This window comes from Saccopteryx bilineata, chromosome 11 (genome assembly GCF_036850765.1).
Source record: "Saccopteryx bilineata isolate mSacBil1 chromosome 11, mSacBil1_pri_phased_curated, whole genome shotgun sequence".
NCBI classification, from domain to species: Eukaryota; Metazoa; Chordata; class Mammalia; order Chiroptera; family Emballonuridae; genus Saccopteryx; species Saccopteryx bilineata.
Window position 1 is genome coordinate 80,666,480 of NC_089500.1, and position 121,896 is coordinate 80,788,375.

The following is a 121,896-nucleotide window of genomic DNA, read 5'->3' on the forward strand; positions in this document are numbered from 1 at the left end:
ATTTCACCTCAGAGATAATCAAGCGCTTGTAAACTGTCTTCAGAGGCGGAATTAAAAAAAATAGCAGTAGCTATCTAATCAGTTGGAAAGAAGAGGTAAACTTTTTTTAATTACACAAAAATTCAATCTTTGCTACTTTAGCTATGTATATTGTTTCCTTTCCTGTAAAATGAAAGAAAATGGTAACATTTAGTAAGGTAGGATTTTATGATTAAACAAGTGCATATAAAGCATGTTAGCTATTATTCTGAACATTGCTAATCTAGCTACATTGCAAATACGGTAGAAATAACGAAGCTGAATACTGAAGTGAGAAAACGAATTAATTTTTTTATTAAACAAAGATAAGACATAATACAATAAATTCAGGACTGCGGTCTTGTTGGGTGCCAGACTGCCGCATGCAGTTTACTCCGGAATTTATTGTTGGGGAAAAATCCAATTCAGTCAGGATGCATCTCCCTGCAAAGATGGGAAGAAGGAACTAGATAAGGAGTCCATTCCAGCCAGATAATGATGATGATAACTTAAAACAGAGCTGTTAAACATTGTCTTCCTTTATTTTTTTAGTCGTTTTACTAGTGACACTGAAGAACTATTTCTGATACTTTCTGACAAGTTTAAAAATAATTTGATACTTTCCAGCACTAGAATTGTAGCCATATTGACCAACAAGTTCCTCTCTTATATCGCTTCAAGCATCGTTATTTTGCTTTCACACTGAGGTTTTATACTCTGTCCTTTATTTTCATGCTATATTTCTGCATTGCTTCTAGAGTGGTAAACACTCTCTTCAGATTAATCTCGATGGCGGCAAATCACCCATTTCTTTCTTGTTCTTCTGCCCTCACGGGTGTAGCATTTAGATTCAAATATATTTAGAAATACTAGCGCCTTGCAGTCCTGGTTTCCGCGTCCCGACATGGTGACCATACAATTTGCAGGCGCAGCACTTTTTATAAAGTGTGTCATTGTTTAAGATTGCAGCTTAATATTAACGAATGAAAATGCAAATTTGGGATTCTTGCGTTGTGATTGGGCAGAACTAATTTTCTGACGTTCCTCTGAATAGCCACCAATCAGGCACAGCAGTGCAGTTTATCACGGTATTTGCATACCGGGTTCTATATATAATGACACGTCGTGTTTTACTCTTATGTTTTTGCTGTTTCTACTGTGTGATTGATCTCTCGATCATGCCTGAGCCAGCCAAGTCCGCGCCCGCCCCGAAGAAGGGTTCTAAGAAGGCGGTGACTAAGGCGCAGAAGAAGGACGGCAAGAAGCGCAAGCGCAGCCGCAAGGAGAGCTACTCGGTGTACGTGTACAAGGTGCTGAAGCAGGTGCACCCCGACACCGGCATCTCGTCCAAGGCTATGGGCATCATGAACTCGTTCGTCAACGACATCTTCGAGCGCATCGCGGGCGAGGCGTCGCGCCTGGCGCATTACAACAAGCGCTCGACCATCACGTCCCGGGAGATCCAGACGGCCGTGCGCCTGCTGCTGCCCGGGGAGCTGGCCAAGCACGCCGTGTCCGAGGGCACCAAGGCCGTCACCAAGTACACCAGCTCCAAGTAGACTCGCAAGTAAGCGGCTTGACTCCTAACCCCAAAGGCTCTTTTCAGAGCCACTCAACCTCTTCACAACAGAGCTGCGCACTGGCGCGACTTGGCGTTCAATTCACAATAATCCCAACACTCAAACTAAAGTGTCACAGGGTACCTGATGGTAGACGCACTCCCTGTGATGTTGACAAAAGTGTTCTAGACACTCGGTCCCAGGCAGAAGCGAACAGGAATTGTAAACCAGGGCTGAAACAATCCGTTTCAGCTACCGATCACCTTTTTATCCATGTGAATAGGGGCTCTGTATGTTGGAGGCGGCGCTTCGTGAAACGGCTGGTCTCAATTTTAAGTATAGAGTCACCTTGTATATTGCCTAAGGGGCCACAGCAACTTTTGAAAATCCCACTTTAGAACCGGAACGTCCCCTAGGTGTCGCTGCGGACCTCCTCCCGCGTTTCTCAGTATGACTCATTACTTTCCCCTGCCCCAGCCCTTTGCCTGGGGCTTTAGAGCCCTCGCTAAGCGTTTTTATCTCAGGTTCTTTACATTTTGATGGCTGATGCAGCTTTCCAGTAAGGGAAAAATGGTTATTGCAACCGTGCTTTACTTTTTTTCTTTCCTAATCTTTAAAAAATTGCTCGAAAATTCTTTTCACGACTAAGTATGCAATTCTTTTCACACTTTCTCACAAGCTAGACCTACCTGCAAAAAGAATTCTTAAGTCTTTAGTCTTCTTACTATATCGATTGTCGCCACCGATTCTTCCTTCCTAGTCACTTCTGAGTCCATCCCCTTATCCCGTCTCCAGGTCGTCTAACCTGCTCAGTTCAGCGACTGGGGATCCTGGCCAAGAGTCAGGACGTGGAGGGGGGAAAAGGAATGTGAGAGTAAGAGATGCTTCATAGCGTCCCTGCGCTAGACACTGAGGTCCGCAAACGTACGGTTAGGTGACTGTATAATGTCCAGGGGACGAAACACGCCCAAATAAACCGTAGGATTTCTTTTCCTTCGTTTCTCTAGAGACTGTGGAGCAGCTTCCTTCTGGAAGTTACTTGACAAAGGTTTGGTTAGCAATACCGCACACATAAATGCTAATACCAAATGCAGCAAGAGCTGCCATTCACTGTCCTTTGAGAAGCACTCCTAGACAACCCTCCCAGCCAGCCTATCTGGACCTCCATTTTGATCTCAAAAAGGGAAAATAAGTGCAGAAACACAAACAAATAGTTATTTTCAACTTACCCAATTACAACTGCCTTTCAACTTTTCTGATCACCTTGATTTTATTTGGGATTAATACTGAAAGTCTTCTGTCATAATGCAGTTTCTACTCCAGTCACCTACCGTGGCTTTTTGAAAAGGCTGGTTCTGTATTATCCGTGCTCAGAGCCTTCCAATGACCACACACAACAAACATGCAGACTCAGAAATTATCGTAAGGGTCTCAAGCCAAAGTCTGACCCTCATCTAATTAACCTAGCCTCATAAGATTCCTTTCCTTCTTTTTGTCTTTTGTTTCTGTATCTTCGTTGTCATTGTTGTTTGGCTTTTTCCCCCCTTCAGTTTTTGGGTAAACTTAACCTCTTCAGCCTTCACTCCTTTGCAGTATTTCTTTGCCTGAAATACCCCTGGTTCCACATCCATCCCCCTCCTCACATACCCACACAGACACACACAGTATATTCATCAACTACCATGTTGACTCAATCATCATGTTCTTGGTGAAGTTGGTCTCCAGTGTTAAAGGCTCTCACAGCCCCAAAGATTTGGCTGGCTACCCAAATCCAAACTAATCATTATTTAAGAAGCAGGGAACCATAGGACTGGTGTGGTTGAATCTGATCACTGAGGCTAGAGTGGAACTCTGCCTTCCCTGAAGCACAAGGTGGGGAGAAAGGGAAACATGGAATGAAACTGAGGATGTATTAGAGGGCAAATGAACTTTGGAAAGACGCCCGCACTGCCTGATACAAAAGCTTTCTGGGAGACAAAAAGCATCCACCTTCAAGTGCCAAGTACTGAACTATGTACTGAGGCTATACAACAGCGGTCCTCAAACTAGTTTGCATCAGGACCACGTGGAGTCTTGTTAAAGCAGAGATGGTTGGTCCCACACCCAGACTTTGTTTCATGGGCTCTGAGGATCTGGGAATTTGGCTTTCTAAAAAGTTCTCAGAAACTACCAATGCTGTTTATCTGTTATTATGCTTTGAAAACATCTGATATATGGTAAAGAACCAGGTAAGCAAATGAACTCCATCAAAGGTCTGTGTCCAAAGATGTAGTTGTTAACAGATTCTCAATTTTTTGATCTACATATTGTCAAAAACAAGTCCTCTGAAGACATCACTTTAAATTATCCACATTGTAAATACCTAAAACATATGGATAGTCTACCCATATGTTCATCTTTATCATGTAACTAGAGCCTGTGTTCTGTCCAGTGTGGGACACTGAAAAAAAAAAGGGGGGGGGAGCTTATGTAATGTATCATCATCTTTCCTTAAAAGTTTTTGTGCCGCCAATAAGTTCATACAGCTAAGTTGAGAAAACAAAATTGTGTTTGGTAAAGTTCCTATTACAAAGAAACTCAAACAAGAATGTAGCTGAATTATTGTCTCATGGAACAAACCTCTAATTAGTCCAGCTCTGAGGGGCAAACCTGCTCCTCCTGATCAGTCAGGGAATCCTGTCCTTACAAGTTATTTCTGTCAACCACAGGGCTTGCTGTCTTTTGCCTGATCAAAGATCTACACCTGGGGTCCCCAAACTAGGCCCGCGGGCCACATGCGGCCCCCTGAGGCCATTTATCTGGCCCCCGCCGCACTTCTGGAAGGGTACCTCTTTCATTGGTGGTCAGTGAGAGGAGCATAGTTCCCATTGAAATATTGGTCAGTTTGTTGATTTAAATTTACTTGTTCTTTAAATACTGTATTTGTTCCCGTTTTGTTTATTTTAAAAAAAGATATGTGCAGTGTACATAGGAATTTGTTGTTTTTTTTATAGCCCGGCCCTCCAACAGTCTGAAAGACAGTGAACTGGCCCCCTGTATAAAGTTTGGGGACCCCTGATCTACACCTTCACAAGTGGCAATAAAAAGTTAAATCTTATAACGGGACGTCAACTCTAGTCTTACATATAACACTAAGATACATACCCACAAGTCAGAAAAACAAAAACAGAACAAGAAACATACAGTATTGTGGAATAAGCGAGTCTGCACCCGATTTTAAATGCTACAGATTAACCTAAAATAATTGCAAATGTATGAAAAATGTCAGAAAGACTTGGATGCTTAACTAAGAAATTACCGCTAGACATAATAAATGCTAAGCATTCAAGTGACAACTCCTTAAAGTGATTGGGTAGGTGGCCCTAAAAAGGGCCTTTGGTTTTCTTGTAGAACCGAGCTGTGGGCCAGTGGACTCAGCCGCCGAAGCCGTAGAGGGTGCGGCCCTGGCGCTTGAGCGCGTAGACCACGTCCATGGCCGTGACCGTCTTGCGCTTGGCGTGCTCCGTGTAGGTGACGGCGTCCCGGATCACGTTCTCCAGGAACACCTTGAGCACCCCGCGGGTCTCCTCGTAGATGAGCCCGGAAATACGCTTGACGCCGCCGCGACGAGCCAGGCGACGGATGGCAGGCTTGGTGATGCCCTGGATGTTGTCGCGCAGCACCTTGCGGTGGCGCTTGGCACCCCCTTTGCCGAGACCTTTCCCACCTTTGCCGCGACCGGACATAATCGCAAGAAGAAACAGTTCCTACCGCAATGCCGTGGCTAGAAGTGCTCTACCCTTTTATAGGAACTTATCGGACCTGATTGGAAACCAGAAGAGAGGGGCGGCAACCAACTCAGTTCTCCGCCCTCCGCTCATTTGCCCTTGCTCACAGTTGTGAAGACCTGGAGTGGCGGCGGAAACATTGAGTCATGGAGGTGGGATTTAATTAATTCTCCTATGAAGGGGATGTGTGTTTGTCTGGAACGTTTGAAATCATTTCGTAGGACATTTCATATATAATATACTTTCTACACGGAAGCCTGATATTCGTCATTCAGATTTCTAAAAATATTAAATAATAAGTTAATGTGTGTTTTTCCTCATGAGGACTACGCTATGTAGAATGTAACATCTGTAAATAAACAGCCACTCAACATTAATTATTCATCTCAATATGGGCCCCTCTAAAATGGTAAACTTAATATAGTATCCTAATTTGCCAAAAAGTTCTGTGAGTCTAGGAAAAAATCATTTTCCTCAAGTTCTAGCTGAAAATGAAGTGGTAAACTCAGAATTTACGTGCATGTGAGCAATTCAGAAAAGCATGAAAATTTCATAGACGAGTAAAATGAGGTATGTATTTTATATGGATAAAGGAGAAAGGAGGGAAGGGTTCTGGGAATTCGAGGGAGAGATAGGCAATTTACAGGGAGAGAAAGTGGCAAGAAAAAAATTCTTGTTAGACAACTCAGAAGCAATGGAACAGAGGGAAATCTAGTGAACAGATATTTGCAAGGACCCTTCCTGTCTACCATACTTAATTCATATATGCTAAAATGAATATGCTAATATAAATAAGCAAAGCTTTCCTTCCTGAAACAGGTTTTTCCATTTGAATCTCTTCCTGAGTTTGTTGGGCTTTTATTTATTTCAGCTTCAAGTTATCCATGTACCAAGGTGGCACATTTCAGGGAGTCTTGTTCCTGACCCCCACACTTTTGAGAACATCTCAAAATAATAAATAAGTAAAGATTTTATTCATCATTTGTTTTCTTGAGGAGATTCAGCTGACTTTAGGTAGATTTGGCTTTTCTTCCATAGTCTAGAAAGAGGACTGTTGGTCAAATAAGTTTTTAAATATATGTTTGCTGGCTTATAGTTTGCATTAGGTGTGGGGGACAGGCTGTAAGCAGGCAGGGTGGTATACCCTAAGGCTTAGTTTTAGGACTAAGCTTTTCCCCACACCCTTGACTGACTGCATGATATGGGGTGGTACACTCCCATTATGCTTCAGATAAGTGACTTTGTATCAGAGACTTCCTTGTTTGTATATTGGATTAAAGGTTTTGATTTCTATACTATCAAGTGGGGCAGACCAGGGGCTTGCTCTGTATCGGATCCTGAGATTAACATTAGAGGAGAGAGTAGAGAAAGGAGAGCAGAGAAGGGCAACGTGGAGAGAAGCAGCAGCCAAGATGGCAGAATGCTGAAGGAGAAGCCAGTTGGTGTCAAGTTTGTGCAGAGAGAAGGAGATGGGGAACAGAGGTGAATAAGGCTAGTGAGCTAGAAACCTTTGATTCCAGGAAACTCGGATAAGTCAGTAGCTTTGTGAGCACTGAATGAGTAGGTTTTGGAGCTCAGTGTGTGTTTTTACTTGCCCACCGGGTGCAAACTAGGATTAAAGCTAATGGCCCACCAGTTCTTGGTTCCGTTGTTTCATTACTGTCTGTCCAAATCTAATGCGAACCTGCATGGGCCAGGCGGCTGTGATGGTGGCCATGGCTACTAGCTTTACAAGGACCAAGCTCATCAAAAGCTGCTCCAGGAGTTTACAGTATATGAAAACAAATTCCAGAGTGGTGTTATTAACCTGAGATACACAAAGAGGATTCTAGGAACTTGTGTATATAGAACAAAAAAGTCCATCTTTAGTCTTCCTATTACCCCAGTGGAGTGTTAGCATTTCCTCTGTTCATGAAAGCAGGCAACAAACAGTGTGACTGGCTGGACCTATGCTAGATTCATATCACAATGCATTTGCAGCTGTCAATATCTCAAAATATAACTTAAATATATTACTTCATCTAAACTGTGGCAAATCTTGGTTATGTGGGTAATCTTGTTTAATGTATCGATAAAGAAACACATATGTTAATACATCACCAATTTCAATTTTGGTAAGTTTAATAATAGCATTTTAATATGAATGTTTTCCTTTCTAATCCTATGTAAATTTTCCTAAACAGTTAAATGTGCTGTTCTGGGAAGGGTCCCATAAAGTTTATAAGTTGTATGAAAAAGTCACGACACAGAAATGTTTGAGAATCCCACTTTCATAGGACCCTGAAAGTCTTGAGAGGCTCTTGATTTCAAGAATGGTGCAAAGAGCAGCATGGGAAAAGTCCATGATGTTGGAATGAAACTCATGTTAGTAATAACACTGGTGGAAGTGAGAAAAAAAATGGCAATGATTTCCTCCAGTTATCAATATTAAATAGGACATTTCCCCTCTCACTTTTCTTAGAGAGTTTATTTGGAGAAATATATAGTTTGTTTTCACTCTCCCCTTAGAAATAGAGATAAATTTCCCTAGTGACTATCCAGCTTTCACAATGTAGAGATATATCCTATGTTGTGGGACAAATAATCTGCAGATGTGTAACCTCTAAAATTAGTTGAGTATACTCTCTTGAGATATATAGTGATTCTCAGAAGGTGTAGCCCCTGTCTTTCAAAGTGATAAAGCTTTTGTTTCTACTGCTTTTCCGTGTAAGACATGTGAAATTATTTTCCTAACTGTAGTTTCATATTTGCTGGCTTCCATGTATATACATCCGTTAATGCTTACTTGATAATAGTGCTTTTTTTCTCATCTAGATTGAGACAGAAAGGTCATTTTCGTGATAAACTTTTCATTTGTCCGACATGTAAAGAGGTAAAAAAGTCTTCTAGGCTTCACATTCCCTTTATCATATCTACTAGGAATTTGGTTGCTGAAGCATGAATTCTTCTGCCATTGTTAAAGGGAGGACTATAACTCTCTAAGGAGAGGAATTTGTGGCCACTCAGAATTCAAGGGCAGAAAATCACAATAGATGGTTTATTTCCTAATTGCTCTGCAGGTTTAATGGAGTAAAAGGCTCCAGCCAGTCAGGTAGGGCTTTCATTCAAATTAAAATGAAGGCCCTGGCCGTTTGGCTCAGTGGTAGAGCGTCGGCCTGGCGTGCGGGGGGACCCGGGTTCGATTCTCGGCCAGGGCACATAGGAGAAGCGCCCATTTGCTTCTCCACCCCTCCCTCCTTCCTCTCTGTCTCTCTCTTCCCCTCCCGCAGCCGAGGCTCCATTGTAGCAAAGATGGCCCAGGCGCTGGGGATGGCTCCTTGGCCTCTGCCCCAGGCGCCCCTGTTGGGCGTGCCGGGTGGGATCCCGGTCGGGCGCATGCGGGAGTCTGTCTGACTGTCTCTCCCCGTTTCCAGCTTCAGAAAAATACAAAAAAAAAAATTAAAATGAATAACAAGTGCTAAGCACTCATGTGTCAACAGCCCTGTGCAAAGTATAGTGGCACAGAAATCAAGCATTTGGGCAGTAGCTACAACAGCAGAATAAACCCTGGAATGGGTCTCAAGGCATTCTTTCTTTCTTTCAATTTATTGCGTTGACATGGTTTCAAGTGCCCCACTCAATGTAACACCCTCAAGCCCCCACATTCAATGTAACACCCTCAAGCCCCCACATAGTGCTCCTGGTGCCCCGTGCAGTCTCCTTCCATTCCCATTTTACCTCCTTTTCCAGGATACTCTTCAGTTCTGGTTCCACAAAGCCTCCCTACGTGTACTTGTGTATGTTCCTATATATAAGTGGTTGCATGTCATATCTACGAGACCAGTAACACTATTGGTTGTTTACAGTCTACCAGAAAGATGTCAAAGTGGACAATATGCAGGTAATATGAAGCACATTGTAATAGCCAATAAAGAAATCAAAAAAGCAGCTCAAATCTGGGAGTGATTTCATCCAGTTTAAGAGATTGGGAATGACACATAGAAATATTTCAAAGTATATCATTAGATTAGTTTTATGTATACCTGAACTTTAAAATAGGAGGAGTGGGTTACAAAAAAATATATAAATAAATAAATAAACAAAAAATCCTGAAAAATATACTGTGAAACATTAGATGATTTGACCAACACCATGTAGTTTTTTAAGCTGCATAACCAGTCAAGTATATATTGTATATTTGCAAATAGCATGCTTGTTCTACTAAACTAAACCATGCGGCTAGAATATTGCTTTAACCCCACATAAAAGATTTTGAATGCTATACTACAGTGCCTTGGGTAGCTCAGTTGGTAGAGCATGGTCTTGATTCACCAAAGTCATAGGATGCAATCCCAGCTCAGGGCACATACAAGAATCAACCAATGAATACATACATATGTGGAACAACAATGGTCTCTCTCTCTCTTTCTCTCTCTCTCTCCTCCTTTTCTCTCTAAAATCAATAAATAAAAATTTAAAAAATAATTTAAAGTGCTTTTTCTAAAGTTAGAAAACTAATGAAAGATGGGCTATATAAATTTGAAGCTCACTTGAGGAATATTTTATTACAGTAATATGGAGCATGAAATTACAGAGATAGTGGGACAAAGGAGAGGCCTATAAGGCAAGAAAAGCCAATCAAGACAAGAAATAGAGGAGCCAGAATCACAACCATGATGGAAGAAATAAAAGAGGCGATATGATTTTAAGAAGAGTGCATCGAATTTGGTGACAAACAAAATGGAAATTTGATTTTATCTGTGTGTATGTCAGTTAAAGGACATGGTATTGTCCAGTACAATGTACAAGGATATCAACTGGAAAGTTACCATTGGATTAAAAATGACTAACCTAGATGAGGTTGGTCATCTTGAGTCTGCTTTAGGTAGATGTACGCTGTAGAAGCAGATCTCAGGCAATCACTCTGAAATGCAAATTTGACATTAGGAAATTGGACAGACCTGAAAAGAGAGACTTTTGAATTATTTATATAAATGTAGCTCATGGACCCATAAAAGTGAATGGGGCAGTTTCTTGGAGATGTCTTATATGTAGATGGCTGAGAGACAGCTATTCCTTTGATTGTGTTGTAGAAACAAACCATAATGAGTCTAACGATTTTTAAAAGATTATGGATACATGAGTTCTATAGCAAGTGAATCCAAATGCCACGTGTAAAAAAAATTATTTTTGTTTTGAACTGGGCACTTGAAACCTATACAATCACCCCAATAAATTAGATTTAAAAACTTTGTTTTGAGCTGATTCCTCATCTCCTTTCATTCATTTCAGTCATGGTTTTAATTTCTATTAACTCATTTTTTTTTTTATGTCTGACTGAAATGTTATGAATGAAGTTACCTGTCATTTGTTGTTTTTGATGAGATCATGAGAAAGCAAGCCTGACTTCTTGTGCTTTGCTGTCAGATCCTAGTGTTTCTTTCTTTCATAGTTCTAGTGAAACACAGACTTGTGCTTGCTTCGCAATAAGCATATGCTGAAGACGAACATATAGCTTGAGAGGTGAAAAAGCATATCAAATCACATTGACACCAAATTTGAAAGAGTTTGCTGCTTAGAGTATTCTATTCAAGAATGAAACATAGTTATTGGCAGGTTGTTTTATTTACCTGCAGCAAGTAACGAAGACAGGGTTCATAGCCAAAGCTCTGTCTCCCTGAAGGAAGGCCTAGCCATTGCTCATATACACTATTTGGTTAATTACATGGTGAAGTCTTCTTTGCAGTTCATTTACCAGATTTGATTCTGCTCAAGTTCACTGGGTTCCATATGCTCTGCAAAATACTATGCTACATTTTAGCATTGAGCAAGAATAGTATTTAGTAAGAACCAAGCAGACCTTGAGATCCTTGTCCTATTTAACAACTCTGCCATCAATTTCTTACTGAACGTAAAGCATAAACGGTAATGTGTTTTCTATAAACCTATATACTTCCTTAAGTAAGAGCTTTTGGCAGTAAATATAAAACATGCTTGTTTTTAAACATCTCTATCATAAAAGAATTCTCTATAAGTGTGTGTGTGCTTTGTATATTTGTTAATGCTGCTGTTCCTTAATTACTTTGCCAAAATTTGTCTCTCCCAACCACGACAGACTTCTATACCCAAAAGCTTATGAACATCTGAATAACTGATCCTGCAAAAAACAAACACAGAAGAATTTTTAAGCCATAAAAAGATCCAACTTTTTTATGCCTTTATCCAAATTTGCTCTGCCATCAGTTACTGCAACAGGCCCAAATACCACAAGACAATTATTGAATTTTACATCTCCCACTTTTCTAAGTCAATATGAACCCTCTAAAGAGACACAAAAAGTTATGATAAAGCTTTTGCAGGTAAAATAAAGGCTTTTCTAATCAGAAATTGATGTTATTCCAAGCAGCCTTTACTATCAATCTTGCAGAGAAGTTCTGAAAGAGCCTGTGTTATTTCTCCTCATATGAAAGAGATTTTCAGGGGAAATCTTAGTGAGAATAAAGCAGTTGCTGAAATGTATGAAAAGCCAAAAAGGTACAGAACAGTATGAGAGAGGAAGCTACAGAAGACACAAAGTGAAAGTTTATATTTTAAACGAAAATCAGCAAGTTGAATCTCTGACCTGTCAATCTCTCAGACTGTCTGGGGCTTTTAACAAAGGCTGACAACCGAAATGATACTAACCAGAAAGAAAAATTATGAATATCTTAAAGCTTGAACTGTCCCGGGGCATTGTGTAGTAGAATTTGTATCATTCCTCCACACAAAATTTTAATTTTTTGACTTTCCTGAACTGGAACAAACACAATTTCAAGACAGGGCAGAGGCTGGTTTGCAGTCAGGCCGGAAGAGCGAGCTGGGAACCAATCAGCGCGCAGCCTCGCTGTGTGTTTATATAGACACACTTCACAGGCTGGTCACATAACTCCGAGACAATATTATTTTTTTTACTGCCAGGTATTCCGACCGACAATCATGTCCGAAACCGCACCTGCCGTGCCTCCTGCTACGGCAACGGAGAAGACGCCAGTGAAAAAGAAGGCCCGCAAGTCCGCCGGTGCTGCCAAGCGCAAGGCGTCCGGGCCGCCGGTGTCCGAGCTCATCACCAAAGCCGTGGGCGCCTCCAAGGAGCGCAGCGGCGTCTCGCTGGCCGCGCTCAAGAAGGCGCTGGCGGCCGCGGGCTACGACGTGGACAAGAACAACAGCCGCATCAAGCTGGGCCTCAAGAGCCTGGTGAGCAAGGGCACCCTGCTGCAGACCAAGGGCACCGGCGCCTCGGGCTCCTTCAAGCTCAACAAGAAGGTCTCCTCCGGGGAGACCAAGGCCAAGAAGGCGGGCGCGGCCAAACCCAAGAAGGCTGCTGGGGCGACCAAAAAGGCTGCCGGGTTGGCCAACCCCAAGAAAAACGCCAAGAAGACCCCGAAGAAGGGGAAGAAGCCAGCGGCAGCTGCAGGAGCCAAGAAAGTGGCCAAGAGTCCGAAGGTGAAAGCAGCCAAGCCCAAGAAGGCAGCTAAAAGTCCAGCTAAGGGTAAAGCATCTAAACCCAAGGCGGCGAAGGCAAAATCTACCAAGGTCAAGAAGGCTGCCCCCAAAAAGAAGTAAGGAGTAAGACTTGAGAATACAAAGGCTCTTTTCAGAGCCACCCAATTAATCTGATAAAAGAGGTTGTAGTACCACTTAAACTGAACTGGATGTGGGCTGGGGGAGCCAGGGGTCCCCAAACTTTTTACACAGAGGGCCAGGTTCACTGTCCCTCAGACCGTTGGAGGGCCGCCACGTGCGGTGGGGGGGCAGGATAAATGGCTTCAGGGGGCCTCATGCGGCCCGCAGTTTGGGGATGCCTGTTAAAGGGGGGGGTGACGGCAAGGGACAGTACTTAGAACGTTCAACCGTGTTCCCCCAAAATAAAGTTACACTGAGCACATGAATTTGCAATGGCTTGTAAAACTTGTATTTCTGCAAAAAGCTAATTCCTCCCCCTTTTTGCCTACAGCTCTTCCAACTGAAACTTTTGGGTGGCTCTGAAAAGAGCCTTTGGGTTTTAAGGTTAACGCTCACACAAAAACAGGCAGTTTACGCCCTCTCCCCACGGATGCGGCGCGCGAGCTGGATGTCCTTGGGCATAATGGTCACGCGCTTGGCGTGGATGGCGCACAGGTTGGTGTCCTCGAACAGCCCCACCAGGTACGCCTCGCACGCCTCCTGCAGCGCCATCACGGCCGAGCTCTGGAAGCGCAGGTCGGTCTTGAAGTCCTGCGCAATCTCGCGTACCAGGCGCTGGAAGGGCAGCTTGCGGATCAGCAGCTCGGTGGACTTCTGGTAGCGGCGGATCTCGCGCAGGGCCACCGTGCCGGGCCGGTAGCGGTGCGGCTTCTTGACGCCGCCTGTGGCGGGCGCGCTCTTGCGGGCCGCCTTGGTGGCCAGCTGCTTGCGTGGGGCTTTGCCACCAGTGGATTTTCGCGCGGTCTGCTTAGTCCGAGCCATGGTAGCACGAACAGATGAACACCTGGTGACACACTTAGAACTGTGCTCCCTGAACTAGTATTTATATATAGCAAGACCTGCCGTTATTGGAGAAAGCATCTGTCCATCAAAGCTCACAGTGACAGTATTGGAAGCAATTTTCACTTTTTGTTCGCCGGTACTTCCGGTTCATTAAGATGGAAAATTAACTTCTTCCTTTCCAGTACCCTTTTTAACAGCCGGTTTTCTGTACTTTCCACCTCCATATTCTTTTTGCCGTTTCTTCATGTTTGGGCTTCTTCCCGCACAATAAGTTATTGCAATGATGATCATTTTTTTCTTAATAATAATTTTAAATTTTGGCACTTGAAACTTGCTTTTCTTTAACCACTTTGAAAAGGCGCGTATTACATGATTGTCACGTGTTTTTCTACTTGATTCAAGTTTGAGAAGGCAAATTTACTTCACATTGATTTCTTGACTCATTTAAATTTAGAGATTTTTATTTTTACTTCGTACTGAGTTATAGGTTTTTTAATTGTTTTTATACTTCTCTAATAGTTGCGCAAATTTATAAATGGTATAACTACTTTGTGCTTGTAAAGGAACTATGCCTAAATGACTGGGGCATGTAGTATTGTTTACCGATTTTCAGTCGACTAAGCCGCAGAGTGGGCGATGGGCGAATTGACTGTTAATTATGTTCTATTATGCAAAATTAGCCCTATCAGTCACTTAACCCTACTTGCATGTACATATTCCGCTTAAACCAATGTCCTGCAGCATTGATCTTCGTAATTACCTGATGCAAAATACCTTTCGCTTTTTTCATAGCTGACAATTTCCCTTTAGTTAATCCTTTCAAATGTATACTAACTTTCTGATTTAAGACTTATGGTGTTTACGGACATCTACTGGGGGCACTGACTCAGAGGTTCTTTCAAGTAGCTGCTTGGAGAAATTGCAAGCTCTTCCAGTGAAATCGTGGGTGGCTCTGAAAAGAGCCTTTGGTTTCGACTTATTCTAGTTGCTGCAAACTAATGCAGGATTTTACTTGCCCTTGGCCTTGTGGTGGCTCTCAGTCTTCTTGGGCAGCAGCACGGCCTGGATGTTGGGCAGGACGCCGCCCTGCGCGATGGTCACTTTGCCCAGCAGCTTGTTGAGCTCCTCGTCGTTGCGGATGGCCAGCTGCAGGTGGCGCGGGATGATGCGCGTCTTCTTGTTGTCGCGGGCCGCGTTGCCAGCCAGCTCCAGGATCTCCGCCGTCAGATACTCCAGCACAGCCGCCAGGTACACGGGCGCACCGGCTCCGACCCGCTCGGCATAATTGCCCTTGCGGAGCAAACGATGAACTCTGCCGACTGGAAACTGGAGTCCAGCCCGTGAAGAGCGAGTCTTGGCCTTTGCACGCGCTTTGCCGCCTTGTTTTCCGCGCCCAGACATGTTCACAGTTAGAATCTCTCCACAAGTTCTTATGGTAATAAAAGTGCAGGAGTGACAGTATTTATAAACCTTTTTTTTTTTTTTTTTTTTTGGCGCGAAAATGCAGATATGTCATTGGTTAAGAATTCAACTTCGCCTTAACCAGTAAGACTGCAGATTTGGGTTTCTATCGTTTTGATTGGGCAGAACTAATATTTCTGAGTTTCGAATTGCCACCAATCACACACAGTACATTAGAGATAGCACCTAATTTGCATGTCCGGTTCTATATAAAAAGGAACCATCACTACTTACTGCTTTTATAGTTATTTTTACTTGTGGTGTTTGCTTTTCCCGACCATGCCCGAGCCCGCCAAGTCCGCGCCCGCCCCGAAGAAGGGCTCCAAGAAGGCTGTGACCAAGGCGCAGAAGAAAGACGGCAAGAAACGCAAGCGCAGTCGTAAGGAGAGCTACGCGGTGTACGTGTACAAGGTGCTGAAGCAGGTGCACCCCGACACCGGCATCTCGTCCAAGGCCATGGGCATCATGAACTCTTTCGTCAACGACATCTTCGAGCGCATCGCGGGCGAGGCGTCGCGCCTGGCGCATTACAACAAGCGCTCCACCATCACGTCCCGGGAGATCCAGACGGCCGTTCGCCTGCTGCTTCCTGGGGAACTGGCCAAGCACGCTGTGTCCGAGGGCACCAAGGCCGTCACCAAGTACACAAGTTCCAAGTAGACTCGCAAGTAAGCGTCTTGTCTCCTAACCCCAAAGGCTCTTTTCAGAGCCACTCAACCTTTTCGCAACAGAGTTGCGCACTGGGGTGCCTGGCGCGCCCATTTCACATTAGTCCCAGTACTCAGGAAAGCGTCACCCCGTATTCCGTAGTAGACGCACCTCCTGTATTGACCATAGGGCCCCAGATAGGGTTTGCAGGAGTGTTAGCAAACGTGGATTGAAAGTAAAGGCTGACTCCCCAATCTATTTGAGATGCAAGTCATTTTCTTAATACTGTAATTGCACATGGACTGGGGGGACTGAAGGCAGCTTTTCATGAAGCTTTTAAATGGGCCATGAAATGTTTGGTCTCCCAAGTTATCCCGTCCGGCCTAAGGGACCACCGCAACTTTTGAAAAGACAGCTCTAGAAGCGGAGTATCCTCTAGGTGTCGCTGTGTACCTACTCCCGCTTTTGTTAGTAATTATATACTTTCCCCAGACTTTTGCCTGAGCAAAACGTCTAGACGCCTAACTCTAAAGGTTCTTTTCAGAGCCACTTACGTTCTCATTCTAAGACTTGAATGCATTGTTATTCCTTTTAAGCACAATGTGTAACAGCTTAATTTGCTGAGCCGTTGTCCATTTGAGGAAGACGTCTATAGGGAGGCCATGTCCTCAGTAAAGTAGGCCCTGATTCTCTGCTGCAAGTACTCTCTGGACGTTTGTATTTATTGTGGTAAATAGGCTGAGTTGGGCACACCACACCATTTCCAGTCACTTCTAGGGATAGTTAAGGCAGGCTAGAAGGGGATAGTAACAAGAGGGTACTCTAGTTCCCTAGGTACCAGCTTTAGTCTTACCTCCCGCAACAATTAGTTTCAGTTCCAGTCTTTGGCCTCGCCCCACCTCCCAATCTGGATTCCACACTTCCAGCACCATCTTTTGAACTGTCTCACCCTCGAGTTCTAATAAGGAATCTCCACCAGAGATACTCTCCAAATTCCTAGATTTTAATAACTAACGCTTGTGAGTGGGTGTGTATGTGTGTGTGTGTGGGTATGGGTGGCTTGTGCGTGCATTCTGAACCCTGAGTTAGCTCCTGCTTCCTTGAGTTTTATCTGGGACACCAGCTCTACTTTTTGCTTTTCAGTTTTCAAAAACTGGTGTAATGTTTATTAAATTATCTTTGTAAAAATAACTGATAGTTTTGTTTTACTGACTGAACATTGACACCAGGGCGCCAAACCTGCCCTGATGATTTAAAGGACTATTTCTACTTTATATCTTAAAAAAATTTGCTTATGATTCTCTCAGCATCAGTCACCTTCATGATCATATAAGACATTTTTTTCTAGTTCTCAAAGAATGCAGCTCAGGATGTTTAATCACCATCAGCTCTCCCACGTAGGTAAAACAATTATTCCAAGAGGCAGAATGAAGTGCAGGAAGCTACGTGCACTTGGGGTTTCATCTCCTAGTCCAAACAAGCCTTTCTTTTTCACTGACTCAGGACAGATGAAAGATGAATTGAAATAAACCAAGAAGACATCTAGCCTGAGTGCTAGAGAGATGAGGAAGACTATGTAAAGGTACTTCCTAACGTGCTAGCAAATCTATAGATTTCTAGAAAAGGCTTTTTAAACTCTATGTTCAAAAAGTAATAGTTGGAATTTGAGTTCTGCCAGGTAGATGAACTTTGGTTCACACACCATCTGTGTTTTACTTATAAAATAATCATTTTTCCAAAATCTACTTTGTTGACACTTTTGTTAAAATGCATGCAAAAATCATAAATAAATATAAACATATTAGGAGGATTTACAATTTATGAAGTTATTTATGGACATACATTTTATCTCTACTCCTAATCCTATATATTGTATAATAATGGCCAGCTTTTTGGAGTAGTATCAGAATAATACAACAATGAGTGAGAGAAGTGCTTCTCCATGAAATTAAACTTTCTGCTCTTATAGTCAGACATTATAGACACTAACAACATGTAAATTGCAATGTCAAAATTGTGTGACCCTGAAATATATAGAATTTATAAGCATCTATAGTAATTTTTATATTTAAAGTTATATAATCATATTAAATACATCACTGAATATATAAGATAATAATTCTTAATCGTATGTAAGTGCATCAATTTTCTATTGCTCATCTGATAAATTATCCCAAACTTGTTGAAATACACACTTAAATTTTTATGTTTCTGTAGATCAGCATTTAAACATGAATCTCACTGAACGAAAACTAAGGTGTCAGAAGGCTGCATTTGTCTCTGGGGCTGTAGTAGAGAATCTACTTGACTGCTTTGTCCAATGTCTGCAAGCTGCCCTCCTTCCTTAGCTCAGGGCCCCTTTTCTCTATTTTCAAAGCCAGTGATCTCTGGCCAAATTCTCTTCATGCCACCATCTCCTTAGTTCTGTATTCTGGTTCCCTCTTTCATTGTTAAGGACCTCTGTGATTACATTGGGTTGACTTGAATAATCTCTCGACTTTAAATTCAGGTGATTAGCAATCTCCATTTCAACTCTAATTTAATTGACTTTTGTCATGTAACCCAACAGATTACAGTGTCCAGAGATTAGAAAGTGGATTAATTGGAGTGGCATTATACTGCCTAGCACACTAGGTTACAGTATAATTAGAATTTGAAATAAAGCTATATATAGTCCTTTCTGCTCAGGCAGAGAATATGTAGATACACTATTATAAACAATATCAGGAAATTTCTGTACTTCCTTGAAGTCCATATAAACTTGTTTAAGATATTAACTTTTGGGACTATGCAAAGCAAAAATTGATTGTTTATAGTAACTCTCATAGAGTACAGCTTTTGTTTTGGTTTGTTTTTAGTTTTATGTTTTTTCTTATTGTCTTTGTTGTTTGTTTTATTTGAATGTTTATATATTCATTGTTCATGTTGTGTGGGGGTGCCCAAGTGGATTGTGTAGGAAGTGAAAAGTTTTATTATTCAGGAAAGAAATTATACAAGAATATGGAGAATACTATTACCTCTTTCCTACCTGACTTGAAATCCTAACATGCTGTATGTAGTACATTCGTAGCATTTATTCTACGTGAGATTCCCACATAGCATTTTATAATTTTAAATGGATTTGCAATATGGAGAAAAGTACACAATCTTAACATATATGCCTAATGTTGGGCAGGACAGTTACATTGTCACTAGATAACAATTTTTTTTTCACTTAAAAAGTAAAATGTGTGATGACCAGGATAAAAATAAACTGACATAAATTTCATCTTGGAAGAAAATCATTTAAGGGAAAGACACCAAAGTATCTTGAGTATCCCCCCCCCCCCCCCCCCCAGGCCCCAGACTTCCAGTACTATGAGCTACAATGTGGTATTTTCCCAAATGTATCACCATTCTATGTTTGGGGATTTTTTTCATTACAATTAAGTGGGCCTATCCTCAAACGGATCGAGCTCGTTTTCAATTTTCATGCACATCAACTATCCTGCTCCTGGTGGGTTTAGAAGTTATGATGCTTCAAGGAAATGTGTGCAATGTGGTTACAATTAAACTGCAATAATGAAGCCCTTTTTCTCTATATCAATATTAGCCATTCAAGTCCTCTTCACTTGTCATGGAGAAATGTATTAAGACACACGACACCATGAGTTGAAATAGCATGTCAGTACCTTTGCCAAATTTATACCAAGTGAGCAGCAGAAACAAGAAACACTGGGCGAATGTTAAATTACCTTACTTCCAACCAAACATGTTTGTTTCTATGTGCTAGGAGCACACTGCTAAAAGACGTTTTTGTAAAAGAAGTAAATCACAATGAAGGCATTTTGGTATCTTACTTAGCAATCCTAACGTGAAGTCATTACAACCCTTTAATAAAAAAGGTGGGTGGCTCTGAAAAGAGCCTTTGGGTTAGACGGTTACCGAAACACACTACTTGGAGCTGGTGTACTTGGTGACGGCCTTGGTGCCCTCGGACACGGCGTGCTTGGCCAGCTCCCCGGGCAGCAGCAGGCGCACGGCCGTCTGGATCTCCCGGGACGTGATGGTCGAGCGCTTGTTGTAATGCGCCAGGCGCGACGCCTCGCCCGCGATGCGCTCGAAGATGTCGTTGACGAACGAGTTCATGATGCCCATGGCCTTGGACGAGATGCCGGTGTCGGGGTGCACCTGCTTCAGCACCTTGTACACGTACACCGAGTAGCTCTCCTTGCGGCTGCGCTTGCGCTTTTTGCCGTCCTTCTTTTGCGCCTTGGTCACAGCCTTCTTGGAGCCCTTCTTCGGGGCGGGCGCGGACTTGGCTGGCTCGGGCATTTCAAAGCAAAAAGGAGACGAATGAAAGAAAAAGGGATGATGTAAAATGTCCACTTGGGTCTACGATGTCTTCTTTTATAGATGCTCTATGCAAATAAGGTACTCAAGAATATCCAGATCTGATTTGATAATGTACCAGTGACGAGTATATGTAAATTTCCTTGCAGCACATCGCCTTTCTTATTGGTTGGCGGTGTCAAAGATGATTTTTAACCAATCCCATTTCACACTTAGCAATTCCACCCAGCACTATAACTTGCGTCTTGATGCTCCCTTCAGGACACTTCTCTTGTTGCTTTTCCTGTGGTTGTTCTCTCAGTGCTGCGATTCACCATGTCTGGGCGTGGAAAACAAGGCGGCAAAGCGCGTGCAAAGGCCAAGACTCGCTCTTCACGGGCTGGACTCCAGTTTCCAGTCGGCAGAGTTCATCGTTTGCTCCGCAAGGGCAACTACTCGGAGCGAGTCGGGGCCGGCGCACCCGTGTACCTGGCGGCTGTGCTGGAGTACCTGACGGCGGAGATCCTAGAGCTGGCTGGCAACGCGGCCCGCGACAACAAGAAGACGCGCATCATCCCGCGCCACCTGCAGCTTGCTATCCGCAACGACGAGGAGCTCAACAAGCTGCTGGGTAAAGTGACCATCGCGCAGGGCGGCGTCCTGCCCAACATCCAAGCCGTGCTGCTGCCCAAGAAGACCGAGAGCCACCACAAAGCCAAGGGCAAGTAAAATCTTGCATTAGTTTGCAGCAACTAGAATAAGTCGAAACCAAAGGCTCTTTTCAGAGCCACCCACAATTTCATTAAAAGGGCTTGCATTTTTTTTTCTTACTTTAACATCTAATTGAAAACTTACTTGGCCTACAAATACATGTCATTAGGAAAAGAATGGAATGTGAATTAAACTGTTAGCTCGTAAGTTAACAGACATAATTAGAAGTGTAGACTACGTAGGTGACAATGGTAGGTTTTGAAACATGGTCTCAAGCTGGAATAGTTTCCTGACTGCATTGTGTATTCAATGTATATGATACATGCTGTATATCCAAGTAAGCTTACTGTTACCCTAAAATGTGAGTAAAATAATAGAACAAAGGAGGGATAGCTGACCAGTCACATGTCAAGGCGGACTTTTTAAATTTTAGTGATGTTAGTACTGTATTAAGTGTTTTTTAGTCAGTTGGTTTATTCGTATTTTCAGAAAATGAAGTACACAAAAGTCAACACACCTTACTATTATGGACTCATTTTAAAGCGGAGTGTAAACTTAAAAGAAATTTTAATATCAACCTTCAGTGGAAATTTATATTTCACAAGAAAGCAAAACCAAGCAGGTCTCAGAGGGACCTATGAACCAGAGAGATCAATAAGAAAGGTCAGAAACCCTAGCAGGATATGGCCGGTTTCCTGTTCTCTGGTACCTCATAGCTGAGGCCAAAGGCTCTTGTTACCCCTGAACTGAAACAAAGTGGGTCCAAATCTAAGGAAATCAGATGAAATGAGTATCTCAATTAGCCTCTAACACATTGGCCTAGCTTAGTACCCTATATAACAAATACAGACCTGAGATATTTCACATAGAGAAATGATCATGCAATTGCCTTTTGACCGTTACCAAAATGTAAAATTCAAAATAATATACTAAGCCTCAAAAATAGAGTAATTGCTTTTAATATATAATTTATTGTTAAGGGAACCATCATGTATTACAGCTTTGATAGGAGATTATCAAAGCTATAATACATGAAAGTGAAGAAAGTAAAACAGCCACCCCAAAATATGCCTGTTTGACAAAATTATTTTGACTTGAAGGCAGTTAAGAAACAGCAGTTGCAGGAAAAGCTCTCTTCCCTCCCCCTTTCCTGCCTTAAGTCAGAATATAAAGATTGCTGACTCTTATTGGTGATTTAACAGCCCACAGGCACAAGAGGGATCTAAGAACAAAGCTGACTCTTAGTTTCTTGCCATGTATTTTACCATCTCAATTTGCATCTCTTAGAAGCCTAAAACTGTTTCCTTTGTCTTATTATTTCTCTACAAATGTGTACTTTGTCGAAGATGCTATATAAACTGGTGGTATAAAAGCCACCTCTATGAATTACTCTTTCCTGGGTCTCTCTCATCTACATCCAAAATATACATGTTAATAAACTTCTGTTTGTTTTTCTCTTGCTAATTTGTGTTATGTGTACAGGATCCCAGGAAGAAAACCAAGATAGAAGAAAATTTTTCCTCCCCTACAAAAGATTGAAATAAAATCAAAACAGCAAATTTAGACCAAGCATATTATCCTATGACACGGTGACTATATTATAATGTTTGCATCGTCTTTTCAAGGATCTTAAGGTTTAGATGGTTCTTACTAAATGCTAATCTTGCTAAATGTGAAAATAGCACAGCATTTTGCAGACCCAGCTGTAACTGCATGAGCTTGACTGGAACCAACCAGGTAAGTGCAACCAATTACAAAGAAGAAACCAAGATGTAATTGACCAAATAGTGTATATGAGCTGTGCCTAAGTCTCTTTTCAGGGAGACAGAGTTTTGCATGTGAATCCCTGTCTTCTTTATCTATTGCAACCATATCTCATTCTGCAACCATATCTCATTCTGCAACCATATCTCATTCGCCTCAAGTGGTAAACCAAATGGATACAGATAATTTTCATCTTTAAGGAACAAAAATCACTTATTATCAATTATCCTACAAATTAACATCTAAACTCACAGATAATGGACTCCTAAGGAGTCATAGAGAAGCATATTTCCCTAGAATAATTTTAAAACACTTGGGCAGGCCTTGAAACCACCACCTCCTATGATAGTGAAAGGAGATACATAGTCCATCCATTTTCTCACCTTAACTCGGTATCTGGATATTTCTTAACAGTTTTCAGAGCTGTCCTAGAGTGAACAGAAGTCTTTCCTTGTCCTGATAAACAACCTGCTTTCCTGTCTATTCTTTCCACTTTTTTGTAACGTGCTTACCAATGGTGACTTGTCATGACATCGAGGGACAACTGCTCAAGTTCCCACGCCTACAGAAGAAAAGAAAAGGACAAAGCAAATGCCAGTCCCTCTTTACCTCTTGTTCACCTATTTTCAAAAGGTAAAATCATGATTCAGCAAATATAAAATGAACGCATTTCAGAGAGTTTATCTAACTTAACAATCAGTAAAGCAACAGGAAAAAATTTTATGATAGGTTCAAAGAACATTTAAGAAAGGGTTATTTATAAAAAATTTAATGAAGAAATGTTTAAAATATATTGTTGAATTAAGCTAAAACAAAATTAATTTATGTTTCAGAGGCTATAAATCTTTGGGTTTATATGTGTGCTCCATTGGACAAAAAATTATTTGCATCTCTACCAAATAAAACCCTGCAAGTTAACAAGTAACTTCACTGTAAACCATAAGACAACCAAATTTCATTTTCACTAGATCCTTGTCTGACCTGAACCTTGTTGTTTCCCCCCCCCCCCCCTACAGTGAGAAGGAGGGAAGCAGAAAGACTTCAGCATGAGCCCTGACCTAGGTCCACTCGTCAAGCCCCCTATGGGGCAATGCTATATAGTCAAGGCTCCTATGGGATAATGCTCTGCTCACCTAGGACCATTGCTCCATTGCTGGGCAACAAGCCACTCCAGCTCCTGAGGTGAGAACAGGGAGCTATACTGAGTGCCCGAGGCTAACTTGCTCCAAGTGAGCCATGGCTGGCTGCAGGAGAAGAATAAAAAGATAGAGAGATGGAGAGAGGGAGAGATAGAGAAACAGATGGTCCCTTCTCCAGTATGCTCTGATCAGAACAATCACAGGCCAGGCCTATGCTCTACTGCTGAGCCAACGGGCCAGGGCTGACCTTAACCTTTCATGATATTGGACATTGTTAGTCAAATAAGTTTGTAAATATGATATGTATGTTTGCTCGCTTATAGTTTGCATTGGGTGTGGGGGACAGGCTGTAGGCGGGCAAGGTCCTTATAGCCTAAGGCTTGGTTATAAGACTAAGCCTTTCCCACCCTTTTAATACTAAGATCTTAAAACTGAGCTTTCATTCACACCCTTGACTGTTGCATGATGTGGGGTGGTGCACTTTTAGGAGGAATCTCATTTATGCCTCAGATGAGTGGCTTTGTATCAGAGACTTCCTTATTTGTATATTGGCTTAAAGGCTTTAATTTCTACAGTATAAAATGAAGCAGACCAGAGGCACTCTTGCTCACATCTTGCCAACAGCAGTGCAGAGGAGAGGCAGCCAAGATGACAGAGTGCTGAAGGAGAAGCCAGTTTGTGCAGAGTTTGTGCAGAGAGAAGGAGATGAGGAACAGAGGTGAATAAGGCTGGTGGGGCCTTTGATTCTAGGAAACTCAGATAAGTCAGTGGCTTTGGGAGCCCTGAATGGAAAGGGAAGTGTTTACCCACTGTGTGTATTTCTTGCCCCCGGGGTGTGAGCTAGGATTAAAGGTAATGGTCCACCAGTTCTTGGCTCCATTGTTTCATTACGGTCTGTCCGAATCAAATGCGAACCTGCATGGGCCAGGTTGCTGTGATGGTGGCTGTGGCTACTGGCTTTACAGACATCAGGGCCTAACCTTACCTCCTTACTTTCAAGTCTCAATTTTTTTTTTATACTGTGAAACCTTACTAGAAAAATAAAAAATAAAAATATCAAGCCTATAAGTATAATTTCTATAAAACTTCATGGTATAACTTCTTGACATTTTTATTATGCTAATTAATCAAATACAAGGCAGTTTAACTTTTTATTCTTTCTAGACTCCAATGTAATTGACCTGATTTTCTTGTCTCAGTATCTCTTGGTTGTTACCTAACAGTAAATTATTTTCTGGCCTTCTTTCTTTTTATGAAATGCTTTTGTACTTATACTAGATTATTTCTTCTTTTCTGTTTTCTACTACTGAAATGCACATTCTCTTGTACAGAAGCTTAAACTCTTTTGGACAATAATTGCTTTAATAATCAGTTTTAGAAGCTTACTCTCAAAAAACAAATATTAGAAACAAAAATATTAACCACAAATTTTCAGGAAACCTCTAACTCCTGAAATCCTGCCCTTGAAGAATTCTAAGGTCAACAATTTTTCTAGTATCCATCTTTTCTTGCAGAATATGACACCCCAAAATGTGCAACTTTTGGCATGTGAATTATTTTGAGTTTAAGTCAAGACCCAACAGGATCAATAGAAACTTTTACCTCTCCCTTAATCACCTGAAAGAATTTAAGTAGGAGGCCCGTCCCAGAAAGAGATCTATTGTGACCAATAATTTTTATCTGAAAGACTAGGATGAAACAAACGTCTGATTACCAAACATCTGCTCTTATCTCCAGATGAAATAAATGCCTTGCCACCTTGGAGTCCCAGGCCCCTAACCCATTCCTTACCTAAGGATAGCAAACAAGCCTAAATATCTTGACTGCCTTTGGAATCCCTATTTCTAAAGGGATCCTGTTGTACAGATTTAGTTTTTCTTCTATTAATCTGTCTTATATCAATTTGATTATTAGACCAAAGAACCCAGAAGGATAGAAAAGATTTTCCTCTCATAAAGGTGAATAAGTAATGTTTGATTTGACAAGCCCCCCCCCTTAGTTTGCTAATGTCATTTTAATTTTTTGTAAACAATACATCATTCTAGTTGAAGCCAGTCTCTATAACTGGGTTTCTCAGAAATACATTAAGTATCTACACTATTCCCAAGCCCCATCATAGCCTGGTTTGCTAGAGATCAGAAAATTAACAAAAGGAAATGGAAGAGTCTTGGAACAGCACTCCCTACAGAAAATAACGCAAGCTGCAGATGTGATTTTAGATTTTCACTTTTCATTTTAAAAACTAAAAAGATGAAACTTTTTATATGTTGTATTCAACCCAAAATGTTTTTTATTTCAATATGTAACTAATATAAAGACATTATTATTGTAATATCTCATATTCTTTCAGTCTTAATCTTCCACCTTGGGTGTATATTTTATTCAATATGATATTAAATTTTTTTTCTTGGAAAGACTTGACTTGCATTGAAATTCCATGAATTGTAATGTTGAAAAGTTAATTTTGCACGTCCAAGTGGTTCAAACATATCTAAAAAGGTCCAGTAACTGAGTGAAGCATCAGCTTTTAAATTGAAAACAATTAAAAATTAGATAACATTTCAATTTATGTTCCTCATCTTGAGCCACGTCTCAAATGTTCAAAGGTGGTACTTTATTACAGTGGTTCCCAACCCCCGGGCCGCAGACCGGTACCAGTCTGTAGGCCATTTGGTACCGGTACGCTGAGAAAGAATAAATAACTTACATTATTTCCGTTTTATTTATATTTAAGTCTGAACGATGTTTTATTTTTTACAAATGACCAGATTCCCTCTGTCACATCTAAGATTCACTCTTGACGTTTGTCTCGGTCACGTGATACATTTATCCGTCCCACCCTAAAGGCCGGTCTGTGAAAATATTTTCTGACATTAAACCGGTCCGTGGCCCAAAAAAGGTTGGGGACCACTGCTTTATTAGACAATGCAGTCTTGGAGGGGATTGTGTCTGCATGGAGACTAATGAGTAAATCATGCAAGTACAGGCTGGGACAGAAGTAGGTTTACCATTGTTTGTATGGAAAAAAATATAATAATTAAGAAATAATACTAGAATAAACTCGTGAGTTTTTTTGTCCTCACAACTGCAAACCTATTTTTGTCCCACCTTGAATATAAATTTTAATATTATCATGTGAGTTTAGCACTGACTTCAGAAATCAAACATTTGCTTTTGATGTAGATATGGACATTATAGGCAAAAAGACATAGGTCCAGACTGCAAAATATCAGACAAGAAAATCCATGGGGCATAAAGTTTAATTTCCTCAGGTAATTAATAGTTACTCATGTAAGAATCATCCAAACCTGTAGAGAAATTTTTATACAAGGACTTAGGCTGGTGGTAGCAAGTTCTCAAACGCTCCCTAGAAGAACAGTTCTGCAGTTTGTCTTATCTAATGCATTTAGCACTAAGGAGGAGACATGAGGAAGATGACATAAAGATGGAAGAAGACAAGGTGGGGATCAGAATAAGAAACAGATAAGATTATGTGCTTCCTGGAGAGTGGGTGAATCTCAAAGGGCCTGAAAACGAAAATAGGTTAGTTCTGGCATTTTGAAGGTGTGTTAACCTGGGTGTACAACAATACTGGGCAGGGATTGCTTAAGGCAAAAATAAGCTACTAAAGAATTATATGCTTGTGATATCATTCCCCCAAGACCTGCCTATTTAGAAATTTATGATCAGATCACCCTAGGAGGTTACTTTTAATAGAACTTCTTTTTTCCTCCTCGTTGACTGTGTTAACTATTTGCCCAAAATTTTACTTTTCTGGCTGTCAAAACAATATCTTTGATGTTGAGATGAACATTTCCATTCTACAGATGATACTAAAGTGAAAATGAGAGAAGACATCACAAAATAGGTCCTGGGCCTCAGAAAGTGGGGTGTAAAGAGTGTTGGGGCCCAAGTAATGGGGGCAGGCTCCCCCCTCCCATGACAAGCACTCAAAGACTGGCTCTCATGTTGAACAGTTCAGCCTTTCCTGGACCCCTAAAGCCATTTACCAACATCACTAACTACTTTAACTTCATTTAAAGTGTACAAAGATACCTCTCAGGCAGCAGAGAGGCCTGGGACTCGTTTACATTTGAAATAGGCATTTAAAACAGTGGTCCCCAACCTTTTTTGGGCCACGGACCAGTTTAATGTCAGAAAATATTTTCACGGACCGGCCTTTAGGGTGGGACGGTGTTGGGCAGATAAAATGTATTATGCTCACTTTGTTAAAGATGGCGCTGCCCACGAGGAGGACGTTGGCCAGGTGGTATTAATGTGTGTTGAGGTGGGCTAAAGGCAGGCAGAATCCTTGTATCCTGAGGCTTGGTTTTGGGATTAAGCCTTTCCTACCCTTTTTTGATGTGGGGTGGTACAATCCAATCATGCCTCAGAGAAGTGACTTTGTATTAGAGACTTCCCTATTTTGTATATTGGATTAAGAGTTTGGATTTCTACACTATAAAATGGGGACGAAGCGGGAACTTGCCCTCTTGGTTCCTGGGATGATTAGCATGAGAGAGTAGAGCCAGCAGCGGAAGGAGGCCACGTGGAGGAGGCCAGGAGAAGCAGCTAAGATGGCGGAGTGCTGAGTGAGATGCCAGTTTGTGTAGAGTTTGTATCTGGGATAAGGAAGGAGATGGGGAACTGAGGAGAATAAGGCTAGTGAGCTAGAAACCTTTGATTCTAGGAAACTCGGATAAGTCAGTAGCTTTGTGAGCACTGAATGTGAGTGGGTTTTGGAGCCCAGTGTGTATTTTTACTTGCCCGCCGGGTGCAAGCTAGAATTAAAGACTATGGCCCATCAGTGTTTGGCTCCGCTGTTTCTTTACCGACTGTCCGAATCCAATGCGAACCTGCATGGGCCGGGCTGCTTTGATAGTGGTGGCCCTGGCCTTGGCTGCTGGCTTTACAGACGGATAAATGCACAAAATAAAATTATGCGACCGGTGTAAAAACTGTGGAATTTTTAAATATAATTGTCGAACAGAGGGAATCTGGTCATTTTTTAAAAATAAAACATCGTTCAGACTTAAATATAAATAAAATGGAAATAATGTAAGTTATTTTTCTTTAAGATTTTATTTATTCATTTGAGAGAAGAGAGAGAGAGAGAGAAGGGAGACACAAAGGGGGAGAAGCAGGAAGCATCAACTCCCATATGTGCCTTGACCAGGTAAGCCCAGGGTTTTGAACTGGCGACCTCAACTTTCCAGGTCGACACTTTATCCAGTGCCACCACAGGTCAGGCAATAACGTAAGTTATTTATTTTTTCTCTGCGGACCGGTACCAAATGGCCCACGGACCGGTGCCGGTCTGCGGCCCAGGGGTTCGGGACCACTGGTTTAAAATACCAGGCAACATATAATGTTGGTACATGCCTTCCCCACGGGAGTAAGGTTCCTAATGTTTACACTAGAAAAACATCTGTTAGCTTGAAATAGGTGCAGTTATTTTAGCAGCGTGATACACAACGAATTTTTTAAATGTTGTTACACAGGCATTTGAAATGAATCAAGGGGAAGAGCAGGGACTCACAAAGCCTTCTTTGTCTCCGTGGGCCCCGCCCCACGGACTCACAGGGACGTGTAGGCGGTGATAAATTCAATCCCGATCTAGCCCCTCCCTCCTGCCCAACCCATCCTCGCTTTGTAATGTAAAATAGGGAGGTACAGAGTTATATATAAATAATTCGGCTTTCTTTCGACCGAGGTGTGCTTAGTATCTTGTTTTTCTGCGGTCATCATGTCTGGTCGCGGCAAAGGCGGGAAGGGTCTAGGCAAAGGGGGCGCCAAGCGCCACCGTAAAGTCCTGCGCGACAACATCCAGGGCATCACCAAACCCGCCATCCGGCGCCTGGCCCGGCGCGGCGGCGTCAAGCGCATCTCCGGGCTCATCTACGAGGAGACCCGCGGGGTGCTCAAGGTGTTCCTGGAGAACGTGATCCGGGACGCCGTCACCTACACGGAGCACGCCAAGCGCAAGACGGTCACGGCCATGGACGTGGTCTACGCGCTCAAGCGCCAGGGCCGCACCCTCTACGGCTTCGGCGGCTGAGTCACCCGTTTCCACCGCCCTAATCCTTCATCCACCAAAGGCCCTTTTCAGGGCCGCCCACTTTCCCGCGGAAAGAGCTGTGCGCGGCTTGCGTGTCCTGGTGGTTGTGCCAGGCACATTTTCTTGGCTTTTATGTCAGCGCAGTCTTTACCTTTATCAATAACTGCAGGGACGGTGGCTTCTCCACGACAAGCCTCGGCCTGTCTGTGCGTGGTGCTCCCTGTCCATAGGAAGGAAACGGAGGATTTGGTGGGGAGCGGTGGTGGGTGGCAGGCAGGAATAAGAAAAAAATGGAGGGGTTTTCTCAATTTTTGGACACCCTCTCCCCTAATGGAGGACAAAAATTTCTGGAGTCCCCAGCTGTTTCTCTCTTTGGAAGGGAACTGCCAACCGCTTGTCGATTGTACGTAAAAAGATCGACCCCAGGCCTCGCAGTGACGCGGAGCCCTTTCAAGCGCCTCCGAGGTCGTTCTTCATTCTCAGTGTTCAGGAAATATTGGCAGAAATGACGGGTTTGCGAGGGGAGGGTGCCGCCGTCCTCGGGAAGCTCTATTGATTAAAATATAAATTGCCAGAAGGCTGGGTATTCATTCTTCGTGTATTTGTGCCCCGGGGTTCGTCAGGAAAGATCCACAAACTCTGGACTCACTCCCCACTCCAAACCCGCCTTCTCCCAGGCTTTGTCCTCCTCAAAGGACAAAGTGGCGCTGGTTTTAAATGGCACTGGGCTTTGTTCGTTTCCAGGCACCGGCATGGCCCCTCCCTCAGCCCGAGGCTAATCAGTTCTAAATTACCACTGTCCAGACAGCCAGCCGGTGTCGGTGTTCTAACTCGGGTGTCTAACTCCTTTAAATCCCTGCATTTGTGAAAGAGGAGCTCCCTCCCGCAGTCACAGGCTCGCCTCCCGGCTAACCTTCTCCATCTGTCCCACCTCCCCCTTTCAGCACTTAAATCTGTCTGCTGTAAATCTTAAAATATTTTAATCTTTTTTTATTGTGGATATTGTCTATATCCAAAAAAAAAAAAAAAAAGGTGTCTTACCTCTGGCTGCTGTAACAAAAATACCACAGAACGACTGGTTGGTTTAAAGAACAAACATTTATTTTTTCACAGGTCTGGAGACAGGACCGTCCTCCAGTCAATGTCACTCAAGATGACGACAGATTTAGACATATTCCATGTCTGATGAGGGTCCAGTTCTTGGTTTATAGACTGCTGTCTCCTCACTTTACCCTCATAAGGCAAAGGGAAGGGGCCAAAGCTTTCTGGGCTCTTTTATAAAGGGCATTAATGACGCTAATCCCACTAATCTTGTATTATATTAAGGGCTCCATTGTTGTGGGCTAATCACCTCCCAAAGGCTCCACCTCCTAACACCATCAAATGAAAGGCTACTGTTTCAAAATAGGAATTTTGGGGTTATGCAACAGTCCATGCCAAGTGGGATAGATACTACCGCAGTTTGTACTCGGGATTACCTTGGCTCAGTTCTTGGGTCCCTTTGCTGTTCCCGGTGACCTCATCTAGTCTCACCACATACATTCTGTGAAATATTTTGTGTTCGACAAAACACCATGGCCTAGCTAACAGGGTTAGGTCAGCTTGTAGTTACACAAAAAGCTATGGTATGACTGCATGCATGAATCTCCTCCCCACCTCCAGGCCCTCCAGAGTGCTGCCATGATCCATCTCCCCCTTCTAGAATTTCTTCCCTTGCCACAGCCTGAATCAATAAGCATGGCGGTTTTTCTCCAATTCTGAAATGATGCATGAAAGGCAAACCAGGCAGCAGCTTGTTCTCAGCAAGGACTTCAGGAGTGTTAGGACTAAAGAAGGCTCAGGTTTCACCCAGGGTGGTGGTGGGTGGGTGATACTGAGATGAACAGGATGCTATCAACAAGGCAACCAACTAAAGAAGCCAGGCTGACAATAGCAACAGCTAGTCTACCTAGCCTTAGAGCAACCCCACCTCCCCTCCATCTAGAAAACCTGCATCCACACACAGCTCTCTACATTTACTCTGTGGCGAGGACAGGGAATGCTGTCTAATTTGCTCGCTGCTGAACCCCAGTGCTGACAACCATACCTGGCACATGACATGAGGTCAATAAATAGCTCCTAAAGAGACACGAACTGAGGGCTACATAGAAAGACCGCCTTCCCATCCAGGCACATGTCTGCTCCTCTGGCCGTCCAGGATGCAGCTCTGAATTCTCCTCTTCAGTTTACATTACGCCAGAATAGGAACTGTTATCATTCTTTTGGATATCAGTCTCGGAGGACAGTTATCAGGTGAAGAGTCAGCCCTTCGTTGAAAGAATATGAAAAAGAATGACAGAAGCATCTGAGAATACCTCTCTGTGTAGATAAGAAGCTGTTTCTTGATTAGCCAACTTCAAGTGAGCTCTTGCTGTTTCTCCAGGTGAATTGTGAGGTCTGGTGTACTTCTGGAACACATAAGTGGGCCAGGGACATCATTATTTAAAAACCTTCTGTGGCAACAATGGGTTATTAGGCCAAACACACACATCCAGGTCAAGCAGAATACTACCTGTCCCACCTTCAGTCACCTGCATATGTGTGTGTGTATGTATGTATGTGTATGTGTGTGTGTGTGTGTGTGTGTATGTATGTGTATGTGTGTGTGTATATATATATATGTACCTCCCAGCTCACTCAGGTATTGGGGGTCATACTTGAAGTCATTATCAAAATAATGTATGGCTTTACAATACAAAATGCCTCTCTGCATTTCTGATGAAAAATAAATACTGATCTTGAACTGGGAGGATTATAAACTAAGTTTAAATCTAATAAATTCGAAAGCATACATTTCAAGGTAGTTACTCTTAGCATGTCCAAGTCCCTGAAATGGTAACCAAATTATATTTACTTCACCTGAAATAGTGAAGGCCTGGAATTTTGTCTTCTCTAAACATTTTAACTTATAATCAAGCCAATGCAACCAATATTTACTGATCACCTACTGGTCAGATATTGAGCTATATGAGGAACACAGAGGCAGGACACAACCTGATATAACCAGATTGTACTATAATGGAGGTGTTACATGTACAACAAACATCCCAAGTATAAAATTATTTTTAAAATCTAAACAATTGTATAATTTTGAGAACACATAAACATTCTGATTAAAACAGAAACCAGGATACTAACAATTTAAGGATATAAAACAATAGTTCTACTACGCACAATTATTTCAAATTTTCCTGCATTAACAAAAATTTACGTTGAAGTTATCACACTGTACATACATTTTAAAGAAATTCGTCTATAAATAGACAAAATACAGTGTGTCCGTAAAGTCATAGTGCACTTTTGGCCAGTCACAGGAAAGCAACAAAAGACGATAGAAATGAGAAATCTGCACCAAATAAAAGGAAAACTCTCCCAGTTTCATACCTATTCAGTGCAGTTCGATGTGGGCTCCATTTGTTCCTGCAATTTGTACCCCGTAGAACAGAGACGTTTCTTTAACACCTTATGAACTGTAGTCTTGCTTAGGTGTAATTGTTGAGCACACGCACGCACAGATTTTTTAGGGTTCCTCAGGTAGCTATCCCGTATAGCCTCTACAGACTCGTCACTGACTGATGGCCTACCAGAACGGGGTTTCTCCACCAAGCTGCCGGTTTCCTTCAACTGCTTATCCCACCGAGTAATGTTATTCCTATGTGGTGGGGATTCGTTATAAACGCGCCGATATTCATGTTGCACTTTGGTCACGGACTCAAATTTAGCGAGCCACAGAACACACTGAACTTTCCTCTGTACGGTCCACATCTCGATTGGCATGGCTGTGGGCTGCTCCGCTGTATACACGGTGTTACATCACCATCTGCGCATGCGCACATGCTGCTAACATCATCCTACAGAAACTAGGGAGGGTTTTCTTTTTATTTGGTGCAGATTTCACATTTCTATTATCTTTTGTTGCTTTCCTGTGACCGGTCAAAAGTGCACCATGACTTTACGGACACAAATTTTTTTTAACTTAGATACTACAACTCTTAAAATACGAAATTGAGTGGCTCTGAAAAGAGCCTTTGGGGTTAGGAGTCAAGCCGCTTACTTGCGAGTCTACTTGGAGCTGGTGTACTTGGTGACGGCCTTGGTGCCCTCGGACACGGCGTGCTTGGCCAGCTCCCCGGGCAGCAGCAGGCGCACGGCCGTCTGGATCTCCCGGGACGTGATGGTCGAGCGCTTGTTGTAATGCGCCAGGCGCGACGCCTCGCCCGCGATGCGCTCGAAGATGTCGTTGACGAACGAGTTCATGATGCCCATGGCCTTGGACGAGATGCCGGTGTCGGGGTGCACCTGCTTCAGCACCTTGTACACGTAGATGGAATAGCTCTCCTTGCGGCCACGTTTGCGTTTCTTGCCGTCCTTTTTCTGCGCCTTGGTCACCGCCTTCTTAGAGCCCTTTTTGGGGGCCGGGGCGGACTTGGCGGGCTCAGGCATGGTATAGAACTACAGGAGCAGAAAATTTGAGAGACTAACAAAAACAGAACAAAGGAACAAATCCCCGAGTATTTATAGCACTTATAGGCAAAGACTCAGAAATCTAGACTCTGATTGGACCAAAACTGGCCAATGAGTTAATAGAATATATATAGGTATTCCTAAACTCTTTTTCTATTGGATAGAAACAAACACTTTCAGGGGTGCTGTAAAGAAAATCAATCTTTTAAGTCTTTTGATAAAACATTTTTTTTAAAATGAGTTGGAACCTCTTTGATGCGAAAACCAGGTGGTAAGTAGATTCTGTCATCTAGCTGAGTCCAATTCTGAGCACCGCTCCGTAGGCTTTCCGTAAATTGCCCAAGACAACTCAATTCTCTCCGGCCAGAAGCCCGTCATTGAGCCATTCCAGCATTTTATTTTTTAAATCAAGTTTGCTAAGGTGCTTGTTTAAAAGCCAGTGTCTGTAGGCTCGATTTACAGCGTGTTGGAATTAATGCTGGAGTGGAGAAACGAGTTTTTTTGTTGTTTCACTTTATTGATTTGGGGCGGGGGAGGGGGACAGGAACATCGATCTGTTGCTGTATGTGCTCTGCCAGGGGATGGAACCAGTAACCTCTTTGCTTCTCGACGATACTCTGACCAACCGAGCTATCCGGCCAGGGCCATTCCAGCGTTTTAAAAAAGGTTCACCGAAGGCTCTGGATCGATGCCATCTATTTTAACATTCTGCATTGCGAATGCTTTCTTATCGGCTTCCTCCATTATAAATGCAGCAAAACCAAACGGCAGAATCAAATAACCATTTTGAGTCAAACCCAAAATTAAAGCGCCAGGGATTCCATGAAATAGAAATTTGCGTGTACCCTTAATGGTAGACATAATTCTAGCAAAGCTTCTGTACTGAATTAGGAATTTACTGAAAATATAGTGAAATAATAATCGTGAGAGGCTTCGAAGGATTTGTAAATAGGGAGAAAATGTTGGTAATACAACCTGAATAAAACGGGTTAACTATGCACAAAATGGCGGGTGTGTCTTTTTTTAAAAAAAAAAACACAACCAAACGTACTTAAAGCACTTTTTCTTTCAAACACCTTTCTCTACAAACAGGAGAAAATACAAAAAATATTAAGTGTGTCTGTGGGTCATAATCGTGGTGGGGGAGGGAAGACACTATCGACAACAAATAACTTAAAAAGTTATTTTATTTAAGGGGCTGGAGGAAAGTCGGCTGATTCCATTTAACCAATCAGAGGCTCGCACAGGATGGACAAGGCAATCCTGAACCCCGCGGAACACTTCCGGAATCCAGTAACCGACGACGGGAATTGCGAACAGTCCAATCAGAATAATTCTGTTCCTTTATAAATACTGGGTCAGAACGTTTATTCCAGTCCACTTCCTGTGTAAGTAAGTCATGGCTCGTACGAAGCAGACGGCGCGCAAGTCTACGGGCGGGAAAGCCCCGCGCAAGCAGCTGGCCACCAAGGCGGCCCGCAAGAGCGCTCCCGCCACCGGCGGCGTCAAGAAGCCGCATCGCTACCGGCCGGGCACGGTGGCCCTGCGCGAGATCCGCCGCTACCAGAAGTCCACCGAGCTGCTGATCCGCAAGCTGCCCTTCCAGCGCCTGGTGCGCGAGATCGCGCAGGACTTCAAGACCGACCTGCGCTTCCAGAGCTCGGCTGTGATGGCCCTGCAGGAGGCGTGCGAGGCGTACCTGGTGGGGCTGTTCGAGGACACCAACCTGTGCGCCATCCACGCCAAGCGCGTGACCATCATGCCCAAGGACATCCAGCTCGCGCGCCGCATCCGCGGGGAGAGGGCATGAGCTTTTCTTAGCGAGCGGTAACCTTGAATCCAAAGGCTCTTTTAAGAGCCACCCAAGTCTCATTTAGAAGATCTGGAGGCAAAGGGGAGTGACATTATTTCCCGACAGGGATTTTAGGGATTGTTATAGCAAAAAGATTGCAAATTCACTGTTTAGGGTGTTCTCGCTCTTAAAAGAGAAATTACCTATGGCAGAAGCTATGTGTTACACAAATGCAGCTTTAATCATGCTTGCTATAAGTCCTCAGCCATTGAGAAAAATTTCACATTTCCCTTCTAAAAATGGCAGAACCCTGAAACACCCTCAGACAATGTACAATTTGCAGATTTAGTCAGTTTTACAAACATTAAGCAAAGAGATCTTGCCTGGAGTAACACTAAATACAAGAGGCTGTTTGGTGAATTACTGTACTTTAGTGAAATTAAGTCCCAGGCGGGAACCACGGGACCTGGCTTTCTGGCAGACAAAATTGTTGACTTGCTGAAATAAATTCTCAAGTACAGAACCCAGAATTAAGTTTCAGAAATACCCGCAAAGGCTCAATTCAATATTTTTGAAACTTGAAAACTTGCAAGCAAGCGATAAAACAATACAAAGTGACTTACACCTGCCTGTGGAGTTATTAAGCTCACAGTCATCATAGCGGCAGTTCTGTAACTTTAAAAATTAATTTTAAGATGGAATACAAGAAATAAAAATGAATCAAGTCCAAACTGGGAGTAAGGGGTGCCTGAAGAAACAATACAAACCCCGTGCTTGAAGGTTTTTAACATTTATTTTTAATAGTCCTAAAGTGGAAATAACATTGTTTAAACTGATGATTATAACACAAATTGTCATACACTCCTCAGCCATAAGAAGGGAGGCTATTACTGCATGTAACAACGTGAGTGGATCTTCAGGGCATAATGTTTGGGGGAGGGGGCGCCACCCTGAAAGGTTACATATTGTATTGTTCTATTTATGTGACATTTTCAAAATGACATTTATGTGGCATTTTCAAAATGATAAAATTAGAGATGAATACCAGATGAGTGAGATAGGGAAGAGGTGGGTGGATTGACTATGAAGGGGTTACATAAGGATTTTCTTCGTAATGGTGGGAGTTTGTGTGTCTGCATCGCTGTGGTGGTTACCATTACATACATGGGATAAGATTACATAAGGTTAAACACACACACACACACACACACACACACACACACACACAGCATTTAAAATCTGCTGAGGGCTGAATAAACCCTGCAATGTAGTCTAGTTAACAGTATGTTGCCTGGTTTTATTTATATATGTGGGAGGGAGGAAGGGAGGGAGGGAGGTGAGAGAAGTATCATCTCATACTTGCTTCACTTGAGTTTTTTATTGATTGCTTCTTATATGTGTCTTGACCTGGAGAAGGAGTCTCCAGCTAAACCAGTGACTCCCTTGCTGAAGCCATCAACCTTGGGATCATGTTGATGATCCCGTAGTTAAGCCTGCATCCCAGCACTCAAACTGTGAAGCCCGTGCTCAAGCCCACAAACCCGGGGACCTTTGGGTTTCAAACTCCGGATATCAGCATTCCAGGCCATTGCTCAATCTACTGGGCCACAGGTCAGGCACCTGGTTTTAATATTAATATAATTATAAAGATGTCAACATTAGAAAAGATTGGGTATAATTAACTACTTGAAATTAACAAGGTAAGAAAAAAAAGCTGTACCAATTCTTTAGCAGTTGCTACTTTGTATTACTTAATTTTTGGCTGAGTTAATCCAGGGTGTTTAGGACAGTGTGCTTGGTACTTCACAAATGTATATAGTTAAAGGACAAAAAATGTAGCCCTAAAATGGCATCACTGGTGCTAAAAGGCCAAGATACTAAACCTAGATGTAATACCTGATCTAGTTCATTTCAAACTCTCCCAGAAACAATCTTAATCAACCAGTCTGGAATGTTCAGGTCAAGTAACAGTAAGGTGATTCTGTTCATTTCATCTTTTTAAACTAGAGCTTTCTTAACCATAAAACAGGCATTTTAATTGAACCTAATGCAAATGCTTTATAGTGAGGCTGTCATAGAAGTGCTTTGTAAATTGCAAAGGACTACAGAGATTGTCATCATTTTGACCATTCATTGAATGTCTAATTCCCTCATAATTCTCTTATTCTCCATCACTCTTAACCAAAAGCTTAACCCTGTCATTCTGGTTATTAAAGACTGCTACCCATCTTTCCTACTCAATCCAATCTCTTATTTTCAAAAAGATTCTTTTGAGTAACTACTTTACAATCCTTCATTTACTCAAGTCTTCTTTCTCAACCAAGCCACTACCATAGAAAAAGGAAGAAATTATGGGATGCAACTGCAATTGAGAAAAATAGAACTACTGGTTAGAGGAGACAGAAATACACTCCCAGGCTACATACATCCTTTTTAAACTAAACTAATTATATATATATATATATATATATATATATATATATATATATATATATATATAGTAAAATTTAAGAAATTATTATCCAGTGAGATGCTATACACAAAAAATAAGGTGAAGACATCTTCCAGCCACAAGATATTTGCGCCCCCTGGTGATGGGATCAGAGGCTCATGAATGGTATCATACTGCAGGCTCTATGGATAGGGAGCCCTACCACCACCTTTACAAAGGGATGTTTTTAAATACTATACTTAATGCATATAGGACAAGAAAGTTAGCAACAGTAAAATATATCAGAATGCATTTGAGTTCCTAAAATAATGTATTTCATTAATAACATCAAGCAACAAGGAGCAGCAAGGAATAACAAATATCACTTTCAAGGACTCAGAATGAGCATAAACTTTATTTCAAGATAATCACAAAAACTGCAAAGTAATACAAAAATATCTGATTGCTCTTGTTAAAGAAGTCATGGGTACTGCAAAATCCATTGTGATTAATGGCCTGTAGAACTCAGAATTTTGTCAGGATTTGCCAGTAAAATTAAGTGGGTTTCCCAGGGGTGGAGTGGGAAGTGAAAATAACGGGACATGCAAATGAATCCCTCTTCTGAGTACATATTGTGCCCTAATCACCTTTAATCCAGGAGTTTCTGCCAACCACTCTGCCTTTCAAAACATTTTTGTTTTGTTTTCCCTCCCTAGTTATTCATTGCCTGCTCAGCAGGCAACTGTGGCTCCCTAGGTCTTCCCCAAATATGTAGGGAAGGAATCTGGCAAACAGGGGCAATTACAAACCGGCAGAGTGGGCTGGCCTAACACTTTCATTGTCTTAATCTCAGAGTGGCAGCCCAATTATCGGTAGAACAGCAATAGCTTGATGCTGTTTCCCTCTCAAAAAAAAAAAAAAAAAAAAAAAAAAATCCTAGCTTTCTGTTTCGGAGTATATGTGTATATATAAGACTTAACCGCTAATTGGTCCTTTCACTCGAGCTTGCACGTGAATCCAGTCCTACATTCTGATTCGTTCTCAAAAACCTCTACAAACCAATGGGAAAAGAAATTGTAGGAAACGTGCAGACTTGAATAACCCTTTCCTCAGATTGGTTTGTTACGAGAATTACATTCTTTTAACGTCCGGGCGCGAGAAACAGGGCGGCAAGACAGGCGCCTAGGCCAGGACGCGCCACCCTCTCTGAGGAGCTCAACAACCTCCTGGGCACAAAACGACGACCATTACGCAGGACGGCATCCTGCCCAACATACTGGCCGTGAGGCCGCCCAAAACCGAGTCACATGACTAAGGGAAAACTTAACAGGTTAGAGCAGTATTCCCAGCACCAGAAATCAAAGGCTATTTTCAGAGCCACCAGATTTTTCTGGGCAATAACTACGGGTCCTGTACGGTTTCTGGGAACCCAACCGCGCGCATGCCTATCCCCCTCCCCCCACCCGAACTAAAGTAAATTTAAGGAAACACACACACACACAATCTGGTTAAGCTCTTTTTCCTGAAATTAGGTGGGTGGCTCTGAAAAGAGCCTTTGAGATTTTCCAAGCAGGACCTGCCACTGTCACTTTACTTCTTAGTCGCCGCCTTCTTGGCCTTCGCAGCCTTCGGTTTCGCAGCTTTAGGTTTGGCCGCCTTGGACTTAGGGGTTTTGGCCTTAGCTGGACTTTTAGCTGCCTTCTTGGGCTTGGCTGCTTTCACCTTCTTCGGACTCTTGGCCACTTTCTTGGCTCCTGCAGCCGCCGCCGGCTTCTTCGCCTTCTTCGGGGTCTTCTTGGCGCTCTTCTTGGGGGTAGCCGACCCTGCGGCCTTCTTGGGTTTCTTAGCTGCCCCAGCAGCTTTCTTGGCTTTGGCCGCGCCCGCCTTCTTGGCCTTGGGTTTGGCCTCCCCGGAGGAGGCCTTCTTGTTGAGCTTGAAGGAGCCAGAGGCGCCGGTGCCCTTGGTCTGCAGCAGGGTGCCCTTGCTCACCAGGCTCTTGAGACCCAGCTTGATGCGGCTGTTGTTCTTGTCCACGTCGTAGCCCGCGGCCGCCAGCGCCTTCTTGAGCGCGGCCAGCGAGACGCCGCTGCGCTCCTTGGAGGCGCCCACGGCTTTGGTGATGAGCTCGGACACCGGCGGCCCGGACGCCTTGCGCTTGGCGGCAGCGGCGCCCGTTCTCTTCGCCTTCTTCTTCACAGGTGTTTTGTCAGCAGGGGAGGGAGTCGCAGGAGCAACTGGAGCAATCTCCGACATTTTTTTTTTCAGTTTTGCCAAAAAAGACAAAAAAGAGACTTAAAACTGTCAGAGCGGCGTGTGCTGACGCGGGCGGCGGGGGTTTATATAGCAAGTCGCTGGGTGGTGATTGGCTGCCGGCTCCGTGCGCCGCGCTGCCCTGAAGGGCTCCTCCGCTCTGCCGGATGGCTGTGTTTCTTGTCCATTAAAAAAGAAGAAAAATATAAGAAATCTGTGCACAAAATCATTAGGGATTTGGGGGAAACGGATCCGAGAGTCTTCAGGCTTCCTTCCTGCCTTCTTTGTTATACTTACTTTCACAGCCGGCACCCTGAAACTTTCCTGAGTCCCCCAACTCTCTTTAAAACTTAGGTCAAAGTGAGACAACTTTCAGATTTTCCTAAAAAATACGATTTCTCTCTGCTTCCTTTGCAAATATTTTTTCCAGGACATAGTTCTGCACATTCTTTTCTTTGCAACTTTATGTGAATAAACCCATCTCTACTCAAATATATAAGGAAAATCGGTTTTTACGCAAGAGCAATAGCACAGCTCGCCTGCAAGTCTGTTTGCCCTGAGCACTGGGAATTGGCGGTGGGGGAGAAAATTCTGCGTACGAGATGGACATATATTTTAGAAAAGGTGGGTTTTTAAAGAGTATTTGAGAGTCCAGTGTGTCCACTGGGTTTGATCCCAGTGTTTTTGGTGATATAAACGTTATTGGTAGGATGGAGTCAAGACTCCTCTTTCCGGATTTTAAATAACCTTTTTTACCTAGTCACCCATCTTGCGTAAACAAAGAAAGAAAAATGTAGTCCAACTGATTTTTCAGACCTAGGGTGGGCATTAGAGATCAAACACCCCATCCACAAAGAAGAAAGGGCAAGTTCACAAGTCAAGAAGCATAAGTTTCAAGTCCATTCCTTTACCAGCTGTGAGCTGAAGAAACACTGCGAGATCACGTGTTTTGCATCCCATTCCCTTAAAATTCTAAATCACTTGCTAACAGACAAGATTTTTGTCATCCGATATTTAGCATAAAGTTTCCTACATATTTTCTATATTTCAGGGTGATATTTAAAATATAAAATTGATATGAACTTTTTAAAACATTGCAAGTAGGGACACAGGATTCGAAAGAAAAATGTCTCATTTAAAACATTGAATTTTCATATTTCTTTCTCTGAGCTTTTTACTAAGAAAATGTGAGCTAGGCTGTCAGAACATCAGTTCGCAGAGCATATCCAGCTAAGGAGCTGGACAAACTCTCCATCCCAAGCAGGACTGCTTTTCCTACTCCGTCTCCTTCTTTGCAACAGTAGATAGAACTCAGTCATTATTGGATAATTAAGCACAAATGAATATCATCCAGCAAATAATCAGGTACTGAAATCAGACGTCCTGTTTGTTAAGTAAGTAAATAAGAAAAATATTTGGATGTTCTGTTTGTTCTGCTATACACCCCTATTTCCAAAAATCTAGATATTCAGGCCTGCATCTTACGTGATTTGACAACTTTCTCATATCAATCCAAGAGAAAATAATCAGTTTTTAAAATGTCACGGTTAACTAATTGGTCATTTACTGGCAGGCACTGTTTGAAACCAAGTCTCTGGGACTTAAGCCCATATTATATACCAAATACAAATACCGTGTATCAAGTGGTAAGCTTAGAGGGGTGGATTTTCAGCATCCTCATTCTCCCTAGGCAGGAATTATATGGGTGTCTACAGGAATGGGCTCTTACACACCATAGCTTCATTGTCAGTAGCAACGATCACAAACATTATATGCCCCCCCCATTTTTTTTTCAGTCTAGAGCTTAATATTATCTAGATATAGAGATACAATTAAAATTCAGATTTTTAAAAGTTGACTGTTTTGATCACCATTATAATCAGACTATCAGTTGTTGACAGTTGTGTAAATTGTCCCCTAAGTTACATGGACTTGTTATAAGCTAAGATGAAAAGTATATACTTCCTACAGCAGATGTTCCCATTTCGTGCATGTGAAGCTTGTACTTGGCTGTTTAGGTCACAAATAAATGAGAAGACATAGGGAATTGGGGCCATTTCTTTAACTGTTTGTAGGTCAGCACTGTCTTTCCTGAAGGTGTAAAATGAAGATAAATGCTTTCACCTGTAGAGTTTTTCCTCAGATGTTAATAGGAAGATGAGAGCATGCCAGTGGTAGGAATCAACTGGTTCACACCCATTCGCAGCAGAACCGATACCTAATTTTTGGTTGATTTTGGTGAGCCGGTTGTTAAAATGGCACTTGTCATCAGGGTTCTATCTTGGGCAATCCGCCTCATGTGTAAATCACAAATTTACATCCCTTACTCTTTTTGAATGTTCTTCTGCGCAACAGCATATTCTAAGCGCCTGTCAAGTTCATTCCGTCCATAGGTGAAAAAAAAAATTGCAAGTGAGGATGCCAATCAAGAAGCCATTTGGAAATATCTTAAGTTTTATTTATTTTATTTTTTGGTCAGGTGTTATTGAATATTTTTTCATTAATATTTTGAATTTTTTTCTTATAACAATCTAGTTTTGTGTACTCTTTTACTGTTCTTGTTTTAGTATTAAATGCAAAAAATAGTCAACTACTTTTCAGTATATCTTCTTTTATACTTAAAATGGGCATTAGGGCAGAGAACCAGTTGTTAAACTAGTTGAATCTCACCACCGGCACTGGCTGCATATGGTCACTGTTACTGCTTCACACCTGGGCTCTTATCCTCGCTGTGACTGTGTATAGACTGGATGAACACGGTTCTTTAAATCTGGATTATGCCCCAATGGGAAAGTAAACTTGAAAAAAATTTTCTCTTATTTGGAAGACACCCAAAAAAAGGTGTGTTTTTAGGTTTGCATCCTAAATCAGCATATATCTTAAAATGGTCGATTTTCCATTATGCTATGATATATATGAACCATTTGTTTCATAGATGTAAAAAGTTAACTGAGAGAAATTCCAGGGAGTGATGGATATCTCACTTATGACATCTTGTTCATTCAGTTGTGGTGCTAACTCTCCTCTCACCGTAGAGAATCATGGTGAGCAAGAAAGGTGGTGCTCATGTGGACAAACCGCAATGTGCCTAAGTGTTCCAAAATCCAGTAAGCTGCAAAGATTTAAGGGGAAGACTGACTGCATTAAATAAATACCAAAACAGGCAAAGAAAAGGGTGATATAGCAGATAGGGCGTTGTATTACAATGAAATGTGTTCAGAAAGGCTATGAGAAATCACATTTATTTTCATTTCCTATCAGATGGTTTCACCTGAGGACACTCTCCCACTTGAAACTCCCCTGCCAGCCCAACTATATCTTATTAATTTTATTTCCTAAAAAAGGGCACTACTCTCCAGGTTGCAATTTCCTTCTCAGATGTCTCTCTCTCTACATGTAATATCTGGTCCACCCAGAGGACTGGCTCCTTTCTAGTATACCTCAGAAATAGTCCCATCTTCACTTCAAGTTAGAAGTTCTTCGGAAGAAATTGTATCCCAGCACAGCCCAGAAGAGCTTATTCCGATGATGGAAATGGTTTGTCGCTATACTGTCTAAGAGACAGCCACGGTGCTTGTAGGCTCAGTATCTGAAGAAATTAATTTTTAATTTAATTAATTTAGATTTAAATAAGGACACGTTGCTAGTGGCTATTGTGACAGCACAGGTTTAACACAGCTCTTCACAAACTTGAATGCACATCCCACCCCCTTGGAGATCTTATTAAAAATGCCATATCAGTTCAGTCAATTTAGGGTTGGGCCTGAAATTAGGTAAATCTGACAAGCTCCCAGGTGACACTAATGTTGCAACCATACAGCTGCTGCCACCCATCCCTACCGGGCAGAATCCAGGGCGTGGTGATTTGATTCAGGCTGAACCCTCATCCTGGGTTTACTTCTCTCTTCCCTGTACCTCACTAATTCTTTAAAAGAATGTGTTATTGTAAACCTGGTGTTTGTAGCTCTGTTCTAGGAATATAGTAGACTTTAAATTATTGAATCGATCGGTAAATCAATCAATGATTCTTGTTTTGTGATTTCTCAAAAAGATCATGAGAGATCACATTATATAAGTCTTTGATTTGAGAAAATGATTGATCTTCTGTGTCTATGGTAAGCACCTGCGAACGGTTTTTATACAAATCACCTCTGTAGTGCTTACAGTGTGAATAAGTAAAAAGCATTTTGCAGTGATTATTAGTGTTATTTTTGTTAATTCTGTTAACTTGCAAACTTTTATTCTCCGTAACATACCTTCAGTTCTTTACTGGCATAGATCAGTGGTAGGTGGACAGATCCTAGGAGTACAGAATCATAGACCTCAGTTGTAACCACAACAGCACCACAGATTAGAACAGGATTAGTTCTCCAAGCTTGTGATTCTTCCTTTTTAGAATGTAAATAGTGCTTTACAAACTTTGGAGCAAAAAGTAGAAATTCCGTTAATCTTGTCTCCCCTTCATAGAGCTCCTTCTTACGAATGCTGAAAACAATACACTCTGCAAACAAGAACTACTATCAGGTAAATTCAATAAGTATTCCTAGAATTGTAAAAATCAATACTTACGTTTTAAAAGGATATTTATTATATTTTTTTAAAAGTAATTGTATTCTGTTATCTCTCCCTTCTGTAACTAAATGTAGCGTTCCTGTCTCTTTTTTTATAACTGGTCATAGTGGTCAGGACACTTGTACAATAACAATTATAGCGACAAGACACAGGCACAGGACCACAGGACGAAAGGCCACAGAGAGCAGCAACCCTTGACCCCGACGAAGAAACCGGAAAGAGACGCGCAGCGCGGTTCCCGCCCTCTACCTCCTCAGTTTCCTGAAACGTCCGCAAAAGTCCTATATAAGGGGGTGCCGCAAGCGCTCCTGCAGTGTGGGTAACAGCTGTTCTCTACCATGTCCGGTCGCGGTAAAGGCGGGAAGGGTCTCGGCAAAGGGGGCGCCAAGCGCCACCGTAAAGTCCTGCGCGACAACATCCAGGGCATCACCAAGCCCGCCATTCGGCGCCTGGCCCGGCGTGGCGGCGTCAAGCGCATCTCCGGGCTCATCTACGAGGAGACCCGCGGGGTGCTCAAGGTGTTCCTGGAGAACGTGATCCGGGACGCCGTCACCTACACGGAGCACGCCAAGCGCAAGACGGTCACGGCCATGGACGTGGTCTACGCGCTCAAGCGCCAGGGCCGCACCCTCTACGGCTTCGGCGGCTGAGCGTCCCGGCTGCCCTGCGCTGCCCGCGTCGTTCACAAAAGGCCCTTCTCAGGGCCACCCACCTGGTCACAGGAAGGGCTGCCCCTAACCACTAAACCTGAAGGTAACAAAAGAAACATACTTGGCGTCGGTGTCCTGTTGTAATTCTAACTTTTATGCCAAAAGTCTTTTCTTTGCAAAACTCAGCGGGTACTGTACTCTGCCATTTTCTAGTCGGCGGGCATCACCTAAGATGGCGACTCCCGAGGGAGCCCAAAGAACAAAGCAGGTCTGGGGGTTCCCCCACGCATTTCGGAACTACCTGGTTTGCTACCACCTGCAGGAAAAATAACCTTTGGAATGGCAGCAGTTTTCTAACTGAAGTAGTACTAGTTGATTTCTGTTAATTTCAGGAGCGTTAAAGCTCCCCTTCCCGGAGGGACCTGTTTACTTAGCACCTGCCGTCCTGTAGAGGGCGCCCGTGCTTAACTAACCTGCCTGCTGGGAAACCCCTACCAACCCTGTGGGTGGAATTAACGGGGGTAAAAGAAATCGAGCGTGGAAGAGACCATTTTTCTCTCAGTCCATTCCTGAAGAGGTGGAGATCGAGCATGACTTAGGACATGGGTCATCTAACGGCCTTTCTGCCTAAATTTTGATAATTAAGTGCTCCTTCAAGGTGTTCTGTCAACCTATGACTTTCCCCACCTGTGACCCTGACTGGAGCCTTTCTGTCCATCTCCCTGCCAGGCAGAAGAGGTAGACTTGAATCCACCCCATGCTCACCTTCCCAGCTGCGTTCTAAATCTTTCCCCTGCCTGAAGATTTCCAATGTGGGCCACTTCAACCCACAGGGAAAACACAGTTTACCAGGGACTGCTTCAGTGTGTACATGTTATGTCTTAAGATACTCGTGAATGGAGGCACTTCCCATATCAGTAACTTACTTGCTTTGAACAATAAATTCGTTGGTCATCCTACTCCAACGATAATGATATCCCAGCTTAAACTGAATATTCTCTCCTGGCTCCTTCTTTTCCAGATATAAATGTATTTCGTTACACTGGGGAACAAAATTTCTGTTGCAAACACAAAAACACTTGTTCTTACATAATTTGAGTGTGCTGATCTCAAATCTGACATTAATTTTTCTCTGTAAGCTACAGTTTTTTTGCAATTCAAGATCTTTGTTTCTCATCTTGTAAAATTTTCAACATTTAGTTTAACATAATGAAGTAGAATGTCTTCTTGGGCATCATCTTTGTGCAAGTATTTATATAATGCAGTAAATACACTAATACACTAAAAGATATGATTGCATGAGAATTTGTCTACAATTTTGAAATAGAATATAGTAAAACACTTATTTTAATCATAAAATTTACACAAAACATTTAAATTCTATTCAGACAAAAATTTGTGTTTGTAGCTCTTGCGTTTGAGGACAATCTTGTGTGATGCTCCAGCAGTAGTCTGCTCATCACTAACAGCTCCAAGTTTTTCAGGAAACTTATCAAGGTGACTGTTCAGGAAGTGAATCTTAACACTCATGTTACATCCAATGTGGCAGAAAGGCAACAGCATCCTTTGAACCAGAAGTTCATAGTTTTCTGCTTTTTTGTTGCCAAGGAAGTTCTTTGTAACTGCCACAAAAGACTGCCATGCTGCTTTCTCCTCCTTATTCATCTTCTTGGCAAATTCTTTGTTAAGTATGAGGGTTCCAATTTGAGGTCCATCGAATATATCTGCTTTCATCTTCTCTAAAGACAAGGCAGGAAAAGCAGAAATGATATGTTCAAAGCATTCACTTTCTCTATTCAAAGCCTGAACAAAACTGCTTTATTAAGCCAAATTTGATATGAAGTGGAGGAAGAATGATCCTGTCTCGATTAACTACAGGTTCATTCACAATATTTTGCATCCTTACTTCCAGAGCTTCACGTTTCGGCCACTCTTTCTGTGTCCAGTGTTTTTCCCGAGCTCGGCTATCCCACAAACACAGAAAGCAAGGATACTTTGTGAAACCTCTCTGTTGTCCTAGCAAGAAATTTACCATTTTAAGATCCACACAAATGATCCAGTTATGCTCCTCATACTTCAGAATGTTGAGGACAATTTTCATGTCATTATAATTTTCTCACAGATGAGTTGAATAACCAATTGGATCCGCTGAAAATAGGCAATATATGCACATATCACAAATGATGAAATATTGTGCCTTTGACGTTGAAGTGTATAACAACCACATATATAACAGAAGGTGTCAGGACTATTCTTACATTTACACCTACTCGAAGAAGCCATGATTCAATCTTAAAACAAAATAAGAGGGTGTTTTTATCAGATAATAATTTTTTACATTTAAAAACGACAATTATGTAAAAGTGATGTTTGTAAAACATTAATTGCCTTGTGGTTGTGTTCAATCCAATTTAAAAACCAATGCATGCCATTAACTTTAACAAAAGAAATTAAAATTGCCTAAAAACTAGAGCATGCACCAAAAATTAGATTTCAGATTTGTAATCAGCGATGCAGAGATATATAGAAAAGGTTCTAAAACCTCATGCAACAGAAAATGAAAAAAAATTGTTCCCCAGTGTTATCTTTCAACTTGACCCACAGCCCTATCAATTACTAGCTCCTCCCCATTTTATCAAGTTTTCAAGGTTAGAATGTTCTGGAGTTGCTATGATTCTATGATCTCTGCAACAATCATACTAACAAATATACTTGCCAACTTTACCAGTGACCTATTTATTAATTGCAAAATCAGAGTAGGAATTTAATTTTTACTACTTCTGGCCTTGTTTATTACTCCTACCTCACAATCTCATGAGATTTTGTGGTACTTTTCTTCCTGACTCATTTGCTATATTCTCCCTGATTCTTCTCGGTTAGCTTTTTGGGATCCTATGACTGTTTTCCAATTATTCGAAATTTCAACTACCTCCTGAGATCTTCTCTTCGTAGATCATGAGCCACCCTTCCTGGAGTATACTACAAATAGTGAGATAACATCCAGGCACACAGAGAACAGAGTATCAGTGCAAGGGAGCAGAATATTCCACTCCAAAATATACTGCTTTGGCGCAAAGATTATTCTGAGTTGAAGTCATTGGGAATAAACCAAATGCACAAAACGAGGCTCTGACCTCACCTTTTCTTTCTGAAAGCAAATAATTATTCCACGTGAAATGCGCCTGCCCTGTACCAGGAAGAAAAGGACGTTCTTGTCATGGGAGATGAGGAGTCAAGGCTGAGAGAAATCTGTTCAAACAAACAGACCTGGTTAAAATAACCCTTATTCCTTCAATCGCCCCATATATTTTAGTTACTATTTCACAATTACTACGTACTCTGTGTATCCTAGGATATAAGGCCTAACCATGTTCTGACTCTTTCCTGTGAAATGAAAAATAAAACTTTTATGCTTCTCTTGAGTTAATCTGATGTATATGCACTTAATTCTCAGGACCAGCAGGACAGCCTAGAAAGATAAGTGGAAAGTTTTGCCTTTCAGTCCAATTCTCAGTGTCGGGTAGTAAGTAACCACACATTCCTCACAGGTCTCCTCCTGCATTCTTGCTGCTCTAAAGTCATTCCATCCTATTGCAGTCCTCTCTTAGGGACTTGCAAATGTCATCATTTCCTAATGAGGGTGCCCAAGTCAGGAAAAAAAAATATTTACATATTAAATACATTTGCTTGCTTTTTCTCTTGTTAATGTGTCTTTTGGGAGATGGAATAAGAAGCTTCCTTCTTCCCTTCTGGATTTTTTGGCTGGCCTAATAATCAAATTCACATAACACAGATTAACAGGAGAAAAACAATTTTAATTCTATATACAAAAAAGCACCAAAAAAAAAAGGTAAGACCCAATGTTAGTCAAGCAATTGAGGCTTGTCTGCTAAGGAGTAGGATCGGCCTGGGGCTCCAAAGAAAAGACAATTCACAGAAACTGAAGAACAGATGTTTGTTAATCACATGGTTGCCCTATTCTATACATATGTCATTCAGATAAAAGTGAACTCTGTTAATAATTCTCTTTCTGGGGTAGGCCCCCTATCTAAATTATTATTTTAGGCATAAAAGTTTTTCTTGAATTTGCTGGAATTTCATTGCCTTCAGATCAAAATAATTCACACGCCAAATAGCAGCACATGTCGGGGTGGCCTATTCTGCTCCCCTTTCAGTCTTATGCCAATTTAATTCTCAGGCTCAGCCAAGAACTCTTAAGAGAATAGAGGTAAAAAGCTGACTAACCTACAAAGACTATGGAACATCGGAGACATATCCCACCACAAGCACAGGAAGATAGCATGGAAAGGATTGCTTACTATTTCTGGAGACTTGGAAGAAAAAAAAGCACCACAGCTCCTTGGGGCTGGGGCTAGATTCTCAGTCTTGAAAGCTCAGCTCCACTGTGTGAACATGAACAAATTATTATACACCGTAGACCTCAGTAATATTTCTAAAATTGAGATAGTAACACTGATGTCTGAGTCATAGAGTTGCTTTGAATATTAAATTAGCCCAGTATGTGCACAACCATACCTTAGAACTGTCTACTTTCTTGTTCTCTTATTAAAATAGCACAGAAAAGAAAACCCACACATCAGACTACCTTCTCTAAGGGCCAAAATACTGTGTAACGAATGAATATTTTTACCCGTTTTTTGTCCTTTCAAACATAAAATAAATTTTGCAGCCTTGACAAAGTCTTTCCACCTGTACCAGACACAGTGAGAAACGAGACTCCAAGACCTGTGCCCAGTGGTGGGATTCAAATAATTTAACAACGGGTTCTCTGGCCTACTGACCGTTTTTAAATTTAAAAACTAATGATATACCAAGATAGTTTACTATTTCATGCATTTAATACTTAAATAAGAACAATAAAAGAGGTACACAAAACTAGATTATGTTATGAGTATTAAAATATTAATAAAAAATTAAATACTACCTGACCAAAAATAAAAACACTTATTTAAGATATTTCCATATTGCTTCTTGACTGGCGTCCTCACTTGCAATATTTTTCACCTATGGACAGAATGAACGATACTACACGCACTTAATACTGTGTTGCACAGATAGATGTTTAAAAAACAGTAAGGAATATAAATTTGTGATTTCCACATTGGGCAGCTGCCTAGGTGGCCACTTAGAGAGAACCGTGACTACAAGTGCCATTTTAACAACTGGTTCGCCTAACTCAACAAGAAATAGGTATCAGTTCTGCATAACCGGTGCAAACCGGCTGATCCCCACCACTGTCTGTCCCTATCTTGGCACTACAGCCTTTATAGATCTGAACTGCCAATTCAATATTTCCTCCAGTGTTGGAGAAACCTGTTAGCAGAGCCAGCAAGCAGCAGAAGTATTTTTTTCTTAAGCAGCCATCAATACTTTTATCAGGATGCCTACCCCCAAAATCACTTCCACTATAATGTCTTTGTGGCAGAGCAAATAACTCTATAATGCCAACTTGATATCAAACTTGTTTGAATCCTGGGGCTCTATTATGGTATGAAAATACAAATACTGTATGTTTCTAATCTATAAAGTTTTATGTAAATAGGATTTTCTCAGATGTCACACACTACTTGTGTATATGATAAAGTGACCAATAGTCCTCCTTTAAGGACAGTCCTACTTTAGTAAGTTACGTCCTCCCTCGAAAAGTGTCCTCCTACATGTCCTCCTTTTTGATATTGATTACAGAAGACTAATCTGTAAATGTCCATATTCAATCGATGCAGTTGATCCATTGCATATGATGGGACGTATGTGTATCTAAAATGAATTAGTACTTTGTTCTTACAATTATTAAACAATTAATAGGCATGTAAACATAATTACAATATAAAATATTAAATGTTTTTATTATGCATTTATCATATTATAGTGTATTATTGTTGCAATGAATAAAATATTTATTTCCGATAGTTTTCTTCAATTTGTCCTTTTCATTGTAAAAGAGTTTGTCACCTTAGTATATGATTAAACTTGTCTCCTGTTTAAAAATACTTTTCTCAAGCATCAAAGATGCAAAGTATTTAGTTGGCTGTTATCAATCTGAGGACGTACTTCTGAAATCGGAAAAAAAATCTTAACGATTTACAGAAGGCACAGTTATGGAGAGAAAGAGGAGCTGGAGGCAGTAGGCGGGGCAGAAGGGAAGGCGCCCAGAGCCTGTGACCTCTGGAGGGAACGCCCAGCCTTCACAAATGCAAAGTGAGGCCCTCAGGTTTCAGAGGAAGTTAAAACTCGATTTAGTAACACTAATCCCCTGCCCTTTAGTCGATTGAAATGTACAACTGCTTACAGAGGGGACTCCCCAGAGAATGGAAATTGGAAAATCCCGTTTAGTTACATTTAAACCCAATCCACTTTTTTTTGCGGGGAGCGTGGGAGATCACGTGACCAAACTCAGTTCCAAGCCAGGGAGGAGACGGGGGCCAGGTGAAGCCCAACTACTCATCTCCCTCCGGGCAAATACATCAAGAATGAACACCCAGCATTTTTCTGATTATTTTATTTGATCTCGGTTCCTGTGGGCGGCGGCAGCACCCTTGTGATGTACTTTATATTTATTGAGCCCCCGCCCCCCTCCAAACCGCGATTAAAAGACATACTCAGCAGTTTGTAAGACTCCCCGCCATACATAACCTTTGATGCTTTTAGAGGGGAAAATGGGCGGGCCGAGTACCTGCCAAAGACCTGGGGACTTCAGAACGGTCTTCCATCGAGGGTTCGGGTCTTACACGGACCACCACACCCCAGGCTTGCTCTTATTCCTGCCTGCACCCGCACTGCAAACTCCCGTTTCCTTCCGATAGACAGGGGCACCAAGGCTCCTGGGTCCCTGGCGCACAGATGGCCCGAGACTGTCGTGGAGAAGCCACCATTCCGCCTGCGGTTACTGATAAACGAAGACTCCGCTGACATCAAACCCAAGAAACGTTTCCCCGCAAGGCACGCAAGCCGCGCACAGCTCTTTCCGAAGGAAAGTGGGCGGCCCTGAAAAGGGCCTTTGGTGGATGAAGAATTAGGTGGATGGAAACGGATGACTCAGCCGCCGAAGCCGTAGAGGGTGCGGCCCTGGCGCTTGAGCGCGTAGACCACGTCCATGGCCGTGACCGTCTTGCGCTTGGCGTGCTCCGTGTAGGTGACGGCGTCCCGGATCACGTTCTCCAAGAACACCTTGAGCACCCCGCGGGTCTCCTCGTAGATGAGCCCGGAGATGCGCTTGACGCCGCCACGCCGGGCCAGACGTCGGATGGCGGGCTTGGTGATGCCCTGGATGTTGTCGCGCAGGACTTTACGGTGGCGCTTGGCGCCCCCTTTGCCGAGACCCTTCCCGCCTTTGCCGCGACCAGACATAACTAGACAAGAGACTAGTCACTGAGACACTAGTCCTCACACTGCCTCCTGCAGCCCCTTAAGTAAGAACTGGGCGGACCTGTTTGAAACGGAAGGCCGGAAGGGGCGGGAAACCGCCCTGAGTCCCCGCCCCTGCATCTCGAGCCTTAAGCAAAATGGGCTAGGGAGGTTTTCTGACTTAGAAAAGGAGAAATTCTAATCAGGATTGTAGAATGTGCACATAAAAGGAATCATCCCTGTATGTTTCTCCGTGTCTAAAGATTTATTCATCCTATGGGTTTTCTTGGATCATTTATTTCCACACTGGAATTGGAACAAGCCCAAACCCCAGGAAACAAAGGAATTGTTAAATACGTATGTTGCCAAGCAACCCAACCAGGCTTTGGATTTGGACTCAGAGGCTGCTCTCAAGCTGCTGTTGGGCCCGATTGTTAACTCATAACAGCCTGAGTTTTAGTGGCCTTATCCCATAAATATTTCATAATAATTGAGTTACTGTAAGCAAAATGACATACTTTTTTAACAGTAAATTCTTATCTTCCTGACATTTTTAAGGCAAATAATTTATGACACAGACATGACTAGAGCACAAGGAAGGATTTGAAACCATTTCTAATATAACAGCAGCAGTCTGCTTTAATTTAAACAATTTGAGCATACATTTAAATAATGAAGAATTACTGAAGAAAAGAATGCAAATAGCCAGGAGGTAATCCCTGTGTTCGACAGAAGATGGTGGGATGTTTGCAGTTTCCTGGGGTTGGGGCACGAAATTCAAGTAAAGCTGTCATCTCTAAAACCAAGGAAAGGAACTGTATGCAAGTGACAGTAATAAAAATGCAGTCATTTTTAGAAGTTTGCATTATATTTTTTAAAAATGTGCTGAGCTAATACATGAGCCCATTAAGATATAAAAGGTGTTCTTAAAGTACAGAATATTAAAAGTAAGAGGTGGTTTTTATTGTGTAAAAAAATAACAAACAAAAATTTTATTATGCTTAGTGAAATAAGCCAGTCAGAGAAAAACAAGTACCAGATGATTTCCCGTATATGTGGAATCTAATGAACAAAACAAAAATAGAAACAGAGAGACAGATACGGAGAACAGACTGACAGACGTCAGAGGGGATTGGGTTTGGGGTTGGGGGCTGTGTGAAGAAGGTGAAGTGATTAAGCAGAGGAAAAGGAAAACTTTTGCACACAAACAGTGTGGGTATTGCCAGAGGCAAAGAGGGTGCGGGAGGTGAAGGAGGGGAGTAGGGAGACGGGTGGTGATGGAGGGAGACTACACCTGCAGTGGTGAACACACAATGCAATATACCAATGATGTATTATACCTTTTACACCTATAACTGATAGATACGTGAACTCCAAACTGCCCTCTTGATGTTCCGCTTATCTGTCAGACCTCACCCTTAACTGGACTATTGCCCCTGAGATAGAGGAATTCCAAAAAGCTGAGAAGCCGCCCCAAGGAGGGGCTCCGGACACACCAGGACTTTTGATTCAACACCCACATGCTCCAAGCCCCCAAGGAGGAGCATTCCGGACATACCAGGACTTTTGCCTCAGTATCCCCTCAGGCTCTCCCAAACACTATATAACTCACCCCTAGTCTGTAACTGGTGCTCTTCTCCCCCAGGAGAAGTGCCCGGCAGGGTTCCTTTCTTCCTTTCAATAAAGCCTGTTACTCTGGTCTTTCGGACTCCCATGGATTCCAACAATAACCTATATAGTTTAATTAAACAATGTCACCCCAATAGAGTAAATAAAATTTTCCTAAAACAAAAAAAATTTAACAAGTAAATTTGAAGATGTAATTGGCTTTCTTAACCAATTCATAAATTAAGCAGCATCTCACAAGGAATGGGGCAAGTGAGCTATTAACAAAAGAAAAGAAAGAATTCCTTAGTCGCAGACATCTTTTCTTTGCGGAAAGAGAACAGAAAGGTTTTTATCGTGCAGACTGTCTCTTCTTTCTAAAGGTATAAAAAGTGCTCATGTGACTGGTTATCTTACTAGTGCTTGGCCAGAAAAAGGAAAGATGTTGAGACTGCAATTAGATCAGGTGTTAAAATCTAGGTTGATATCTTGGGTTCTTATCATCAGTGATGCCCTTTGGGGCCTGTGGTTTTTTCCCCTTAACATTGCACACTTATGATGTATCAAGTGCATTGTCCTCAACAGCAATGCTTAACTTGGCCAAGTACCCCACCAGAAATTTTGATATCAAACTCAAATATTTTAAATATCAAACTTTGAAACTCAGTTTACTTTTGAGGTAGGAGCAGCAATGTCTCCAAAAATCATGTACCAACAGAAATCAACCAAAACTCTGCCAAATGAATATGTCATCATTCGAAAAAGGAGAATAAAGAAAAATAGAATTCTGTTTACATGAAAACAACTCAAATTGATATGTTAAGCAAGCCACAGAATCCTAAGCAATACAAAGTAGCAACTTCTAAAGACTGTCCCCACTGGGTTTTTTTACATAATTAATTTGAAGTACAGTCGCTAAACCTAGTTTCCCCTAATGAAGACATCCTATATAATTATAATATTGAAACCAAGTGCCAAGTACACTGCAGGCCTTATTCCGTTCTGAGCAGGTTTTACTCGCTCTCATTTGGGTATGTGGGTGGATACGCTCTATGCACTCTTATCCCATACAGAGGTAAATTCATGTAACCACCACTATGATTCAGACAAACTTTCACCATTAACAAGGAACTCCTTCACTTGCCTCTTCCCTGTCCTGGGGCAATCACTAACTTGTCATCCATCCCTGGCTTTGTCATTTTTGAGACTGTTACATGAAAAGGAAAAGCAGTAAGAAAGGGAAGAAAACACAAAGAAGACATTTAAAAATAAAAAACAAATAGAGAAATATAAGTCCACGTAGAGACTGCAGTTGTTGAACTGCTGGCTCCTCCCTGGGGCTTGATTTTCCTACATTACAGGGGAATTCATCAAAGAGCTCCGTTTCAGAATAGCTCCTGGCTAAGAGGTCCCATTGCTAATTGTGGAAACTTATTAAATCCACAACTCGAGCGTTGTCTGTTACAGAATTATATTTGGGAGGAAATTGGGAAGCTGGGGCCAGTGATTGACGATTCCCAGTAACCAGAGGGTAACTCTCAGGTTCCTCTGTGCGACACCTGCGTTCTGCCTGTTTCAATCTCATGTTCAAGTAGAGTGCAAAATGGGCTTATAGTTCCAAATTCAACCTTCCTGGTTAGAAGTATAGATACAACTCCAGACCTGTTTGATGAAGTACTGCTCCCGCCAACTGAAACAGACAGCATTAACAGCGCACTCCGCTGGTACTAAAAGAAAGGCCTGAAGGAGAACGCAGCACACGGTGCCGCAGAACGGGGCGGGGGCGGATGAACGAAAAAAGTGGGGCTGCCACAACGCTACTCTCAGGAAGCTGTCCACCCTCTACAGATTTGTCTTGAAAACCTTTTGCCTGCAGCTTTCTTTAAGTTGAAAAGGTAGGTGGCTCTAAAAAGAGCCTTTGGATTCAAGGTTAAGGGTAACTAGTAGTTTACGCCCTCTCCCCGCGGATGCGGCGCGCGAGCTGGATGTCCTTGGGCATAATGGTCACGCGCTTAGCGTGGATGGCGCACAGGTTGGTGTCCTCGAACAGCCCCACCAAGTACGCCTCGCACGCCTCCTGCAGCGCCATCACTGCCGAGCTCTGGAAGCGGAGGTCCGTCTTGAAGTCCTGCGCGATCTCGCGCACCAGGCGTTGGAAGGGCAGCTTACGGATCAGCAGCTCGGTGGACTTCTGGTAGCGGCGGATCTCGCGCAGGGCCACCGTGCCGGGCCGGTAGCGGTGCGGCTTCTTGACGCCGCCGGTGGCGGGCGCGCTCTTGCGGGCCGCCTTGGTGGCCAGCTGCTTGCGCGGGGCCTTCCCGCCAGTGGACTTCCGCGCGGTCTGCTTGGTACGAGCCATGACAGCAGTCAACTGAGTCTTCAGCTCGTTTCGCTCTTATTTATAACGTCAAACTACTCCTGATTGGTCCAAATATTCAAATTTCGCGCCATGAACAATACGTTTTGTGATTGCTATCAGTTTCACTTTTAAAAATAACCTACCTGTTACTGCGTTATATTTCCACTTAGCTCTTTGCCCTTAATCTACCTTGAGTTTAACATGCTTTACGCAATAATGGGTTTTTGTTTAATCTCCTTGTCACTTTCCTTAATCTCCAGTTTTGGATTAAGTTTGGGAAGTGGCGAAAATGAAAATTCCCGGGTTTCTCAACCTTCTCAAAATTTCTGCGTTTAATTATGACCCATCCAGTTCAGTTTCATCCTTTATTAAAGCTTTTGACTTAACCTTCTCAGAAACACGGGGATCTCTTTCAAATACTCCGTCCCTGGATAACAGAAAAATCCCACCGTGGTGATAATGTGACGGTTCTTTGATTCTGAAAATGCTTAAATGCTTCAGGCTTTTATCAGACCACGTTGGAAACGTCAGTGGCATAATCAACACAGATGCAGCTAACTCGGAGGTGCTCTGTTCTGGCATTAGAAACCAGTAACTAATTCAGCAGGAAACTACGCAATCATGAATTTATATCACGCCTTGTCTCTATAGATTTTGTTCGAGGGAGAGAGGAGGTTCATAATTAGATACAACTGATAGGGCATTGATTTTTTGAAATGCTGTGAATACGAAAATTCCACTGAAAAGAGTCCAGAGCTGCTTCCTCATAAACAGTCTCTTGATTGCTTCAAGTTTCTAGTGGATGCTTTCATCCAATCAGGGATTGAGTTTGTTTAAGCCTAATTTGCATAGAGGACCTACAAATATAGACCATCTGTGTAAGCACATTCATTTTGTTGCTTTTCTGTTTGAAGGTAATTCAGGATGCCTGAGCCCGCCAAGTCCGCGCCGGCCCCGAAGAAGGGCTCCAAGAAGGCGGTGACCAAGGCGCAGAAGAAGGACGGCAAGAAGCGCAAGCGCAGCCGTAAGGAGAGCTACTCGGTGTACGTGTACAAGGTGCTGAAGCAGGTGCACCCCGACACCGGCATCTCGTCCAAGGCCATGGGCATCATGAACTCGTTCGTCAACGACATCTTCGAGCGCATCGCGGGTGAGGCGTCGCGCCTGGCGCATTACAACAAGCGCTCGACCATCACGTCCCGGGAGATCCAGACGGCCGTGCGCCTGCTGCTGCCCGGGGAGCTGGCCAAGCACGCCGTGTCCGAGGGCACCAAGGCCGTCACCAAGTACACCAGCTCCAAATAGACTCGCTAGTAAGCAGCTTGTCTCCTAACCCCAAAGGCTCTTTTCAGAGCCACCCACATTTTCCAGTGAAGAGCTTTAATACTAGGTGGTATTGTCATCTCGGCGGAATTGCCATACATGTTTTTGAGAATAGATTAATATTAACGTCATTCTAAAGAATTGTTAAGATCACTGCATTTGGAGGGGCGGGTGTCATATAAGTCATTGAATGGGTAATGAGGCAGGATAGTAAAACGTTTTTCTTGCAGCTAGGACGGGAAACAGCTGAATAAACTGAGCAGTTGACAGCCAGCTGCAGGGTGTCACCTTAGAAATAACATCTAGGCTTTATGTTTTGTATCCTAGCTCAGGTGCTCGACGACAACCCCCACACCGTGGCTGTTGGCGCCTTTTCCTGGGGCTGGCCAGTCACTGCGGCTCTTGGAAGCGGCGGGTGGGGGTGGGGGTGGGGTGTCACACCTACTAAGTCTGATGAATATTCTACGAGAACCTGTCATAAGACCACACCTGAATTCCCAATTTAAAAATAAAAACTCAACCCGCTTGGGAGCATTCCTGCGCATGTCCCTTCTCTCTTCTCCTCCCTTTCACTGCGCCCCCCACCCACATACACACATACACACACACACACACACACACACACACACACATACACATCAGTGTGTTCATCTTCTAAATAAATTTTAAGTGTCTTCCCAAGACTGCAATCAAGGGAGCGGAGGGCAGTGGCAGCTCATCCTGAGCTAACCCCTTGACCCTGTTTCCAAGTTTTCCTTTTTCTTATCTTTTCCAATAAGTTTTTCAGAAAGCCAAAGTAACCCCGCCTAGGCTCTCACTTTTTTTTATTGTTGTTTTTTTTTTCCTATTACAAGCCTTGCTTCACTGTCTCTAGGTTTAGTAAACTTTACTTTAAAAATCACCTGGACTTGTGTTTGTGAAATTTTCCCTGCAGAGTCAAGAACCTACTCATTACTGGCTGTCCCTCGGCAGACCTGAAGGGCCCAGTCCCCTGTCCCGCAACAGATAAAATGGTACCGTACATCTGATGAGGGATTGGGTTTGGGACTGTGGAACCAAAATGGTAGCAAGAATCATAGCCGACAGAGGAGAGACGTCCACACAACTCAATAAAGGAAGAGGAATTTATTAATAGCCAGTGGAGCACATGGAATAGCACCAAAGCACAAGCTCCCCGAAGTTAGATTTCTTACGTTTTCTATATCTTTACAGCTTTAGCTTTCACGTGATAAGTGCATGGGTGGTTTGGTTTTTGTGTTTTGTTTTTTACTTCTTTGTTTGCAGACCTATGTGACTTTTGTGTTTCTGGGATGGGAGGGGGATGAGAGGTTTGGACTGTCCTTGATTATTCACATCTCATTCTCTTGCTGGTGCTGCAAGTTCATATCAGGGAGCTGATAAGGAATTCACAGCTGGGGTTTGTGACTTTTCAAACTTTCTCAGTCAGCCCTTTGAGTCCTTTCTCCCTCAAAATGAGGTTTGAGAAAGAGTATCTCAAACAGTTATGCAAGTAACAGCCATTTTAGACCTCTTTTAAAAAAAAATGAAATAGGTTTTACAAGAGAAAGAAGAAGAGAAGGAAATCTGAAACAGGCCAAGGGGGGAAAAAAAAGCCTCTTTGTTCTGGGTAATGTCTTTTTGGCTGACGGCCAGCAAAGATGCCAGGCTTGCACAGTCTTTTCTTGAACAGGCTGGGAATCAACAATACAGCTTCCACTGTGTGTTTTCAAAACAACTTGATTAGCACGCAAACCAGTAACTTGTAATTCTGTGCTCTAAGTGCCCTCTCGTGTGCTTTTCTGTAGAATCATGGAGTTGGGGTGGGGTTGGTTCAGAGAAGTCTAACACAGATCTGAGTGACTAAAATTTTTCCCTAATTGAAGTGCTAAGTGGAAAGATGTAGGGCTCTGCGTTCATTTATTGAGAGTCTTTTAAGTTTCAGAAAGTGGCAGGTACTAGGAAAAGAGCAGTGAGCAGTCCTCAGCGAATCTAGTCATTTAGAATGGATACCTATTCAACTGTGAGACAAGAAAAATAAAATAGATGTTGAAACAGTGATCAAACAAAGGGAAGGGGAGCATCCGTCTAAAGGTCACATTTGCATTGCCAAAAACTGGATTGACAACCTTAAAATTTCAAGTTCCCTGGAGACAGTTAGTTCTAGAAGGTCAAGTGTTGGGCAGATAAAATATATATGCTCACTTTAAAGATGGCGCTGCCCACATGGAAGCTGTCACCCAGGTGATATTGTGTGTTGGGGGCGGGCTGTGGGCAGGCAGAATCCTTGTAGCCTGGGGCTTGGTTTTGGGATTAAGCCTTTCCCACCCTTTTTGATGTGAGGTGGTACAATCCCATCATGCCTCAGATAAGTGACTTTGTATTAGAGACTTCCCTATTTTGTATATTGGATTAAAGGTTTTGAATCTACACTATGAAATGGGGGGCAGAACAGAAGCTTGCTCTCTTGGTTCCTGAGATTAGCATTAGAACAGAGAGAGTGCCGGGGTCCAGCCCCCGGGGGGGGGGGGGGGGATCCAGGGGTCCCACAGGAGGAGACGGCGTAGGCGAAGATCGAGTGAGAGAGCCGAATTCTTTATTCTCTGGTTAGCATTTACTGCCAGGCATCTCCCCCAATGGCTGGTCTAACATTACTTTTTATGCACACACACTAAGTTACAATCACATGGTATTTTGAATACATCATTGTTTTAGTTTCACTATGGTTACATATTTCTAGATAACAGTTAATTCATATCTATAAGCTACAAGTCAGGTGGTAAGTCATTCAAAGTACAGTTATACAATAACTTGAATAGTAATAACAATATTGGTACAAACTTCTAAAAGATTAGTACTAATTAATAACTATTTTACTGTTGTTGTGAGTCAAGGGCGCAGAGAGAGATAGCAGACAAAATTATCAAGGACTAGCAAAGGACCACCACTAGCTCAGGGAAATAGCCTTGAGTTCATGTAGTGTCCTAATTCTTTTCTCACAAGACTACAAAAGGCTTGCTATTAAGAAACTGACATAGTATAAAGAGTAATTTTTACTTAGAGATACATAGAGTGCACCTGCAAGATAGCTAGTAGCAACATAATATCAGAAGGCATTAGTTGCTACTGCTGCTATGAATCCCACCACATACCTCTCCTTATTCTTGGAAAATACAAAAATCTCATGAGAATGTTTTACTGAGAAAAGCCCAGCAACTGTCTTCAGTGACAAAACAAGTCTTTTAACAAAACATTCTTTACTTGCCAGCTGCACTCTTATCCAAGGCCACGCAACAGGCCACTCTACTACACTTTACCTAAGATGCTAATGTCTAGTTAAACTTTATTTATTTACTATATTCATACACTAGTTAAGTTCTAACTTTATTCTTTCTAACATGATTAATAAGAAGAAGTTCTCCTACAAACTTAACCCTTTATGAGGGATATCATGACCAGCCTCTTATGTTTATGAGCCCAGTTCAAGGGGCTTACAGGCTTTTCTGTGCAACTTACACCTTCTGTCTCATTTCCAAAGAAATGACTACAAATCTACAGGGAAAGCACGGTACTATTATCCCTGTGCCATAAATAATAGCACACACCCAGAAAAGGGGGGGAATATAAGGCCAGATTAATTCAAAAGATTAAAGGGGGAATTGTCATTGTGCCTTTCCTTGCGGTGACTTTGTCAACCCGCAGCTGTTGGTCTTTACTGCGGTGACTCTATCTTCTTTTGCTGTGACTTTGTCAACCAGCAGTTGTGGATCTTCTTCTGCTGTGACCTAGTTAGCCAGCATTAGTGGATCGGCTCCCGACAAGAGAGCAAAGCAGAGAGCAGAGAAAGGCCACGTGGAGGAGGCCAGGAGAAGCAGCCAAGATGGCGGAGTGTTGAGTGAGAAGCCAGTGTGTGCAGAGAGAAGAAAGGAGATGGGGAACAGAGGTGAATAAGTCTGGTGAGCTAGAAACCTTTGATTCTAGGAAACTCGGGTAAGTCAGTGGCTTTGTGAGCACTGAATGTGAGTGGGTTTTGGAGCCCAGTGTGTGTTTTTACTTGCCCGCCGGGTGCAAGCTAGGATTAAAGATGATGGCCCACCAGTTTTTGGCTCCGTTGTTTCTTTACCGGCTGTCGGAATCCAATGCGAACCTGCATGGGCCGGGCAGCTGTGATGGTGGCGGCGGCCACCATCAGAGGCAAGAGGAGAGCAAGAGAGAGGAATTACAAAAATGTGTATTGTTCAAATTTCAATTTTGTGGACAGCAGATTAAAGTTCATTGAACCTAGAGGTTTGCTCTGTTGGAGGGCTGCAGGACTGAGTATGCAGCTTCCCATCTGCTGGGCTCCTTTACTCAACTCTGGTTCCCCGTTCACTCTCAGCAGAGAAGAAATTCACAGAGAGGAAGCAGAGGGAAGGGGGAAAGGGGAGAGGAGAAAGATGTGAAACAGGAAACTAAGCATCTGAGTAGTGTGATTTCTCATTTGCAATCTATCTGAAATGTGTTAATTTACCAATCTCTTTCTCCTTGTTTCTTGCTGTATGTTTTAATTCAATAAAATTAAACTGTGCAACTCACAAAGCTTCAGTTGGTCTGTGAGCCTTTTTTTTTTTTTCCTTGACCTTGAAAATGATCTGCCTGGCAGTGGCTTTGGAAGCTACCTTTGCATCAAGGTAAGGTCCCTTCTGTCATTCTAGTTCTCAATCTTAATGTGCCAAGTACCTTGTGGCCCAAGATGTTGGCTCCAGCTATCTGTGTTCATATTCTGATTTGAAGAAAGAAAAATAGGGAAGTTAATACTCCCACCATTTGTTGAAACCCTGAGGGATGGTATAATTTCACCTTTGCTAAGATATCACTGACCAAAAATAATGGCCATACTTGGTGGCAAAGGAAGCTTGTGGTGTTTAATGTACTAAATAAGAAAAAATATCAAATTCTGGAGACATGGCAATCCCTGCCATAGGTCACACTTAAAGACGGTGTAAATAAGAGGAAATAATGGTGAGTTAAGGACACTGGCGCTTCCTAGGACAACACAAATGAATTGTAAATACTGGCAAGAATTGTTTCAGTGGGAAAGAAAAGAAAATGATACAGCTCTAGTTAGAATTAAATTATTTTGAGTCGTGAAGAGTGTTTGACATCCCTGGGAGTCCAAACGGTAGCTTTGTTGCAATCAGCTCACAGGACTTGGAAAATCAGGAAAACACTTTGAAACCTCGAAGGAGGCCTCAATGGTCAGGTTCAGTGCCTTGTATGAACAAGGTCAGATTGAGTTTGGAGTCCAGTGACACCCTCCTGGTTTGGATATACTTTTCAAATACAGAAGCTGCAGTCCTTCCTGCCTCAGTCCTGTCTTTGATCTTGGTGGATCTTTCTCAGCTCATTTAGAAGACATGCCAGTTGTAACTTGCAGTCCACTTTGAGACCTCAGATCTGTCCTGATATCAAACTGTCTTAAGATGCACGTTGTCACAGATCATTGCTTTAGAGAACATTTAATTCGTGACGGAAATAAAACATACAATTTGTAAATCTACTCCTGGTGAGAGTTCACAGACAGGATGCCCTTGTCATTGATACAAAAACAGCAATAGAAAGAATAGACTTCAAAAAAATGGCATTCATGAGAATGACCTGAGGGAAACTTAGAACCGCGTACATTAAGGGGACCTGTGGGGGTCTGGGACTTGACACTATCAGCAAGGCCCAAACTACGCCTAAACTGTTACTGGTCCCCAAACTGTCAAGTCCTCCAGGCTCTGACTTCGGTTCTGCTCATTATAAATCCTGTTTATCAATTATCAGTAAAACAATGCCCTCGTAGTTCTGTTTGAAAAGGACAAAAATTTAATGGGAAAGTCAAAACTGATTCACTTTTAACTTTACACCAAGATGGGAATTGACATGAAAAAGCAGACAGCAAAGATGCCTCCTTTAGCACTAGTTTCTCCGTAATCAATGACCAAACAGGTGGGAAACAAAGCTTTAGGAGAGGTCAACAGAATATACACATCCCAAATCCAACCTTTTGTAGGTAAAGAACCTCACCTTTTATCATGTGTGCCCATATAACTTGACTTTCACACGATCACTGCCCCTTCCGAGCTACCCAAAATACAAGGAAACCACCTAGCCCACTGTTGCCAAGCACCACGCAAAACACCTGAAAATCTTATTTACATCCTTCCTGCTAGCCAGCCAAGTTCCCATCTTGGGACTTTTTCACAGAACCTACTACTCACTTGTGGGGTACAAAGCTGGCAAAAGGAAGTTTAGGAGACATCTGAAATATCAGAAGACACTAAACCAAGCAGTCCCACTTGACCAGAAGTCAAGCCAGTTTAAACCAGTACATTATAAAAACAAATCTCCACCTAACTGTCCCTAGTCAAACCATTTCAAACAAAATCTCAACACATTTAAAACTGTAACAATACATAGAACTAGCAAAATTACAGCGGTCTTTGAAAAAAGACGTGCCTCTTAAGAGCGTTTCAGTGGGTAGACCTTAGTAAAGCCAGGTTTTGTAGTTAAACCTGGAATTTGTGTTTTTACTTAAGTGCAGAGCTACTTACTGAATTCCTGAATAGACTTATTTACCAACCGCCACCCGCTAGGAGCTCTCGATGCTAATGATTGCAAAACATAAATACACAACTCCTGCATTGCCCAAAGGTGTTCAGGACTCCTCATTTTAAGTAAACTGGGTAAATCCTGTCTATGGTTCCTGAGTGTTCTAGCTAAATAGGAGCCTACTTAAATTTCACCTGTACAAGGCAGTTCTGCCTCAGTGCCTGTTTCTCAAGGACGGTGCTTACTGTCCTTTTTAAGCCGTTCGTGACCAACCCTTTCTGTCTACAGCTCTTCATACTGAAAGTGTAGGTGGCTCTGAAAAGAGCCTTTGGATTCAAGGTTACCGCTCGCTAAGAAAAGCTCATGCCCTCTCCCCGCGGATGCGGCGCGCGAGCTGGATGTCCTTGGGCATGATGGTCACGCGCTTGGCGTGGATGGCGCACAGGTTGGTGTCCTCGAACAGCCCCACCAGGTAAGCCTCGCACGCCTCCTGCAGCGCCATCACGGCCGAGCTCTGGAAGCGGAGGTCCGTCTTGAAGTCCTGCGCGATCTCGCGCACCAGGCGCTGGAAAGGCAGCTTGCGGATTAGCAGCTCGGTAGATTTCTGATAGCGGCGAATCTCACGCAAGGCCACCGTACCAGGCCGGTAGCGATGTGGCTTCTTGACGCCGCCGGTGGCGGGCGCGCTCTTGCGGGCCGCCTTGGTAGCCAGCTGCTTGCGAGGGGCCTTCCCGCCCGTGGACTTCCGCGCAGTCTGCTTAGTTCGGGCCATTTCAGCAACAGTGGAAATCAATGACAGAAAAGGAGAAGAGGTGGCCTTTATATAGCCTGGAAAACATTCTGATTGGTTTTGCGCTTTTTCAAAACTCCCGCGCAGAGAAACTATTGGTTGAAAAGTAAACCAGCTGATTGGTGGATTTTACAAACTGGATGAATTGATCCACCCTTCACTTTCTCCACTTTGTAATAAAAAGCAGCTAATTTTATTAACATTGTAGTTTCTCGCATTTCAAAAATGTAAATAGGGAACCAATTAAGGGTCCTGAAAAAGTGTCAATTCTGACTCAATAGATGTATGTAATGGGGTCTAAGAATCAAAGGATCACCCATTGAGAACTTGTATTTTGCTTTTTCTGAGACGGTTACTTTTTAACTGAGACAAGGTGCTTGACGGCCAGTTTTTATAGTCTGAAAACTTTGACCTATGTGGCAGCGATCTTGGTGGTATGAAAACTACAGATAAACGGACCAGAGATGACCGGTCAAACTCCAGGTTATCATTCCCACCCGCCTTCCGTCGGGGACAATTTGCTGACCTAGAAATTCAAGTCCTTCACTTTTGGTTTTTCCCCTACCTAGAAAAACGCTGGAATCAAACTCCATCTTGACTACAGAGGCTTGTAAATAAATATTCCCGTAATTTGCTTTATTTCAAATATACAAAATCCATGTTAAGCATTTTCCCTAAAAACCTTTTCCTAGGTAACATTAAAGCAGCAGAGTAGCGTCACAATTGGGCAAGATGGTTAACTACCAGTGAACAAGCTGTAGTGACTGGAAATATGATTAACTACACGTGGGCAGACTACTGTCCATACCTGCTCTTTTTATGTGAAAATGTGTTGGCTCTGAAAAGAGCCTTTGGGTAAAAGAAAACGTGGTAGGCTGCACGCAGGAATACTTAAGGTGATTCATTTCCCCTTGGCCTTGTGGTGGCTCTCGGTCTTCTTGGGAAGCAGCACGGCCTGGATGTTGGGCAGGACGCCGCCCTGCGCGATGGTCACTTTGCCCAGCAGCTTGTTGAGCTCCTCGTCGTTGCGGATGGCCAGCTGCAGGTGGCGCGGGATGATGCGCGTCTTCTTGTTGTCGCGGGCCGCGTTGCCAGCCAGCTCCAGGATCTCGGCTGTCAGGTACTCCAGCACCGCCGCCAGGTACACGGGCGCGCCGGCCCCGACCCGCTCGGCGTAGTTGCCCTTGCGGAGCAGGCGGTGCACGCGCCCCACGGGGAACTGTAGCCCGGCCCGCGAGGATCGCGTCTTGGCCTTGGCTCGCGCTTTGCCACCTTGTTTTCCACGTCCAGACATGATGAGTTCAAAAATCTCAGTAAGTTGGAAAAGTTCAGAAGAGAACCTTTTTATAAACCTTTTTGGGCGCGAAAGAGAAGGATCATTGGTTAAGACTGCAACTTCAACTTAACCCGTGAAAATGCAAATTTTGGATTCTTGCATTCTGATTGGGCAAGGCTAATTTTTATGACGTTGCTCCTAATAGTCACCAATCAGGCACAGGAATGTAGTTTATCACCTTATTTGCATGCTAGGTTCTATATAAAAGGGAAAAGCCGATGCGCTCTTATCCATTCGCTGTTCCTAACGTTTTTGTCTTGTTGTTTTTTTTTTTGTCCTGGCCATGCCTGAGCCCGCGAAGTCCGCTCCCGCCCCGAAGAAGGGCTCTAAGAAGGCGGTGACTAAGGCGCAGAAGAAGGACGGCAAGAAGCGCAAGCGCAGCCGCAAGGAGAGCTACTCGGTGTACGTGTACAAGGTGCTGAAGCAGGTGCACCCCGACACTGGCATCTCGTCCAAGGCCATGGGCATCATGAACTCGTTCGTCAACGACATCTTCGAGCGCATCGCGGGCGAGGCGTCGCGCTTGGCGCATTACAACAAGCGCTCGACCATCACGTCTCGGGAGATCCAGACGGCCGTGCGCCTGCTGCTGCCCGGGGAGCTAGCCAAGCACGCCGTGTCCGAGGGCACCAAGGCCGTCACCAAGTACACCAGCTCCAAGTAGACTCGCAAGTAAGCGGCTTGTCTCCTAACCCAAAGGCTCTTTTCAGAGCCACCCACGTTTGTTTAAAAGGCCTGTAACTACAGAAGTGCTGAAAATGTTTAAGCAGCAAGCCTTGTGTGGTCTAATTTAAATCTGACACGTGGTTTTTTTCCGTTTTATCAAAGGTGTATGCAGCGGTGCTATTGTGTTAACTGGTAAAGGAAAGGTGGCCTGGGTCCGGTTGAGCTCTTAATCATTTTTCCTATTGAACGCTTTGAATTGCCCGTTTTTACTTTTGTTTTCAAACCCTACAATCATTCCTGTGAAAGGAATCTCCAGTTTACTCAACTGAGGCATTCAGTTTCAGTACTAGCGCATTACCCACATAAAACTGATGTGTGAAAGCTGATATGTCCAGTTAAAAGAACTGTTTCCACAATATTTTTTTTCTCAAGGGAGAGTCTGGTTGGAATCATAGGAATGGAAAACAGGCTCAACAGGAAATAGATCACTAGAATAAGAGACAAGTAAAAGTGGCCAGGAATACACGTTCTTTGATTCCCAGCAAGGTCCTAACGCTCAAGCTTCTTAGAAGTATACATCAAGAGGGGTTTAGAGTGTGGGGATCACCTGGCAGCAAATGTAACTTCTGAATGTTGTGGGGTGGAAGGGGGTGCTATGGCTACTGGCAGAGTAAAACCTGAGTTTAAAGATCTCATTTTCTACCTATGAACTACATGTCTTTTTCTGCAAATGCCTACATAGCACACTTCTGTGAATAGTAAATGTGATTCAATTTTGTAATAGACCTTGTGAAGAAAATTGCGTGAAGCCTACACATAATTAAGGCATTTATTCATTGCTCTCCACAGCATATTTTAAATGCATTTTTAAAACAATATGTTCGTTAAAAAAAAAAAAAAAAGTGTGGTTTAAGGTGAAATCCCCAAGGCATGATACATTTCTGCCTACTTGTTTGAATACTGACTGGGGAAACTACTTAACCCCTCTGTAAGTATTAGGTTACCTTAAAATGGGAATTATAATGAGCATTGCTGGGGTGATTCATAAAAGAACACAAGTAAAGCACCTAGGACAGATAGTGTCTTAGAATAGAAAATGTCCTTCGAAATATTAGCTGTGAGTAAAGCCTCTGGTCTCAGTGTTAGTGCAGGTGCCCACACTGAATCTCAGCATCCTGAGTACTTGAACAAGGCAGTAGGCCAAAAAGCTTAACATTTGACAGTAGTTTCCTGTCTGGCAGTGTGAACAGCAGTGCAAACCCTTCTAAGTCCCTCTTTGGGGCCATCTCTTTCCGCTGTACTCTTTTGAAGACATGCTAATGCCTGTAAGACTTTCCTGCCTTTTCTTGTTAGCTCAATCAAGGCTGATTTTCCAGGGACCTTCTTGTGCCACAGAAGAAGTAGGGGCACCTCACATAACAGTCAAATGTGTTGTTATAAAAGAAAGGGACCTGGACCTGGCCAGATAGCTCAGTTGGCTAGAGCATCATCACAGTGTGAACTCACAGGTTGTGAGTTCAATCCCTGATCAGGGCACATACATGAACAGATGGTGGTTTCTCTCTCTCTCTCTCCAAAATCATTTAGTGAAATTAAAAAGGGGGGGAACCTTGGAATTTCACATAGGAACCCCCTATCAATGGGCAAGGTGACACCTAATTGGTGGTATTGCTCTTGTATCAGTCAAGGTCAAAGCAGGCATACGGTTATTAGTTCATCTTAGCTTGATGCCTGTGTCGGTGTCCACAGTCTTGGGAGAAAGGAAAGAAAAAGAAACACACAAGGGGTGCTTAGTGATTTTTTTATTCCCTTTTTCCTCCCAGGCTTGCTGCTTCCTTGGCTTAATCTCTCCATAGCTTCTGGCCAGAATGAACTTTCATCAACTGTATAGCAGCTACATTTTCAAACCTTAAAGGAAATCAAGAAATTATTGTCCAGAATCCTTCCCAAATTAAGGAAAGCAAGGGCTGCCCTAAAGACTCTTGTAGGGTTGCCAACAATTTAGAAGACTGCTATCAATCTTATTTAATAAAAGAACTACCCTTTTCTCACCTCAAAGGTAGCAAGGATGAACTCAAACTAGGAAATCTTTGTACCAAATAAACTTTGTCCTTTATACCAAACGAATTGAATTAAATTTTAATGGTATCAAAAATTTACTACACAGACTTTACTTTTCTCATTTTCATGCAGAATAAAGAAAACTTTAACAAAGATTAATGTTATTCATGGATGAGCATTTGAGAATCACTGATCTGTACAGATTCCTTTATTTCAAAATTGAAAAACTTATCTCTGAATCAGGTCAGCTAATCAGAGGAGGGGGCAGGGTTAAGGCAGATTTCTTGACTATTTGCTCTAAAATTGTATCTAATTCTCATCTCCACAGGGCTTAAGCCATTATATCTTATTATAAATGGTCCAAAGACATTAATATTTTTTACTTATTAATATTAACATAATTTTCATGAAGTAATCTATACAATGAAAATTGTATTAACATTTTATATTCTAGCAAAGAATTCTATAGATTTTAAGGTAGCCAACAGAGCATGCATCAACCAAGGAGAATAGATGGATGAATTGTGACATAATCATGTACAATCACACCATCTAATACCGTTGTGAAAGCAAGTGAGCTATAGCCATATCTGACAACATGGCAACCTAATGTTCCCTGAATACATCAATTCTCAGAAACTAGATGCAATATAATACTGCCTCAATACTAGTGGTGCTGTGATCATTCCAAAATCCTGGTGGCTTACTACAATAATGGGTTCTGTGTTGCTCATAATGTGTGTTGAATGGGTTAGTCACTGCTCTAATTTCACCCGTCTCCTTCAACCTAAGAACCATGCTGAAGGAATAATAACTGACTGCACATGGCTCTTGAAGTTTCTGCCTAGGGTGGCACATGTCATTTTCACCCAGAGCAAGTCAAAAGTCAAGTAGAAATATCTGGACTGCTCAGTTCTACATCACTGTGCAAACAACTATTTCCACAGCAACAGGATTAGACAGAGATCAGTGTTGTCAAGGTCCATCTTCTCAAATCAGGGGAGCCAAGGGAAAAGAAAAGCCAGGTTCAGACACAGGGCTCTGAAGGGAAGTTCCACAAAGAGGCTTCAAGAGGACTGAGAACTCCCTGGAACAGCATGCAAAATATGTGAGGGGCATAGGGGCATTTGGGGAAGGACGTGTATCTATCACCAGATCCCAAAAGGGATCTTCCCATGTTTCTCATGTCAACACACTATTTGAGTGGACGTTCCAATTTTACTGCGTACGTCTAACTGAGGGCATTCTCCCACATCTACAAACAAGGATAATAGTTATTCTGCTTGTTCTGAGAATCACAGGAGAAAGGGAGAATTGCCAAAGAAAGTACTTGGAAAACTGTAGGTTATAAATTCACATGTAGTCTATGAATTTCCACATACAGAGATAAAACACTTCTTTTTCTTTTTTTAAAATCTGAGGGCTCCTGACCTGTGGTGGCGCAGTGAATAAAGCGTCGACCTGGAAATGCTGAGGTCGCTGGTTCAAAACCCTGGGCTTGGCCCTGGCCGGTTGGCTCAGTGGTAGAGCGTCAGCCTGGCGTGCAGAAGTCCCGGGTTCGATTTCCGGCCAGGGCACACAGGAGAAGCGCCCATCTGCTTCTCCACCCCTCCCCCTCTCCTTCTTCTCTGTCTCTCTCTTCCCCTCCCGCAGCCAAGGCTCCATTGGAGCAAGGATGGCCCGGGCGCTGGGGATGGCTCCTTGGCCTCTGCCCCAGGCGCTAGAGTGGCTCTGGTCGTGGCAGAGCGACACCCCGGAGGGGCAGAGCATCGCCTCCTGGTGGGCAGAGCGTCGCCCCCTGGTGGGCGTGCCGGGTGGATCCTGGGAGTCTGTCTGTCTATCCCCGTTTCCAGCTTCGGAAAAAAAAAAAAAAAAACCCTGGGCTTGCCTGGTCAAGGCACATATGGGAGTTGATGCTTCCAGCTCCTCCCCCCTTCTCTCTCTGTCTCCCCTCTCTCTCTCTCTCTCTCTGTCTCTCCCTCTCCTCTCTCTTTTTTTTTTCCTTTTGCATGAAGCTGGAAACAGAGAGAGACAGTCAGACAGACTCCCGCATACGCCATCCCAGCACACCCATGGGGCAACGCTCTGCCCACCAGGGGGCAGTGCTCTGCCCATCCTTGGGGGTCGCCATGTTGCGACCAGAGCCACTCTAGCGCCTGGGGTAGAGGCCAAGGAGCCATCCCCAGCGCCCGGGCCAGCGGGAGGGGAAGAGAGAGACAGAGAGGAAGGCGCGGCAGAGGGGTGGAGAAGCAAATGGGCGCCTCTCCTGTGTGCCCTGGCCGGGAATCGAACCCGGGTCCTCCGCACGCTAGGCCAAAGCTCTACCGCTGAGCCAACCGGCCAGGGATCTCCCTCTCCTCTCTAAAATGAATAAATAAATCTGAGGGCTCACTTCTGTTGCACTCGCTGGGTAAAACAAACACTGGAGACGTTTGGAGAGTTTTAGACAAAGTTTTATGGCCAAGAGAAAAAGAAAAAAAACAAACCTGCACAGGGGTGAGCTCAGGCGGTAGTCACCAGAGTCACACCGAGCGCCTACAGTCTAGGGGTTTTTATAGCGTAGCAAGCAAGGGGTTCATACAGAAGCGAATTTTGCGTTTAGCAATTGGCTCCCCCAAATTAAATTTTAGTCACGTGCCTTAGTAACCAGTCATACAGTTGAAAGCCCCCAGCTGGAAATGTCCCTATCTATCCTCTAGGATGTGGTTACATTAATCATCTTAGGAGTTTTTACGACTTCCTTATCTCAAGGACTCATCAGTTCCTAGTCATCCTGGGAGTCTGGACTCATCTGTTCCGGGAATGAGCTGTACTTACTGGACTAGTTCCTTTGAAGTTATTTCTAAAGCCCATTAATGTATTTTATGGCCTTTATTCGAATGTCACAACTTCCAGTGGTGTGATTCAAATAATTTAACAACTAGTTCTCTGCCCTTACGAATGTTTTAAGTACAAAGAAACTGATATACCGAAAGGTAGTTTATTATTTCATGCATTTAATACTTAAGAACAATAAAAGAGGTACACAAAACTAGATTGTTATAAGAGTTTTAAAATATTAGTGAAGAAATACTAAATACCTGATTAAAAAAATAATATAACTGTTATTTAAAATATTTCCATATTGCTCCTTGATTGGGGTCCTCACTAGCAATTTTCTTCACTTCTCTGAGCGCTATCGGCTGTGTGATTTATCCTTAACCATCTTTTCACTGTAGGAGTAGGAATAGGATCTCATTCCTAGAAGTAGGCCACAATTAGACTAATCGGCATTGTGTTAATATATTAGAAACAGGCGATTTCTCTTCTCTGAACATAATATGTTCATCTTTGAAAAATCCCACCTGAGAACCCTGATGACAAGTGCCGCTTTAACTGGTTTGCCAAACTCAACAAAAAATTAGATATCAGTCCTGCTGAACTGGTGAGGACCAGCTGAATCCCACCATGGCTTGGTTTTTGAATTGCCTCTTCATCATCAATTCTCTTATATAAAAGACCACATTCGATTGTGTGGCTTTTTAACTTTTATGGCAGTTATGCTCCGATAACTCCCAACTGTTTTCATCCCAGAATTGTCCCCTAAACAGAATATACCCAACTGCCTACTTCACATCTTTCTAAATTTCCTTCCCCAATCATCACTTTATCAGTAAACCCTCCCATGATCATATCATTTAAAATACCACCTTTCCCTGCTACAGTGGTCTTCATAGCACTTAACACATCTGACACACTTGTTTGGTTTGTCCCCTCAATAAAATAAAAGTTCCATGAACATAGAAATATTGTTTTATTCACCATTATTCGCTGCTATAATTCCCAGAACATATAATTCCCAGTGTCTGGTACATGTTATATGCTCAATTTTCTTTTTAATTGGCATCCTCATTTAAGTTTATCTCCTCACACCGAAGCCTTGATTCCAATAACAACTGATACTTTTCCTATTTAAGCACTAGAGTACATATCTAAAAGAGATGAGATTTAAAATGACCATTGATTTTTTTTTTTTTTTTTTTTACCACAAGGAAGAAAACTAAGGCAGTGATCAATCTATTAGCTCAAATTTGAATAAGCCTGACATCATGTGTCCCTGATACGGTGCAGCAGCGTGTACATAGATCATCTATAAACTTCCCTGACAAACCTATGGAAATCACTTCTGCCTTGAAAGGCACACAGGATATGAAAGTCAAGTAAAATAACCCCATCAGGAAAAAAGACAAAAGTCAGATCCTATAGGTCAGATCTCTAGCAAACCAATGCCCCCCCCCAAAAAAAAAAAAAAGTTGGACTGAAGGAGGAGAGAAAAAAGCATATTAAGAAATCTGAGAGAGAATCAAAGGTACAACTGGATCCACCTCTGAGCAAACGATAGAGCTAAGACATTGGGAGCATAATAGGGATTTAAATGTGAGGTTAGTATTAGATATTAAATATTAGATATTAGATATTAGATATTAAATATTAGATATTAAAGAACCTGATTTTAGCTAAGTGTGATTATATATATATATTTTAATAGGGTATACTTAATAATTTGGGGTGATGCCTATATGTATACTTTTTTTTAAAATGGCATGTCTGCTTTCTAATTAAGTTTAGGTAAGTAACATCCTCCAATGTACTTCAATTTTCATAACAGTCAAATTATATGATACTGCTCACCAAAAAAATTACGGGATATTTCAAAATGAATATGAAGCTATAAAATATCCCCTCATGTTTGTGAGCAGTATAATTTCTATTCTAAACAGTGTATGCCTGTTGACTCAGGTGAGGATTCTATGTATATATATATAGTTTTCCCCGGTGTCTTCTGCACAACAGAGGCTTAGTGGGTGTTACATCCACCAAGCGCAAGAACAAACGTCGGAGACTTTCAGAGGTTTAGATCTTACTTTATTGGCCAAGTTTAACCTGCGCAGGGACAAAGGTGTCCGGAGACACCGTACCCACAAGGGGCTGCAAACGAGAGTCGCCTCTGGCGCTTACAACTAGGTCCTTATATATCCTAAGTGAGCAAGCATTTACAGAAGCAGATGTGGCAGTTAGCTATTCGCTATGGAGGTCGCACGCAGCATAGCAACAGGGGAAGGGTTTAGCTCAGTGGAGAATTTCAAACATAAACTTCTGATAAGGGTCTCTGACTCATAGAATGCAGGATGTTCGCCCAACTTTGTGCTGAACTCTTTGTTCTCGGCCTCACAGGGACCTTGTCAGCACTTCCCTGTTCCTGTTTTTCTAAGAGTTAGACTCTGGCAGCCACAGCACACTTCCTTGAACCTAACATTCCCCCATCTCTTTTGGGCATAAATCAAACCCTTGATTCTTGATCAGTGGGGAGAATGGTATAAGACTGGGACAGAACCATTAACTTCACTACTTCTATTCTTTCTTTAATGAAGGCAAGGAGCTTGTTAAGGATTATTGGTCCAAAGGTAAGGGCTAATAGAAGCAATAGGAGGGGTCCAGCAATCACAGATATAAGAGTAGTTAAACAAGGAGAGGTCTTAAACATGGAGGCATACCAACTAGAGCTTTCTTCTTCCATATCTCTAATTTTTAATTTGTTGGTGAGTGTCTTGATATTTTCTCTAATTACTCCAGAGTGGTTAGCATAAAAGCAACACTCCTCCCTTAATGCAGCACATAACCCACCTTGCGGAGGAAGAGGAGGTCTAGTCCTCTCCTATTCTGTAAGGCTACTTCAGCAAGGGAGTCTACTTGGCGCTCTAAATATATTACCTGATCTTGGAGGAGTGAGATATCCTTTGAGAAGGTTTTATTTTTTTTTTTTTTTTTTTAGAGACAGAGAGTGTGTCAGAGGGATAGACAGGGACAGACAGACAGGAATGGAGAGAGATGAGAAGCATCAGTCATTAGTTTTTCATTGCACGTTGCAACACCTTAGTTGTTCATTGATTGCTTTCTCATATGTGCCTTGACCGCAGGCCTTCAGCAGACCGAGTAGCCCCTTGCTGGAGCCAGCGACCTTGGGTTCAAGCTGGTGGGCTTTTGCTCAAACCAGATGAGCCCGGCGCTCAAGCTGGCGACCTTGGGGTCTTGAACCTGGGTCCTCTGCATCCCAGTCCGACGCTCTATCCACTGCGCCACTGCCTGGTCAGGCCCTTTGAGGTTTTAGATAGCTGTCTAGGGTTGGCTTCCCCTTGAATGAGTGATGCTTCCCCTACAGCGGCAGAACCTACGATTCCTATAGTAGCTACGATAGGGATAAGGAGTGGGGCCCGCTTCGCCCGCCTTGGGGAAGCAACGAGGAATTCGGGGTTTCCTCCATATAGATATACCTGTGGGATGATATAAGCACTTACACAAAGTTCAGGATGAGTGGGGACTATACACTTGAAGATACCTTGAGTGCACACAAACCATAGTCCTTCAAGAAGCCTTTGTTACTACTTTTGGGTCCTCTAGGGTGGCAGGTAGGGTTTCTTGGTTAAGGCAATAGTCATTATAATTGGAATTACCTAAGGTGAAATTTGCCAGAAGGTAGCAGGTTCCCCTCCCATGGAACTCTGCTAAAGTGAGAGATCCTTCAGAGAAACAATCTTTTATCTGATCCTGGTTCTGGTCCCTCGTAAGGGTTCCTGTAGTGGGAGCCAGTTCCCCTTCTCTTGAGGTGTTAGCCCCCAACCCTACATAGAAAGGGGGTCTGGGACTAAGGCATAGCCAACAAGACTGTAATTCCAGGCTGCGTACTGTTAAAGAAGGGAAATACCTTATCTAATAAATCTAGGTCATACATCTCTTGGTGGTGTGGTCTTTCTAGTAACGGGCTGGGAGTGTAAAAAGGCAATTTATGGTCCTGCTCTTCTGGCTCGACTGGGGAAGAGTCTGCAGTAGGAGTCGTGGCAGCTCCGCTCTGGTCTGGGCCTGTCTTACTGTCCGGGAGCTTAGGTACTGCCGGGAGGCTGCGGGGGGGGGGGCAGGACTAGGTGGCCTGAGTGGCAGCCTGCTTCCTGCTCCTCGAAGGAGGGGTCTGTTCTTAGTCGGAAGTTTTCTGATAGTGAAAAAGGTCCCTGAGTCATGTCCAGTTACATAGAGTCTAATTCCCCAGGTTCGGCCCTTAACCCAATCAGGATCTTCTGGTTTCAGGACTCTTATTGTAGTGGGGTTGCATGCGTTTCGAGCGCAACGTGGGTCCCGCCCTGAGGTAGGCTCTGGTCCTTTTCGAATTAAGTCAATATGAGGGTCTTTGCCTTCCCTAAGGGGTCCATCCCCCTTTGCTGACTAAAGATTCGCAACCCCACTGTCTACAACAGTAATCTGAGTGGGACCCACACGTGCCTCGTTTACCTGGCTCTGGCTCTAAACACCCATAGAGGCCGGTATAAAAAAAAGGTTTTTGTTCTTTTGAGCTACATCACACCGGGTGAGATCCCAAGACATCCCAGAAAAGGCTGGGGTATCACAGAAATTATCATCAAAGAATTTTGTGAGGTCAGTCTCTAGGGTTACTGAAGATGTTTTTTTTCCAGGTATAATTGTTAGCAATTATAGTTCCATCAGCTGTTCTAACTAATACCCATTCTTGCTGCTCTAGTCCGCTACTGGGCAAACAACAGAATGCTATTAGTCCCGAGTAGAGGAGAGGGTGAGCCTTAGAGGCTCACCAGGGGTCCGTTTGACTTGCCATCTCTGAGGCCCTTCGTCTGGAGGACGCGCCGGCTTCACGTGGGAGAGGTGGATCCAGTAGGGCTTTTCAGCTACCTTAACAGCTGTAGGTGTGCTCAGGAGCACCTGGAACGGTCCATTCCATCGTGGCTCAAGGTTGCCCCGTCTGTGGTTGAGAATCCATACCCACTGCCCAGGCTCCGGTGACTCCGGTAGTCGGGAGTTATGTTCCTCATCCGATCGGGCTGACCTCTGGAGGGCTCGTACCTCGCTCCTGATGTGTTGCAGAGCCTGCAAGGACTTGAGGAAGTTATGGTTAGAAACTTCTAGTTCCTCTCTGGTTAATCGAGGCACAAGGGGTACGGGTTGTCCAAACAGGATTTCATAAGGGGCCCACTTCTTAAGATAAGGGGTACATCTGGTTCTAAAGAGGGCGAAAGGGAGTAGCTCAACCCAGTTTTCGCCAGTCTCCTCTCTTAGTTTAATTATAGTCTCTTTTAAAGTCCTGTTCATCCTTTCTACCTGTCCTGAACTTTGGGGCCTATAAATGCAATGCAATTTCTAATTGATACCTAGCTTAGTAGCTAGTTCTTGAGATATCTTAGAGATAAATGCAGGTCCATTGTCTGATCCTAGGGCTAGGGGAATGCCGTATCTAGGTATGATTTCCCTTAATAAGACTTTGCAGCCTGACCAGGCGGTGGCGCAGTGGATAGAGCATCGGACTGGGATGCGGAAGGACCCAGGTTCGAGACCCTGGGGTTGCCAGCTTGAGCGCGGGCTCATCTGGCTTAAGCAAAAAGCTCACTAGCATGGACCCAAGGTCACTGGCTCGAGCAGGGGGTTACTCAGTCTGCTGAAGGCCCGCAGTCAAGGCACATATGAGAAAGCAATCAATGAACAACTACGGTGTCGCAACAAAAAACTGATGATTGATGCTTCTCATCTCTCTCTGTTCCTGTCTGTCTGTCCCTGTCTATCCCTCTATCTGACTCTCTCTCTGTCCCTGTAAAAAAAAAAAATAATTAAAAAAAAAAATAAGACTTTGCAAACTGTGGAAGCAGCCTCTCCTCGCGTGGGGAATGCTTCTACCTATCCTGAGAAGATGTCTACTAATACTAATAGATACTTATAACCTGACTTCCCAGGGGTCATCTCTGTGAAATCTACTTCCCATAACTCTCCAGGAGCTTTCCCCCGACACCTCACAAAGGGAGGCAACTTCATTCTGTGCATTTACCCTGGCACAGATGCTGCATCTAGAGACAACAGAGTGGACAATATCCTTGATGTTGGACCCGAAATAATATTTCTTGACAAGTTGTTCTAGCTTATTCTGCCCTAGGTGAGTGCTAGTATGAATATCTCTCACTATTTCCCTTACTATTCCCTGGGGTAAATAGAGCCGGGAATCAGGAAGTTCAATCCATCCCTGCTGATTTTTCTTCCCCTTTAATTGTATCCCTTCCTGCTCTTCTTCTGGGGAATATCTAGGATCCGGGGGTAGCGTTGGTTTAGGCAGCAATGGCAGAAGGCTTTCTTGTGGCCCAGTGGCTGCTTCTCTTGCAGCTGAGTCTGCTAGTGTAGCATCCACCGGGTATGAGAACAAACGTCGGAGACTTTCAGGAGTTAAGATGTTACTTTATTGGCCAGTTTAACCTGCGCAGGGGCGAACTCCCGAGATGTCCGGAGACACCGTGCCCACAAGGAGCTGCAAATGGAAGCCGCGCCTGAAGCTTACAGCCAAGCCCTTATATATCCTAAGTGAGCAAGCATAGGACAGAAGCAGATGTGGCAGTTTAGCTATTGGCTAGGGAGGTCACACGCAGCATAGCAACAGGGGCCGGCATAGCAACAGGGGCCGGTTTTAGCTTAGTGGCGAATTTCAAACTTAAACTTCTGATAAGGGTCTCTGACCTTCTTTGTTCCCAGCCTCACAGGAGCCATATCAGCACTTACTGTTCCTTCAATAGTTACACTCTTTGCAGCACTCCCTGTTCCTTCAATAGTTACACTCTTTGGCAGCCCCAGTACTCCCTGAATCTAACACTAGGTTGTTACATTTTATAATAGGAGAATCCCCCTTCTGGTGTCCTTTGCAGTGGATGATGGCAACTTTGGTAGGTAGCCAAATGGCGTCTAGGAGGGCAAGAATTTCACTGCGGTTCTTAATGTCCTTCCCTCCTGCTGTCAGGAGGCCTCTCTCCTTGTATATGGCTCCGTGGACATGGGCGGTGGCAAATGCATATCGGCTGTCAGTGTAGATGTTGGCAACTTTTCCCTCCGCTATCTGTAAGGCCCTGGTTAGTCCTATCAGCTCTGCCCTCTGTGCAGATGTCCCTGTGGGCAGCACTTTCTGCCATAGGACCTTATCTCCCGTGGTCACTGCTGCCCCTGCATGTCGCTGTCCATCCTTGATAAAACTGCTCCCGTCAGTAAAGAGGGTCAGGTCTGCCTTTTCGTAGGCCTGATCCCTTAAGTCTGGGCGGGAGCCAGTCACTCTGTCAAGGATTTGTTTGTAACTGTGGACCAAAGTGGAGTCCGGTATTGGCAACAGGGTTGCTGGGTTCAGGGCCGCAGTTTTGAGGAACTGAACAGACGGAGGGTTCAGCAGCTGAGCCTGATACTGCGTTAGCCGCACATTAGATAGCCACCTGTCAGGAGGTGCTCGCAGCACTTGCTCTACATAGTGTTCCCCAATTACTTGGATGTCCTGTCCCAAAGTCAACTTACTAGCCTCCTTGACTAGTATGGAGGTGGCAGCAAGTGCCCTCAGACATGCTGGCCATTCCAAGGCTACATGGTCAAGTTTCTTGGACAGATAGGTGACGGGCCTGTTCCACGGCCCGAGCTCCTGACTCAGTACCCCTAGAGCTACCCCTCCCTTTTCTGCTATAAGTAGCTGAAAGGGTTTGGCCAGATCTGGCAGGGCCAAAGCTGGGGCAGTCACTTAGGGCCTCTTTCAGCGCTTGGAACGCTTGCTTTTCCTTATCTGTCCATGTGAACTGCTCTTCTTTACCCCTGGTTAGTTCATGTAGGGGTCTAGCTAGTTTTGCAAAGCCCAATATCCACAGTCAGCAGTATCCTACTGCACCCAGGAATTCTCGTACCTGCCTTTTGCTGGTAGGCTTGGGGATCTGCAAGACCATCTGGATTCGCTGGCTGGACAATATCCTTTGCCCTCCCTGTAAGTTATACTCCAAATAACTTACAGTTTGTGTCACAATCTGGGCCTTCTTGGCAGAGACTCGATACCCCATTCACCCGAGATCTTGTAGCAGGTCCAAGGTAGCTTCCTCACATTCTCCTTCGTCCTTGGCAGCTATGAGAATGTCATCCACATACTGGAGCAGTACGATTGATGGATGGGAGGAGCGGAAAGCCTGCAGCTCTTTGCTGAGGGCCTCATTAATAATGGTGGGGGAATTCTTAAACCCTTGTGGTAGTCTGGTCCAAGTGAACTGCCCCACCAGTCCATTTTCTGGGTCATTCCATTCAAAGGCAAAGGTCTCTTGACTCTGAGGTGCCAGGGGAATACAAAAGAAGGCATCCTTCAAATTCAGGACCGAATAATAGGTATGGGTTGGGGGCAATGAGCTCAGTAAGGTATATGGGTTGGGCACCTGACCCGTCCCGCAGGTCGAGCAACGGAGACTCTAAGTGGGGAGTGAGGATTCTACGAGGCAAGAGGCACAAAGAATGGAGACAAGACAGGATTCTGATCAAGTCTCATTTTATTACAGACAGGTTACAGATTATATAGGGGAATATACGTGAGAATAGCAAGCTGAGGAATGAGGATGTGATTTCATGAAAGCTGAGAAGACAAAGCCTATTCATAGAGAGGAGTATCCTGCACAAACAGGCAGTGAGAACTACCTGCAGGTATGCTTCTGTGAATCACCTCAGGGCGTAATGACCTCAGGGCATAATGAGGCTTGAACTGCAGGCAAGTAAACAGCCAAGTTTCACTTAGGCAAGCTGTTCCTTTTACAGCTCCTCGGGGTATCTGCTGACCCCAACAGGTCCCCCTTTTTTATTTTATTTAGTAAGCCTGGGGTTGCGTCTGTCTTAGGTCGGAGAGATCGCACTAGTGTCTACGAATGCTCTTACCCGTCATCGATCATCAAGATCTGTCTTAGGTGAGTTCGGACTTTCTAGTGTCTCTCAGTTGCCCATCATTGACTGCCAACCCAGCTATGGCTTTAGGCCATTGTATGGAATGCCTTGATCGGCCTGATCCAGACGATGATAATGGACCTGTATCTGTTGTGCCTTAGAAACGGCTTCTACTTGCTGCTTAATGAAAGCCATGATTTTATTAAATATCATGGGCCCGAGGGATATAAAAAGAAGCAATCCTAACAGAGGACCTAATAAGGGGAGGAGGTAGGGGAGTATGCCATTGAGTCCACTCCAAAGAGGATTGTCGAACAATTCTCTTCATCTCTTCTCCAAGTCTTCTTGGAGCCGCTTGATTTTATCACGTACCACACCGGATTTGTTCGTGTAGAAGCAGCATTTTTCCTGTAAAGCTAAACAAATTTCTACCTGCTCTGCAGTAAGTAAATCTAATCCTTTTCTATTCTGGAGGACTACCTCCGCAAGAGAATCTATCTGATCTAGTAGGTCTTGGATAGTGCTAGAAAGCACTTGAACATCATCTATTAATTGATGGGATAACTTCATAGACATTCCTAACCCTGCTGTTCCAGCGGCAAGTGCGCCAGATATCCCTAATCCTACGAAGAGGGGAATAAATTGTACAGCTCTTTTTGAGCGTCCTGCTAAATAGTCAAAACTAGGAATAGGAACTGGTTTGTCTCCAGAAATGACATCAATATCTGGTAATAAGGTGGCCAAAACACAGATGCCTGTCCAATTCTGAGGCAAAATTGGATAAGCTAAATTTCCACCACAGACAAAAACCGCTCCTCTGGTAGGACATATAGATACATTATAGGTTATAAATCTACTGCAATTATTAAACATTATAAAACCTACATCTATATCATAACTATTGTTTTGAAAATTACCCTTAAAGCATGTATGATTGGAAAAGCCTACAGGTTGCACTCCAAATGGTAAACTATAGCTACAGTTATTATTAACTGCTGATATAGATTGATTAGTAGGTAAGGCTAGGGGCATAGGAGTCCCTATAGTCATACATAACCAGCAATCAGCAGCTAAAGTGGGACTAGAAATATTTAAAGCTTTATGCGTTGCATATAAGATATCAATAGTTTGAGTATCTAAATCTACTCCTCTTGACTTTGGCAAAGCTAAAGGATGATAATGAAGTTTTGGATATAATTGTTCCATAATCTGTTCAATTCTCTTCTGAGCTATTAATTCTTTTATTTTATCTTGGGGGCCTCCTCCATCAGAGACATGAATAGGAGCCCTTTTTGACCAACATACTGCTTGTCCTATTGTGCCAGAGCAGGATGCTTGAGCATACTGACTATGAGATCCCCCTGGCTGAATTGGTCCCCAATCGCCCCCTATGGAACCTCCCCAAGTTTTTTGCAGTATTGCAGTAAAATAGGATCTGTTATTATAGGTGCATTCTTGAACTGATGTGTAACATGATGAATGCATTTGATCTAAATAAGAGGTGCAGGGACATTGTCCTGGTATACCTTTAATACTGGGTATGATGGGTGGTTTATTTACACATTACCACTTTGGGCTCTTCAAGCCCCCTAGCTGACTAGAATCTGCTGCTAAATAAGCAGTCTTTGTGCCACAATCAACTGTCTTGTATTGATTGTTGGGTAATTTATAATCAGTGGCACTTCCACCCTTGCAGTCACAAGGTTTTCCAAACACAGAGTCATATAAATCTTTCTTACTTACCGGTGCTTGTAAGCCCACTTCTCCTGGAGCAATGTTGATGTAAATTATGGTTATGAACAGCAATCCTGCGGAGTTCTTCATGTCTGTAAGGAATTAGGCTACTTTTGGGTTACAGCAGAGTCTATTTGTTTTATTAATCTTTCTGGTAACCAACGAGCAGAGTGTGATTCTCTAGAATACACACATACTGAACCATGCCCCCATATAAGGACTGGATCAGGACCGTGCCAGGAATTGTCTAAAGGATCTTTCCACAGAACGGAGGCGTACTTTGTTTGAGTGGATGATTGCCAAAACCTCTGAGCTGCAGAAAGTCCCTGACTGTCTAAAGTTAAAAAATTTAAAATGAATAAAGTATGAGATAACAAATTATGGGGTGTTCCTTTTGTGGGGTACCATTCCCCCTTTTTTATTTTATTTAGAGTGCATTTTATGGTCTGATTAGCTCTTTCTACTATACCTTGGCCTTGAGGATTATAGGGTATTCCTGTGATATGTTTAATGTGTAGTTTTGTACAGAAATCTGCAAAACGAGAACTGGTGTACCCAGGTCCATTGTCAGTCTTTAAAGAATCTGGTTTTCCCATAAAAGAAAGGGCCACTAACATGTGGGATATAACATGTTTAATAGCTTCTCCTGTTTGTAATGAAGCAAAGATATAGCCACTAAATGTATCTATTGATACATGGATATACTTTAAGTTTCCAAATTCAGGGAAATGTGTAACATCCATTTGCCATAATGCATTAGGTAATAGTCCTTTGGGGTTAACCCCCAAGTGTGGTGTAGGTGCTGTTTGCAAGCACTGAGGACAATTTTTTACTATTTGTCTAGCCTGTTCTTTAGTTATTTTGTGTATGAGTCTTAAAGTTTTTGCATTAAGGTGATATAGCTGGTGAGTCTCTTGAGCGGCGGGAATACCAGCCTGTGCTATAAGGACAAGGAACAAATTTTGTGTGCCAGCATCAGCCATTGCATTGCCTTTAGATAAAGGGCCAGGAAGACCAGTATGAGCTCTTAAATGTCCTATATAGAATGGTTGTGTTCTCTGATGGATTAAAGTTTGTAATTGTCTAAATAAATCACTGGCAGTGGAGGCAGTTTTGATTTGTCCTACTGTTTCAAGTAATGGAACTGAGTGTGCAATATAAGCACTACCTGTATAGATGTTTAAGGCCTGATTAGGAAATGTAGCAAATACAGCAATGACTGCATGTAGTTCAATGAGCTGAGCAGAAGAACACTGTGTATGAAATCGAGTTACTGAATTATTGACTACATAGACAGCTATTCCATTGGAAGATCCATCAGTAAACACCAACAAGGCATTGTCTAGGGGTTTGTGAGAAGTCTTAATAGGGAAAATAAATTCATGTCTATTTGCAAAATCTAGTAATTTATCAGGAGGGTAGTGATTATCAATATGGCCACTATAAGAAGCTAGAGCAATGGGCCATGCCTCAGTGTTTTGCATTAGCCAGTCAATTTGTTGACTAGTGTAGGGTAAAATTAATTCATCAGGTTCCTTCCCAAAATAACATTTTCCTTGATTTCTGCCTATCATTATTAATTGGGATGTAGCCATGTAATATGGTTCCAGAACCTTTTTTGGTGATGCAGGCAAATGAAGCCATAGCAAAGGAGATTTTTGCCAAAACACAGCTGTGGGAGATTGTTTAGTTGTACAGATTATTAATTTTAAAGGCTGTTCATAATCAGTGAACGTAGTGCCTTGATTTTGTATAGCTTGTTCTATTAGTTTCAATGATTGTCGTTGCCTCTGGTGTGAGTTGCCTAGGAGAATTGGGATTTGCATCGCCTTGCAAGATGTCATATAGAGGTTTTAGTTCATATTTGCTGAGTTTTAAATAAGAAACTAACCAATTAATACCTCCAAGCAGTTTTTGAAAATCATTGAGTGTTTGTAATTTATCTAGCCTTAGTTCTACCTTTTCTGATGTAATATGTGTTCCTTGCAATTGACATCCTAGATATGTATAAGGGTCTGTTAATTGGACTTTATCAGGGGCAATGACTAGCCCATGATTCTGCAGAGCATCTTTCATATCTGCATAGCATTGCAAGACTTGAGGCCCATTTTTTCCTGCTATAAGAACGTCATCCATATAGTGAATAACATACATTTGAGTCCATAAGTTTCTAACTTGTTGGAGAGCAGTGGCAACATAAGATTGACACAAAGTAGGGCTATTGGCCATACCTTGAGGAAGAACCTTCCATTGGTATCGTTTCATAGGTTCTTTAAAGTTAATGGATGGCAAACCGAAGGCAAATCTTTTTTGGTCCTCTGGGTGTAAAGGAATAGTGAAAAAACAATCCTTCAAATCTACTATTATTTTATAAGATCCCAGAGGGATGGCGGCTGGAGAAGGGAGGCCTGGTTGTAAAGCTCCCATTAAAACCATAGTTTTATTAACCGCTCGCAAGTCCTGTAATAGTCTCCATTTTCCTGATTTTTTTCTTTATAACAAATATAGGAGTGTTCCAAGGAGAGTTGCTTTCTATAATATGTCCAGCTGCCAATTGCTCCTGTACCAATTGATGTGCAGCCTGTAATTTTTCAGAGGTCAGAGGCCACTGATCAACCCACACAGGAATGTCGGAGAGCCAACTTATCTTATCTGCATGAGCTACAGGAGAATCAGCAGCCCCTAGGAGAAATACCCTATACCTGTTCTTTGAGAATTCCCCGAAGGGGTTAAAGGCTCAATTATGCCCTGGTTATCTTTGCCTAAACCTTTCCCAGGAATGTGTCCTTGATTAAGCATTTGAGCTGTAACAATGGTATTTGGACTGCCCATAATCATTCCCATTTGAGATAAAAGGTCACGTCCCCAAAGATTAATAGGAAGTCCTGCAATTACAAAGGGTTTAATAGTTCCTTCATGATTTTCTGAATCTTTCCATGTCAAGAGTTTTGAACTTCTTTCAGGGTTAGTGCTCTGTCCAATACCTTTCAAATGAGTAAAAGTTTTCTCTAATGGCCAGGAAGATGGCCAGCACTCCTTTTTTATTATAGTCACATCAGCCCCAGTATCGATGAGTCCTGAAAATTCTTTTCCATCTAACCATAGTGTCATAATTGGCTTTTGTGGGGTAATAGTTTCAGCCCAATATACATTAGATGAACCAAACCCTCCGGATCCTCTTTGTCCCCCGACAACTTTATTGCTAGTAGATAACATAGGCAACAACAGCAGTTGTGCAAAGCGTTGGCCAGAATTAATAGTATTAATATTGCGAGGAGAGGCAACCATAACTTTAATTTCTCCAATATAATCATTGTCAATTACCCCTGGGAAGACTTGTAAACCTTGTAGGGTGACACTACTTCGTCCTATAATGAGTCCAAATGTGTTTTCAGGTAGAGGCCCATAAATCCCAGTAGGGAGAGCTTGCACCCCCATCTCCGGGGTTAATACTGTGTAGATGGAGGAACAGAGGTCCAATCCTATGCTCCCTGGCGTGGCTCTGCAGAGGTCGGAAATGGATTGTTGTGGGTTGGAGGAACAAAACTCATTGCCCCATAGATTTGCTTGTTTTTCGGGGCCTGGGGCTGGCCCCGCTTCCCGTTTCCCTGAATCTGAGGCAGTGGATTGCCTTGGGCATCTGTTTTGGACTTACATTCATTTGCCCAGTGATACCCATGCTTGCAGCGAGGACATAACCCAGGAGCTTGTTTGCCTTTAAATGAAAAGTCTTTCTTGCCCTTACAGTTTCTAGCAAAATGCCCTGTCTCACCACAATTATAGCACTTATTATTTCCCTGTTGTGCTAAAAACTGTTTAACTGTGAAACCTTGTAATGCTGCAGCCATGGCTAATCCTTGCTGATAGGCTGAGCCTATATCCGAACACAGGCGGATATATCCACTTAAATCAGTCTTTTTCTTATAGGGTCTTATGGCGGCCTGACAAGCAGCATTAGCATTCTCAAATGCAAGTTGTTTTACAAAGTCAGTCCCAGCATCAGCGCTGCCAAAGCTTCTACCAGCTGCTGTAATCAATCTATGCACAAAATCAGCAAAAGGTTCGTCAGGACCTTGTTTGATACTAGTCAGAGAGGCGCTCATGTCTCCTTTAGTAGGGAGTTTCCTCCATGCTCTAGTGCCTGCGGACTGTATTTGAGCAAAAAATCCAGGATCATATTGCATGTGATTATCACTAATAGCAAAATTTCCTTCTCCTATTAACATATCAAAAGTCCAACCATTATTGGCCTGAGCATTTCTTCTAGCTGTGTCTCTGCAAACTTCTACATATTCTGATTTCCACAGTAGATAATCGCCGCCTGCTAAAGTGGTGCGAGCTAATGTTTGCCAGTCCCTGGGAGTAAGCCAATGTTCTGCTATTGATTCTAAAATAGCCATTGTGTAAGGGGCAGTAGCTCCATATTGAGCTACGGCAAGCTTTAACTCTTTAATAACTTTAAAATCAAAACCTGCATGATGCCTCCAAGCTTGTCCTTGATCATCAGTAGTTTCAGTGACCGGATATGCCTCTGGTCCCTCAGTTATTGACACAAGAGGAGCAGAAGGAGAATTAAGAGGCCTTTGTTTCTCATTTCCCTTAGTGGGAGGGTGATTCTTGTTGGTAGAAGGAGGCTTTCCAGTTTTAAGTCTTTCAAGCTGATTTATTAAGTCCTGATGTTCTTTTTCTAATTTAATCTGTTCTTTTAAATATTCTATTTTATCTTTTAACTGCTTTTGAGGATCTATGATAGGGAAAGCACTGGGAGCTGAAGGCCGTGGTGCTGTGTAAGGGGGCAGCCGATAATCATCATTGTGATATTTAGCTGCTTGTTCTGCTATCTCATCCCAATCAACTTCCCCAGGGTCTGCTTTAAACGACTCCTCCTCACTTTGATCTTCCTCATTAGTACTAGATTCATTAGAATTTTCTTTGTCTACTTCTAATTCAGTTAATTTTGGATAAATTTTTGAGATTTCAGTTTTCTTACCGTGAGTTTTCTTTTTCTTATCTAATTTTTTACATTTAGCCTTAGGGGGAAGGGCAGTGGCCCCTTCTTCTTCACTCTCTAAGGATATGAGATCTTCCTGATTCTTTTTCAGTTCTGGAGTTTTTGGATTAGATCTAACTTCTTGTAAAATAGCTTGTTCTTTTTCTACTACATTAGCTACTACAGGATCAGATTGTCTTTGTGACAATAATTCATTTATAAGATTCCAATAAGAAAAGGCTGTTACAGGGACCTTTTCAGGTCCGAAAGTATTATAATAATCCTGCATAGCATCACCTACTCTTTTCCATCTTTTCAGGTCAATAGTACCTTCAATAGGAAACCAGGGACAAAGATCTTTTATATAATCAAAATACTTGCATAACTGTTTAACTTTAACCTTTACTCCTCGTGCCTTTAAAGCTTGTCCTAACTGTTCCACAAATAACTCATGCTGACTTATTTCTTGCCCCATGATCGTCGCATTTACTCACCGGCCCTGATTTTCTCAGCAGGCTCCCGAGAAATGTCCGGATTTGGGTGCACCCGATGCGACGTCCTTCACTGGATCCCCTATCTTCAAGCCCCGCGTTGGGCGCCACTTGACCCATCCCGCAGGTCGAGCAACGGAGACTCTAAGTGGGGAGTGAGGATTCTACGAGGCAAGAGGCACAAAGAATGGAGACAAGACAGGATTCTGATCAAGTCTCATTTTATTACAGACAGGTTACAGATTATATAGGGGAAAATATGTGAGAATAGCAAACTGAGGAATGAGGATGTGATTTCATGAAAGCTGAAAAGACAAAGCCTATTCATAGAGAAGAGTATCCTGCACAAACAGGCAGTGAGAACTACCTGCAGGCATGCTTCTGTGAATCACCTCATGGCGTACTGACCTCAGGGTATAATAAGGGTTGAACTGCAGGCAAGTAAACAGCCAAGTTTCACTTAGGCAAGCTGTTCCTTTTACAGCTCCTCGGGGTATCCGCTGACCCCAACAGGCACCGTGGGATGAATAGTCTCTACCCATGCATTCACCTCCCGCAAGTCCTGCACCAGGCGGTAGTCATGGGTCCCCGGCTTTTGGACAGGGAGTAACGGGGTGTTCCAGGCTGATTGGCATTCTCGGAGTATGCCTGCCTTCAGCAGGTGCTGCAAGTGCCGTGCAATGCCCGTCTGGCTCGGGCTGGGACCGGGTATTGCCTGATCCTAACCGGGCTAGCAGTGCTCAGCAGCTGCACTAGGACAGGCGGTTGGTGGGTGGCCAAACCTGGTGGGTTGGTCTCCGCCCAAACTTCAGGTACCCTGGCACGCAGGGCATCCGGAACCCCTGCTCCCTCCTCCTTACCTCCTTGGAAAGTGGCAAGTAAGTATTCCTCAGACAGTGGGACAGTTATCTCCAAGCTGACCTCTGCCTCCTCGTCCCTCGTAGGGCTCTCCTCCCGTCGGAAGGTAATGGTGGCCTGAAGTTTCTGCAAGAAGTCCCTTCCAGGTAGTGGGTAAGGGCAGTCTGGAATAACTAGGAAGGAGTGGGTAATGGTGCCTCAGCCGAAGTTAGTAATTCTTGCGGTAGCCTATGGATAGGCTTCTGCTTTGCCCGTTGCCCCTACTATTTTGATAGTTGCCTTCTGAATTTGCCCCTGTGGTTGCTTTAGGACTGAGTAGGTGGCTCCTGTATCGACTAGGAAGTCTATTGGCTTTCCTTCGACTGTTAAGGTGACCATGGGCTCCTGGGAGCTGACGGGAATGGAGCCCTGGCCCCGTCAGTCTAAGGTTTGGAGCAAGACCTCTGGGCCCTGTTTTGGCCCTTGGCTGTCAGCCTTCATGTTGGAATCCATGGGAGTCCGAAAGACCAGAGTAACAGGCTTTATTGAAAGGAAGAAAGAAACCCTGCCGGGCACTTCTCCTGGGGGAGAAGAGCACCGGTTACAGACTAGGGGCGAGTTATATAGTGTTTGGGAGAGCCTGAGGGGATACTGAGGCAAAAGTCCTGGTATGTCTGGAATGCTCCTCCTTGGGGGGCTTCAAGCATGTGGGTGCTGAATCAAAAGTCCTGGTGTGTCCGGAGCCCCTCCTTGGGGTGGGTTGTCAGCTTTTTGGAATTCCTGTCTCAGGGTCAATAGTCCAGTAAGGGTGAGGTCTGACAAATAAGCGGAACATCAAGAGGGCAGTTTGGAATACACGTATCTATCACTTCAACTTTGGACACTCTCTCTTCCAGTGCCCTTTCTCCTTACAATAGGCACATTGATCTTTGGCTATTCGCCGACCCTGGCCCTTTTGCTGTCCCCCTTTCCCTTTGGGAGGAGGTCTCTGGGCAGCACTCAGGAGTTTGATAGCCTTCTTCGCCATGAGAACCTCCAGATCATACCTATTGACGTACACCTTCTGGGCTATCTCTAATAGCCTGCTTCTATTTTCTCCTTCAAATCCTTCTATCTTCTGAAGCTTTTTTCTAATATCTGAAAAGGCCTGAGTCACAAAGGCTATATTTACTAGTCTCCTGTTCTCTTCTGCCTCAGGATCTAGAGGGGTATATACTCTATAAGCCTCCATGAGTCTTTCTAGGAAGGCTGCTGGGGACTCCTCTCTTCCCTGGATGACTTCACTAACCTTACTGAAGTTGGTAGGTTTTCTGGCAGCTGCCCTGAGCCCCCTCAGCAGAGCCCCGCGATACTGGAGGAGCGCGACCCTTCCCCCGGTAGTATTAGGGTCCCAGGCCGGGGGCTGAGAAGGGAGTATGTCTTCTATCTCCCTCCTCCAGGGCATAGTCTCTCCCTCCTCCCCCAGGACCGCCTTTGCGGCCTGTCGCATTATCCTGTCTCTCTCTTCATAAGTGAAGAGAGTTTGCAGAATCTGTTGACAGTCATCCCAGGTGGGCTGATGAGTACTGAATATGGCTTCGAGGAGGGAGATCAGCCCTTGGGGTTTCTCAGAGAACGGGGGATTCTGAAGTTTCCAATTATATAAGTCTCTGGTGGAGATGGGCTCATAAACAAGGCAGGAAGGTGCCCGTGGTGGAGCATCTGATGCCAAGGGTGCCTCTCGGGGAGGCAAAATGGCGGTGCCTCCCGCCGGTGGCAAAACTCCCTCCCCATAGGATGCCCCTCCACGGGTGTGGGGTGGGCTCGGGAGCCCGCGCGCATCCTGACGCAAGGAATCTGGTTCCTCTCCACACGTGTAAGGTGGAGGCGCATTCACCGGTGGTTCGGGCAAGACTGGGTCAAGCCTAGGCTGACTACGAGGCTGTTTCGGGGCGTGGGCTTCCCCCTTTTCCTTTTCCTTGACCTCCTTTTCTCCCGTGGGGAGGCAAACTGCCCGTCTCCCTCGCTGGTTTCCCTTCAAACACTTCCTAATGTATCTGGGCCGGTCGGCAGCTATATCTACCCAAACGTCTATGTACAGATATTGGTCCGGGTGGGGAACCCTATAGACGGTGGCTCGGACAGCAAATAAAGTCGGAAGGTCAAAGGTACCCTCTGTGGGCCATCCTACATTAAAGGTGGGCCACTCTAACTGACTTAAGGTTCGGAAAAATTCGGGGTCAGGCGTTGGGCCCCCGTATTCCCGGGCCCGCCTCTGGAAATCAGAGAAGTTCTTCAGCAGGCAGTCAAGTGGAGAGCCGGGCACAGATTCCTGCTGGCCCATCCTGAGCAAATCTAGGGGGAATAAAAAGGGAGGATAACGAAAATGGATAAAGAAAACAGACAACACAGACCAACAGGGCAGCAGACAACAGTCTTTCGCACACACGAAATTGGCATATAAACTGAAACCAAACGCGGCGCGGCGCAGACAAATAAGAACCCTAACGTGACCGGTCACTTCTAATGTTAGCGAAACCAAACTTCAGAGAGCGGCGTCCCGCCTCTGAAAGTCCTGGGTAGGTTACCGGCAGCGTCCCACCTACTACCTCAGGGTTGTTTGCTCCGGACCCCAAAAACCAAACCAAAAGAGGATCCTCAGTAAATACTTACTCAGCTCAGCTGCCCATCCGGTCTCCGAACCGAAACTCCACCGAGGGAGATCCCGGGACGAGCCCCCAAAATGTTACATCCACCAAGCGCGAGAACAAACGTCGGAGACTTTCAGGGGTTTAGATCTTACTTTATTGGCCAAGTTTAACCTGCGCAGGGACGAGGGTGTCCGAAGACACCGTACCCACAGGGTCTGCAAATGAGAGTCGTGCCTGGCGCTTACAACTAGGTCCTTATATATCCTAAGTGAGCAAGCATTTACAGAAGCAGATGTGGCAGTTAGCTATTCGCTAGGGAGGTCGCAGGCAGCATAGCAACAGGGGGAGGGTTTAGCTCAGTGGAGAATTTCAAACATAAACTTCTGATAAGGGTCTCTGACCAATAGAATGCAGGATGTTTGCCAACTCTGTGCAGATCTCTTTGTTCTCCGCCTCACAGGGACCTTGTCAGCACTTCCCTGTTCCTGTTTTTCTAAGAGTTAGACTCTGGCAGCCACAGCACACTTCCTTGAACCTAACAGTGGGCAGGGAACAGCAGCGCACACGCCAGCCAGTGGGCTTCTGCCCCGGAACCACTGCTCACAAACTCGCCACCCCAAACACACACACACACACACACACACACGCCTCGCGGGCTTTGTCCTTCCCTTCCGCCATTTTGAGCGAGGGAACACAGGCGGGATAAGGGAGGGACTCCTGCCACCTGTCTGGCTGTGTAACCCGACTTCTCCCTGGTATTGGGGAGCCGTGCACACACTTCTTCCCATTCCTAGTCCTCAAGAACTGAGAGGAGAAAGTTCATAGGGAGCGAGACGACACCACACGAGCTTCTTAGCGGCTACCTGACACTTGAAATTCATGTCCACGCAAGAATCTACTCATTACACGATTGTCGCAAAGCAAACCATTCACTCTCAAAGCCTGAGAAATCAAACCCAGAGCTTGAAACTCCAGTTGGAGAATAGAAAGCTTTTAACTGCGCATGTGACAAAGCAAAATATGCCCATCTTTCTGGAAATGCGTGGGTGGCCTGGAAACAGGCCGTTTGTGTAGAAGAGATGGTGAAAGTTGCTGAAAATGGGCGACTCAGCCCTGGAAGCCGGAGAGGGCGCCCCGAAGCCCGAGCGAGCGCGCAGACAGCGTCCGGGGCGGTGCGCTGGGAGGAGCAGCAAAGTGAGGCCCTGCAGGTTTAGAGAAAGTGAAAAGTCACCCGAGTTAGAACACTGACTCCTTAAATCTGGTTAGTGGTTAGTTGCCAACTGCTTGGCCTCGGACATAAGGAGAGACCCCGGCCAGAGCGTGGACATCATCAGCAAGGCCCACTTTAGTTGTATCTAAATCCGAGCCACTGCATTTGGCGGGTTAACAACGCGGTGAGCCTGACGTGTGTGCGAGAAAGGGGTGGGGGGTTGGGAGTGACTCCACAAAGCGTGAAGACCCTTCCTTAGCCCAACATAACTTGCGGCGAATTCCTGTTTTAGTCGGCCTGGGTCTCTGTGGGCGGAATGCTGCATCCTCAGTCTCCTGGTTTGTTACGTTCAGTGAACCCCTGCCCAAGCCAAAATGGAGCAAGAGTTCGGTGGAGCTTCCAGGCGCCGCCATACTGACACTGCGTCCCACCAACCACGACCCTTCCCAAAGGCACGCAAGAAACTCACCAAATAAAAACAGCAAAAAACAGAATTGTGAATGAGGAAGTCACAAATATTCTCACCCCAGAAGCAAGCCGGGCAGCTCTTCCCAAGAAAAAAGTGGGCGGCCCTGAAAAGGGCCTTTGGATTGACTGCAGAAGAGCATTGAGTTCAGATTTAGCCGCCGAAGCCGTAGAGAGTGCGGCCCTGGCGCTTGAGCGCGTAGACCACGTCCATGGCCGTGACCGTCTTGCGCTTGGCGTGCTCCGTGTAGGTGACGGCGTCCCGGATCACGTTCTCCAGGAACACCTTGAGCACCCCGCGGGTCTCCTCGTAGATGAGCCCGGAGATGCGCTTGACGCCGCCGCGCCGGGCCAGGCGCCGAATGGCGGGCTTGGTGATGCCCTGGATGTTGTCGCGCAGCACCTTGCGGTGGCGCTTGGCGCCCCCTTTGCCGAGACCCTTCCCGCCTTTGCCGCGACCAGACATGATAACAGTGCTCAGACAAAGACCGAACAGGTTGGAGAGAGAAGGCAGTCCGTTTATATAAGCGGATTGCGGACCTAATTGAGAACAACAGGCCCACAGAAATTCCCGCCGGCTGTAGGACCCACCCCCCGCGGCCCGGCACCGGGTGACGTCACCGCTACCGGAGTTCCCGCCTCTCCCGGGTCTCGCGGCAAGTCCTGGGTCCCCGGATGAGGATATTCGGAACGATTTTAACTACTTTAAAACAGAAGAAACTTAACACTTGTCCGGTTTAGAAGGTGGAAACCTGCAGAGAACTTTATGGGTTTCTTTGAGCCCACCGGACGACAGGCGAGGAGTCAGATCTCAATGCTCCGGAGAAGGAGTGTTTCGTAGTGTCTGTTACACACTTGCAACCAGGGAGGATTACGCAGAGGCAGGAGCTGGCAGGGTGCGGGGAAGTTGACGTGACCAGGTGCTCCCGGGAGGGTGGTTATGCTCTGAGTGTTGAAAAGGGGGATTCCTCCCGTTGTTTCAAGGGTGTGTTAACCTAGATGTTCCAGGACAGTGGACGGGGCTCTCATTATAGGATTGGGATGGGGCTCCTCACCAGGCCGTGCCCAGTCTGGGGTTTGTGGTCAGATCGCCCTGTGAGGTGAGCTTCGTTCACACATCTTTCACTGATTACCATATGCTGGTTGAAGACAGTCACACCTTCGTATGAACGAGGGTCCCTCGGCCCAGGGATTTAGGCGCTTTGGACCCTCCTATTTCAGCAGCAAAACCTTCCCAGCCAAACGCCACCCCCACCCACAGCCCTACCCCCAACCCCTCAGGAATCTAAACACTGTCCTACCTCTTCTTCACTCTAAACCAGGGAAATCCGACCCAAAGGGTGTTCCCGAAGACGAGTCCGCGATGGGAACTCGCCCGCCACGGAAACCCGGGTCCTTTCCTGTCGTGTTTTCCTTTTCTCCCCTGTGTGTTTAAAACCTATAATTCTCATTTAAATATCTAGCCAGTCTCCCTTCTGCGCCCAGGAAATGACCGTACGTGTTTGAATGTTTATTTCTCAGTTCCTGGTTTTCTCTTCTCTTTGATTCCGGTAGCGACAATTATTTCAAAGAGGATCGGGAACTTGTAACAGTCGGTGGAGGTATTGAAATACTAGAGAATACACATTCTTCCGCGAACTACTTTTAGGAATGATTATCCGTAAATCGCTTCCGGAAAGAGCTAAGAGTGTCGTTTGGCGGTATACGTTAGGAACTAGCAGAGTGGCGCAGCGGAAGCGTGCTGGGCCCATAACCCAGAGGTCGATGGATCGAAACCATCCTCTGCTAGCGGTGTAATTTTTATTTTCCCTAAATTCAAAATCGGCAGTTCAGTTTCACAATAAGAAAACAAGAAAAACCAGGACAAATGAGCGAGTAGGGCTAATGCTCCCAGAGTCTGGGATTTAAGAAAATTAAGGAAATGCCTTCTGTGTACAGTGCTACCATTATCTTCAAACGAGGTGCGTGAAGTCACAGAGACGCTCTGACAAGCTTGAAAGAATCCATCCCAAATACACTTTTAAATCTATACTATTTTATTGGACTAAGCACTTTACAGAGTATTATAAATTCCATAAATGTCTTGTCCGTAGAATTGTATTAAAACACGTTTTGTGTAGGTTTGTCTATTAAATTTAAATACTGTTAACAGTCAAAAATTTTGTTACCTACAATAGTTCTTTTTATTTATGAATATATGGAAGTCTCAACTAATAGTAACTACCCTGGGCCTCTCTTTCTCTAAGCCCCTGAGAAACGCCAAGAATAGCATTCTCTTCTTCAAACGGACATAGTGTGAGAAGTCCTCCAATGTCACATTATAATAATCAAAGAAAGTACCAGAAGAGCACGGGAAGAGGGAAGTGGCAGGTACCCATGTAGGCGGGCGACAGGGACAGTCGTGCTGATGCTGCCTGATATTGTAGTAAGAAGCTTCCGGGGTGCGGTTTCCATGACAACTCTAGACAGCTGTCCCAATCACTTAGTATCTGAAAACAGTAAATGTGGATGAGTATTAATAGGGAAGAATCAATGAGTTCACTTATTTTAAAAATATTCCTTGTTCGCATCTCTTAGGTGCCATAAACTCCCATTTTTCTACTCAGGCTTGGTAAATTAAATGACATTTCATACTGTCCCCGTATGCTCCAGAACCGATGTGATTGTCAGTTTCAACCCTTCCCCAATCCGGACTCTGTGGCCCTAAATGACCCCACAGAATCTAGAGTTTCCATCTTTCTAAAGACGAAAAGCGCCGGTGCCGTAGCCTTTGTTGTAGGATTTGGGATCCGGCTGAAAGATTAGTGCACTTTCTAAATATTACAGCGTGCTACTGTTCTCTAAGACCACGTGGCCTAACGGATAAGGCGTCTGACTTCGGATCAGAAGATTGAGGGTTCGAATCCCTTCGTGGTTAGCTTTAGCTTCTACGCTTTCCCAAAAGACCTGAGTGTTTTATCCTGCAAAAATTAATTGTTCGATCCTATTTAAGGATCAGGCATCATCTGTCACATACATTTTTCTATTCTTTTCCTTCTCCTGGCTGTACTTTAAAAGGTCATTTAAGAAAGCCCTGGGAGAACCAGTGTCTGAGATGAGGGGAAGCTGAAAATCACCTAAAATAAGACCATCTAATACATTGAGGGCTCTCGAGTTCTCCCCAGTTCTGGATTTTGAGCGCCTGAGTTTCTTTTTTCTCAGGCTTGTCTCGTCCTGAGTCAATGGGAAAAGCGAATTGGGATCTGTCAACCAAGCTTTCTCCAACAGCTGTCTCTCCACGCAGTGCGAAACCTAATGCTTTGCCAAGGCCTAAGGTGACCAATCGTCCTCCTTTAGGGAGGACAGTCCTTTTGTAAGTTCCATCCTCCCTCGAAAAGTGTCCTCCTACAGGTTTCCTTTTTGATATTGGAAGACTAATCTGTAAATGTCCGTATTCGATAGATGCAGAGTCGATCCATTGCGTGTGACATGGCGTATTTGTATCTAAATGAGTACTTTTTCCTTACAATTATTATTAAAAAATTAATAGGCATGAAAGCATAATTACAATATAAAATATTACAAATGTTTTTATTATGCATTTATCATATTATGGTGTATTATTGTTGCAATGAATAAAATGTTTCTTTTATTTACAATGTGGTTTTCTTCGATTTATTTTTGTCCTCCTTTTCATTGTAAAAAAAAGCTGGTCACCTTACCAAGGCCGCATCTCTTGTTCACATTTTGCTTCTAGTCTGAGTCCACATGTCCTTCGAAGTTCTGGCTGCTGTGGAGTCTCTGTTACTGTTTTTCAGACTTCTCCTTTTCCATCTTCCTTTCTTCCTTTGGTTATGTTGCCAGCAAGCGAATGAGAACAGCTTCTTTCCCAACCTATCAAAATTACAGAACAGAAATGTCAAAGTCATTTAAAAAAGCCCAAGTTGCTTACATAGCATGCAGGTAAATAGGAACACTGAAGACAGCTGCACAAAATAATACAAACACGCATTTGTGTGCCTAAGTGACTGAATTTAATAATAAGGTGGGGTGAAGAAAAGGTGATTTCCAACCGTTGACTTCATGGTGAAACGTGGTGTTTGATTTCAGATCGAATCATTGGTTCAAATACGGAAGCCAGGAGGACTTTTGCTAGGTCCAAGCAATGTAGCGATGGCCTCTTCCTTTTCCCAAGCTCTTGCCTAGCACTCCTGTCTGACTAGTTTCCTGTAGTCATCTGTGAAGTCCAAATTGTACAGAGAGAACAAAGAGGCTCTGAAATAAAAATTTTTTTAAAAAGGCGTGGCTTTTTTTCTATGTAATGTATTCCTTTTTCCTTTCATCTTTAGTCTTTTAGAAACAAAAACAGACCATTTGGGTTTGAAAGAGATGAGAGACAGAGACAGAATTGTCCCAGAGCTACCTCCCTACTTTGGGACAATACAAGACATTGGCACATTTAAAATCATTTTTTTTAACATGTATTAAAAAGAGAGACACCTACCCTGGGTCTGTTCTGCCTGCATGATGTTTCAAATCCACCCCCCACCCACCCAGCCAGCCACACACACACACACACACACACACACACACACACACGCACACACACACGCACACACACTATGCCTTTAAGTGTTTGTTTTACAACTGTCAGTTGAATGATTACAGAGGGCAAGGTTGGAGAAATAGGACATAACAAGACAATACAGAGCCTTAGAACGTGTTCCTCAAGGAAGGTAAAGTGGGGAGGGGGTGGTGGGACAAGTAACGGTGCCCAGACATCCCAGGGAAGGACATTTGATCTGGGTCTTGAAAAAAAATGATTTTGCCAGAAGGGATCAGAGACACTCCTGGCAGAAGGAATGACAGAAGCAAAATCACCGCATATGGGCAGTTTCTACTCCTAGGGGCAAACAAACTCGAGTTTGACGGGGAAATTGGAAGGGAAGGGTGTGATAAGATGTCCAGAAAGGGCCTTGAACGTATGACTAAAACTGCCAACTCAGAGGTTCTGAGACCCAGTTGGTCGGTAGGGGCAGTGAGCAGAGAGAAGGAAGGGTGTTGTTCTCAAAACCAACAGCCACCCTAGAATCACCTAAACTACCTGCAACCGCCGAGGGTCGTTATCATTGTGCCCCCAGCCAGGGGGTTCTGACTGAGCGTCCCAGCGTGCCTGCGGCCTGTTTCTTTGACTGCCAACTCTATTACCCAGGTCGCGAAGCGCTAAAACAGTCCTTAATAGGCAGGGATAGGCCCAGAGCAACAGATCGACGAGGATGGGATTCGAACCCACGCGTGCAGAGCACAATGGATTAGCAGTCCATCGCCTTAACCACTCGGCCACCTCGTCATGTGTGGTGGAGCTCTCACATACATATTAGATTTCTTTCGTCAACAGAATTCTGTCCTGAAATGTCGAGTATTTTACTATAAGTCATTCGTTAATGAAAATGATGTTTCTGAGGCCCCAGGAGGAAGGAGCGGGGTGAAGATGTGGACCTGAATCAAAATGACAAAATACACTTCCAAACAGAAATGTGGAGTCTGAAAAAGCCAAACTCTCAGAAACGGAGAGCATAATGCTGGTTATAATGAGCTTGCTTGGGGGTGGGGTGTTGGGAGGGATGTCGAAGAAAAGAAAATCTGCTGCCAAAAATGAATATGTTTGGGAGATCTAATGCACAGCAAACAGGTTATCATCAACAATACTGTGTTATATACTTCAAAGGTCATAAGAGACTAGATTTTAAATGTTCCCACCACAAAAAAAAGAAATAATAATTATGTGAAGTGATGGATGCTACTGTGGCAATCACATTGCAATATATAAATATATCAAATCAACACTTTGTACATCTTAAACTTACACGATGTTATATAGCAATTATATCTCTGTGTTGTAGCATTTGTCTTATGTTGGGTGATTTGCAGGAGGCTGCAAGAAAATCAGGCTTTGTTCTGAGTTAGACACTGTCAGAATGGTGGGGACTGGCTGGTTCTGTGGTTGTTGTTTCTTAAATTTTATCTAGACAAAGGTAAGAATATATAATGAAGCTGAAGCTATGAAACTAGCAATCTCTCAAATTAGTTGAAACAAGAGGTTTGGTATTGTGATTTGGACAACAACCTTCTTTTATTATCTGTTCTTAGACATCATGAGATTATGAAATGTTTTGTTGTTGATCGTGTTTGTTGTTTCTGTCTTCTCTCATTACATACGATCAAAGAATGATCTTGTCTGATGCTCCATGTTCTGTTAAGACTTTGTGTTCAACAAACGAATCCCATGGCCTAGCAATTTTTAGCAACCAGAGGAAAAAGCAAGGCACTGAATGTTAATGGGAGAAGGAAATTCAAGTCTAAAAGAACGTCCGTACAGACCAGTGTATTCTTAGTTTGGAAAAACTTGACAAGGTCACCAAACCAGAGACCAGCCCACTGAGATGTGAAGTCCTGGTGTTACATCGTGAGGACCTTGGGGTTGAATCTCCACCAGAAAGACTGATGTGTACTTCCAACAAATCTGTTTGTTTTCAAAATGATGCAGGCAACGCATTAGCGTAAGGAGTTTGAACAGAGCCTCTAATGGGTGGAACAGTGGAGGCCCTGAGATGTTCAGGGCAGCAGTGCCCTTGTATGGCAGGAATTCTTCAGCAAGGTGTTAGTGTTTAGAAGCTGGTAAGACTCCTTCAAATGGCCCCAGAGAAATAAGGGCCTGAGTTGGGAACTGTAAACATAAACTCTCAATTATCCGGATCTGAGCGACTCTGGGCAAAAGGGGACATCACGTGTAAGGGGGATTAGCCCTTGACTTCAAGGCCATTTCCTTGTGGCCAGTGGCTTTATGATGAGTTGGTTCTTGATATGGAAGTCATGGGCAGCAGGTGCAGCCAGATGTGTACACCTCGAAGGTGAGCTGGTGATTCAGACCCACAGAGGAAAATCACCAGGATGTTGCTGAAGTCCCAAAGAGATTTAAATTCGATTTGCTGGATTCAGAATCCAGCGTGCTAACCACGGGGTCCTTATGTGAGGCGCTTTCTCCTGTAAATGTTGTGTAGGCATATTCTTGCACCAGGCCGCTACCCTTTGAGGAGGCTTCGGAGAAGACAAAACTTGTGAGAGGGGCCTCTAATATATGAATCTTTAAGACCCTGAGCATGCAAGTAACTTAACAGGATCTGACTTCTTTGGAACCAAACAAGAATAGATGTCAAGAGAAAGAGGGAGTATTCTCCAAGGACTCAAAGGTAATAGTCTACTCTCTTCTGAAAAGTGTGCTATTATTACCTTTGTGTCCTTGGAGAAAAGAGTAGAGAATTTTGATACTACTAGGGAGAAGAAACAGAGCTTGGGAAGGTTATGTGCATAGCACCCATAGGGGAGAGAAGCCCGCGGAAAAACATAACAGTCATAGGTCCCACCGAGATTTGAACTCGGATCGCTGGATTCAAAGTCCAGAGTGCTAACCATTACACCATGGGGCCACGCTCTTTTACTATCTGGCCTATAAATATTCCAGAACTTATCATTCTATTTGGTGGATTACATTTTTATCTTAAAACAGTCATCGATATAGAACATCTGCTGTGTCGCTGGCTTGAGCAAGGGGTCACTGGCTCGCCTGCAGCCCGTCGGTCAAGGCACAGATGAAAAAGCAATCAATGAACAACTAAGGTGCTGCCAGGAAGACTTGATGCTTCTCATCTCTCTCCCTTCCTGTTTGTCTGTCCCTATCTGTCCCTCTCTCTGTCTCTCTCTGTCTCTCTCGCTAAATAAAGTAAAATAAAATAAATAAATCTGCATTATCACCTACAGCAGAGGCTCCAAGATACACACGAAGATCTGGGCTCCCACGCACTTCTTAAGAACGAGGGGGTGTCAGAAAACTGGTGGTACCCGAACTCAGAACTAAGGTCCGGCATGTGAAATGTGAGAACTTCGTTAGGCATCCAGGGGATAATTTAATGTACCAGGATCTCCTGGGACTCGGGCTCAACGAATGGAGGAGGGACGAGGGCGGCCGGTGTGGAGTCTGGAGGGAGGCGTGGGGACGTCAAAGGTTTTTCTCAACCGACTGTTCCATTAAGGGACAACTACCTGCTTCCGATTTTATGGAGAAAATAGAACAAGAACCAAGAAAACTGTTGCATTGTTCTAGTGTGTGTTTCAGTTTCAAGAGTTGATACAACAGATGATGTACCGGGAAAGAAAACGCAACTGCGTAGTCGGCAGGATTCGAACCTGCGCGGGGAGACCCCAATGGATTTCAAGTCCATCGCCTTAACCACTCGGCCACGACTACGAGACCCGGCAAACCTCTCGATAAATTCCCATGAGGAATACCACCTTCCCTGCTACATACGGGGCTTTCTGCTCGGCAACAGTTCTGGAATGTCTGTCATGGTAAAAACAAGATTTGGAAGACCGAGCTGTCACTTACAGCTGTTATTAGAAATTACAACAATCTGACCATGACGTACACGTTCCGATCTCGAACAGGTAGGTGTCCCGGTCCCCAAATCTGAGATTCTGAGTCACAAAGAATCGCCAGAGTCACGAATAATAGCATTTGCCGCAGTTAAGAGACGGGAAACAGTACCCTGCAGAACTGGTCTGCAGACCTTACCTGAAATACACCGGGCTCAACCCCCTTCTCTAAAATCTGAATTTTTATCAAAAAAGGAAAACACAGCTAGCAGAGGATGGTTTCGATCCATCGACCTCTGGGTTATGGGCCCAGCACGCTTCCGCTGCGCCACTCTGCTACCACACGATACGCCCTCTTTCGAGTAAGATTCAAGGAATAAACCTTGGCATTTTTTTTTCTTCTTCTTTAAAGTGATTGATGGCTCTGTTTGTGCGGCTGTCTCTAAGAATGGAAGAAGTGTACTGATGTCCCTACGTGGCTACACCCCACCGCCGAATACTAGCGGCTAGAACTCGCCTCCGGAACAGTCCAGTCCTCGGATGACAGTTTACTCGAAGAATGAAAGACAGCATGACGTTTCAGGTCACTGGAAAACCAAACGCGTGCTAATTGGCCCGATTTATAAAGGTGAAACTGCAAAACTAAGGTTAGTTTTTGATCTTTCTCAGCTCAGCCCTCTCCGGATACAGAGCTACTTTTTGATTGTTCAGGGTGGCACCTACCTCCGCAATGAGGGGGGAAAAAAAGACGAACGATGCATTGGCCGGGAATCGAACCCGGGCCTCCCGCGTGGCAGGCGAGAATTCTACCACTGAACCACCAATGCTAGCCGCGAGGAAGTGTCCTTATATGTCCTTATAAAGTGACAACCGTGAATTTCTCCTCTCCCTGCTTTCTTAAATCTCATTCACTTTTATTAGTGTCCTTATCATGTTAAAAGGATTTAAAATAAGCTGCTAAAGCCAAAAAAAAAAAAAAAGATTATTTTGAGCTAAAGGTATTTGAGTTTCTGAAATCCATTATCCATCTAAGAGCAGAGCCTTCCAAAAGAACTCAGTTGTCGTAAATCCCGTTCCCTGAAAGCAACTCTCATCTTCCTTTCTGATGGAGAAGTGGGTCTAGGAAAGAAAAAAAAAATTTCCCATCTACCATTCTAAATTCCTGGTTGGAACCCCTGTAACAAAAGGCAGAGGAACAGGAGAAAAACAAGCAGAAGTAACATGCATGGGTCCTGTACACATGGGAGAGACCCAGGGAAACTGGTAACTCTTGAAGAGTAACACATGAAGGGCAGCAGAATTCGCCACCCCAGAATAAGCCGCTCTGACATAAGGATTATTTTAGGATGATTATTTTTTAGAAACAGCAGACACAGAAGAACAAGTAAAAGTTACCTTTTTTGTAAGAGAGACTTACATTTATAATAAAAATAATCATAATCATAATAACGTAACCATTTTTAAATGGAGCCAGAACTTGGCGGGCGTGGTAAACACAAAATATCGTGTACAGAGATGTGTTGTAGAATTGAGCACCTGAAACCTGTACAGTTATGTTAACCAGTATCAACCCCAATAAAATCAATTTTTAAAAAACAAAATAAAAAGTGAAACTAAAATGAAGCCAGAGCCGCCATCTCAGAGGAACTGCCTTGCACGTTTTACGTCTCAAACTTTTGTGATGTTCAAATTGAGCAAAGTAACTGTTAGACTGGGTCTAAAGCAGCATTGTGTCCCAAAGGACTGTTTTTGAGGATAACAAGAAAGCCATCATTGTGACTAACAACTGGACCGATGTCTACGGACTGAAAATTGAAAACATTCTTTACAACAACATCACTAGGTTATTGGAAGGCAGAAACCATGGGACAAACCGAAAACAGGAGACTAGTATGTTCCACAAGGAACATTTCTATTAAAAAATGCCTGGATGCAAGTGGGCTGAGACCACCAAAGGGTGTTAGCCTGGAGCTGCAGGAGGGAGCATTGGATGTTGGGTTACTACTGCAAGCATTTGCTGGCATGGGGTTGCCTGCACCTGGACATGCTCAGATTAGCATATTCGTGTTTGTGGCCTTGGTCACTAACTTGACGATGAGCAGAAGGAGGAGAATTCTGCTGCAGAAACACAAGTTCCTTTTTGATGTAGCACAGGCTTAATCAGCGTGGTCCTTTCCGCTGTCCTTGGTAAATTCTGAAGGCAGTCAAGAGGTCAGGAATCTCCCAGGAACAGCTGGGACCTGGTGTTTCTGAGTCTGTGGCTAGGCTTTCACAAACAACTATTGTGATCTAAACTCCCCTAATGGTCAGGTCCCTGCCCACTGCAAGCTTTCCCTGACATTCCTGCAAAGTTAAACTTTTTGCTACATATCAAAGTGAAGACCAGGAAGCCATTAAGAGTAAAAATAGCAAGCAAATTAACTACAACCTCACAGTGAGGGTAAGAATGTTCTGTTTTGAGCCCTATTGGGTAGTTGGGTGAGGAGAATTTGAGCTTTAAAGAGGCCGTGGATTTGAAGGAGCCCTGAACCTAAATCTAACAGGTGTTGTGTTGTGTTACGTTACCTTATGTTTTGTTTTATGTTACATTATGTTATGTTACGTTACATTATGTTTTATGTTGTTATGTCATGTTATGTTATATTACGTTTTATGTTACATTATGTTTTATGTTGTTATGTTATGTTATGTTACATTATGTTATATTATGTTACCTTATGTTGTTATATTACGTTTTATGTTATGTTACGTTATGTTATGTTACCTTACCTTATGTTATGTTTTATGTTATGTTACCTTATGTTATGTTTTATGTTATGTTACATTATGTTATATTACGTTTTATGTTATGTTATGTTACGTTATGTTACCTGCACCAATAACAATAACTGCGTGGAAGGACTGCAACTGGTGTCAGCTTTCTCTGATGGCTGTAACCGGCCCACAGCAGAGCCAAACACTGAACATGCAGCATTGCACTGGAGGAATTAGAGCAGCTTTACTGCAGGACACCACACCAGTAAAACGGGAAGCTATCACCTAAACACCGGAACATCGTGATGGCTACAATGGGGGGAGGGGGTTAAAGGCAAATATAGCTGTATATGAGTAAGGGGTTCAGGGTTTTGAACTGCGCTTGTTGATCAGTTCTTGCACAAGCCTCAGCAATTTTCTTAATCTGATTTATTTAGCTCTTGGCCGTGTCCCGTGCAGGGTCGTCCAGACTGTGGCCACACCATCTTTCCTGCTTACAGAGTTCTGCGAGACATCTTGTGATTGTGAGGCAGTGATGTTACCTTAAGAATAAAAAAATAAATAAATAAATAAATGCAGGACTATACATCTTGTGTTTAACAGGCTACATTTTTTTATTACTTTAAGCAAAGTACACCTACATGTTCTTCTCTGAAACTTGCTATAACTCTTAGAAGGGCTAAGTTAATAATTTTAACTAAAAGCTAAGTTTTTTAGCATATGTATTTATATAATTTATATATATAATTATATATATAATTTGCTGCAGGGTTCGGCCAGACCACTGGGAAGACCTCCATTCTATAGGTTCCCATATTCGAATGAACTTTCTCAACAGCCCATTGCAGGAGTGTAGATGGTTAGTTAGTGGGAATGATAGGTGTCTGGAAGGAAAGCTCCGGAGCATACAACAGGGGAGCCTTGTCTAAAGATGGAAGAAAGGCTACCTGGAGGAACTGGCATTTTGTTTAGGTTGACCACCGGAAGATGAGTGAATCCAGCGCGGAGACAAGGACGAAGAGCGTTCCCTACTGAGGAGAGGGGGTGGAACGAAGCTCTGTCCTCGGAAGGGGAGACACGCATTTGAGAAATGGAAAGGAAGGCCCAAATGGCAGAGGGTTTAATCAGCACACTTGGTTGTTCGGTTACAAGTAGGGGAACGTCAGGATAAGATTTGCGATTTGCGTTTACAAGCAAGTGAATGAGGACCCTGACCTAACCAAGCAGGAAGCGACAGAGAAGAGCTAGAGAGCGTGATGGAAGGAGGCCGTTGTGGTCACGTCACCAGGAGAAGAGGATAAAATGGGATACAACGTTTTAGAAACGCCAGCTCAGCAGAATCCCTGAGTGGATTGGGAAGTGAAGAGGAATCAGGGTGGCTCCAGGCTCCAGGCTCCAGGCTCCAGGCTCCAGGCTCCAGGCTCCCGGCTCCCGGCTCTGGGGGAACAGGGGTGGGAATGCCTCTGAGAAGAAGGTAGAGATTGTCCTAGGGAGACAGGCGAAGGGACTGTCAGGAAGCAGAGAGCGCAGTGGCAGCCCACGTTGCAGGGGATGGTCCCGGGCTCACGGATGGGAAGAGAAGCACCAGAGGACAAGCGGGAACCAGAAGACTGTGCATTACCTGGTGGCAAAGAGGACAGTGTTTAAATTAAATCTCTCAGTTAATGAAGGTTGCAAAAAAGAGGCCGAATTCGTCCCCTGCTGCAGAATTCCAGCGGCAGGCAAAAGTGGAATCACAAAGACATCCCACCCAAACCCTGATAAAAGCCGATTATCTGTACCTCAGCTCTGCCTTGGACGTCCCAAGTTTTCCTGTCTCCCTCCCCCCCCCCCCAAAAAAAAAGACAGCTGCTGTTGACCCTGACGTGATGTGACCCTGTGATCTTCTGATCTGAGGTCAGGCTTGTGACCCTTGTCCCATGCAGACACCAAGAGAGGAGCTTTTCCTTTCTCTTCTCAAGTAGGACATCAATAGTTTTCTCTTCTCCTCCACTGCCCTGCGCTGCAGGCCTCGTCACCACCCGCCTGCTCCGCGCAGGACCAGCCGGCTGCTGATCCTCTGAAGCCAGTCGGAGACCCTGGGCCTTCTGGTCTCCGCCGTGAACACGTGCCAATCGCTCGTATTGGCTGAGATCTTAACTTTTTCACTAGCCCCGTGAGAGATCTTCCCGCAGTGGTTTTCCCATGGAGACCTGGAGCATCGGTATCAACTGAGAACTTGTCACTAATGCCAATCCCGCCACACTTGGTCCTACTGGATCAGAAAGTAAGGGGGGAGGTGGGGAGACGGGGCAGCAGCCTGTATTTAGACAAGCCCTCCAGGGAAATGGCTTGAGAATCTCTGGCCCGGCTTAGAGACCCGATATTTAGTTCTCTTGAGAAAGTGAACTTGAAGTCTTCTTCCAGGACGGGGCGGGGGCAGGCGTGTCAGTTTGCTAGGGGCTGCCACCACTAAGTCCCTGGAATGGGTGGCTTATTTTCTGACGCTTCTGCAGGCGAGAAGCCCAAGGTCAGCCTTGTCAACAGGTGTGCAGATATGGCTGCCTGTGTCTCCACGTGGTCTTTCCTTCACGTGTCTGGGTCCTAATCTCTTTTTATAAGGACACCAGTCATCTTGGATATCAGGGCCCACCTGTGTGACCTCATTTCACTTCACTTACCTTTTTCAAAGCCTTATCTCCAAATGCAGTCCCAGTGTGAGTTGTCGGGGGATGAGGGAGGGGGTGGAGATGGGGCAACCGGAGAATTCGGCTCCCAGCAGGCAGTTTCCAGGTGGAGCTCCTGCTGACAGTTCCTGAGCCTGGGCTGGGGGTGACAAATCCACTGTCACACCCCAATCGGATTTCTGGATTACAAGATGCCGTTGCTCTTATCACCTCTCCTTAACCTGGGTAGTCATCTCGGTTGTAACTTGGCAGCTTTTTTTTTTTTTTTTACCGTTGGGTTTACCCTATTTCCCCAATTAGACTGTAAAGTTTTAGAGGCGGTGGAAACACCTTGGCTCACAATAACTTCGCTGTTAGGCGGGTTAGAGCTTTGCGATCATTCCAACACATTTTCTACTGGTACAGGTTAACCAGCAGGAGGACCACGTGGCCTAATGGATAAGGCGTCTGACTTCGGATCAGAAGATTGAGGGTTCGAATCCCTTCGTGGTTGATTTATTTAGCCTCCCTAAGAATGTCCGCCATGGTTATCGTAGTAACTACTACGAGTTCTATTTTCTCTATTCGAGTCAGTAATCGGAAATCTTCTTTCCACCTGAGGTTTATCCTCCATGCCCCTTTCATTTGTCACCTTTTCCCCCCTCCAAGCATCTGTTTCTGTTTCTCCCTGACATCGCCACGGTGCGTTCTCCCCGCCCCTCAAAACGGCAGCTTCCCGGTCAGTCCTTCTGTCCAGCTGCCAAGTTAGGATCCCCCGGGAGGGGCCTGGGAGTGTGGGTTTCCGCCAGCTGTCCGAGGGGAGGCCCTTGCACACTCGATCGTGAGAGCTATGATGACCCTCAAGTTCTTCCCCACCTCCACCCCCACGGTCCACAACCATGCAAACACGGGGCCTTTCACTATTTCCCCCCCACACACACACACACACAAACACCTGCCTGCACTCAAGCTCGTGCAGCCTCCTGGGGAATCCCTAGGAAAGACTGGGGCAGAGAAAGGCAGGAACAGGGTCAACGCATTTGACAAAAGTCCCCTCCGACAAACGTAGGGAAATGATAGAATTAGGAACTCACCCTCTGCTGTCCCCAGAAAAACCATAGACTCAAGCCAGAGGCAGCAGAGACCTTAAAGCCCTTAGGAAAAGGTGACTGGTGGTGTCAAAGTGTCAACTCAAGATCTCTTGCTAACTATCAATACAAAGGGGAGATGGAAGCCCTGGGAAGTACTGGATCAAGTAAGTACATGGAGTCAGCCCAGAAGTTCAACCTGAATCTAATCTAACCCACCCGAGGGATCGAATCAGTCATCTGGATTTCCAGTTAGAGTAGAAGAATAAATTAAAAGTGGTCATAAGGAAACAAGGAGACAAATCCTGAATGTAGGACTTTTCTTTCACAAGCCAGTTGGCTTGGACCTTTTAGAGTCAATGTCAGAACAACAACAAAAACAACGACAAACAGCTGAGAGAGAACTGTAAACTAAAAGAGACTAAAGAAACTTTACAACCAACGCGGTGAATGAACTTTGCTTAGATCTGGTTAGAAAAACTGGCTCCAAAAGACATATTAGGGACATTTAAACAAGGACTGGCTATTCGATGTTTTTATAAAGGATGGCTAGATTTTTTAGTTATGATAATGGTATTTTGGTTATGTAAAGACATGTTTACATGATAAGACTACAATAATATGGCAAATGTTAATAACTTGAATATGGGTGGTGGGTATACAGAGAACACCCTATTCTTTCAACATTTTTCTGTTTAAAAAATTTTCATGATGAATGTTTGAACTGAAAAAGAAAAACAAAACAAAGACTTGGCAGAGGTTGTCCTATTTAAACAAATGTCCCAAAGGAAGAGCACTGAGTGCCAAGGAGCAGAGGGTCAGCATGAAACCAAGCCGTGCCAGGAAGGACAGGTCCTTCTCGCTTCTCAGATAAACACAACGGTTAGTGCTGACATAGCCCCACCTACATAATCACCCCTAAACTGCATCTCTGGTGTGACCTCTCACTGCTACCCCTCCAAAAAGCAACGTTTCAGCAAGACAGAACTCTCTGCAGCTTCTTTCATCTTCTGTGAGGTTGAGGTCTAGAACACGACCCCCCTGTCTCCCTTTGGGCGCGCTTCTACACATCCTTCAGACCTGAGGTCAAATATTATTCATTCCACAACCTGATCTAAGAAAATGGGCCACAGGTTTGGGATGAAGAGCCAGATTAGAGAAGTAAATCTTTAGGAGGCTGATGTGGGTGCATGCTCCCGTCAAAATTTTGAGTTCCTGGAGGTGGCTCAAGGTCGGAACGAAAAAAAATGGAGCGTTCCTTTTGGGATGTGTTGCTTTTGAGAGGCCTGTGAAGCTACAAAAAGAGATAACCATGACAATTGTATATATCCTTGAACCCAAAAGAGAAGTCTGGGCTGGAGGTGATCTCCAATCTATCAGCATAAAAGTGGTGGTTTATCAATCATGTTCCAGCCTTCTTCTGTTCATAGAATGGAACTATGAGAGAAATAGAGAATCCCCCACCTGTGCACTAATAAAAAATATTTTATCTGCTCCTTTAAAACATTTTTAGCTTTATCCCTGTTACAGGAGATAGGCTTCCCTGTGGAACATTTGGATGGATCCTCATTCTTGGATTTAAAAATGATGGTGATCGTACCAGCTGACATTTGTTTAGATCTTAGTATATTTCAGGCACTGGATGGAGAAGGTGTTTGAAGACGTGGGATATCTGTAAGAAATGGCGTTGTCAGATTGTGATTGCAACACATCACAGATTTGTTTTCTAGAAGAGATCCAAAGAGGCATTCTCTCGAGGCGCTCTCTCTCTCTCTCTCTCTCTCTCTCTCTCTCTCTATGGAGCATGCCTGTGCCTTCCCCCCACTCACCTCCCTCCTAGGCACTTCTCTCGCTTTCTCCCAAGATCTGAGGGCTCTTCCTTTACCTCTAGAACTTATTTCTTGAGCCCATTTCTTCTACAGCTCACTTCTACCTCTATGACTTTCTAAACAAACTTTCTCTTATAGTTTGAGTCTTAGCTCTGCATTCTTTCTTAGCCAGAAAGTCTGCCTAATCTAATTTTAACTAATGTTCAAGATCCTTGAATTAGGGAGTTCAAGCAAATTCAGATGGATCAGGTAGATAGATGGAGGTGGAACTCTGGGAGAGTAGAGAAATCTCAAAAGGACGCACTGGGAAGTTTTCTGAAACCCCCCCCCCCTTCCTCTCGGGTTTTTATAGAGGCTTTATCACTTATCTGTGACTGATTAAATCATTGATCCTTGGTGATTCAACCTTTGGCCCTTCTTCCCTCACCGGAGATTGCGGTAGGGGAAGGGTAAAGGGTGAAAATGTAAATTCCAGCCTTCTAATCCCTAATCATGCGATTGTTTTCCTTAGCAACCAGCCCCCATTAACTCCAAATTCACTGAAAGGGATTTGTTTAAATAACAAAAGACACACTTTTCCCCTCTCTTATCGTTCAGGAAATTCCAAGGATTTTAGGAGCTCAGTGCCAGGAATGGGGAGAATGACCAAATATATACTGCTCTCAAAAATTAGGGGATATTTCAAAATGAATATGAAGCTATAAAATATCCCCTAATTTTTGTGAGCAGTATATATTTGTTATTAAATCACAACCTGATGTAGTCGAGAGGAAAAGGCTTTATGTCAAGAGGGTTAAGATATCCATAAAGCCACAACTGTAAAGAGAGAGAAAAAAAAGGCATTTTTGGCTTACCACAGGCTAGAATTGAAGTTGGTTGATTATTTTCTGGTTTCATTATTATTCATTTGTCTTGTCCTCTTATCAGCAAGTCCCGAAATAGCATAGAATAAATGATATATATAGTAAGTTGAAAGACATTGAACCACACTTCATATCTGTAGTCGTGGCCGAGTGGTTAAGGCGATGGACTAGAAATCCATTGGGGTCTCCCCGCGCAGGTTCGAATCCTGCCGACTACGAGGGTGGCTTTTTACGTTCCAATATCGTGAATGAATTAAGGCAGCGGAAACCCATAGAAAACTGTTTCAATTCTGAGGTGGGGGGCTTCGAAATTCTGGGGAGTAGAAAAATGCAAATGGGCGGAAAAGAAGGCAGCGGAAACCCATAGAAAACTGTTTCAATTCTGAGGTGGGGGGCTTCGAAATTCTGGGGAGTAGAAAAATGCAAATGGGCGGAAAAGAAGGCAGCGGAAACCCATAGAAAACTGTTTCAATTCTGAGGTGGGGGGCTTCGAAATTCTGGGGAGTAGAAAAATGCAAATGGGCGGAAAAGAAGTCACACACTCGTACAAAGTAATTCTACTACTTCCTGTCTCATGTTAAGTAAGACGAGTATCTCAGAATTTACACCCTATTACTTCTACCTAAAAAAAAAAGAAAGAAAGAAAAATAAAAAACACAAAGCCTTGGGTGGGCCGGTCGCACAATGAATAACGTGTCCACGTCTGATTTCAGGTCAAAAGGTTGTAAGTTGGGCTCCTAGCTGGGTAGATCCATTTTGTCAAGTCCCTCTTGTTCCCAAGCTTCTGTATCATGTACATTATCAATTAAATTAACATTTAAAAAATTTTATTTTATCTTTTATACAAACTGACAAATGTTAATAATACAAGCTCCAGGTTACAGTTCACAACTCTTCTTTTACATACATAAATCTTACGTCAGTCACGTCGCTAAATTGTTTTTCAGAACTGACCAGTTTTCAAAATACTCTCTCTCAACTTAATTTTTAAAGAGCCGTTTTAGGTTCACAGCAAACTTGAGAGAAAGGTGCAGGAGCATAGATAGCTTCCACCATGCTCATTTCTTTTTAATTATGAAAAATATTCCACTGTCTGGATGTACCAGTTTATTTTTTCTATCACCTACTGAAGGGCATTTGTCTGCCTCAAATTTTGGTTATTATGAATAAAGCTGCTCTAAACATCTGTGTGCAGGTTTTTGTGTGGATGTAAATTTCAGGTTCTTTGGTTAAATAACGAGGAACACAAATGGCAAAACCTTTCTTTTTTTTTTTTTTTTTTTCCAATAGCTGGGTCTTAAGGTAATAATAATATGTTTAGTTTTGCAGGAAACCACCAAACTGTCTTCTGGGTGGCTACACCATATTTGCATTCCCACCAGCAATGACTGAGAGTTCCTGCTAGTGTTCTGGATTTTGGACATTCTAATTGGTGCATACTGGGGTCTCATTGCTGTTTTAATTTGCATTTTTCTCATGACATGATGGGGAACATCTTTTCATATGCTTTTTTAAAAAATGGGCCAAAGACTTGGCCACCTCATTAGAGAAGATATACAATAGTAGACAATAAATTTTGTTAGGTTTTTATTTTGAGTCTTTTTATATACAGGTAATCTGAAGTATCAAACAGTTCACAAGGTTTGCTACAAAAGCTGAGTCCTCGATTTTGCTACCTGTTGCAATGTTCCCCATGGTAATTTTACAAGGAGCATCATCTTGAGGCAGATCTATTTGAGAAGAGAAACAACTTAAAAAGACCTAGCAGAGGATGGTTTCGATCCATCGACCTCTGGGTTATGGGCCCAGCACGCTTCCGCTGCGCCACTCTGCTACCATGGTTATAGTTCTTGTAGTTAAGATTCAGTTTGTTGTTGCTTTGACTTCGGTTTGTGTTTCTGCCTCCACTTTCAAAACTAAATGTGTTCTTTTCCGTTTTCTCCAGATCAGGGATCTGTGTTATGTAATACAATGGCTATGGGCCTCAATTAACTCCTAAGAAAAAATATGAAATCTTTTTCTCATAAATAATATAAGAAATATAAATATAAAAATAAGAAATGGGAAAAGCCCAAAGGCATTATCAGATACAACGTCTTTACTCTGTGCTATGTGAACGTGTACGTTATATCTGTAACATAATATCTGCTGATATCCCAAAAGTCATGTTTTAAAGTCATTCTAAGTTTTACAAATTAATAAATGCTGATGAAATAAAAGCGCCTTCCCTTTCTTCCATGTTGTCATAAGATGAATGGTTCACAATCTGTTGTGGGAGGGAGGTGGTTCTAGAGCCCCAGATTGGGGGGGGGGGGTTGACGACGAAGAACATTCTGCACTTTTTTTTTTTTACATAGAGTTTTAGGGTGTTCCCGGAACTTCTAGCTCCGAGGGCTAATTTTCTAGTGTAATAGTTCATTTCCCTATAGTCTCAGTTGGGAAGGGGGGACCAATCTGTGTTCAGGTTTTCTGCTTAATTTGTAACCTCTCTGGCATGGAAAAAGAGGGACTGGGATGAAGAGGGTCCCCCAGCACAGACGTGAGTGTGGAGGGAAGGCTGGGATGGTTGGGAAATTTGGACAAGTTGGTGAAGAGTGAAATTCGGAATGTTTGCAATAAAAGAGTAAAAACGTCTCTATGGGCCCAGAAATAAGCCTCCCAAATACAATAACACTATTGTACATTGCTCTATATATTTGTTTATCTATTTATTTTTCTGCTTGTTTCTTTGTTAATTTTCCTTTCCTTTCTTCAGGTGTTTAATTAAAGAGCAAATCCAAGATCAAGAAAGCGGGAAAAGCAGAATTTTCTCTTTGGGTAAGATTTAACTTTACAGACCAGAAACCTTCACAGGCACTAAAAGTAACTGACCCCGGCGTGATTTGAACACGCAACCTTCTGATCTGGAGTCAGACGCGCTACCGTTGCGCCACGAGGTCCCCGAGGGTCACATGTTTTTAAAAGCTACACACCTGATCTATGGGATTTTTTCATATTTGGTGCAAACGATGCAGCTACATTTGAATCATGCCTGGCTCTCTCCCGCAACAAATCCCTGATTCTCTCTGCCTCCAAATGCTTCTATTTGCACTTCTTCTGATTCTGTTACATTCCTTTCCCTTCTTAGTTTTCTCTCTCTCCCTCCCTCCCTCGCTCTCTCCCTCCATATATTAGACTTTTAGGGAACTTTTTTTGTTTTTGTCGGCCGCCCAGAGTGGAGGAGTGGAAGTTAGGAACCTGATGAGAGGCGTGTTGGAGGCGGGCAGCCTGGGCTTTCAGAAAAGAAACGACCGGATGTTTAGGAGGATCCGCAGCCGCTCAGAGATGAATGAGCCCACAGGTCTGGTGCTGCCAGAAAATTCAGAGTGACCAGCTGTTGACTGAAGATTGAAATGTATACTTTCCTCACCCATCCCATTGGCTTGCTGTGAGTTTACGTATGCCACGTGATTAGAAGGATTCCTAGTCCGCACACAGTGCGCCCTCAATAAAGGCTGGTGTTACTACTATCACACAAAGTTTGCAGCAATTCTTAAAAACATTTGCCTACATCGCCAGACGGGCTTGGCAGATTGTGATAAAACTTACATTTGTCAATAATTTCTTCTAGAGATTTAGAGTTTGGTGCCATCCAACAGCATTAAATTGGCTTATTTCAGATGTTAGCATTATTATTTTTTAAATAAGGAAAACAAAAAAAAATAAAGAAAGGAAGGAAGGAAGAGAGGGAGGGAGGGAGAGAGAGGGGGGAGGGAGGAAGGAAAGAAAGAAAGAGAAAGAAAGAAAGAAAGAAAGAAAGAAAGAAAGAAAGAAAGAAAGAAAGAAAGAAAGAAAGAAAGAAAAATGGTTATTATCCTAGGATGCAGCTAAAATCAAGGCATTTGCAAAACAGGGCTGCAGAGGAACCTAGAAATTAACATCAACTCAAATCAGCAACTGGAATTAAAAACTCAGTTCAACACTTGAACTCCCAGAAGTCTGCCTGTTCTTTTGTTTTCGTTAGTATGCAAGGATAACTCACAACACAAAGGATCTGGCTGGCTGTCTACAATCACTTGCTGCAAGTTTGGATAACATTTTAGCAATCAGCTTGCTACTGTCTCAATAACCAGTTCCTGGAGCTCCTGGTGCAGAAGAGCCTCCTTTCTTCCCGGAGCTGAAGACTGCTGATCCCGGGCGGTCCAGACTCGGTTTTGCTAATTGAGCCGGCTTGGCCTTTGGATCCAGGTTTCTCGCTTCTGCAGACCAGAACAAAGAAATCCAGAACTTCTAAGGCAAAGCGACAAACGGGAGACAAAGGGTGGGGAGCGAATTCCCGGATGTACTACTACTACGGCGAGCACAGAAGTCCAAAAGTCCCCAAATCCATCTGGGCGTGAACGTATGTCAACCTGATTTTCTTCTTGGTTTCCTGATTCCACTGAGGGCTCCCTGGTATTCGTGACAGCGTTTTCGTTCACCCTAAGCATGAACATCACAGGCAACAACAAATTACAAGAAAATACGTCCCTCTAACCCAAGAATCTGGAAACTTTCTTCTGTCAAAGGCTGGATATTACAGCTCACAAACATTAGGGGATATTTTATAGCTTCATATTCATTTTGAAATATCCTCTAATTTTTGTGAGCAGTATATATATATATATATGGTTGCAGGAAGTGATTCCCGGAGGACAAAAGACACTCAGACAACTTGCTTTAGGAAAGGGGATTTATTTAGCCAGCAGAGCAACGTGGTCTAATAGGCTCCAAACACGAGCTCCACGAAGTCAGATTTGTGACATCTTATATACCTTTTCAGTGTTCATGTACAGAGTGTATGATTCCTTTGTCTGTAAGCATACATAACCCTCGTATCCCAGGAGGGGTGAGGGCATGAGGGGAGTTTCGGACCATTTGTCTTAACTATTTACAAATCCTGTTTTTCTTGTTTTGTGCTGCAAAGTGTCCCAGGAAGCAGATAAGGGGACTGTAATTAAATTGGTTGACTCAGTCATTCCTGCAAGCTTTCTCCCTCCTCAATATGTTTCGCCGTGCAGACCCAGCGGCCTCTGCCATTAACTTCTCTTGTAGGGCTGGCTTAGATAGGTAGACTTGCCCCGTGCCAGTAAAAGCTTATATATGGGTGCTGATGTTTGAATTTAATATAATTTTAAGTGTCCCGGAATAGTTTTAGTTTCCCCGCATCTCCAGTACAGAAAAGACCACAGGAAGGAGAGCTGTAGAGGCTGCTTGCCGTGTCCTACCTAAACTCAGGATTGCAAGTGAGAAAAGTCTTTACTGTCTAAGCCAATAATGAGATATGACATCCCAGGGTGGTTCTTGGAGAGCTTAGACCTTCTGAAACTCAAGCCCGTTCTTCCACACCTACCACCCTCATTAATGTTGGGGCTCTTTCCGCCCTTCACTCGTGTGAAGGGCTGTTAAAATATGAAACAAAAGAGCTCAGAGATGAGACTTTCCAGAGGAGAAGGTGTCACAACCAAGTTAAGTCAAGAGAGGGGGCCTTCTAACAGACAACTAAGGTGGAATTTCTGTCATCTGCTGCATTTGGTAAGAACACAGGGCTGACCCAGAATCTGTCTTCTTGGGAAACGGGAGAAAGACAAGTTTTTCAGGGAAAACCACGTGAGAATGAAGGCAGAGACAGGGCGATGCTTCTCCAAGCCAGGAAATGCCAGAGATTGCCAGCAACTCCCCTAAATGAGAGCAGAGGCTGGACCCAACCCTGCAGGGACCTGACGCTTAGGCTTCCAGCCTCCCAAACTGAGATGACACATTCTGCTGTCTAAGGTGCTCAGTGTGTGGCACTTTGTACAGCCAGGATGAGGGAACTATGTGTGGCTATATGGTGGTTTCCATGTTAACCCATGTATTTATCCTTCTGCAGCAGAAAACTCAGTGAAAGTGTTCGTACAACATTAATATGAAGAGAAATAAGTGCATCATTAGCTTTCAAACTCATTTTTTAAAATCCATATTTTAAAAACTATCGTTTGAAGGTAAATTTTTGAGTGTCAAAACCCTGTCTTTTGGGTAAGAAACACAGAGCCCGGTGGGACGTGGGCATAATGTTTATGCCGTAAGACAACCATAAGAGAACAGTACTTCTTCACCTGCAGGCGCTGGGCCATTGATGAGATATGAAATCAGTGTATTATGTAGCAACCAACATGAAGAAGAAGAAGGAGAAGGAGAAGGAGGAGAAGAAGAAAAAGAAGAAGAAAAAGAAAAAGAATGAAACTATGAGAGCATTCAGTATATAAATATATTTTTGAATGTGTGTTCTGAGTTACAAAATAAAATGTATTTCTTACTGTGGTCCATGGTGGGGGGGGATTTGAGATTACACTGTATACTAAACATGTGGAAACCTGGCTGACCCCCATGGTGGAGGAAGAGGTGAGCGTGTGCAGTGATGCATGATGGCCACGAGGGGACGGAAGAGCCTAGGAATGCTGCAACTTCCTAGTGAGGCAGGCTTATTGTCCAACAGTTACTTATGTATGTATTATACTTAGTTACCGGGTTGATTATGCTTCATGTCTGCTTCCCTTTGCTCCCTCCCTTTATTAATACTAACTAGCTACCTATACTAACAGAATCATGTTTAATACACATGCACCCAGTGAAGTTTATTACCATTTTTAAATATAATAATGGTAATTCTTTGCCACTGATTAGTTGGGGGGTCTATTTTGGCTTGGTCTGTAGAACAGACCAGATGAATAATTTGGCTTAGCGTGAAGATGGGGGAGGAACATGAAGAGAAGAACTCTTTCTGCCCCACCGCTGGGAAAACGTTAAAAACAGGTTAACTCCAGGGCATGATTTGGATAAAGGGACCCAGGGGTGAGAAGACCCTGCCCTGCACCTAAAAATGTGTTTCCAGTGTACCGAATCCCTGAAGTCCAGTTAAGTGAGGGAGATAGCATTCTATTCCACAGTGGAAGTAAAAGATTCCAAATGCAATGTAACAGAATAGATCGAGTGAGTTTTAGGATAATAATGATGGTCATTTCTCCCTCTGTGTGTCTCTATCTCGTTCCTTTTTTATTCACCAGTTGTTTGGGCACCTGCCTCTGTCGCTAACTTTATTTCTTTAAGAAGCAAATGTGAATTAGATAAAGGCCTTGCCTGGGGATAGGATTAACTAGTCAGCCTCTGGGTATCAGAAACTGAGTATCAAGAAGAAACTGGATACCCTGAAGTCAAACTTCTCGATTTCCACAAATTGACCTCAGGTACAGTCTATTTTTGAAACACACAGAACTTAGAAGGCATGTGCTTCTTTCTTTCAGTGCATGGACGAGCCTTTACAGATGCCCTGACTCAATTAGACATCACCATTCCTGCAGCTGAGATGAGCATTTTTGAATGCTAACAATTGGCTAACAATACCCCTCCTTGCCCCATATATGTACAAAAACACACAATGCCGAAGAGATTATCTGCAACACACAGTGTTTCACAAATGAAAACTGGACCTTTCTATATATATTGTCTCATTTCACACACATTTGTCACCCAGCATCACGTGAAGGTCGGAATGAGACAAGCATCTAGGACCCTATTTCCTTGAAAACTCTAAAAAGATGCAAAAGGTCTTTCCCAGAAGCCCCTTATTGGAAGTTCAGATCTAGGCTGTAAATTATGCTGCTTGTCTACATCAGAGTAACCGGGATCCTCCAGGCAAGATGGCAATGTGTCCTTCTCACTGCTATGATTTCAAGCAACAAAGCTTTGGTGGATAAAGTGTCTTGGTAAGAAAGCTGGAGGCACTCAGACAAGGGGCTCAGTCCCCACTTTGTAGCTACAGCCTGATCTTGGGAACAATGTCACTTCCTGTTCACTAGGTGATTGCCTGGTCAGACATGCCTGTTATCCTAGCGTGATGGACAGGCACAGTGAGCTAATGTGTACTATCTCACTCCTCTGTGCTCTAAGGCCCACTCTTCTATTTTAATTCATCTCTGAATCCAAACATATGACTTTCTTCACCTTCCTGCTGTCAACCTATAGTCCTTGGTGCCAACTCAGCAACACAGTAATCCCCTCAGTTTGGGGTGTGGGGAAGGAAGCTACTCAGTACAAATCAGCTCCACTGTGTTACAAGCACGGATGTGAAAACGTCACAGCAGTAAAGGAGATCAATTTTGTTAGAGCGTGGCTGTGACACCAGGGCTGTGAGGCCACAATGGAACAGGCAGCCCTGGGACCTGGTCATTCTCCGGCTAGTCATCCTTCTGATGAGGGACACACAGACTCCTGCTTCAGATGGAATGGGAAAGTATACTGAGCAGACAGAGAGGAGAAGGAATTGTATGAACAAGAGTTCCCGCCTCTGATCCTTAATTGGTCAGATCTCATGCCAGTAAAAACTCTGAGTCTTCCAGTTTTATTGATCCAAACAGGAGTTGACCGGGTAAATCAGAATTCAGCCACTCTGATTGGCTCAAGCTTGCAGTGGATGGAAAAAGCCAAAGTCCTATTGGATGAATTAGGGAGCTTTCAATAAAGGGGTTTCTGGTTAGAACGTTTCGCATCTGATTCCAGTTTCCTGGACCTTGGTTATAGGGACTGGCTCAGGGCAGTAACACAGTGCAGCCTTCTCCATGAAGTGCCGTTTGTGAGAGAGGTCCTTGTGCAGTAATGCATGATATAGGCCCTGTTTTTTTAAATAAAATTTCAGCCCAGTTAGACACCAAGAGCCTTTCTTAGTCGGTATCTTTATTTCTCAGGGTTCACACTGCCGTTCTTAAAGTGATTCATGGGCTCCTACATCCTACGGGTCCTCAAGAATTTCCTGACCCTGGCCGGTTGGCTCAGCGGTAGAGCATCGGCCTGGCGTGCGGGGCACCCAGGTTCGATTCCTGACCAGGGCACATAGGAGAAGCGCCTATTTGCTACTCCACCCCCCTCCCCTCCTTCCTCTCTGTCTCTCTCTTCCCCTCCCGCAGCCAAGGCTCCATTGGAGCAAAGATGGCCCAGGCGCTGGGGATGGCTCCTTGGCCTCTGCCCCAGGCGCTAGAGTGGCTCTGGTCGCGGCAGAGCAACGCCCCGGAGGGGCAGAGCATCGCCTCCTGGTGGGCAGAGCGTCGCCCCTGGTGGGCGTGCCGGGTGGATCCCGGTCGGGCGCATGCGGGAGTCTGACTGTCTCTCCCCGTTTCCAGATTCAGAAAAATACAAAAAAAAAAAAAGAATTTCCTGTCCCTTGGCCCTTCCGTGACATCAGTAGAGAAATAGGAACTTCTCTGAGGACATAACAGGGAATGGATGGCAGGGGCCTGAGACGGTGCTTATCTTGTCTCAGGTTGTCCCCGGACCTCCTGCTGACAGACTCTTAGAGGTGGCCTTGATCTTATGAGGAGTGACGAGGGACTGGGGCCAGAATGTCAGTAAATTTGGGGATGACAAGGCATTTAGGAACAAGGCATAACCAGATAAAAATGACCCACTGATCATTTTGATCATACTGTTGAAAGTAACTCCCACATTTATATTTTAAACACAGTCAGGTGTCTTGAGCGTTTCAGGATTCTGTTCTACTTCATAGGTGTGTGGACGTACCCAGAGGAGGGGTCACTGATGTCTGCAACTCACTTTAAAAGGCTCCAGATAAATAAATAACAACAGGGGAATAAACAGAAAGACAGATTATAATAAAGTAAGCATGTGTAATAAAATGCTTAGTGTAGACTCTAAGCAGTAGGTATATTGGGTGTTTGTTCATTGAAAAATGCTTTCAACTTTGCTATACGTTTCAAAAGTTTCAGTGACAAACTGTTGAAAGCAAGACAGGGGGAAGGAAGAACTGTGTTTTCTGCTGATAACAGAGACCACGGGTACCAGTGGCTTCCACAAAACAAGGGTTTGTGTTCCTTTCATGTAAAATGAAGCCAGAGGGCAGCCGCCCAGAGCTGGTCTGGCAGCTCAGAGAGACATTTATGCTCCAGCCTCGCCTGTCTGATTCTCTGCCGTCTCAGAATGTGACTTCC

General features: G+C 43.7%; 20 protein-coding genes and 11 non-coding genes across 36 annotated transcripts; 13 read left to right on the top strand and 18 right to left on the bottom strand.

Moving 5' to 3' along the window:
• Positions 1–1,186: 1,186 nt before the first annotated feature.
• On the top strand, positions 1,187–1,634 carry LOC136315250 (histone H2B type 1-C/E/F/G/I). Its single transcript, XM_066246694.1, has one exon. It carries the CDS (start codon positions 1,197–1,199, stop codon positions 1,575–1,577), a length of 381 nt encoding a protein of 126 aa, XP_066102791.1. The 5' UTR covers positions 1,187–1,196; the 3' UTR covers positions 1,578–1,634.
• Positions 1,635–4,930: 3,296 nt separating this feature from the next.
• Positions 4,931–5,321, bottom strand: LOC136315336 (histone H4). The gene has a single exon (XM_066246853.1). The coding sequence runs from the start codon at positions 5,300–5,302 to the stop codon at positions 4,991–4,993; it is 312 nt and encodes a 103-aa protein (XP_066102950.1). The 5' UTR covers positions 5,303–5,321; the 3' UTR covers positions 4,931–4,990.
• A 6,902-nt stretch (positions 5,322–12,223) lies between these two features.
• Positions 12,224–13,245, top strand: LOC136315629 (histone H1.4-like). Its single transcript, XM_066247351.1, has one exon. It carries the CDS (start codon positions 12,299–12,301, stop codon positions 12,923–12,925), a length of 627 nt encoding a protein of 208 aa, XP_066103448.1. The 5' UTR covers positions 12,224–12,298; the 3' UTR covers positions 12,926–13,245.
• A 151-nt stretch (positions 13,246–13,396) lies between these two features.
• On the bottom strand, positions 13,397–13,807 carry LOC136315630 (histone H3.1). Its single transcript, XM_066247352.1, has one exon. It carries the CDS (start codon positions 13,805–13,807, stop codon positions 13,397–13,399), a length of 411 nt encoding a protein of 136 aa, XP_066103449.1.
• Positions 13,808–14,836: 1,029 nt separating this feature from the next.
• On the bottom strand, positions 14,837–15,229 carry LOC136315632 (histone H2A type 1). The gene has a single exon (XM_066247354.1). The coding sequence runs from the start codon at positions 15,227–15,229 to the stop codon at positions 14,837–14,839; it is 393 nt and encodes a 130-aa protein (XP_066103451.1).
• Positions 15,230–15,556: 327 nt separating this feature from the next.
• LOC136315635 (histone H2B type 1-C/E/F/G/I-like) lies at positions 15,557–17,513 on the top strand. Its single transcript, XM_066247358.1, has one exon. It carries the CDS (start codon positions 15,569–15,571, stop codon positions 15,947–15,949), a length of 381 nt encoding a protein of 126 aa, XP_066103455.1. The 5' UTR covers positions 15,557–15,568; the 3' UTR covers positions 15,950–17,513.
• A 1,930-nt stretch (positions 17,514–19,443) lies between these two features.
• On the bottom strand, positions 19,444–20,288 carry LOC136315633 (histone H2B type 1-C/E/F/G/I). The gene has a single exon (XM_066247357.1). It carries the CDS (start codon positions 20,249–20,251, stop codon positions 19,871–19,873), a length of 381 nt encoding a protein of 126 aa, XP_066103454.1. The 5' UTR covers positions 20,252–20,288; the 3' UTR covers positions 19,444–19,870.
• Positions 20,289–20,527: 239 nt separating this feature from the next.
• On the top strand, positions 20,528–20,978 carry LOC136315631 (histone H2A type 1-D). Its single transcript, XM_066247353.1, has one exon. The coding sequence runs from the start codon at positions 20,585–20,587 to the stop codon at positions 20,975–20,977; it is 393 nt and encodes a 130-aa protein (XP_066103450.1). The 5' UTR covers positions 20,528–20,584; the 3' UTR covers position 20,978.
• An 8,010-nt stretch (positions 20,979–28,988) lies between these two features.
• Positions 28,989–30,908, top strand: LOC136315636 (histone H4-like). Its single transcript, XM_066247359.1, has 2 exons — positions 28,989–29,038; positions 29,576–30,908. Exons 1-2 carry the CDS (start codon positions 29,024–29,026, stop codon positions 29,918–29,920), a joined length of 360 nt encoding a protein of 119 aa, XP_066103456.1. The 5' UTR covers positions 28,989–29,023; the 3' UTR covers positions 29,921–30,908.
• A 91-nt stretch (positions 30,909–30,999) lies between these two features.
• Positions 31,000–34,460, bottom strand: LOC136315395 (histone H2B type 2-E-like). The gene is made up of 2 exons (XM_066246940.1): positions 34,014–34,460; positions 31,000–32,367 (listed from the first exon to the last, which is right to left on the bottom strand). Exon 1 carries the CDS (start codon positions 34,400–34,402, stop codon positions 34,022–34,024), a length of 381 nt encoding a protein of 126 aa, XP_066103037.1. The 5' UTR covers positions 34,403–34,460; the 3' UTR covers positions 31,000–32,367; positions 34,014–34,021.
• A 132-nt stretch (positions 34,461–34,592) lies between these two features.
• LOC136315549 (histone H3.1) lies at positions 34,593–38,456 on the top strand. Of its 2 annotated transcripts, none has more exons than XM_066247238.1 (2): positions 34,593–34,694; positions 35,619–38,456. In XM_066247238.1, the coding sequence occupies exon 2, from the start codon at positions 35,823–35,825 to the stop codon at positions 36,231–36,233; it is 411 nt and encodes a 136-aa protein (XP_066103335.1). In that variant the 5' UTR covers positions 34,593–34,694; positions 35,619–35,822; the 3' UTR covers positions 36,234–38,456. The 2 variants fall into 2 exon arrangements, with proteins under 2 accessions (XP_066103335.1, XP_066103336.1); XM_066247239.1 differs by having other exon boundaries at positions 34,610–34,691.
• Positions 38,457–39,035: 579 nt separating this feature from the next.
• LOC136315569 (histone H1.3) lies at positions 39,036–40,956 on the bottom strand. Its single transcript, XM_066247275.1, has one exon. It carries the CDS (start codon positions 40,897–40,899, stop codon positions 40,237–40,239), a length of 663 nt encoding a protein of 220 aa, XP_066103372.1. The 5' UTR covers positions 40,900–40,956; the 3' UTR covers positions 39,036–40,236.
• Positions 40,957–45,362: 4,406 nt separating this feature from the next.
• Positions 45,363–46,717, top strand: LOC136315247 (histone H4). The gene is made up of 2 exons (XM_066246691.1): positions 45,363–45,420; positions 45,543–46,717. Exon 2 carries the CDS (start codon positions 45,807–45,809, stop codon positions 46,116–46,118), a length of 312 nt encoding a protein of 103 aa, XP_066102788.1. The 5' UTR covers positions 45,363–45,420; positions 45,543–45,806; the 3' UTR covers positions 46,119–46,717.
• Positions 46,718–47,355: 638 nt separating this feature from the next.
• Positions 47,356–53,488, bottom strand: LOC136315620 (histone H4). Its single transcript, XM_066247325.1, has 2 exons — positions 52,813–53,488; positions 47,356–50,521 (listed from the first exon to the last, which is right to left on the bottom strand). Exon 1 carries the CDS (start codon positions 53,484–53,486, stop codon positions 53,175–53,177), a length of 312 nt encoding a protein of 103 aa, XP_066103422.1. The 5' UTR covers positions 53,487–53,488; the 3' UTR covers positions 47,356–50,521; positions 52,813–53,174.
• Positions 53,489–56,958: 3,470 nt separating this feature from the next.
• LOC136315147 (histone H3.1) lies at positions 56,959–57,447 on the bottom strand. Its single transcript, XM_066246461.1, has one exon. The coding sequence runs from the start codon at positions 57,445–57,447 to the stop codon at positions 57,037–57,039; it is 411 nt and encodes a 136-aa protein (XP_066102558.1). The 3' UTR covers positions 56,959–57,036.
• Positions 57,315–59,927, top strand: LOC136315148 (histone H2B type 1-C/E/F/G/I). Of its 2 annotated transcripts, XM_066246463.1 has the most exons (3): positions 57,315–57,436; positions 58,362–58,760; positions 59,705–59,927. In XM_066246463.1, the coding sequence occupies exon 2, from the start codon at positions 58,372–58,374 to the stop codon at positions 58,750–58,752; it is 381 nt and encodes a 126-aa protein (XP_066102560.1). In that variant the 5' UTR covers positions 57,315–57,436; positions 58,362–58,371; the 3' UTR covers positions 58,753–58,760; positions 59,705–59,927. The 2 variants fall into 2 exon arrangements, with proteins under 2 accessions (XP_066102560.1, XP_066102559.1); XM_066246462.1 differs by lacking the exon at positions 59,705–59,927 and having other exon boundaries at positions 58,362–59,164.
• A 5,649-nt stretch (positions 59,928–65,576) lies between these two features.
• Positions 65,577–66,115, bottom strand: H3C8 (H3 clustered histone 8). The gene has a single exon (XM_066246743.1). It carries the CDS (start codon positions 66,113–66,115, stop codon positions 65,705–65,707), a length of 411 nt encoding a protein of 136 aa, XP_066102840.1. The 3' UTR covers positions 65,577–65,704.
• Positions 66,116–66,922: 807 nt separating this feature from the next.
• LOC136315265 (histone H2A type 1) lies at positions 66,923–67,427 on the bottom strand. Its single transcript, XM_066246728.1, has one exon. It carries the CDS (start codon positions 67,425–67,427, stop codon positions 67,035–67,037), a length of 393 nt encoding a protein of 130 aa, XP_066102825.1. The 3' UTR covers positions 66,923–67,034.
• Positions 67,428–67,708: 281 nt separating this feature from the next.
• LOC136315719 (histone H2B type 1-C/E/F/G/I) lies at positions 67,709–89,321 on the top strand. 2 transcript variants are annotated; one of them, XM_066247576.1, is made up of 2 exons: positions 67,709–68,141; positions 89,190–89,321. In XM_066247576.1, exon 1 carries the CDS (start codon positions 67,753–67,755, stop codon positions 68,131–68,133), a length of 381 nt encoding a protein of 126 aa, XP_066103673.1. In that variant the 5' UTR covers positions 67,709–67,752; the 3' UTR covers positions 68,134–68,141; positions 89,190–89,321. The 2 variants fall into 2 exon arrangements, with proteins under 2 accessions (XP_066103673.1, XP_066103672.1); XM_066247575.1 differs by lacking the exon at positions 89,190–89,321 and adding an exon at positions 69,959–70,258.
• Positions 82,642–94,791, bottom strand: LOC136315720 (histone H4). 3 transcript variants are annotated; one of them, XR_010727551.1, is made up of 4 exons: positions 94,315–94,457; positions 92,658–93,837; positions 89,172–92,339; positions 82,642–83,779 (listed from the first exon to the last, which is right to left on the bottom strand). XR_010727551.1 is itself a non-coding variant. In XM_066247577.1 (3 exons), exon 1 carries the CDS (start codon positions 94,774–94,776, stop codon positions 94,465–94,467), a length of 312 nt encoding a protein of 103 aa, XP_066103674.1. In that variant the 5' UTR covers positions 94,777–94,791; the 3' UTR covers positions 86,409–92,339; positions 92,658–93,837; positions 94,315–94,464. The 3 variants fall into 3 exon arrangements, 1 of the variants encoding a protein (XP_066103674.1); XR_010727552.1 differs by lacking the exon at positions 82,642–83,779 and having other exon boundaries at positions 86,409–89,332; positions 90,029–92,339; XM_066247577.1 differs by lacking the exon at positions 82,642–83,779 and having other exon boundaries at positions 86,409–92,339; positions 94,315–94,791.
• A 1,235-nt stretch (positions 94,792–96,026) lies between these two features.
• Positions 96,027–96,098, top strand: TRNAM-CAU (transfer RNA methionine (anticodon CAU)). Its single transcript has one exon. It is a non-coding gene; the product is annotated as a tRNA-Met (tRNA).
• Positions 96,099–97,154: 1,056 nt separating this feature from the next.
• On the top strand, positions 97,155–97,227 carry TRNAR-UCG (transfer RNA arginine (anticodon UCG)). Its single transcript has one exon. It is a non-coding gene; the product is annotated as a tRNA-Arg (tRNA).
• Positions 97,228–99,557: 2,330 nt separating this feature from the next.
• On the bottom strand, positions 99,558–99,639 carry TRNAS-GCU (transfer RNA serine (anticodon GCU)). The gene has a single exon. It is a non-coding gene; the product is annotated as a tRNA-Ser (tRNA).
• A 2,065-nt stretch (positions 99,640–101,704) lies between these two features.
• TRNAQ-UUG (transfer RNA glutamine (anticodon UUG)) lies at positions 101,705–101,776 on the bottom strand. The gene has a single exon. It is a non-coding gene; the product is annotated as a tRNA-Gln (tRNA).
• Positions 101,777–102,512: 736 nt separating this feature from the next.
• On the bottom strand, positions 102,513–102,594 carry TRNAS-UGA (transfer RNA serine (anticodon UGA)). The gene has a single exon. It is a non-coding gene; the product is annotated as a tRNA-Ser (tRNA).
• Positions 102,595–102,985: 391 nt separating this feature from the next.
• On the bottom strand, positions 102,986–103,057 carry TRNAM-CAU (transfer RNA methionine (anticodon CAU)). Its single transcript has one exon. It is a non-coding gene; the product is annotated as a tRNA-Met (tRNA).
• A 418-nt stretch (positions 103,058–103,475) lies between these two features.
• On the bottom strand, positions 103,476–103,546 carry TRNAG-GCC (transfer RNA glycine (anticodon GCC)). Its single transcript has one exon. It is a non-coding gene; the product is annotated as a tRNA-Gly (tRNA).
• A 5,013-nt stretch (positions 103,547–108,559) lies between these two features.
• TRNAR-UCG (transfer RNA arginine (anticodon UCG)) lies at positions 108,560–108,632 on the top strand. The gene has a single exon. It is a non-coding gene; the product is annotated as a tRNA-Arg (tRNA).
• A 3,402-nt stretch (positions 108,633–112,034) lies between these two features.
• Positions 112,035–112,116, top strand: TRNAS-AGA (transfer RNA serine (anticodon AGA)). Its single transcript has one exon. It is a non-coding gene; the product is annotated as a tRNA-Ser (tRNA).
• Positions 112,117–113,660: 1,544 nt separating this feature from the next.
• TRNAM-CAU (transfer RNA methionine (anticodon CAU)) lies at positions 113,661–113,732 on the bottom strand. Its single transcript has one exon. It is a non-coding gene; the product is annotated as a tRNA-Met (tRNA).
• A 1,033-nt stretch (positions 113,733–114,765) lies between these two features.
• Positions 114,766–114,837, bottom strand: TRNAW-CCA (transfer RNA tryptophan (anticodon CCA)). Its single transcript has one exon. It is a non-coding gene; the product is annotated as a tRNA-Trp (tRNA).
• Positions 114,838–121,896: the final 7,059 nt, after the last annotated feature.

Coding starts and splice junctions, on each gene's coding strand:
- LOC136315630 (XM_066247352.1), bottom strand. CDS start 13,807: ATGGCTCGGACTAAGCAGACCGCGCGAAAATCCACTGGTGGCAAAGCC.
- LOC136315549 (XM_066247238.1), top strand. CDS start 35,823: ATGGCTCGTACGAAGCAGACGGCGCGCAAGTCTACGGGCGGGAAAGCC.
- LOC136315569 (XM_066247275.1), bottom strand. CDS start 40,899: ATGTCGGAGATTGCTCCAGTTGCTCCTGCGACTCCCTCCCCTGCTGAC.
- LOC136315395 (XM_066246940.1), bottom strand. CDS start 34,402: ATGCCTGAGCCCGCCAAGTCCGCCCCGGCCCCCAAAAAGGGCTCTAAG.
- LOC136315250 (XM_066246694.1), top strand. CDS start 1,197: ATGCCTGAGCCAGCCAAGTCCGCGCCCGCCCCGAAGAAGGGTTCTAAG.
- LOC136315720 (XM_066247577.1), bottom strand. CDS start 94,776: ATGTCTGGTCGCGGCAAAGGCGGGAAGGGTCTCGGCAAAGGGGGCGCC.
- LOC136315620 (XM_066247325.1), bottom strand. CDS start 53,486: ATGTCTGGTCGCGGCAAAGGCGGGAAGGGTCTCGGCAAAGGGGGCGCC.
- LOC136315633 (XM_066247357.1), bottom strand. CDS start 20,251: ATGCCCGAGCCAGCCAAGTCCGCGCCCGCCCCGAAGAAGGGCTCCAAG.
- LOC136315265 (XM_066246728.1), bottom strand. CDS start 67,427: ATGTCTGGACGTGGAAAACAAGGTGGCAAAGCGCGAGCCAAGGCCAAG.
- LOC136315635 (XM_066247358.1), top strand. CDS start 15,569: ATGCCCGAGCCCGCCAAGTCCGCGCCCGCCCCGAAGAAGGGCTCCAAG.
- LOC136315247 (XM_066246691.1), top strand. CDS start 45,807: ATGTCCGGTCGCGGTAAAGGCGGGAAGGGTCTCGGCAAAGGGGGCGCC.
- LOC136315148 (XM_066246463.1), top strand. CDS start 58,372: ATGCCTGAGCCCGCCAAGTCCGCGCCGGCCCCGAAGAAGGGCTCCAAG.
- H3C8 (XM_066246743.1), bottom strand. CDS start 66,115: ATGGCCCGAACTAAGCAGACTGCGCGGAAGTCCACGGGCGGGAAGGCC.
- LOC136315336 (XM_066246853.1), bottom strand. CDS start 5,302: ATGTCCGGTCGCGGCAAAGGTGGGAAAGGTCTCGGCAAAGGGGGTGCC.
- LOC136315719 (XM_066247576.1), top strand. CDS start 67,753: ATGCCTGAGCCCGCGAAGTCCGCTCCCGCCCCGAAGAAGGGCTCTAAG.
- LOC136315632 (XM_066247354.1), bottom strand. CDS start 15,229: ATGTCTGGGCGCGGAAAACAAGGCGGCAAAGCGCGTGCAAAGGCCAAG.
- LOC136315147 (XM_066246461.1), bottom strand. CDS start 57,447: ATGGCTCGTACCAAGCAGACCGCGCGGAAGTCCACTGGCGGGAAGGCC.
- LOC136315629 (XM_066247351.1), top strand. CDS start 12,299: ATGTCCGAAACCGCACCTGCCGTGCCTCCTGCTACGGCAACGGAGAAG.
- LOC136315631 (XM_066247353.1), top strand. CDS start 20,585: ATGTCTGGGCGTGGAAAACAAGGCGGCAAAGCGCGTGCAAAGGCCAAG.